The sequence below is a fragment of the Leopardus geoffroyi genome, chromosome D3, assembly GCF_018350155.1.
Source record: "Leopardus geoffroyi isolate Oge1 chromosome D3, O.geoffroyi_Oge1_pat1.0, whole genome shotgun sequence".
NCBI lineage: Eukaryota > Metazoa > Chordata > Mammalia > Carnivora > Felidae > Leopardus > Leopardus geoffroyi.
Window position 1 is genome coordinate 438353 of NC_059339.1, and position 138184 is coordinate 576536.

Below are 138184 nucleotides of genomic sequence, written 5' to 3' on the forward strand. Positions count from 1 at the left end.
TCACAATAAGGATGGACAGAGGCTGACATTTATGGATTTCTAGAGTGTACGTTCACCGTGCTTGGTAATTGTTTCAATCTGAGTGTCTTTTGGGAACAGAGATTATGAAGGCATCTTTAGTAACCCACAGTTTCCCTGTTTGTAAATAAGCACATGAAAATATTTCAGAGCTATCCGCTGAATTTCACATTTTCATTTTGGTCACCATATTTTATAATCACTAGAGTGCACGTATGCATAGGAGCTTAAGTAGCAATTTACATATAGGGCTCACACTCACATCACCTGCAAGTATAGACAATTTAGAACAGGGGCTCCTGGGGGGCTCAGTCAGTTACGCGTCTGACTTCAGCTCAGGTCACGATCTCGCGGTCCGTGAGTTCGAGCCCCGCGTTGGGCTCTGTGCTGACCACTCCGAGCCTGGAGCGTGTTTCGGATTCTGTGTCTCCCTCTCTCTCTCTGACCCTCCCCCATTCATGCTCTGTCTCTCTCTGTCTCAAAAATAAATAAACATTAAAAAAAATTAGAACAAAACAGAGCAGAAGACATTCACAACCTCTTGAAATCAGCCATTCTGAGATTACTCTTTGTTGAACACACTGGGTGCATCTTGAGATCACAGGAATTTCTATGTTATGATAGGACAGATTCGTCTATAAAATTCAAACTTTTGATTAAATAAATTAGTGAACATTTGAAAAAGAATGGATACTGTCAAGTTACATATTAACATCCTTTTATTTCCACAAAATAAAAGTATTATACACCCCATATTTATTAAGATTTTTTAAATATTAAATCCTTATTCTCAAATTTTAAGTAATTCACACAATCGCACACTGTAAACGTATTCCTCCCTTGAAAAAATACTTTATTCGATTATTCCAGTTAGTGTCTACTAGACTCTTTTAATCTAAAACATGTGGCCTGAAGCTTACAAAATGTTCGTAAGTATTAATACTGTTGATTTTCAAGTTTTATTTTTTTTTCAACGTTTATTTATTTTTGGGACAGAGAGAGACAGAGCATGAACGGGGGAGGGGCAGAGAGAGAGGGAGACACAGAATCGGAAACAGGCTCCAGGCTCTGAGCCATCAGCCCAGAGCCCGACGCGGGGCTCGAACTCACGGACCGCGAGATCGTGACCTGGCTGAAGTCGGACGCTTAACCGACTGCGCCACCCAGGCGCCCCTGATTTTCAAGTTTTAAATAGTGTGTGACACTTCCATGTACACTTTTCCTTTGCACAGTTGTGCAGCACTAATTGTTTTGGAAAACTTTCCTTTGTGCATGCGCTTATCCAGTTAGAACAGTTACCACAAAGATAGGACAAAGAAATTCTACTATGCAGCTGATAAACTGGTGATCGAATAATAGTTTTATAAAGCTGGTGGATGAATTGGTCGGGAACAGTGAAACAGTGTAGTACATCAAGGTCATCCACTCAGCTGCACCCTTGGTTGCGGGGTCCACTCCGGAGCAATGATGGCTGCAGAGAACTCAGCTGACCTGTATGGGCCACAAGTCTGCCTTTTCTCTGTGGCCCTGGCAAAGAGCAGGTTCGTTTGTTGTGGGTGACTGAGCTCCTCATGAAGAGTTGTGGGAAGACAGACCCTGAGTTAGAATTTAAAGCACAAATGACTTTTTTCTCTATGTGGCGTGTTGTAGACTCTGAGTCTAGAGATCTTTCTTGTCCAGCACGAAAGCAGGACGCAGGATTAAAATGCGAGAGATGGCTAATGTCCAGGAGGAGACAAGAGCCCTGACTAAGGGTCCTTGCTCCGTTTTAATTAGGATCAGAAGGCTTACAAACATGGTGATGGACGTGCACAAAGAGACAATAAATCTGTGAATATTAACTCATGGGCATGAGGGAAAGAGGGTTTTGAAGATACACGGGGTTAGGGGTTTGGGTTAACACAAAACAAAATCCTGGCGCTGAGCAGCAGACCTAGGCGCTGCATGTGTGTATCTTACCAGCCTAGGGGACAAGAAAGACAGAGCGTGCTACCTCAGGGTCACCAAGGCACCTTTCTTTTGCTAATTAGCTCCACTTTGGGCAACTTTCGCCCGCAGTGGTCTATAGCCCTGTTTACCTGTTTACCTAATTTGGTCCTTCCTTCCTGTGAAAGCAGCTTTCTGCTACAGTATAAATTGGGGGCCGCTTTCGCCCTGAATACCTAGTCGTGTTTACCTCATATACCTCTGCATTGGGGCCTTTGCCCCGCCCTCCCTATCCTGGGGCTTTGGCCCCGCCCTCTCTATCTTAGGGCCTCGGCTGTTCTCTCCATACCTATTTACCTAATCTTGTTACCCAAACTTGGGTGTGAGCATCCTCTGGCTTTGTAATTCTTTATGCCTTGTTAACCCATCAGTGCAGGCTCAGGGAGTTCCTAAGCTTATTCCCCACCGTGGCAGGGCCTGAGAACATGCACATTTGCCCTTGAAACAGCAAAGTAAGTCAACAGAAAGAAATACATGTATGCTTTTATTCCATTTGCCTGGTTCTACAATTCGAGCTGTAATAGGATTATTCTAAAATTGGCTTAGGATATAATAAGATTTATATTTAAAAGTATATTGAATTTTATATGTATTATAAATTGTATATATGATAAATGTAAATTATATTAAAATATACGTTAAAATTTTTAATTTAACAATCGTATTAATTAGTGCTAGTAAGCGTGATTATTGAATCTTAAGGGTACCTGGGTGGCTCAGTCGGTTGAGCATCCGACTTTGGCTTAGGTCACGATCTCACGGTTCATGGGTTTGAACTCTGAGTGGGGCTCCATGCTGTCAGCGTGGAACCTGCTTTGGAGTCTCCGTCCCCTTCTGTCTCTGCCTCTCCCCTGCTTGCATTGTCTCTCTCAAATGAAAACTTTAAAAAAAGTAAAATTTAAAATTTAAAACAAAGCTTATATCCAAAGTTATATTCTTCTTTTTAATTTTAATTTTAATTTGTTTAATGTTTATTTTTGAGAGAGGAAGACAGGGAGACAGAACACGAGAGGGGTAGTGGCAGAGAGAGGAAGACACAGAATCAGAAGCAGGCTCCAGACTCCAGCTGTCAGCACAGAGCTCGGCGCGGGGCTTGAACCCACAGACTGTGAGATCATGACCTGAGCCAAAGTTGGACGCTCAACTGACTGAGCCGCCCAGGCGCCCCTAATTTTTTTTATTTTTATTTGAGAGAGAGAGAGAGCAAGAGAGAGAGCAGGGGAGACAGAGAGAGAATCCCAAGCAGGTTGCATGCCCACTGCTGAGCCTGACTCGGGGCTTGATGCAGGGCTACACGCGGGGCTCGATCCCACAACACCAGGATCATGACCTGAGTCAAAATCCGGAGTCAGACGTTCAAAGCAGTGAGCCCCCCAGGCGCTCCCTTGTTATTCTTCTTAAGTTGAATCAGAGAGGTAGACAAGGAACATCGGGAAGTAGAAGGCTATGACCTCCTGAGGGAGAAAAATGCCCTGGGTTCCAAATGTTCCAGAGAATGAGAGTCACTTTCTTTTTTTCTTTTTTTTTTTTCTTTTTTTTTTTTTTTTTTAATTTTTTTTTTCAATGTTTATTTATTTTTGGGACAGAGAGAGACAGAGCATGAACGGGGGAGGGGCAGAGAGAGAGGGAGACACAGAATCGGAAACAGGCTCCAGGCTCCGAGCCATCAGCCCAGAGCCCGACGCGGGGCTCGAACTCACGGACCACGAGATCGTGACCTGGCTGAAGTCGGACGCTTAACCGACTGCGCCACCCAGGCGCCCCTTTCTTTTTTTTTTTTTTTTTTTTAACGTTTATTTATTTTTGAGACAGAGAGAGACAGAGCATGAACAGGGGAGGGGCAGAGAGAGGGAGACACAGAATCTGAAGCAGGCTCCAGGCTCTGAGCTGTCAGCACAGAGCCCGACGCGGGGCTTGAACTCACGGACTGCAAGATCATGACCTGAGCCGAAGTCGGACGCTTAACCGACTGAGCCACCCAGGCGCCCCGAGACTCGCTTTCTGAAAACACAGTGTGAGCCCCTGAGGGAATTTTTCCCTGGGACTACCAGCCCAAGCCGCTCAGGCGAGCGTGACTCAGTAGTCAGCCTGGGACACAGGTGTGTGCAGTGAAGGTGCCACAAGCACACACGTGCACACGCACACACCTTATCCCGCCGATCCGGTGTGCCTCGTGGCATTTTACCATTACATCGTGAATAGCTTGCACACTGATTTTCGGAGTAAGAGCCAAAGTCATTGTGTTCTCAATCGAATGGCTTTCTCGGTGCCATGAACATTTTGTACAAAATGCTTTGTGTGTTAGAAACTTATTATTTTTAGTTTTTTTAAATGTTTATTTATTTATTTATTTTTAATTTTTTTTTCAACGTTTATTTATTTTTGGGGGACAGAGAGAGACAGAGCATGAACGGGGGAGGGTCAGAGAGAGAGGGAGACACAGAATCGGAAACAGGCTCCAGGCTCTGAGCCATCAGCCCAGAGCCCAACGCGGGGCTCGAACTCACGGACCGCGAGATCGTGACCTGGCTGAAGTCGGACGCTTTAACCGACTGCGCCACCCAGGTGCCCCTAAATGTTTATTTTTGAGAGAGAGAGAGAGGAAAGGAGAGAGACAGAGTGCAAGAAGGGGAGGGGCAGAGAGTGAGGGAGACACAGAATCCGAATCAGGCTCCGGGCTCTGAGCTGTCAGCACAGAACCTGACACGGGCTTGAACGCGTGAACCACGAGATCATGACCTGAGCCGAAGTCAGATGCCCAACCGACTGGGCCACCCGGGCATCCCTGTGTGTTAGAAACTGCTATTTTTTTATGTTTTATGTGCACCCTGTTGGATGTTCTCAAAGGTGCTAAAGGGGAGCTCTGTGGCGCACGAATGTCAGCCTGCTTGCCTTTCCTGCCCTTGGCCTCTCCGAGTCGTCACCAGGCCGTGAGAGAGGCTGGGCACGTCCCAGCCCTGAGCCGCTCAGGGCCGGCGTTTAAGTAGGACACCCGTTCCTGATGGGGGGCAGGGTCAGGGCCAGAAATCAGGGCACAGTCAGGGGGGCCCTGAGGGGAATGGCCGGGGCTCCCTGGTTGCCTGTACCCTGGCCCTCTGTCTGCAGAAGCTCCCTCTTGCCACCAGCCCAGGCTGTCCTCCCCTCCCCCGGGGCAGGCTCCCCAGGGCTCCGCGGTCTTCTGGTAGGTCTTTCCTCCCCTCTGCTGCTCCTGGAATCAGACTTGAAAGCAGGTATCGCCACGATTTCAGCAGCTGGGCTGCAGACCCCCGCTCCCTGCCTGCTGAAATGAGTCAGGAGGGGAAACGTGGCCCCTAAAATGCAGGAGCTGCCTGGTGCCCTGAGCCTGATTTCGGCTGGGGGTCACTAGCACATATATAAAAAGAGTATGTCTGGGGGCATCTGGCAGCCTCAGTCAGTTAAGTGCCTGACTCTTGGCTTCGGCTCAGGTCGTGATCTCACGGGTTTATGAGTTCGAGCCCCACATCAGGCTCCCTGTTGCCACACTGGGATTCTCTCGCTCCCTCCCTTTCTGCCCCTCCTCCCCCGCCCCCCTCAGAATAAATAGATAAACTTTAAAAAACAATTTAAAAAATGGTATATCTGCACGTACACAGGCGTAGCCACCATAGCTTACTGTCAAAACTTTGCTGTGTTCTCACGTTTTATTTTTATTTTTATTATTAAAAAAAATTTTCTTTATGTTTATTTTTTGAGAGGGAGAGACAGAACATGAGTGCAGATGGGGCAGACAGAGGGAGATACAGAATCGGAAGCAGGCTCCAGGCTCTGAGCTGTCAGCACAGAGCCCGACGCGGGGCTCGAACCCGCGGACTGTGAGATCATGACCTGAGCTGAAGTCGAACGCTCAACCGACTGAGCCACCAGGCGCCCCATTTTTTTTTTTTTTTTGGAAAGTTTTATTTATTGAAGTAATAAATACTTACTCTACACCCAAAGTGGGGTTCGAACTCACAACCCTGAGGTCAAGACCAAGAGTGGCATGCTCTTCCAACAGAGCCATCCACGTTTTAAACGTTTTAAAGAAACAAGTGTGTGTTGAAAGCCATGAGTACCGAGGCGGGGACAGCAGGCTGGTTCTGGAGCCAAGACGCACCGCCGTTGTCTGAAGGACCAGGGGAGGCGCCCGGCCGCAGGGGCTACAAGACACCGAGCACCGGGTCTCGGTGCCTGGGTCCCGAGCTGGGCCCTTGAGAAGGCCGGAACCACCCCCGCCCCCCACCCACCAGTGAGATGTCAGGGGAGCTCTGGTTGGGAAGGCGGCCTCCCCTCCTACCCTTCTGACTCAGGCTGGGGGATGAAGACAGGCTACTTGTGCCCCTCATTAGAGGAGCGGTGGCTGGACCCCGCGACCATGCCTCCTCCACCTTTCCAGCCCCGCGGCCCTCTCAAGTGAGGTGGAGAGGCAGGCAGAACTGCCCGGCCCTTATCGCCGGGGCCCCTCTGCACAGAGCCCAGCAAGGTGGGTGATGCTCTCCTTCCCTGCGTGCTGGAAGACGGGCTGACCCAAAGGAGCTGTGGACAGGAGGTGCGGGGTATGCACTTGCTCAGCAGGGCCTGGTCCGTGCTGTCCTTCTCCGGTGACCTGAAGGACAGCGTGTCCAGGCAGCCTGACAGCTCGGGGCGGAAGGCACAGGGGAATGTGGGCACTACAGGGAGGGAGGATGCTGGCGTCTGTAGCATCTAGAAGGCCGTGCCTTTGGCCGGCCACCTGAGGCCCCCAGACATGGTACCCTGCTGAGGCTTCCTTGCCCCTGGGGGGGGGGGCAACCACAGGGAAGCAGTGAACACGGAAGGACGGCCGCTCCCTCCAGGAAGCGGCCTAGCACAGGGGACAGGGATGGCTGCCCATGCGGGCGTCTGCCATCAGCCCGAGCGGCACTGTGAGGACCGAGAAGGGGAAGGAGCCCCCGTCTGTGGAGTGGCGCTCTGGGTCCCTAGGTCCTTTTGCTCTGCAGTCACTGAGCAGGTGACCTCCCATGGTCCCCTCACTCACAGTGACACATCTCGGGCTTGAGGTGGGGGCAGCGGGCCGGCTGTCAGCAGACAGCTTGTACAGAGACACAGCCACACGGGAGGTATCTGGGGCCAGCACCAGTCTCCAAAGCTGCGGGTCCCCGAGGCACACTGCGGGGCCTCAGGAGGGTTGCATCACCTGCCTGAAGTCCGGGGAGGCTCTTTCTCCTTGCCTGGCCCCCGCTCAGTGTGGGGGTGCCCCCAGGCTGCGGTTCCCGTGCCACAAGAGGGCAGAGGAACCATTTAAATACCTCTGGTGCCGGGGTGAGGCCGGTGACGTGGCCTACCTTCGGATAGGAGACCAGGGGTTTGTGGGCCGGTACGGGAGGAGGAGAAGGGACAAAGGAGACTCCAGGTGGAAAGGACTCAATCCCTTGTTCTCTTAGTGGAAGGGACAGGGCCCAGAGTTGGGAGCGAGCGATGGAGGTTAGCCTGTAAAGACTCCAGAGACACATCTGTGAGGGGCTGTGCCAGCAGATCCTGCCCTGCCTCAGTCCCATACAGTCCCTGCTTCAGTCAGCCCCTTCCCCAAGGGAGCCTCGTTCCTGTTGGCGCAGAGCGGGGTTTAGACACCTCAGTGTGGATGCGGGTGTGCTCACTGCTCCTGAGATGTCACTACTGCTAAGCCATTTTATTAGTGTTATTGTTACCATTATTATTATTAATTTAAGTAGGCTTCATGCCCAGTGTGGAGCCCAACGTAGGGCTTTAACTCATGACCCTGAGATCAAGGCCTGAACTGGGATCAAGAGTTGGACACTGGGGCACCTGGGTGGCTCTGCTGGTTGGGCATCTGACTTCGGCTCAGGTCATGATCTCACAGCTCGTGAGTTCGAGCCCCGCGTCGGGCTCTGTGCTGACAGCTTGAAGCCTGGAGCCGGCTTCCGATTCTGCGTCTCCTTCTTTTTCTGCCCTTCTCCTGCTCGTGCTCTGACTCTCTCTCTCTCTCAAAAATACATAAGCATTAAAAATAATTACTTTAAAAAAGGAGTTGGACACTTAACCTACCGAGCCACCCAGGAGCCCCTAGAACAAGGCCATTTTAATGGACGGAGCTAAGACATAGACACGCATGCACATATAGATGTACATTATGAATGCATGTTAATATTCTAACCCTAATCTAACCTCATGGGACTGGCCTCCCCTTCTCTCTTCAGGGTCTGTATCTGCTTCCTCCCACAGGGAAAATCCTAGTTCCCACTAATATTAATCATTACTCAGTTGTTTAATCATGTGTTCAGTTATATAACACAAAAGTAATTTTAGAATTTCTATGCCCATGCTACTTCAAAAACAACCAAAAATAAGCCTGGCTTTAGGAATTCTTCCCGGTCATAACAAAGGTACTGTATTTCAATCTACTTGGACGGCTTCTTCGTGTTTCTGTATTTCTCTTCTGTGATCATAGCATTTGTTTGAAATTCAGTGAAGTCTGTGCTTTTATTTATTTATTGGGTGCTTTTATATTTGTATTCAATTTTAAATGTTTTAAACCCAAATTTGTTTATTTAATATATGAATATTAATATTTGTATAATATTAATATACATTGTTTATTTAATATACAAATATTAGTATTTGTATAAATATGTAAGAAATATATAAAAAGTTCTCAAGTTAAAACTGTTCAAAATTAGGGGCTCCTGGGCGGCTCAGTCGGTTAAGCGTCCGACTTTGGCTCAGGGCATGATCTTATGGTTCATGTGTTCGAGCCCCACGTCGGGCTATCTGCTGACAGCTCAGAGACTGGATCCTGCCTGCTTTGGATTCTGTGTCTCCTGCTCTCTCTGCCCCTCCCCCACTCACACTCTGTCTCTCTCTCAAAAGTAAATAAACACTAAACAAAAAGTATACTCAGATTAGTTATTCTTTCTCTTACCTTTCTACTACATTCACAGTCACCTCATGTAGGAAACCTATTTCATTGGTTTCTGGCTATTTTTCTATTGTTTTGCAAAAACAAAAATAAGTAAGCATACGTATCTTTTTCCTGTCTCCCCTTCTTTCTTATTTTTTTATTTTTTTTAAACAGTTCTTTTTTTTTTTTTTCAACGTTTATTTATTTTTGGGACAGAGAGAGACAGAGCATTAACAGGGGGAGGGGCAGAGAGAGAGGGAGACACAGAATCGGAAACAGGCTCCAGGCTCTGAGCCGTCAGCCCAGAGCCTGACGCGGGGCTCGAACTCACGGACCGCGAGATCGTGACCTGGCTGAAGTTGGACGCTCAACCGACTGCGCCACCCAGGCGCCCCTCTCCCCTTCTTTCTTAAGAGGTATACTTAGTATATATGTATTAGAATATTCATATTCTATAGTACTATTCATAGAAGGCAAATATGGGGTCTATCAACAGTAAAAAAAATAATGGGACATACACACAGAAGAATTCAGCAATGTGAATAAATCATCTACGACTAAATGCACATTATGGATAAATCCCACAGCATACGATTAAGTTAAATAAGCATGTTACAAAAAAAATTATACTGTACAATTCCATTTATATAATGCTCAAGAAGGCACAGCTCATCTATGGTGTGAGAAATCAGGACACTGGTGACTCTTGGGTGGGGGAAAAGACAAAGGATGCAGGAAGTGTTCTGCTAAGGTTCGGTTTCTTTGGGCGGTGGTTACAAGGGAGTGTTTTGTTTGTAGGAAATCATCAAATGTACATACATGTGCACTTTTCTGTATATATGTTACATTTCAATAAAAAGTAAAGGGAGCATTCTGGAGTCTTTACAATTAAAGGAGACTGGGCTGGAGATAAAATCACTCTGGGTTTCTTTCATCGGGTTATCTTTACGTCACAGGTGGCTTTTGTGAATCTTGAAAGATGAATGGGCTTTTCTCCAGGACCAGGTGGGAAAGGGGGATCACTTTGGCGGTGGTCTCCTGTTAGTGATCTCACAGGCCCCACCACTGACATGTCCTCACAGCAGGTGAGACCCAGCTTCACACCCTCACTGGACTCAGCCACTAAATGAAAAGTCTGGTCCCTGACCAGGCCCACTACTGGCTGATAGAGCTCTCACCTCTGACACCGGCCCCCGTCCTGCCAGCTGCCAGATTCATTACCGACCACCCCCTTAACTTCTAACCCGTGGGACTGAGGCACTTCCTTCCCAGGAACCTAATGAAAGCTAAAACGAAGCAGAGATACATAAGAGCACTGATTTCAGCAGGCCGTGCCAACGTCGCTGCTACCCTCTCCTTGCAGCGCCTGCCCACCTGTCCTGAGGGTAGCCAGGTCCTGGGGATGGCGGGGTTCTGGAGTAGCCAACCCTGGGGGTACCCTGGTCCTGCGGTAGCCAGGTCCTGGGGTACCCAGTCCTGGGGGCAGTTGGGTCTTGAAGTCGCCAGGTCATGGGGTAGCTGCGTCCTGGGGGTAGATGGTCCTGGGGGTAGCTAGTCCTGGGAGTAGCCAGGTCCTGGGGTAGTCGGATCCTGGGGGTACCCCAGATTCCTGGGAGTTCCTGGATCCTGAGGGTATCCGGTCCTAGGGGTAGCCAGGTCCTGGAGTAGCCGGGTCCTGGGGTAGTTGGGTTCTGAGAGGAGCCGGGTCCTGGGGGTACCCGGTCCTGGGGACTAGCGTGGTCCCGGAGGTACCCCAGGTCTGGGTCGAGGTGGCCTGGGCACAGGTGCCGGCCAGAGAGGCAGCGGCAGGTGGTGAGGCCGGGGTGCACCGAGGGCCTAATGGGCTTAGGAAGGCAAGCCAAATTTTAAATCTGGTTTACAGAAAATGCTTTTTTACTCTTTATGACCGCTCAGCTAGTAACTTCTGGATTCCGTCCCGAGCCTGTCCGTTACTTAGAGACCGGGTTTTCCTTAGTAACAGACCGCTCACGCTTCCCATTGGCCAGGGAGCCCACGGCTATTGGCTCAGAGTGTGTCTGTCTGTCGGCCAATTCCCCGCCTCTGCGTTGCCAGGAGACAGCACCCTGCCTAGCAACGGGCGGCTGGAAAGGCCTCCGGCCTCGGAGCCAGGAAGCCGCCGTTCCCGCTCCTTAACCGCCCCCGGGCGGTGGAGGGGCTCCTGCCGTCCAGGCCCGGGGTCTGCTGGGGTGGGCAGCCGGGGCTGCGCAGAGGGCGGAGGGATCCGGGGAGAGTGCTGCGGTTGCAGGGAGACGCCGTCCTCAAGCGAGCTTCGCCGGGGCTCCAGCGGCCGGGACCCTGAGTGGGGACGGGGGCGCGACAGGGAGGAGTCTACGGACTGCGAGTGGCCCCCCCGGACCCGCCCGTCCCCCTCGGGGCGCCAGGGCCGGGGGCGAGGTCTCAGGGCTGGCCTCCAGGACACCTGCAGGTCATCCAGGCCTCCGGGCGGAGGGCGGGCGCGCCCCACCCCTCCCAGCGCAGCGTCCGCTCTCATTCACGGATTTCTCGGAGACCGGAAGGCCTTGTTGCAGCCGTCCACGTCCCTAGCGAGCTCCTTCTGGCTGTGGGGTCCTGTGGGTCCTTGGCGTTGTTCTTGTTATTTTGTGATTTTTGCCCCATTTTTCGCCCAGTTGTAATTACATGTAGGAACAGGGGCCACCGAGTTAAAATCTTCCCTAATGTATATGTTTATTTTTACCCTCACCTACAATTTGGAAAATATAGTCTCTCTCCATGGCAGCAAATTTAGCAGATTTTCATTTCTAGCGGGCATTCGACACAATTTGCGCATTTTAAAACCATGTGTGTGTGTTGGGGCGCCTGGGTGGCGCAGTCGGTTAAGCGTCCGACTTCAGCCAGGTCACGATCTCGCGGTCCGTGAGTTCGAGCCCCGCGTCGGGCTCTGGGCTGATGGCTCAGAGCCTGGAGCCTGTTTCCGATTCTGTGTCTCCCTCTCTCTCTGCCCCTCCCCCGTTCATGCTCTGTCTCTCTCTGTCCCAAAAATAAAAAATAAACGTTGAAAAAAAAAAATTTAAAAAAAAAAAAAAAAAAAAAAGGAAAAAAGGGGCGCCTGGGTGGCGCAGTCGGTTGGGCGTCCGACTTCAGCCAGGTCACGATCTCGCGGTCCGTGAGTTCGAGCCCCGCGTCAGGCTCTGGGCTGATGGCTCAGAGCCTGGAGCCTGTTTCCGATTCTGTGTCTCCCTCTCTCTCTGCCCCTCCCCCGTTCATGCTCTGTCTCTCTCTGTCCCAAAAATAAATAAATGTTGAAAAAAAAAATTAAAAAAAAAAAAAAAAAAAAAACCATGTGTATTTATTTGGGGGGCGGGGCGCACAAGCAGGGGAGGGGCAGAGAGCGAGGGAGAGAGAATCCCAAGCTTGAGATCATGACCTGAGCCTAAATCGAGAATACTTAAGGACTGAGCCACACAGGCGCCCCTGTGCATTCTTTATATAGCAGTTAAGGTACTCCCAATATTTTCTATGGTGACTTCATCACCAATCTTCACTTAGAAGAGCACTTTTGCGCGTCTTAAAGGATGAATGGGCTTTCCTCACAGGATTGGGCTGGAGCGGGTAGCAAGAGGAGGTTCAAGAAGGAAGTGGCATGTGTACATCTCCTAAAATGGCTTTTATAAATGATAGAATAGTTAAAATCTCTTGTCAAATAGGAGATACGTATCAGGAATAAGTAAACTCTGAAATAGAAGCTACATCTAAAACCATTTCTCTGTGGCTTCCCTTTAAGGCTAAGTCTATGCTGCCATGTGATATTGCTTTTATCTGAATCCTGTGTTGCCTTGGTTTTGTAGTCTGTATTCTCTCTCAATTTCTCTGCTCAGAGTTCTGTATTTTCTTTAACTATTGGATATTCACAGGAATTTTTTGCAATGGGGACACTTCACTCTGTCACAGCAAGTATTTTCCCAGTGGTTTTCCATATTCTGTTCTTTCAACAGATTAGTGTTTTCCTGATTTTTTCTTTTGTTTTTTAAAATATTTACTTTTTTGGGAGGTGGAGGGGGGGACAGAGAGGGAGCGAGGAAGAGAATCCCAAGCAGGCTCTGCACAGTTAGCACAGAGCCAGATGCGGGACTTGAACCCACAAACTGTGAGATCATGATCTGAGTTGAAACCAAGAGTCGGACTTTTAACTGACTGAGCCACTCAGGCGCCCTTCAACTTTTTTTTTCTTTCCCCAAATGAAATGAATTCCTTAGGATGATGCACAGAAGTAAAATCACACTGAGTGGTGGGACGTAAATAGAGTGTCTGGTGTTGATGGCCTGTGATTCTCTAAAATTATTTGTGAGGTTATAACAACTGTGAAACCACCTGTGTATAAATGTGGAGTTGTCTGTGTGAAGACAAATGTTTTTCCTGTGTATCTGATTTCTTTCCCTCTTCTAGACCCTCTCAGTAAATATCTCCTCCGAAGGAAAAGTGTATTTTCTCTGTCACCTCTCATTTGGCAAGCCTTAAACTTGAGTGAATTTCACATTTTCTCTTTTTAGCCTTCAAAATAATTGTTTCTGTGTCTTAGTTTTCATTCCACAGAAGTTTTGGGTTCAGCTGTCAGACATTCATTGCCATTAGCACAGTGTCATTGGCCCCATCTGATGTAATTGGGACAGTTCACCATTGACACCAGCACCCACCAGTTGCCAGATGTGCAGGAATGACCAGTTAGTGACAAGCATTTGACCCCTCTTTATGATTGCTCCAAGAGTGACTGCTTCCTTTCAGACAGTGGCACTCAAAGGTAGTGCATATTTCCCACCCAGGCTGGATATATTTTTAGATGTTTTCCAGTGGATTTAAGCCATGAATTTACTAATGAAAAAAAAAAAAAAAAACCAGATTTCTCCACCTATGTAAATTATGGATTTAAAATTTTTTCCAGCTATTAATTGGCTTATAAATTAATAAGCTTAATTCTATTTTTGAAAGCTGTGTCAAGAAAATAAAAAGCTCTTAGTCTGTACGTCAGACTTTTTTCCACTGCTTTATAGCGCTATAAGTGGTACACAGATACTGCACTTATGTTAAGGCTACAATTTGTTGAGTTTTACATACGTATATACCTATGAAAGAAGTTTTTGCAATCAAGGTAATGAATATACCTGGCAAGCCCCCCACTATGCATCCCTACCATATCCCTAGGCAACTTGAGCTGCTTTCTATACATAAAATTTACTACTAATCCTATAGATTTATATATATGTGAAATCATACACTAGATGTCTCTTTCTTTTTCTGGGGTCTCTCATCATAACCATTTTGGAATTTATCCACAATGTTGTATTAATTGTTCCTTTCTATTACAGAGTTGTATTGTTTGTTAACCCTTTGCCTTGGATATGTGTCATTTGTTAATCCATTATCAGACATGGAAAATCAGACCTTTTTTTGAGAGAGAGAGAGACAGAGCATGAGCGGGGAGGGGTAGAGAGAGAGGGAGACACAGAATCTGAAGCAGGCTCCAGGCTCTGAGCTGTCAACACAGAGCTCAATATGGGGCTCTAACCCACAGACCATGAGATCATGACTTGAGCTGAAGTTGGACACTTAACTGACTGAGCCACCCAGGCACCCCAGAAAATCAGACATTCTAATTGAAGGTGTCCCAAATCACAATTTTTTACAGTCTTTTTTTTAACGTTTATTTATTTTTGAGACAGAGAGAGAGCATGAACGAGGGAGGGTCAGAGAGAGGGAGACACAGAATCTGAAACAGGCTCCAGGCTCCTAGCGGTCAGCACAGAGCCCGATGCGGGGCTCGAACTCACGGACTTCGAGATCATGAACTGAGCCGAAGTCGGTCGCTTAACCGACTGAGCCACCCAAGCGCCCCTACAGTCTTTTTTTTAACGTTTATTTATTTATTTTGAGAGAGAGGAAGGGGGAGGGGCAGAGAGAGAATCCCAAGCAGGCTCCACACTCAGCACAGAGCCTGACACAGGGCTTGATCTCACAACCATGAGATTATGACCTGAGCCAAATGCAAGAGTCAGATGTTTAACCGACTAAACCACCCAGGTGCCCCTATAAATTTTTAAAGTCATGTTTCCTGCTAGATTACTAACATGAATACAAATTAATGTTTGAAACTGAAACCAACCATGTAAAATAATCTAGTTTCATCTTTTTAGGCAAAGAACTCTGTATGAAATGACCATATAATCTTAATGTGAAGCATTAATTTAAAAATATTTTCTGGGGTGTCTGGGTGGCTCAGTCACTTACGCGTCTGACTCTTGATTTTGGTTCAGGTCATGACCTTGCAGTTCATGAGATTGAGCCTCATGTCAGGCTCTGCGCTGACAGCACAGAGCCTGCTTGCGATTCTCTCTCTCTCTGCCCCTCCCCTCCTTGTGCTCTTTCTCTCTCAAAAATAAACTTAAAAAGTTTTTTTTTCTAACAAAAGCCAAATATTAAATACTTGGTGGGTGCTTTTCTACACTGTTAGTGAAATTACGAATTCTCACAACCATCCTGAAAAGCAGTTTCATAATGTGTATTCACAGCCTTGAAAATATCCAGTTTTTTATGAAGTGTAATTCCATTTCTAGTAATCTGTCCTAAAGATTTAACCCAGCATACAAAGACCTTGTATGAGAACTTTGATGGAATAGGGTTTATTACACTGACAATTTGGCAACATCCTAAATGCCACACAGTAAGGAAACTGTTAAATTATTGTACACCCTTCCAGTGGAATATTAGGCAGCTCTTAAAATGCATGTTTTGTGGACATTTCAAAACATGGAAAAGGCTCATGATTTAATGTTAAGGGGAACAAAGCAAAGAACTGGACTGTCTCAAGTGTCCTTGACATTAGGGGTAAGATTGCTGCAGGAAAATTCTTATCCATATGAGGTGCCCTGGCTCAGATTTTCATGGGTTCTGTGGCTTTATCTTCCAGGCATGCTTTCCACCTGTAGCACTTTGCTTTTGGAAACTGTGCTTACTTTAATTCTCCGGCCCATCACTCCACCCCAGTTGCCCCTGCCTGCTTTTTGGGTTGGATGCCATGGGGCAGAGGAAGTGTGCTGTCATTCAGGACCAAGTCTGCCAGATTTGAGGAATATCCACGATTTTCCAGGTTGGACCTTTCTGGATGCATTTTCCTGTAACGTTAAAAGAGGTGTTTCCAGGGGCGCCCGGGTGGCTCAGTAGGTTAAGTGACCGACTTCAGCTCAGGTCATGATCTTGTGGTCTGTGAGTTCGAGCCCCGCCTCGGGCTCTGTGCTGACAGCTCAGAGCCTGGAGCCTGCTTCAGATTCTCTGTCTCCACCTCCTTGCGCTCTCTCTCTCTCTCCCCCAAATATGAACATTAAAAAAAAAAAAAAAAAAAAAAAGGTGTTTCCATATTGCAGTTATATTCCACTGTTTCGACAAGCTTTTCAGGTCGTCCTCAATATTACAGCAGTTGAAAGGTGAAACATGTTGTAGGTGACCAGAAACTTGTACTTTACGTGGCGTTTAGATAAGCTCCTGCCTGGCTGATATTAGGCTTCCGGGGATGGGTGGCATTTTAGAGCATTTTGCCGTCTACCGAAGATGACAGCTGACGTATCTGCTGTTCCTGCTTTTGTGTCGCTGCTCACCGTCCCCTCCAGTTAGGAAAGGGCACACCTGCTTGTGCATACGTTTTGATATCACTAGAATTTTTACTTTTGAACTCTGAATCCTTTTTTTTTTTTTTATACATACTTGTATATACTCAACGTAGCACATATGTTAAATAAGTCCATAAGATGTTCTTTGGTGAAGTACGTCCATTTAAGATGAAAAACACCCTTCATTTCCCTGGGTTACATCCTCAAAACAGAAACAAGTGAGTAATCGCTATTGGTTGTCCTCAATCTGTTTTATGCAGGATAACATTAAATCATTTGAAGGAATTAATAAATAACTCGAAACGTGTTCTGTTGGAATTAGAGAAAGATCAGAATGTCAAGCATCTGGGTAAGAGTTTCACTGCTGAGTTGACAGCCATGCAAAGCTGAGATGCTGCCGGGGCTAGAAAACTTAGGATCTTGCACAACAAGGCCTGGTTAGCCAGGTCTATGCCGTCTCCAACAAAGAGTCCAATAGGGTGCTGTGTTTTGCTATTTTTACATCCAAACCATTTTTTGTTTTTCTTTTTCTTTTTAAGAGAGAAGGAGAGAGGGTGAGTGGGGGCCGGGGGCGGGTCATGACCTGAACTGAAATCAAGAGTCCCACACTCCAGCGCCAAACCAGATTTCATAAGAATTTTAAATTCTGGCCTTTCCTTTGTCCGGAATCTGAGACCAGCAGGGCAGACGCACTTTACTAAGCCTAAGGGGACAGGTACCTTCGTCCCGACCTCTTCTGTCTCCATAGTCCTGGAACCCGTCACCCCAGAAGCTGGGGAACTCTTCACTTGGCTCAGCGTCCACCCAGTTCCGCTAAGGGTCTGCCTTGGGCACGCGGCTGGGGACCCCGAAAGCGGTCCCAGTGCCAGGCTCGGCAGAGAGCAAGCAGAGACCTCAGCGCCCACAAAATACCTCAGAGAGAATATTGACCTTTTTTACTTAAGAGAAACGGTAGTAGGTTAAAAAAAAAAAAAAAAAAAAAAAAAGGAAACATTACAAATTATGTAAGATTTAAATGACAGAGAGGGGAATACCGTGAACTATTTCTCCGCCACTCCCTTAACTTACAGGCTCCCTTCCCGGGGCGCCCGCCGCCGTTGCCCGGCCTTTCGGATTTCTGTTGACGGCAGTACTGACGTGTGTTCTCTTCCCGAGGCGGGAGCCGACCTCGGGGGCCCGAGAATGCCGCCGGCCGCCACCTCCGGGAAGGTGGCACCGCCCCTCGCACCCCGGCCGCCCAACCACGGAGGCGCTGTCACTCGGCCGCGCTCTCCCGGCGCACTGCCCAACTTCCCGGTCTTCGCTCCCCAACGGGCGGAAACCGGCATCCGAAAGTTCCCATTTATCTCGTCACTCATCTCCCCTCAGCCAGGCGGAGTGTCGCTGCGAGCACTTAAACGCCGCCCGCACGTCCCACGCGGCTTCGAGAATTTGCTTCGGGCGCCCAACCCCCAAGTGACGCCATCCCTTTTGCCCCGACTTAACATGGCGCCGACCGCAGTTACCTCCCGGATCTCCGCAGACGAAGACGTCCCGGCCATCACCAAACAAGGCGCTCGGGCCCGCAGTCTCCCGTCTGCGCACGCTCCGCTGGCCCCCACACTCCCACTCTCGGTGGCCGCTCCCGCTTCCGCTCTAGCCGCCGCGCTCGGTGGGCGCCACCGCCAGCCAATCGCAGGGCACGGACGCCGCTGGCCCCGCCCGGCGGATCAGCTGAGGGATCCGCGATGTCTGTTGACAGCGGCGGCGGCGGCGCGGCCGGTTCCGGGTTCGGCGCGCTTTGGGGGGTAAGCGGACCGCGCGGGGCTGTGGCGGGTCGGCGGGCGGAACGCGGCCGCGGCCGGAGGAGGCGGGGGTCCGGCCCGCGGCGGCGGCGTGGCGTGGGCGCCGAGGCCGGGAGGGCCGCGGGGCGGAGCGGCGGGGCCGCAGCCCCTGCTTTCGCGGTCCGAGAGCCTCACCCGCGCTTCCGGGTCTCGTCAGATGTGAATCCGATGGAGCAGCCCGGGGAAGGCCCGCAGCCGCCGCAGCAGCAGCCGTGGGGGAGACTCCTCCGCTTGGGCGCCGGCGAGGGCGAGCCGCACGTGCTCCTGAGGAAACCCGAGTGGACCATCGGGCGCAGAAGAGGTGCGGACCGGGGGTGGGGGGGAGAACCAGGGCCGGGGGCCGGGAGCCGGGCGAGACTGTTCCCCAGGCGGTGGGAGGCCCCTGGGCGGGGCCCACTGTGCTTTCTAGTTTTTCCTGTGAGAGCTGCAGTTTATTCACTTATCGTTCCGCCAGGTCACTTCTCAGTGCTTCCTGCAGATTATTTAATTCTCATTACAACTTTATGAAGTAGGTGCATTGACTTAAGCTGCCCCGGGTATTAGAATGCAGTCTTCTCAAGTTCATGACTGCAGGAAGCATCTTCTCCGACCTCCATGGGATGAGATTGAAGTCAGTAACAGAACATTGCAAAATTCAGTGTGGAAATTAAACAACACGCGTAAACAACCAATGGGCCCCAAAAGAAATCACAAGGGAAATTAGAAAATACCTTGAAATGAATGAAAATGAAAGTGTAATCTGCCAAAATTTACAGGATGCAGCCGAAGCAGTGCTCAGGGGGAAATTTATAGCCTGTAGGTGGCTACATTGAAAAACATCTCAAGTCCCAGTTTATAGAACAGAGCTGCTCAAATACTCGTTGATTGAATGAGCCTGGGACGCTGGGACGGACAAAGTCTGGCAGCTAGGTGGGAAAGGGTGGTCACCCTCCACTCTTAACTGCCTCTAAACTCCTAAGTGGCCATCCCTTGTAGCTTTCTTAAAGGGACAGAAGTGCACTGGTCCAGTCAACAAAATGTATTTTGTCTGAAAGTTAAGAAATCATCTCTATGATTTTGTATATTTTTAATTTTTTTTTTTTAATTCCAGTGCAGTTGGCATAGGATGTTTAGTTTCAGGTGTAAAATATAGTGATCCAACGATTTTGTACGTTACTCAGTGCTCATCACCGGAAGTGGGTTCCTGATCCCCATCACCTAGTTCCCCCAGCCCCCACCCATTGCCCCTCTGGTGACCAGCAGTGGTTAAGAGTCTATTTTTTTGTTTCTGACTTTATATTGTAAAAAAGGGAGAATGTGAAAGTTTGTTGAAAAGCAAGGCTTAGTACTATGATAAAAAAATAAGATGAAGATAATAGAATAAAATAAAAGCAATTATGTTTTGGTTTTATTTTACCCCTAATGATGTACCTGCACCTGGTTTTGTTGTTGTTGTTTTGGTAGTCTTAAATCCCAATATCAAGGTAGAGGTTTTTTTTTGTTTTGTTTGCAATTTTGAATGTATTTACATGTCCTTGGAAAGTTTTGGAAAATGCATTAATTGCTTTTTAAAAAATTTTTTTAAAAATGTTTATTTATTTTTGAGAGAGAGGGAGAGAGAGAGGAAGAGCTAGAGAGAGAGGGAGACACAGAATCTGAAGTAGGCTCCAGGCTCCCAGCTGACAGCACAGAGCCCGATGTGGGGCTCGAACTCACGAACTGTGAGATCATGAGCTGAGCCACCCAGGCGTCCCTAATTGCTTTTAATTGAGGTAATAGGAAATTCGGTGAAGAGCTTCTTTGGTCTGGACTAAGGACTTTGTACATCCTTCCTAGAGTTCCTGAAGGATAATTGAGATCAAATGTGGGAAATGCTTAAAGGAGCCTGGCTTAGAGTTAGCAAATAACATTAACCATTGTTATTACAACACAGTATTATATATCATTTTACATGTTAATACGAGGAGCAAAAAGGGGTTGTTGAATTAATCTTAAAAAGAAGACCTTTTGGTGAATGTATTGAGCTCTCCGGGGAAATAGAAGTTGCCCTGTTGGTCTGCTCAGGCTGCTATAACAAAACACTACAGACCAGGAAGCTTAAGGAACAGAAATTTATTTTTCACAGTCGTTAAGTGCAAGAAGTCCAAGATTAAGGTGCTAGTCAATTTGTTTCTTGCTGAGTCTTTGTCCTGGATTGTAGACTTCCTCATCCTCACAGGCCACACACAACGTTGGTGTCTCTTCCACTTCCTTCTCTTATAAGGGCGTCAGTCCTAGTGATTTCATTTAACCTTTATTCCTCCTTACAGGCCCTGTCCTTACAGTCATATTGGGGTTCAGGCATTTAACATGGGGATTTGGGGGAGACACAAACATTCCTTAAGAGGTGTAGAACGTGGTTATACTTATTTTAAAACAGTAGTGTGCCTGCTATATATAAGGCATTATTCCGAGGATAAAGGCGGAGCTGAGTTGACCTGTGTTTCCCAGGGAGCTTCCCATCCTCGGGGAGTGGGAGCAGTGTGCACCAGCCATGTGACAGATTTAACCAAGTGAATGACATACAGGGCAGATGCCAAGAATAGAACTTAGCACGAGTATCTTGGATCCAAATTAGAAAGCTCATGTTCTTGGTGTGGAGAAGCTTGTTAAAATCCCATCCCAGTGACACGGTCACTAGGGCTAGGTCTGGGGCTGCAAAGAAACTGTCCTGCTTCTTGTGCCCAGTATGCTGGGAAGATCCTGAGCATAGGGGAAGTTGACCCTGGGTAAATGTAGCAAAGCACTTCCCATAATATAAAAGGTGCAAATAAGATTTCTACTACTTGAGGTTTAGGGAGGTGTAGTTCACCTATGGTAAAATTCATCCCGTTATAGGTGTTGAGTGAGTGTTGAGAAATGGAATCACCACTGCAGTCTGGTGCAAAACATTTCCATCACCCCAGAAAGTTCCCTGGTGGTCCTTTGGATCAGCCCCCTCCTCTCACCCCTAGCTCTGGCAGCCATCTGTCTAATTTCTATCCCTGTCATTCCGCCTTTCCAGAATGTCATCTAAGTGGAATCACACAATATTCCACCATAGTCTGTGTATGGCTTCTTTTCTCTGACATAATCCTTTTGAGATTCATTTTAGGCTGTTTTGTGTTTCAGTAATGTATTTCTGTTTGATGCTGTGTAGTAGTCCACTGTTTGGATGTACCACAGTTTGTTTTTTTTCCCCACAGTTTGTTTTTTAATTCACCACCAGTTGATGGACACTTACTTATATTGCTTTCCGTTTTTACTTATTAAAAATAAAGCTATAAACCTTAATAGCTATAGTATAAATGTCTTATAAGCAAATTCACGATTAGATAGTAAAAACTCCTGAAAACTTTTATTCCTCTGGTTTAAGGAGAGAACACAGTATTTAAGGATTTCCCCCTTGCATTTAATGAGGATATAATGACTGTATTCAGATCATTGCGTGTAGATGCATCCACCTTCTGTTTTAAATTTTCTCAAGCGTGTTCATGTGTCTGTAATTTGCTCAGTCATATTTTCTGTGAGTCTTGGTCCTCGCTTCAATTTTGTGATGATTTATGAAACCTTAGATCACACGGAAAAGAAATTAAGGACTGACTTAAGATGAAGAATTACTTAACTAAGCCCCTTAGTTTTTTTAAACTTCTGCTTTTATCAGGGTAGCTGCGCACATGTGCATGTTGTAAAATTGTCACCAAGAAGCCAGAGGTGTTGATGGGGGTATCCTCTAGGTAATGGGGAGTCAGAAAGGTTCAAGACAGTCCCTGTCTCTTTACTTTAGATTAATACATAAATGCTTTTTAAAAAATTGCTTCCTATCTTACTTGATTAGGCTGTCTCCCACCGTGCATATACCATGGGTCCTGATTTTCAACCACGTGCTTTGATTAAGCAAAGGGCACTTTTGTGCACAGTCCCCATGGTCACATCCAATGTATCCCTCTCTGTTTTAGGTTGTGATCTTTCATTCCCTGGCAATAAACTGGTCTCTGGAGATCACTGTAAAATTATCGTGAACGAAAAATCTGGTCAGGTGTCGCTGGAAGATACCAGGTAATCTCTTTCTTGTCTTGAAGCCGGTGGCTACAGAGAAGAACCAAGGGATTATTTTCTGTTAACACAGTAGTTCGCTAGTTTCCAGGTTATTAGGAAATATATTATCTGGTTTCCAGTAACTCTTTCATGTCTATGATGCTTCTTGAATATATTCAAATTAAAGCAAAAATATCCCTGAAAAAGGACTTAAGAGGCAGTGATAACCTTCTAGTTGCAAACCTATTCGAATTAGACTTTTTTTCCTCCAAATCAAAAAAATCTTTTCTTTTTAAAAAATTGTTACACAACATAAGGAGTAGGTAAAAGTGAAAAGCTTTGCCAAATCCTACTAGCCCACTAGAAATTCGTATGTGTTTATTTTGTATTAAGGAGGTTTTACTATGTACGTTGTATCCTTTTTTTTTTTTTTCACTTTTATTTATGGCGAGCTTACATTTGGTACATCTAGATTTATCTTGTCTATTTCATTATTATTTTATAATAACTTATCTGTCAGTTCCTTTATTGGTGGAGATTTATTATTTTGACTTTTTCTTACTATAAACAACGCTGCGACTCTTCTCTTCCAAAACGCTTTGCATTCATGTCTGATTATTTTCTTGGGATAAATTCATAGGAAGGAACGCTGTGTCAGAATGTGCCTATTTTAAACCCAGGACAAGTAGCAGATGGCCTTCCAGCAGTACGTTGAGAATATGCCTTTCCCAACCAGATGAATTTTTGTTTTTGTGAAGGTCAAGTGCTGCGAGATTGTTTGGTAACTACAATGTTAGGGATGAAAGACTAGAAATTAGGTTTATGAGGATGAACTGATGCTCCTTTCCTATTCTGGTACGTAGCAGATCAAGTTCCTTATTTCCCAGCCCAATGTAGGATAACGTAGCACTGGTTCTAGAGTTGTCCTCAGGCAGCAGATCCTGGCTTTCCAATGCTGGCCGTATGACCATATTGGCTTCTTGGGGCTCTTGTAACAAATTACCACAAACTCAGTGGCTTCAAAGCACGCAAAGCTACGACCTTCTAGTGCTGAATGTACAAAGTCTCACTCAGGTCTCATTGGATTAACCAAATCAAGGTGTCAGCAGGGCTGGCTCCTTCCGGAGGCTCTAGGGGAGAATCCGTTCCCCGGCTTTTCCAGCTTCTAGAGGCTCCTGCGTTCCTTGGCTGAGGTGCCTGGAGGGGAGAGGGTGTCCATTCTTCACACGGGCAGCAGGAACTGCAGGGGCAGAGGCCCCGAGGCGCGAGCAGGCCCTGTGTGCCGAGGAGCAGTGAGTGGGAAGGCAGGGAAGCTAGACCGGAGCGGGGAAGGCCCTGGTGTTCACACGAGGGAGCCTGGACTTTAGCCCGAGAGCAGTGACAGGTCATCGGGGGTTTGAGCAGAAGAGCAAAGTCGGGCTCCTGTGGTTAGAAAGAGCACGAGAGTGGAGTGCGGAGGGCCCTGGCAGCACAGGCTCTGGCTGGCTGTGGCGGCACGACCAGTGTTTGTACGTGAGGTTTCGCTGGGACACGGCCACTCTCTCGACTACATCCTGTGTGCGGCTCCTCTCGTGTGTCAGTGGCAGAGCCCAGGAGTTGGGACAGAGACCGTGTGACCGTACAGCCTGAACTGCTTACTTTCTGGCCCTTTCCAGAACACTGAGGGAGTAGAAGTCTGCTCAGATGTAAAAATAAAGCCTCTTCACCACCGGAGGCCTTAGGCGTGAAACCATAGAGTTAAGACATGGGTGGTTCGAACGCCTGAAGCTGGGTCAGTTTGTTTAGTTGCTGACTTTTGTTCTTGTCTTGTACACTGTTCGTCCACTTGTGACTTTCTGTTGGGTCTCTACTCGGGTTTCTCCTCAGGGAAGCCCTTCCAGGCCCGTCTGACTTAGGCTCCCGCCTGTGCCCTCTGCAGCCCCCGCCTCTTCCACCTGGTGGTGTGGTCCCTGACGGACTGGAGTGACCTCCCGACCGAGGGACCACACCATCTTCCAGCCCAGAGCCTCGAATTCATTTGCTTCTGCTCAGAACCCATCTTTTAAGGGTGTCAGTGCCCATCTGAGGGATGAGCTGGCCTGCTGGGAGGGAAGGGTAGATGAGTGGACAGAGCTAAGTGCAGAAGCGGGGGGAAGCTGGAAATCGGAGCTGCTGGTAGAAGTCCAGGGTCCTCCAGAGGCCGGCGGAGGACAGACGATGTGCTGTTGGACAAGCACAAATGTTGAAGCACGGTCAGGCTGTCAGTAAGGGGGCAGCAGGCAAGCTTTCTCTCAGGAGAACTGTAGGGTGGCACTTGCACATGTGCCTCGTTACATGTTTACATCATTCTTGGGAGTATTTTACATTTTCGAAGGCGTAATATTGAACTTCTTTCTAAGTGGTGGTAGAAAAAGAAAATTTTAACTCCCAAGTTATTGTAAGTAGGATAAATTGCATTTTTGTTGTCTCTGCAGCACCAATGGAACAGTAATTAACAAGCTGAAGGTTGTTAAGAAGCAGACTTGTCCTTTGCAGACTGGGGATGTCATCTACTTGGTGTATAGGAAGAATGAGCCAGAATACAGTAAGAGAGGGAATGTACAGGGTGGGCCTCGGGTGGTGTATGGTGGGGAAGTCTGGTCACAGCTGGGAAGCTTCGTGAAAGTGAGTCTGCTGAAGCAGGTATTTCCCTTCAGACTGTTTGTGTTAGCTACATTTTCTTTGTTCTTTATGGAGACTCTTTTTTTTTTTTTAAGGTTTATTTATTTTTGAGAGAGAGCACAAGCAGGGAAGGGGCAGAGAGAGAGGGAGGCACAGGATGTGAAGCAGGCTCCAGGCTCTGAGCTGTCAGCACAGAACCCGACGTGGGGCTCAAACCCATGAACTGTGAGATCATGACCTGAGCTGAAGTCGGACGCTCAGCTGCCTGAGCCACCCGGGCTCCCCTTTGTGTAGATTCTTGGTGTGAGTCCTGTTGAAGAGTGGGAGTGTTGACCTTGCACTGTGAGCCCCGGCCATTCTTCACAAATACCACAATGCTCATGAGTCTTGCATTTCAAAATGGCAAGGAGAAGTGAACAGGGATGGGCTGGGTTACATAGCAGAAGATAATCTGAGTTGTGGGGAGGAAGACCTACAATAAGGGGCTGAAGGCCACTCATGACTCTGCTTTTGGAGACCTTACAGGAGACAACAGAGGCCTGACGATCCCCTTCAGGCTTTTCCAGATCTGAGTGTCTATGTTTGGGGAAGAAGAACGAAACAGGACAAGGAGAGTTGGGAGAGTTTTTGGAAGGTTACCCCCAAACTGGCAAGAGGAGACAGATACGCTCAGGCCGTGTGTAGCATTGTCAAGGCCAGCCCCTGGCCCCGTGGCAGGGCCTTGTGTCTTCTCCTTCCGGTGGTTTGAAATGACCAGCAAAGCACAGATTCATTATCTGCTCATCGTTTTCACTTCCCTGCGTCTGCCTTCTGGCTCAGGACGTTTTTTTCCCGGAGGCTTATTTATTTTAAAGTTGGTGAAGATGCTTTGGTTCGCTTACTTTGAAATTCCTTAAACTGGGTAGTGTTGTCAGTAGCTGGTAAGTCAACATAGTCAACAACGACAAAGGGACTGAAGTGACAGAAAGGAGAAGAGGGAAGGAGCCCTGCTGGTACGTGAGGACACTGTTCTGATCTGCTTGGTTTCATTTCAGACGTGGCATACCTCTACGAGTCTCTGCATGAAAAGCAAGGCATCACACAAGACCCCTTTGGTAAGTGAGACTGTGACAGAGGAGTGGGTGCGTGGTAAGGGCTGCTGATTCTTACTGGCAAAGCCTTTTCATCTGCTGGAAAGTCCTGCCTGACGTAGTAGTGCTCCTCCTGAGCCCTGACTCTATACTCCTTCTGCTCCTGTTGTGCTCACAGAAGCTAATAAAGAGAATGTGTTCCACGTGACCAAAGATACCTCAGGTGCAGGGCAAGGTGACGATCCCCAGGTCCTGCCGTCATCGCCCACCACTCAGGCGTGCTTTGAGGAACCACAGCCATCGACGTCGACCTCGGACCTCTTCCCCACGGCCTCTACCTCTTCCACGGAGCCCATCTCTGCGGGGCAAGCGCCTCCCTTCAGCCCTGGTGAGATGGGGGTCTCAGAGCGGTAGCTGCGTGGCTCTTCAGTCACTGACTCTGACCTGTGTTGTCCCATAAGCCACTAAGGAAGTCAGAGGTGACATCAGGCATCGGGCTCTCAGCAGGATTTCTGTACTAGTAAATATTGTTTTCTTCCACCCCCGATAGAAATGCTGAAGGTCGGAGATTTCCTGGGATTTTTATAGTTTTACTGGGATATAACTCACCTGCCATAAAAATCACCCGGGCAAAGTGTACACTTCAGGGGTTTTTACTGTGTTCATACTGCTGTGTGATTCCAGAACATATCATAACCCCAGAACATATCATATCATAAACAGTCACTGCTCTCCCTCGGCAACCACTGATCTGCATTCTGTCTCTGTGGTTTTGCCTGTTCTGGACATTTCATAGAATCGGAATCATGGGGCGCCTAGGTGGCTCAAGTCGGTTAAGCATCCGACTTAGCTCAGGCCATGATCTCACGGTTTGTGAGTTGGAGCCCCATGTCGGGCTCTGTGCTGGCAGCTCAGAGCCTGGAGCCTGCTTCAGATTCTGTGTCTCCCTCTCTCTGCCCCTCCCCTACTCGAGCTCTGTCTCAGAAATGAATAAACATTAAAAAATTTTTTAAGTAGTAAGAATTGGAATCCTATACTCTGTGGCCTTTTGTGTCTTCTGTTTTCACTGAGCATCATGTTTTCAAGACTCATCTAGAGTAACCTATAATTAAAATTTTTTTCATGTTTATTTATTTATCTTGATAGAGCACGAGCAGGGAGTGGCAGAGAGAGAGGGAGACAGAGAGTACCAAGCAGGCTCCCCACTGTCAGTGCGCAGAGCTCAATGCAGGGTTCGAACCCACGAACTGTGAGATCATAACCTGAGCCCTAATCAAGAGTCAGTTAAGCAACTGAACCACCCAGGCACCCATCGACACTTTTAGAAATACAAAATAATGAATGTGAACAAGTTCATGTAACATTAACATGTTGTTATAAAATTAAAGGACTAAAAAAAATTTGACACTGGCCGCAGAAAAAATATGCAGATAAATAAAGCAAAACGGTCCAAGCGTGTAAGAATTTAGCAATGAATATGGCAGTTCAAAGCCACGAGCAAAACTGGGTTGTATAATGAGCAGAAGTGATTAACATTTGAAAGAAAATAAAGGTAGTTTTGTCCCTCATCCATTACAACAGACTACTTCAAGATGGGTTTGAATGTAAACCACAATAGTGCCTGATGAAAACAAAGGTGATTATTTATATAATTTGGGGGAATTTTTCTTTATACGTGATACAAAGGCAAAAACCACAATTAAAAAAAAAACAGTCAATGGGGGTGCCTGGATGTCTCAGTTGGTTAAGAGCCATAATCTCTCGGTTCGTGGGTTCGAGCCCCATATCAGGCTCCATGCTCGCAGCATGGAGCCTGCTTCCGATCCTCTGTCCGCTCTCTCTGCCCCTCCTCCACTCTCTCTCTCTCTCAAAAATAAACAAACATTTAAAGAGCACGTGAGCAGGGGAAGAGCAGAGAGAGGGGGAGACACAGAACCCAAAGCAGTTTCCAGGCTCCGAGCTGTCAGCACAGAGCCCGACACGGGGCTCCAACCCACCAACTGTGAGATCATGACCTGAGCCGAAGTTGGGTGCCCAACCGAGTGAGCCACCCAGGCACCCCAAAAATAAACATTTAAAAAATAATTAAAAATAAAAAGTCAATTGGGGGCACCTGGGTGGCTCAGTCGGTTAAGCGTCCGACTTAGGCTCAGGTCACGATCTCGTGGTTTGTGGGCTTGAGCCCCACGTCGGGCTCTGTGCTGACAGCTCAGAGCCTGGATCCTGCTGATTCTGTGTCTCCCTTTCTCTCTGCCCCTCCCCTGCTCACTCTCTGTCTCTCTCTGTCTCTCAAAAATAAATAAATGTAAAAGAAAAATTAAAAAAAAATAAGTCAATAAATCCAACCATTAAAAAAATTTAGGAGTGCCTGTGTGGCTTAGTCAGTTAAGTGTCTGACTTTGGCTCAGGTCATGATCTCACAGTTTGTGGTTCAAACCCCACATCAGGCTCTGTGCTGACAGCTCAGAGCCTAGTATCTGCTTCAGATTCTGTGTCTCCCTCTCTCTTTTCCTCTCCCCTGCTCGCACTCTTATTTTCTTTTTCTCAAAAATAAACATTAAAGGGGCGCCTGGGTGGCGCAGTCGGTTAAGCGTCCGACTTCAGCTCAGGTCACGATCTCGCGGTCCGTGAGTTCGAGCCCCGCGTCGGGCTCTGGGCTGATGGCTCAGAGCCTGGAGCCTGTTTCCGATTCTGTGTCTCCCTCTCTCTCTGCCCCTCCCCCGTTCATGCTCTGTCTCTCTCTCTCTGTCTCAAAAATAAATAAACGTTAAAAAAAAAAAAATTAAAAAAAAAATAAATAAAAATAAACATTAAAAAAAATTACAACAAAAATTCTCTCACCCCCTCTTTGCCCCTCCCCTACTCATGCATGCTCTCTCTCAAAACAAAACAAAACAAAAAAAGATTTTAAAAATAGAACTACCATTTGGTCCAGTAATCTTATTCCTGGATATATATCCAGAGGCATTGAAATCACTGTCTCCAAGAGATGTCTGCACCCCATGTTCATTGCAGACTATTCACAAAGGCCAAAGACTTGGAAACAACCTAAGTTCCCTCGATGGATGGATGGATAAAGAAAATGTGACTTGTGTCTGTGTACGCATGCAATTGTTGATTCCACTGTGAAAGGGCAGTGTGTTTATATATTGTGCAAGTAACAGATAAAAGCTTAAACAAAATCTTGCTGTAAGCAGATCCGATGGAAAGCTTCCCTCCCATTGTGTAATTTTGGGGAAATTTTTCTATCTGCATGCCTCAGTGTATACATACTAACAAAATAACCAGCCTCCTAAATGTGAGGTTTGGTGCCAACTTATTTCATAAGTTTTAGATGAATCCTCACCCTTTGTCTGTCGGAGAGTACCATCATCATCATCTTCATTCTGGAGTGAGAAGCTCGACTGAGCATAGAAAGTCCTTGAGACCATGGTGGGAGTGAGAACCAGAGCCAGCAGCCAGCCCAGGAAGCTCCCTCTTTTCTCCCTTTGCTGTACGAGCTGATTTGCTCCCCAAACAATTTTACTAACTTCTTTTGTTTGGCTGCTGTAGGGCAGTTTCTTTTTCAAAGTAACAACACTTGAGTATTATAGACCGGATATGTACTGTAATATGGTGTTACACACTAGGTCTTGATTAAGATAAAGGTTATTAGAAAGTCTCCTTAACCTTTCTGCCAGGCTCGTTTAAATTCGTGACTCCTTGGGAAATAGTTCACACGCAGCATCCCTGTCTGGCTTCCATCGCCTTGTAATGTGAAGCCTGCTGCGTCCCTGTCTTGAGAGGCCTGTGTGTTCTTCTGCGCCAGTGCTGCTCAGAGCACAGGGAATGTTATGGGGCCGCTAGCACACGGATTGGCCCTGTCTTAGACCAAATGTCTCACAGCTGACCCTGGCACCGCCACCCCGGTCACAGACACCTCTGCGTTTCTTTCCCAGTGGGTGTGCTGCTGGCCCAGCTCCCCCGAGCCCAGTAGTGGGCGCGTGTGCACTTCAGAAGCGTGAGCCGAGTGTTTCTGTAAGCGTGTGTTACTGAGAATACGGCATCTTGGAACACCTAGGCCTGGTTTGAATCTGTGGTGGTTTACCTGCCGTACCCCCTGCTTCCAGGCTGCACGAATCAGAACTTTTCTTGTTGGGGCGCCTGCGTGGCTCAGCTGTTAGGCATCCAACTCTTGATTTCGACTCAGGTCAAGATCCCAGGGTTGTGGGATCAAGCCCTGTGTTGGGCTGAGCATGGAGCCTGCTTGAGATTCTTTGTCTCTCCCTCTGCTGCTCTCGCCCGCTGACGTTCTCTCTCTCCCTCTCTCTCTCTCTCTCTCTCAAATTAAAAAACTTGTCTTGTTTGTCCCTCTCACAGACTTCAGAGATGCAGGCGTCTCCCCAAAAGAATGTGGTCCGTCTGTGGCAAATGATGAAGTCCCCACCTTCCCTTCAGCTCTCCCAGACAGAGAAGGAGCACCCTTCTCTGTGCCAGGGTCCCGGGACCAAGAGGATTTGGAGCCTGTCACGAAGAGAATGAAAGCAGGTCAGAGTCTCACCGTTTTGTGTATCTCTGGCCCTTGAGAGCTGTTGAGCTGCTCCTGACGGGACCTCCCCTTCTGTGGAAGCGGATGCCTCCGCATTTTCAAAATGGCAACGTGAGCCTTTTTTTCCTTTTGACAGCATTGGGGTTGAACCCTATTTATTATCTGGTTATGCTGATGGTCTGGAAGCAGTGCATTCTGAGTTGCAGTTCTGTCTTGATGTGACTATCGGTTTTTAAGAATATGCACCTGGGTGGCCTAGTCGGTTAGGTGTCCAACTGTGGCTCAGGTCATGATCTCATGGTTGGTGGGTTCGAGCCCCGCATGGGGCTCCCTGCTGGTAGCACAGAGCCCACTTTGGGTCCTCCGTCCCCCCGCCCCGCCCCTGCTTGTGCATGCGTGCTCTCTCTCAAAGTAATAATGATTTGAAAAAAGAAAGGTGACTTAGAGAAAAATCTGCCCTTAAAAAGCCAAAGTTAAAAGGATTGTAAAAGATACTTGGGAACATGTAATGGGACAGTGGCTGTGCTGTAGGCCTGAGAGCAGCCTGCGGCTGGAGCAGTGAGGCCTGGGGGCTCTGGGAGGGAGGGCAGGCCTCGGGGAAGGAGACGAGGATACTGGATGTGTTGAGTGGAAAATTGAAGCGACTGGCTTGAGGAGGGTGTCGAAAGAAATCAGCAACAGTACGTAAAAATGTAAGTATACAAATGAGGCCATTTTTTACTCTAGCAAAAATGAAAAATTGTAGAAGGAAGAAAACTTAATTTTGGTGTACTGTTTGGCTCAGCAGTGAATATTTACCTAAGCACAGTAACGTAAATACGACGCACGGAAGTAACAAATACAATATACCAAACTAACAATTGTGTTACGATAATATAGTGAATGGGGCCAGGGGGCAGAATCCTTCTCTATCTTAATAGATGCTGGGAGATGGACGGTGTCTAAAGTCAGTCAGCCTCAACAGAGCATTACAGCTCAGAAACCTGGAGGTCCATGCCAGGAGAAACACCCAAAAACATGAAAGTAGTTTCCTCAGGAGGGAGGTTGGAGGTGAGGACAGGCCAGGGCAGAGGGCTGGTGCCCTCTTAATATTTGATTTTGTAAATTGTGTGCAAGTATTTCTTTCATTAAAAATAAAAATTAATCGGGGCGCCTGGGTGGCGCAGTCGGTTGAGCGTCCGACTTCAGGCAGGTCACGATCTCGCGGTCCGTGAGTTCGAGCCCCGCGTCAGGCTCTGGGCTGATGGCTCGGAGCCTGGAGCCTGTTTCTGATTCTGTGTCTCCCTCTCTCTCTGCCCCTCCCCCGTTCATGTTCTGTCTCTCTCTGTCCCAAAAATAAATAAACGTTGAAAAAAAAAAAAAATTAAAAAAAAAAATAAAAAATAAAAATTAATCTATGAGCTCTATAGAACACCAGCAGAAGAAAAGGAAAAAAAAAAAGTTAAAAGCTCTTGGTAACGTCGGAGAGTCTGTATTTTCCAGGACATACACAAGTCATGTTTTTTGTTTAAACAAAAACGATGATTATACGCAAATATCGTGTGACAAGCCACCTTAATCTTTTAACCATGTATCCCGAATGCTTCTTTTTATGCCATTGTTCTTCTAAACCAAAACTTAAGGGTACTGGAACTTGGGACTTACTTTAGGCCTTCTTTAAAATACAAACAGGGGTGCCTGGGTGGTTCAGTCCGTTCTGCGTCCAACTTCGGCTCAGGTCATGATCTCACCACTCTTTGGCTTGAGTGCCATGTCAGGCTCCACACCCTGAGCACAGAGCTTGCTTGGGGGGCGGGGAGAACGAGAGCGGTGGGGGGGCTCTCTCTCTCTCCCCTCTCTCGCTCTCCTTCTCCCTCTCCTCTCTCTCTCTCTCTCTCTCTCTCCCTCTCTTGGGATTCTCCCTGTCTTTCTGCCCCTCCCCCAGCCACATGCTCTCTCTCAAAATAAATAAACTTAAAAAAATAAATAAACTACACACAGCAGTGAGGGCTGTGTCTTCTGTCCACAGGTTAAGATGTTCCTAAAACAAAAAAGACCCGGTGTCTGTTTCTTCCTTGGTTGATGGTGGGCATGTGCCCCTTTCTCGCAGAGGGGGAGGCCGAGCTGAGCCTGCAGTTGCTGGTTGCGGACCAGTGTAGCGACGCCCACAGCGCCCTCGGGGGCGTCAGACCCGAGGCCGTGAAGCCGGACAAGATGGAGGAGACACTCACGTGCATCATCTGCCAGGACTTGCTGCATGACTGCGTGAGGTGCGCTCGCCGCGGGGGGCCCGTGAGGGTGTCATGGGGTGGCGGCGGGGATGGGGAGCGGCCCCCGGCAAGCAGGCCTCCGGGCCGCATCCGGTGCGGCTCGGCTCGGGGCGCTGCCATCGTGCCGCTCGTGTGGCCACCATGCTGAGAACCTGGCCGTGGTAACTACGGCTGTAGAAGAGCCTGCGAAGCGAGGTGACAGTTGCCTCGGTCCGCACCCATCACGACCGACCCAAGAGGCCTGGCGCGCCTCGGACGCAGAACGGGAGAACCGTGCTGAGCTTTGAGGGGGCGTTGTCGGCACAGAGGGAGTGCCCCCAGATGAGGCCCCCAGGAGCGGCTTGGGGACAGCCCTCTCCCGGCTTTTCTGTGGGGACTTAAGAATGAGAGCCTGTCCGAGTCTCCACTTAAATGCAGGCCTTTTTGGCGTTCGCTGTCCCGGTTCCTCATATTCCTGGAGTCACAGCCTGGTTGACCGTCCCTCTCGGAGTACGGATGGTCACTTCTGGTTCCTTTTAATTAACAAGGACCAAATTAAAGTAGTTTAGGGTGAAAGCTGTTCCTGCACGGGAACTGTTTCTCACCTGGCTTATGGAAGGCAGGCGACACTCCCAGTCAGCGGAGCGTGCAGATGCTGCCACCAGTGGGCACTATACGCAGGGTGGGTGTGTGTGTCCCCCCCCCCCCCCCCCCCCCCCGCCCACCATCCGCACCGAGAAGCATGGGTTCTAGTCTCTGCTGGATCAAGGGAGCTTGGTGGGTGGCTAATTTGTAACCGACCCTCAGCCCGAGTGAGGCCACGTCCTCCTCTGGGAAAGACGCAGCATGAACTAGGGCCCCTGCCTCTCAGGCTCCAGGCAGGCCATGCCCCGTGTGCCCTGGCATCCGGGGGGCTGCCGCGGCTTGGCAGACAGAGGCTCCACCTGCAAGTGCTCCGCGGGGGGCGTCTGAAGACCTGTCCTTGTGCCCTCAGCCTGCAGCCCTGCATGCACACCTTCTGTGCCGCCTGCTACTCAGGCTGGATGGAGCGCTCCTCCTTCTGCCCCACCTGCCGCTGTCCGGTGGAGAGGATCTGTAAAAACCACATCCTGAACAACCTGGTGGAGGCGTACCTTCTCCAGCACCCAGGCAAGTGGGGAGCCCGCCCAGCTCCAGGAGACGGCGGGGTGTCTCTCCAGGGGCCCCTCGGCCAGCAGAGCCATGTCCTTTGAATTCCAGACAAGAGTCGCAGCGAGGAAGACATGCGGAGCATGGCTGCCAGGAACAAGATCACTCAAGACATGCTGCAGCCCAAAGTCAGAAGGTCTTTCTCTGATGAGGAGGGCAGTTCGGAGGACCTGCTGGAGCTGTCAGACGCGGACAGCGAGTCCTCGGACATCAGGTGAGCTTGTGCCTGGCTCTGAGCGGAGCGGGGAGCTGGAGGCAGCACGGGGCCCGAGTCCCGGCTCTGTCCTGAGTGGCCCAGCTCGCGAGTGGTCTGCGTTCTGATGTGTGACGTCAGCCAGTGACGGCGCCCGCCTCGGGCATGGTGAGGACGGGGCGGGCGCCGGCTGAGGACGGCCGCTCAGTTTGTTGATGGTGGGGGGATTTGCCACCAGCCTTCTCCAGTACCCCTTCCCTTCTCAGGCATACACGCGATATTTATTCTCTTTTGTTGCTTATATTCTTCCTCCCCACGTTAGTGAGATGTAATGGGTGTACAGCCCTGTGTGAGTTCAGGGTGTGCGGGGTAGTGGTTAGACTGACGTCTGTTAGGAAATGACTGCCATAACCCGTCCCTTGTTATCTGCCGACACCTCCTCAGGTGCCTCGATGCATTGGCTACGACGGGGTGCAGGATTTAATGTGTTCTTTGTCTACTGTGGGCACGCTTCCTCTAGCTCAGCTGGTGACCGGAGTCCCACGGTGTGAGTTGCAGTATCGTCATTTGTGAGGATATTATTGCAGGAAAGCCACGGTCACCTGGCCAAGAGGATGCGATTCTAGCAGACCTTGTTTTATTTGCTGTAGAATGCTGCTGTCTGCGGACTCAGAAGTCCACAGTGCGTGTTTTGGGTGGGTCATGACATTTGAAGAGACAAAAATCAAATCCCCTAATTAATTACTTTTTGTTTCTTTTTGTAAAATTTAGAAATAGTGGTGAAGCAGAAAGTAATAAAATCGCTGTAGTATGAACATTTTATTGTGTATCCTTCTGGCAACTCCTATACGTAGTCACTCGTATTTCCTTTGTTAACAAAGTAAAAGGCGATATACTTTAAATATCCTCATAAAGACGGGATCCTGCTGTACATACGGTTCTGTGCTGTTTCCCGAATTCTGACTGGAGAGGCAGTGCTGCGGGACAGACCCTACAGTCACAGCTCTGAGCGCACATCCAGTTAGGTCGTGAGGGTGCTTCAGCTCAGAGAGCCTCTCCGGGAAGGCGCCTTGCTGGGCCTGGCACCTGTGTCATCGTATGCCTGTCAGAGGGGTCCTGGTGGTGGCCCCTGAGGTTTGTGGAGGGATGTCGGGAAACCCTGTTGACAGTTGGTGTGGCCTGAGACGAAGGTCATCTGGTTCCGAAATGAGCTCAAGCGGCTTCTCGCTAGTTGTTTTCTGGTCACGTCTTCCCCGTTCTTCCCTCGTTGGCTCCTGCCGTTGGAGACAGGCTCAGGGCAGCGTTCTCTGAGAGGAGGGGAGGGTCTGTGGGTGTGTTTCCTGTGGGTTCGTTTTTTGTTAACTATCTGCATTGTTTGGAAAGCGCAGCTGAAGTGCACACAGCTGGGTGGCCCGCCGGGAAGTCCCCGGGTGACAGCAGCATTCAGCTGTGGCACATTTTGTTCAGACTTTAACACCGTTTCATAGGTGCCTAGGGTGAAGGGCCTGAGTGTGCTCCTGGACGTAGTTCACAGCTCGCCCAGCATCAAACCTGTGAGAGTGGGTCGTGCCCAACGTGGGGACTGAGTGGCCACACTCCGGGGGACACTGTGCTGGAAACCGGGGTGGGCACAATGTGTCTCCGAACCGTAGGCGCCGCGGAGGGGGGGCGGGGGGTCTCTGGAAACCTTACAGCAAAGGGGAGCCAGCAGGTAGCAGGGAACGGGGCCCTCCCTGCTGCTGCTCCGGCGTGAGCACTGACCGGGTGTCCAGTGGGGACGTGCCATCTGTCCCCTTCACGCACGCTGGACGGCCGCAGACGCAGAGCTGAGGCGTGAAGGAGGGATGAGGTCTGCGGGCGGACAGATGCCTCCAGGCTGGGGATCTGGGTCTCCTCTGGTCATCGGGGCTGGGGGCGTTGGTGCCGCCCCCCACGTGTGCCAGGGCAGAGCTCACTGCTTCTCCGCACCCCGTGTGCCCGTGTGCTTCCTTGCAGCCAGCCGTACATCGTGTGCAGACAGTGCCCTGAGTACCGGAGGCAGGCGGGCCAGCCCCTCCCCTGCCCGGGGCCTGGCAGCGAGCCAGGAGCAGCACAGGCCCCTGGGGATGCACCGTCCACGTCCACCAGCGTCACGACAGGTGAGACGCCGCTCCTTCCGTGCTGTTGTCCTGCTGTGACCACCCAGGGCGCTGCCGTATTTTTTTTTTCCTTCTGGCTCCTCCCCCGCTCCCACCCCGCTCCGGTCACTGCCTCCCTTGTCCTCCCCTCTCCTACCTTGTTGCTGCTTGTACTCTGTTGTGGGTTCAGAAACCAGAGAGAGTTAAGTTGATCTCTCGTGGATCTCTGCTCCTGGGCCCTCCCGGGGGGTTCATTCCTCATTCTGACACGTGGGACCCCCAGCCCACTGCTTTGGGCTTTGGTATCCCCAGGGCTGCTTGCTAAAGCTGAAATGACCCCTACACGGGCCCCTCAATGAGAGCCTGGCTTCTTTTCGACAGCAGGCTGTTGTGTCATCAGAGCCACCCTGAGCTCTGCCCGCTGGCGGGTCCTCAGGTGCCATCGAGAAAGGGAGAGAGAACATGTGGAATCCATGTTTTTGGCCCTGGCCATTCTTCAGTAGGGCCCAGTTTCTTAGCTGATGTGGGCCTGAGCCTGTCATGAGGCCACTGACTCAGGATCATGACCCAAAGCCGTGTTCAGAGCCATCCACCCTGACGCGGTGCTGCAGCTCTCTCCATTGGTGGCCCGTGGACAGATGGGCAGGGCGGGGCCTGGTTGCTTCCCGACTCTGCCATTCCGCAGGTGCGGTGTCATTTTCAGACTGGAAGTCCCCAGTGGGATGGGCCTATAGCAGGTGTGCGTGCATAGACAGAGCTTCCCGTGTGGTCATTGAGTGGCCGCGGCTGAGCTGTGTGGACACAGCTGTTGGGGGGGTGGAGGTCAGCCAGTCATGGCCCCCAGGCCTGCCACCTGTTTATTTGGAAGAGACAGAGATTAAATATAGAACTTGCTCTATTGTTTTATGGCGTGTGCTTTATGGCCCAAGGAAATGGTAGAAAACCTTCAAGTGATCTTTGAAATCTTGCTATAAGTGCTGAACTGAAGTATCACGTTTGTTTATTTTTCATTCTATTTAAAATGTGTCGTTTAAATGGCAGACTACCGGGGCGCCTGGGTGGCTCAGTCAGCTAAGCGGCTGACTTCGGCTCAGGTCATGATCTCGCGGTCTGTGAGTTCGAGCCCCGCGTCGGGCTCTGTGCTGACAGCTCAGAGCCTGGAGCCTGTTTCAGATTCTGTGTCTCCCTCTCTCTGACCCTCCCCCGTTCATGCTTTGTCTCTCTCTGTCTCAAAAATAAACGTTAAAAAAAAAAAAAAATGGCAGACTACCGTTTCGTAGTTTCAGAAAACGGGTGTGAGTTCTCCCTGGGTTTTCCTGTGGATCTGTCTCCTTGTGGACCTTCCAGCTGCGTCCCTAGGCGTGCATCGACGCTCCTGTTTCTGCCTGTGTCCTAATGTGCGCGGCCTGAATATCCTGTCTGTTCCGCAGCCCAGGATTACGTGTGTGCCCTGCAAGGAAGCCATGCCATCTGCACTTGCTGCTTCCAGCCCATGCCCGACCGGAGGGCAGAACGTGAGCAGGACCCCCGCATCGCCCCCCAGCAGTGTGAGTAAGGGTGCGCACGGACGCTGCCTGCCTGAGCGGCCTCCCCACCGCAGAGCCTCTCCTGCGTCCTTCTAGGGTCAGGTTTCAGAGCGTTGCTGACTGTGTGTGTGGTGTGCTGTGAAGATGTGGGTCTGTTCCCTCGTCTGCGTACTCAGCTGTGTGTGCAGCCACATCGAATGACCATCTTTTCCTGTCAGTTGATGACCCACCCCTTCGTGCACCGAGTTTCCATGTGTGGGTGGTTCTCCTTCTGGAGGCTGCCTCTGACCTTTGTTGCCGCATCAGGAGCATCATATTTTCACAACGTGTCACTCTTGAATGTAATAGATGAAATACAGTGCTGTGATTTGCAACTCGGGGATTGCTGTCAACATGGACGTTGCCGTTTATTTAATGGTTATGTGAATTTACCCCTCGCCGAAATGGCCTGACTGGTGCTTGTGCTGTGTCCACAGGTGCTGTTTGCCTGCAGCCTTTCTGCCACCTGTACTGGGGCTGCGCCCGGGCCGGCTGTCTCGGCTGCCTGGCCCCGTTCTGTGGTAATGCCGGCACTTCAGCTCTCTGCCTATCCTCTTGCTGCATTTGAGGGTGCTGGTGGGCTAGCGTGGCCCGACTTGAGAGGGGCCACCGTCGATGACCTGCTTCTCACACACGTTTGACATTTTTTTAAATGTTTATTTACTTACTTAGTGCGTATACAAGAGCAGGGAAAGGGCAGAGAGAGGAAGGGAGAGAGAGAATCCCAGCTAGGCTCTGCCCCGCAGGGCGGAGCCCAGCATGGGGCTTGATCCCATGAACCTTGAGATCTTGGCCTGAGCCAAGACTGAGCCACCCAGGCGCCCCCTGTGTTTGACATTTAGAAGTGTCCCTCTGCTAGCTCAAAACCAGGCAGTAACAACTACGGGGCTACTGAGCTCAGTCAGGAGGGTTTACTTATGTGCGAGGAACACCACCAACAAAAACGCCGCCTGGCTGCGGCATTCAGACCTCACGGTGCCAGACCACGTGCCCAGGGGACGGAGAAAGCTGTCAGAAGTCATTTTACTTGTTCCCTTTTTAAAACCATATTTTACAATGGAAGCTTTTATTCTTCCTGGACTGTAAGAAAGGAAATTTGGTTATCTTAGCTGTCGGTGAACGATACTTTCATAGATTGTGAGACGGTGACTTTGCTTCCTTCCATTTGGCAGAGCTGGACCTGGGTGACAGGTGTCTGGACGGGGTTCTCAGCAATAATCACTATGAGTCGGACATCCTGAAGGTAGGGGAATTCACGTACAGGCGCGGGTGGGGGCTCAGGCCTAGAAGAGGCCCCCAGGAGGCTTTCAGCTCTCCCAGTGGCTCTGACTAGTCCTGCCGCCGAGCTCACCACATTGGTGTTTTCCCATGTGTTCCTGTCTTCCAAGAGGTTATTTCCTTCATGCCCATCACGCCACGAGTCCACAGGTGTCGGCTCCGGTGCCTGTGTGCCCCCACGCAGAGTTTTGGGGTCTGGGTGGGGGCCGGGGCGGCCCTTTGCTGGAACCCGGGCCTCTCTCTGGCTTCCTCTTTTCTGACTTTGTCCTTCTCGCATCTTAGGAAGCTGAAGCTGACGTGGCTCTTAGAATTTCAGTGTTTAACGTGCACATCATTCTCTTGGCGAGAGTTGTGCCTCTCTCCCATGTATGCAGCGTTGCACACGCCAGACCTGCATGGCAGGCCCCTTGGCACCGTGTGCTCTGGTTAGATGTCCGCATGCTGCTCTCTTGTAGGCCCACACAAGAGAGCTGAGGCCAGGGTGTAGATGCAAAGCCTTGGCTTCCTTACCGTGTGGCCGTGCGGCTGTTGTCACACTAGAGCCGCCCCGGCCAAGGTCGGGTGTCGCCCCGCTCCTGTGCTCGGAGCGTCTGCAGGATTTTGGAGAGAATGTGGTAGCTCATGTGTTCAGCTTTCGGAAGCTAGCTTTCCTTCTGAGGCTCTGACAAAGCCATGTGGGAAGAGAGCCCTTGCAGACTAGCTTGTGAGCGTGTTGCCGGGTCCCGGGCATCCTGGTCCTCGTGTGTTGCGGTCCTGGAAGGCCTCACAACTGCCTGATGCAAATTCCTGCTGTGGTTAGCCTGCCTGTGCCATGGCCTTGCCCACGTTCGAGGGCCTTTCATGAAATATTTGCTTTCTCGTCATTTTAGTCTTCTGTTCTCCAAGCTAGTATTTCTAAGATTTCCCTTCTTTCCCCATCCCAGAATTACCTGGCAACCAGGGGTTTGACGTGGAAAAACATGTTGACTGAAAGTCTCGTGGCTCTGCAGAGGGGAGTGTTCCTGCTGTCTGGTAAGCGCCATCGCACCTGCCTTCCTCTCTCTGGTGCGGCGGTGTGTTTGCGGTGGCCCCTCTGCCTCCACTACGGAGGAGAGCCTCTGGGCTGCCTTCCCGCGTGTACGCCCTCACCTTCCACCCACCCTGGCGGTGGGTGGCAGACAGGCGCCAGTACTTCAGGATTTGAGCCCACGTGACACATTCCAGGCTCTTTTCTGCCGTGGGGGAGGAAGGGACGCAGCTGAAGAGACCATGACCCCACCTCTTGGCATCTTTCGGGTCCTGGGTCCGGTGCTTCTCAAGCCCTCAGGGTCCTCTTAGGCCTTTCACTGATGTGTTGGTGCAGGCTTGGCCCGTCTCCCAGGGGCACCCGGGACATTGTGAAATGTGGTTTTAGTCACTTGGGGAGGGTGCAGAAAAATCAACAAATGACTTTTTTTCCTAAGACATAAATTATTGTGAAAGACTTCAGAGGCTTCTGGGAATCCTTCTGAGCGGATACGTGCTCACGAGTGTCTCGGGTTCTGTGCAGCCTCAGCCCTGGGGGCGCCCGGTCTGACATGTGGGCCTGAGCTCTCTTTAGCTTCTTGGTGGGACTGCCATGGTGGCATGGCCCAGAAAGACGTGTGAGTGAAGCATGGTGGGTAAGGCGAAAATCACAGGGAATCCCACCCCCGAGGACCCAGTGATGATGCCATATGGCCTGTGCACCTGCCACACGTGGGCACGGTCAGAGTCCTCATAGATGTAACCCTACCACATGTGCTCTTCACTCGGTGGTATTCCCCAGACCCTTTCTATGTCAGCGAAGTTCTTTACCTGCATTGTTTTTCAAGTTTCTTTATTTTTTTTATTTATTTTTTTTTTTAATTTTTTTTTTTTCAACGTTTATTTATTTTTGGGACAGAGAGAGACAGAGCATGAACGGGGGAGGGGCAGAGAGAGAGGGAGACACAGAATCGGAAACAGGCTCCAGGCTCTGAGCCATCAGCCCAGAGCCTGACGCGGGGCTCGAACTCACGGACCGCGAGATCGTGACCTGGCTGAAGTCGGACGCTTAACCGACTGTGCCACCCAGGCGCCCCTAAGTTTCTTTATTTTGAGAGAGACAGAGACAGCGCAGGTTGGGGAGGGGCAGAGAGAGAGAGAGAGGGAGAATGAGAATCCCAAGAATCCCAGCTCGGGGCTTGAGCTCATGAAACCACGGGATCATGACCTGAGCTGCAATTGAGAGTCAGACGCTCCATCGACTGAGCCACCCAGGCGCCCCTACCTTGATTTTTTTTCTATAGTATTTTGTATCATGGTTTATTTAACCAAATCATTAATATAGGATATTTAGGTTATTCTCCACGTTTCACTGTCTGAATAAGCACTGCAGCCTCTGAGCCTGCAGGATGGTAGGCTAGAAAAGTTGTTCCATCAAGATAAATTAAGTAGGGGGCGCCTGGGTGGCGCAGTAGGTTAGGCGTCCGACTTCAGCCAGGTCACGATCTCGCGGTCCGTGAGTTCGAGCCCCGCGTCGGGCTCTGGGCTGATGGCTCAGAGCCTGGAGCCTGTTTCCGATTCTGTGTCTCCCTCTCTCTCTGCCCCTCCCCCATTCATGCTCTGTCTCTCTCTGTCCCAAAAACGAATAAACGTTGAAAAAAAAAAAAAGATAAATTAAGTAAATAAATATATGAGTAAATAAGTAAACAGTAAGTAAATTGTTGGACAGTGGTATGAACAAACAGTTGAGACTTTGCCATATTCGCTGTCCCTCCGAGAAGAACGTGACTCAGCATCTTCCTGAGCCCATCTGCCCTGCCTTTGCCTGTAAATACAGACAAGGCAACTGGGATGTATCATTGGTTTATCTGCCTGTGTTGGGGTATTAGCAGAATTGAAGATCTTTTTGCTTTATGGTTCATTGGCTTGTCTGTGACCTTGGCCCATACTTACATTAGTCTATTTGGATTTGGGGGCATGGGTTGGTAGGATATCTTTGTCATTTAAAGGTGCAACATATGGTTGCTTGTGTGGCAAATGTGTTTTCCACTATTTTATTAGTATCTCGCTTTTGTTGTATGTGTTTCCATTGTGGTGTTTACATTGTAGGTAGTCAGATTTACAGATCCTTTCCTGTATGCTATTTGGTTTTTATGACATAAATAGCTCAAGAGAAAAATAATACTCATTCCTCTCAGTACTTTTTTGGATTTTTATTTTTAGTGTTACTATTTTTTTTAGAAATGCTCTATTTTGGGGGCTTGTGGGTGGCTCAGTTGGTTAAGCATCCGACTTTGGCTCAGGTCATGATCTCGCAGTCTGTGAGTTTGCACCCCATGTCCGGCTCTGTGCTGACAGCTCAAAGCCTAAAGCCTGCTTCAGATTCTGTCTCCGTCTCTCTCTGCACCTCCCCTGCTCTCATTCTGTCTCTCTCTTTCTCTCAAAAATAAGCAAAAAAAAATTTTTTTTAAATGCTCTATTTTTTTTTTTTTTTTAATTTTTTTCAACGTTTATTTATTTTTGGGACAGAGAGAGACAGAGCATGAACGGGGAAGGGGCAGAGAGAGAGGGAGACACAGAATCGGAAACAGGCTTCAGGCTCTGAGCCATCAGCCCAGAGCCCGACGCGGGGCTCGAACTCACGGACCGCGAGATCGTGACCTGGCTGAAGTCGGACGCCCAACCGACTGCGCCACCCAGGCGCCCCAATGCTCTATTTTTTTAAGCTTATATATTTACTTAGAGAACGGGAACGCATGCTTGAGCGGGGGAAGGGGTGGAGAGAATCCCACGCAGGCTCCACACTGCCATCACAGAGCCCCATGTGGGGCTTGAATTCGTGACATGACCTGAGCCAAAATCCAGAGTTGGACATTTAACTGACTGAGCCACCCAGGCACCCCTACTTTTTTGGATTTTTAAAGTGTTTGAATTTTTTATCCAAGTGGAATTATTTTGCTGTGAGGAAATAAGTTGGTATCGAGATTGGTTTTGTTCCTGTTTTCTGAAAGTCTGGCCCATTGTCTCTACCCCATTTACGGATCAGTGCACTGGCTTTCCACTAGTTTACAAGGCCACAGCTATTCTGCTGTTCTGGAAACAGGATGCTGCCTGATGACTGGCATGCCCACACGAGGCTGTGTCCTTCCAGATTACAGAATCACAGGGAACACTGTGCTCTGTTACTGCTGTGGCCTGAGAAGCTTCCGAGAGCTGACCTACCAGTATCGGCAGAACATTCCTGCTTCCGAGTTGCCAGGTAAGGAAGCCCCTCACCCCCCGCCTCAGTTCTGTCTAGTCCAGATGGGCATCTGCGTTCCCAGTGGGTGTCTGCACCAGCAGGGACAAGACTGGGCAGATGGGCTGTCTGGCGGCCATGCTTGTTCCCAGGCCGTCCTCGACCCCGAGTTGGCTCAGGCTCTGGGCCTGTGGGCCGCGACACACGTTTCTAAAACAGGATTCGCAAAAACAACCTGTAGGCAACTGTAGTAGTCTTTATTTCCTAAGGTGGGTTTTTAGTTAAACTTTTTTCCCCCTTGGAAGCTTGGAACAGGCAAGGAAACTAGTTATAAAGCGTGACCAAACGCTACAGCTGTAGTTTCTTTCTTTGGGTCTTTACTTAAGTTGGCTTAGCTGAGTTTGTGAGTGTCCGGTGTTACTACGTACGCGTGACTTTTTCTCTCCCCAGTGGCTGTAACATCCCGTCCTGACTGCTATTGGGGCCGCAACTGCCGCACTCAGGTGAAGGCCCACCACGCAATGTGAGTGACACACTGTGGGCGGGACACCGGCACCAGGGCTGGGGAGGGCGCCAGAACGGGCCTCCTGCAGAAAGCAGACCCTCTTTTTCCTGACAGGAAGGCGAGTTTTTTCTTTTAAGTGTTTTGGCCAAGTTGACGCCACGGCTTTTAGAGATCTGTACGAACCAGTTAACTGCTTACTCGTAAATGTAGTCATTTAGTTCTGTTTGTATACAGCCCTAGTGTTGTTTCAAAACCCTGCTCTTCTGTTCTCATTTCGTGAAGCGTTTGCATGCAGACGTTTACCTCTGTGTCTGTGGAACACCGCTGTCGTTCCCGCTGACACACTGGAGGGTTAGTACTTTGCGAATCCGTGGCCATGGTCACGGAGAACTTCCTGAACCACCGGCCTGGGCGTGTGCTGCCGCCCTGAGTCTGTGTTTGGTGCCGCGAGCACACGTCTGTGATAGCTCTAACTTGGCGGCTCTCACTGGGCATTTCCTGCTCCCAGTGACGTCCGCTTTGCCACGTGGGTTCGTCTGTGGACGTAAGTTTGTCTGCATTTTCAAACCATAAGTGAGGTGTCCTATAAATCAACCTCATGGATTGATGCTTCTTGAGGCTACTGTGATCCCCAGTCACTTGTGGTTCAAATCACAGTTACTGAGAGGATGCCCTTCTTGCAGGGGACAAGGCCCCAAGTGAAGGCTCCCTGGAGGACTGATCCCGTGGAATAAAAACCTGCCTTTGTATCTGAGCATAGACCGAGTCCAGGAGACCGTTTCCTTTTAGAGAAAGAGATTTGGCTAGTAACTAGCCAGTCTTTCTTAATAAAGACAGGGATAAGGATAGCTAGGGCACGTGCGTCCTACTCTGGGGGTGACCTGGTCGTCACAAAGAGGGAGGTGGTGGCTCTGGCACCCACTGGGCGAGTCTGTTGGTTCTGCCGTGTGGGGTGGCCCTCGGTGACTGGGGGATTCTGAGGAGGCACAAGTCTGAGTCTCTTCCCTAGGAAAGTTACCTAAGGTGCTTGAATTTTAAAAAGTAAAAATCAAATGTCTGACTTCTAAACCTTAAGAAGGACAAGAAGGCTGTCTAGGGGTTAACATCTTTGATGGATCAGACCCTGCTGCTGTGAGCCACCCCGCATGTGCGATCAGTTTCTCATCAGGCTTCTCCAGCGTGTGATCTCCAGAGTCGCTGATCGGAATGCTTCTTGATGCTGGCTTGTGTAATTCAACTTTTTGTCCCTGCAGGAAATTCAATCATATCTGTGAACAGACAAGGTTCAAGAACTGAGTATCTAGGAGGCACCAAGGTGGCGTGGGGGTAGTGGAAGTCAGCGACAGCGTGTTTCAGAAAATACCGGATACAAACATTTTCAGGGCATTTTACAGCCCCCCGGCGGGGGTGGGGGGAGGCTGGGGGTCTCTACGTCCGGCACTGTAGCGTGGCTTTTTCTTCTGTGGCGTGAGACCCTCTTGCCGAGAGCCCCCTACCCCAGTGGCCTGGGAGGCCTGGGGTGGCATGAACAGCCCCTCCTCTGGCCTTGGGGCCACCAGAGCACGTCAGCCGGAAGAACCACTGTCAGCCGCCCCCTCGCGCTCAGACAATGACGTTCAGGTTTGCTCTTTGGACCTTTCTCAAAACTGTGGCTAAGACAGACGTCTCTCTTCAAGAAAGCTCTCATGGGAGGAAAAGGAAAGTCTGTCAGAAACGTCCTGTTGGTGAAGGGAAAGGGGGCAAAGGCTTACAGCCTGCGGGCACAGCCACAGCCCTGCTTCGGGGACAGCCACGACTCGTGGGCGTTTCTATTTGTAAGAGGTTTGGTGCTGATCTTTTAGTAAGATTTATCACAAACTGTAGCACAAGTAATATATAATTTACAAATTGACTAAAATTGGGATAGTAGGGTGTTTGAAGGAATAAACATGTGTTTCTGTTTATTACGAAAAGGAAAAAATCAGATGTCCGGAACTGCTAACCCTAGATCCCCAGTGTTAGGTGCGTGGCCCTGTCCCAGGAGGGCATAAGGTGGGTTGTTTCCACCCTCAGCCTGCCGTGGAGCAGAGCCCTGGTGCCCGCTTCCCACTCCGTGGGCACAGCCACAGGCCCTGCTGAGCTGCCCCATGGTCTTTCTCTGTTCCCTGCCGGGCCGGTTCAGCCCTGGGGTGCCCCAGCCCATCTGGAGCGGCCCCTGCCCCGAGAGCGCCAGGGACCTTTGCCGGTGAGACCTCGTCTCCGTCATTGGGTTTGCCATGTCATCTGGAATAATACTTGAAATTTTGTTCTTTGTTAAAAAAAAAAAAAAAAAAAGTTTTTTATCGTTTGTTGAAATCATCTGTTATTTTTGTTTGCAAAATTGTAACTTTTCGCTTCTTCTCAGGAATAGGATTTTCAACTGTTGTCTTGCTCTTGATACAGACTCTGAGAAGCAGCGCTGTTTGTGGAAAAGGCCTCCTTCCCGCATTCTAATAAACAAGCCGTGTCTGTTTCTCTCCCTACGCGCTCGTCCGTGTGTTGGCTGCGATGTGCTCCTTCCCATCATGGGGGACAGCCTGCCGGCGCCGCTGGTTACTGACTCCCCGCTCATGAGAGTTGCACCTGCAGCCTCACTCACATGAGCCAGGTGGCTGGAACGAGGCCTGCAGGCGTGGGGGACCCGGGGTCGGGGCCCAGGTCTGAGTACTTGGGAAAAGGGGAGAGGCGTAGGATCTCTTGGATCCACCAGCCCCAAGTGACACCCTTCTGGTCACACGTTGAAGCTGTGGCTTCGTGTCTAAGTCCTGGGCCCAGCCTGCACGGGACCGCGGCCTGCCCTCCACATCAGAGGGCGACGCCTCATCACTCCCTTCTCTCCTGCAAAGTTAGAACAAAGATGTGGCTCCTTAGGGATATTCCAGCTCTGTAAGCCTAGGTTTAAGCAGAGGCTGTGACTTCACCTGGTCTATAGTGGCTCCTTGTGAAGGGGAGGGGACCTGTCACATTGGGCTGCTGGGTCCACAGTGCAGGGCTGGCTCTGCTGGAGCTTGGGCTCCTCCTTCCTAGCGAGTACAGGAGGTCGGCACAGAGCTGGCCTGCTCTGACTCGTCGGGGGAGGGGCGGGTTGGGACCAGGGCAGTCACTCTATGGGATGTTTTACAGACCTGGGTGGCTGTGTATTTACGATGTCTTTATGACTCTTGTTCGTCCACACCTTCCCACCCGCCCAGCAGCAGGCTCACAGTTGGGCCGGAACCCGGCTGCGGGTGTCCTGGCACAGTCTGCTTGGGGTGAGTGGCCAGCTGGGGACTCCCATGTGCTTGTCTCCGGGTACTCTGGAGCAGGCCCAGCTGGGTCTCTGCTGCCTGCCCCCTCCTCCTCCCACAGCCTCACTCAGCCCATCCCCAGACTTGCGTCCCTCTGGTGCCTTGGTGCCCCTGTCAGAAGAGGGGCCAGCTCTGCCCATATCCCCATCTGTGGTGCACCCTCCAAGGGGCAGCCTGTCCTGGCCTGCGGGTCCGAGTTGTGAGGGGAGGAGTTGGTCCTGTGGAGGCCTTACTGGGTGCAGCCAAGAATCCAGCAGAGCTGACGGGGTCAGAGTCACGGGCCCAGATGTGAGAGCAGCAGAGGGATGTTGGCAGATTGCACCCCGGGAAGCGACCAAACCAAAGAGGAGGTGGACAGGGTTGGCATGCAGCCCGCAGAGAGGAGGCCCCGAGAAGCCCAGCTCTGAACCCACACGGCCGTGAGGGACACCAGCAGCAGGAAGCCAGCCTCCAGGCTGGAGGGAGAAAATGAATTGGGGGCTGACCGGATTTAGAAAGCCCGGCATAGATCTCGCTTCAATGTGGCTGGATGCAGGAAACAGAACACCACGCGGGAACCCTCGTCTCCCTCTGTTTATGGCAGCAGCTCAGACCTCAGCCTCCAGCAAGCAGAAGCGGGTGAACTTCCCCACTGGCTCAAATGGAAACCCACCCCTGACCTAATCACTGTGGGCCAGACCAGAGCCTCTCGCCCACCTGGCAGTCAGCACTCCATAGGCAGGTGGGGTGGCCTCAGGCAAGAGGAAGGGGAGCATCGAGGCTTGTCACCAGGAAGGACTGGATGCTGGACAGCAGCTCTGGGGCTTAGACCCAGCAGGCCAGACCTCAGCCTGCCCAGGCCTGTCCCTAATGGGAATCGGGCTGGGTGGGTCTCAGTTACTCCCCCTGGAGATGCCAGCTTGTTGGGGGGTGGGGGGGGGGGCACATGGAGGAGCCCAGGCACACTCGTGCTGATATTCACGGCTCCCTACAGAATTAATTCCAAGGTCCCTGATGCACTAGAGTCTAGCCCAGTCGGGCCTGTGTCGCTCTGTCCTCTCAGGGCGTTAGCAAAAGCACAGCACAGCTACGCCATGTGCATTCCCTTCCTGCTGTCAGCCACTGTCCCAGCTATTGAGAGGAGCATGAGGGGGACTCCGTTCTGAAGGGCGGCCAGCCACACCACGAGCCACAGTGACCTACAGAAGAGCTGCCTCGCCAGCTCCCAGGAGATAATCATTCTGGCCTCAGCAATGTCGTGAGCTAGTAACCTAAACACAGCCATTTAAAAATCACACAAGTTTGGAATTCAGAAGATATGTTAGAAACAAAGGTAATGAGCGCTCAGGACTCCCCCCTTCCCAGTGGATTTCCTCTGCCTGACCATCGTGTCTCTTGTGGGTGTTTGCATCGGTGCGTCTGCATGGCGTAGGTTCTCTGCAATGGTGCACATCCCTGCCCACCTGCCTGTTTGTGGACCTCACGTTGGTAGCTGGAAATTTGCCCTGTTGGGAGAGGATTCACACCGTGGAAACTGGTCAATGCTACAAATCAAGGTCATGTCATTTTTGTTAGAACACCAGCACACCGCTGCACCCAACCAGTATAACTGTGAGAACTAATATAGTTGTTTAAAGCCACTATGTTTTGGGGTGGCTTGTTACACAGCAAAGAATAACAATCTCGTGGCCCAGGAAGGCCTGGCACTGGGTGGCCCCGCCCCACCCCCAGAAAATCTCCCCTTCTGCCCACCCCACCTACAGGGCCTTCCTCTACCCGGACCCTCTAAGAAGGACCCTGGCTGCAGAGCACAGACGGTGACCTCTTCCCATCCCTCAGTTCAGAAGCACTTCTCAGAGGGTGCTCCCTGGACACCCCACCGCACGCAGCCCTCTGGCCGGCCGTTCTGGTGTTAGCCTGCTGGGTGTCCTTCCTGGTGCCTGCATTACCGAAAAGTAAACGTTTGCTTACTGTCTGTCTCCCCCTCCGAGAGTCCAGGGCGGGGATCTTCCCGTCTTTTTCACTGTTGTATACCTGGCCAAAACATGTGACGTGGGCAAGCATCCCATGGTTGCTGGCTGCCTGGTAGACTGGTGGTTGAGTGCACGGACAAAGACAAAGACTTCTCATTTTTTCTCATGTGTTTGTCTTCTTCTGAAGACGGTGAGCTTGAAACCCACCAGTGTCTTCCCACTTCTCTGGCAGACCCTATGCAGCTTGCTCCCTCAGCCCCAACACAGACCCCCTCCCACTCTGGATGCGCTGATTCCTCTCCGGGGAAAGCTCTTCTCCAGACCCTTCCATGCCTGCCTCCTTGTCATGCAAGTTCAGCTCAACTATGACTTCCTCAAAGAAACCTTGGAACATGCAGCTCTCCTTGCTGTTCCCTCACCTGAAATACTTCCCACGGTGACCTGTGTGTCTCCTTACTTCATTCATGTGTTTGCTCAAACTCATCTGGGAGCCTTCCTAAACCATCCGTCTAGAAATAGCATGCCTCCACACTGTCCCTTCACCTTGCCCTTTTCTGAACTCCTCACTTCCTGTCTTGTATTTCCGTTGTCCGGTTCTCTGATAGGACGTAAGTGCCCGTGAGAGCGGGGATTGTGTACAGTGTCTAGAATAGCGCTTAGAATACAGTAGGCCACTTATTAAGTGAACGAATGAATGAATGACGTGATTAAATGGCAGCCCCTCCCACTGGCACACACCGTTTCCTTCACAGGAATTATGCTCTGAAGGGCTGGTCCTCCCCACACAAATAAAGCTGGGCTGGAGCAGGGATCCTGTCTCTCCTCCCCAGCTAACCCCTACACTTAGAACATTGACCAGCACACTCAAGGCACTAGACTGTATCCGTCGGCGGCTGGATAACAAAATATGGTATACCCAGACAGTCCAATAGTATTCATCCGTAAAAAGGAGCAAAGCTCTGATACATGCTGAAACACGAATGAACCTCAAAACCTTATGCTAAGTAAAAGAGAAGGCAGTCACAAAAGCCGCATATTGTGTGATTCTTTTTATATCAAATGCTCAGAATAGGCCAATCCATAGAGACAGAAAGTAGTTAGTGGTTGTCAGGGAAAGGAGGATGGGGGGGAGGGGACTGCATGTATATGGGCTAGAGGGATCCTTTGGGGGTTATGGAAATGTTTTATAACTGCATTGCAGTAAATTCAGTTTTATTTAAAATTTAATAGGGGCACCGGGGTGGCTCAGTCGGTTGAGCGTGCAGCTTTGGCTCAGGTCATGATCTCATGGTTTGTGAGTTCGAGCCCTGCGTCGGGGTCTGTGCTGACAGCTCAGAGCCTGGAGCCTGTTTCAGATTCTGTGTCTCCCTCTCTCTTTGCTCCTCCCCTGCTTGTGCGCGCTCTCTCTCTCTCAAAAATAAATAAACATTAAAATAAAATAAAATTTAGTAAATGTAACTGTAAACTTAAAAATTGAATTGTAGGGGCGCCTGGGTGGCGCAGTCGGGTGAGCGTCCGACTTCAGCCAGGTCGCGATCTCGCGGTCCGTGGGTTCATGCCCCGCGTCGGGCTCTGGGCTGATGGCTCAGAGCCTGGAGCCTGTTTCCAATTCTGTGTCTCCCTCTCTCTCTGCCCCTCCCCCGTTCATGCTCTGTCTCTCTCTGTCCCAAAAATAAATAAACGTTGAAAAAAAATTGAATTGTACACATAAAATGGGTAAATTATATTGTAAGTAAATAGTACCTTAATAAAACTTAAAATTTTTTACTTAGATTAGCAATTTTTTCCCCTGCGCAGATATGCCAGCTATATATAGGCTCATTTGTATTTACATTTCGTGTTGTCACATGTTACTTGCTGATTTGTTTCTCCAGTTTCCCCCATTGGCTGCACCTTGCATAGCTGTAGTATAATCTCAAAACCATGTTAGCCCAAAGTTTGTACGCCTCAGGATGCAGAACTGCTCTCACCACAAAGACCTCTCCCCTGCCTCGCTTTAGCCACCCCCCCCCCCACCATTCCTTGGCAACCACTAATCTGCTTTCCATCTCTATAATCATTATCATTTCACAAATGTTATGGATGCGAAAGCATGTAATAAAGTATACTTCTTTTGAGATTTTTTCCACTCAGCATGATGCCTTGGTGATTCATCTAAGTGGTTGCAATGTATCAGTCAGTAGTCCTTTTTTATTGAGGAAGAGGCCCCATGATTGGATGCACCACAGTTTAACCATTTATCCATTGTAGGATTGGTTGAATTTTCGTTGTTTCCAATTTGAGTTTGATTACAAATAAAATTGTGGTGAACAATAGTGTCCAGGTTTTTGTGTGGACTTAAGTTTCCTTTGTCTGAGCTAAATATCCAGGAGTGCAGTTGCTGGGTCACACAATTAAGTTATAAGGAAAATTGCCAAACCTTGGCAATTGTATTACAGAGTGTCTGTACCATTTTATAGTCCCACCAGCAATTATAGTGTATAGTGTATAGCGTGTAGTTTCTCCACATCATTGCCAGCATTTGGTACTGCTACTATTTGTTTTAGCCGCTTTGATAGATGTGTGTAGTCTTGAGGCGGTCTTAATTTGCATTTTATAATGGCTAGTGATGTTGAACATCTTTCACAAGTTTATTTACCATCTATATATCCTTGTTGGTGAAATGCCGCTTCATATATTGGCCTACCTTCTAACTGCATTTTTTTTTTTTAAGTTTTGGGAATTCTAATATATTCTAGGTACCAGTCCTTTATCAAATACATGGTTTGCAAATATTTTTAATTATCTGTAGTTTGTTTTTTCATCCTTTTAGTGGAATTTTTCTCAAAACAAATGTTTTTAATTTGGGTGAAATTCAATTTATTCTTTTTGTTCTTTTGTGGATTGTGCTTTCATGGTATCATGTCTAAGAACTCTTCACCAAGCCCTTAGTCCTGAAGTTTTTCTTCTGTTTTCTTATAAAAGTTTTATAGTTCCACACATTTCTGCACTTAAGTCCATGATCATTTTGAGTTAAATTTTGCATTTGCAGATGACATGATGGTCTATGTAGAAGATTCCGAGGAATTTATAGAAAAAAACAACAACAAAACCTCCTAGAACTAAAAAGTGAGTTCAGCAAGTTCTCAGGATACAAGATCAACACACACAGAATTTAATCACATTCTATACACTAACAATGTACATGTGGAAACTAAACTTTTTTTTATTTTTAATTTTTAACGTTTATTCATTTTAGAGACAGAGAGAGACAGAGCATGAATGGGGGAAGGTCAGAGAGAGAGGGAGACACAGAATCTGAAACAGGCTCCAGGCTCTGAGCTGTCAGCACAGAGCCCGACGCAGGGCTTGAACTCACGGACCGCGAGATCGTGACCTGAGCTGAAGTCGGTCGCCCAACCGACTGAGCCACCCAGGCGCCCCGAAACTAAACTTTAAAGCAATACCATTTACAATTACTACAAAGAAAATTAAGCGCTTCGGCATAAATTTAACAAAACACATACAGGAGCTGTATGCTGAAAATTACAAAATGTTGATGGAAGACATCAGAAAAGACCTAAAAAAAACAGAGAGATATACCATGTTCATGGATTGAAAGCCTCAACATAGTTCCACAGCTGGGGAACCTGGCTGGCTCAGTGGGTAGAGTGTGTGACTCTTAATCTCAGGGTTGTGATTTCAAGCCCCACATTGGGTGTGAAGCCTACTTAAAGAAGAAACATAGCAAAGATGTCAATTCTCCCCAAATTGATCTATAATTTCAATTCATTTCCTATCAAACTCCCAAGATGGATTTTTATTTATTTATTTATTTATTTATTTTTATTTTTTTAATTTTTTTTTCAACATTTATTTATTTTTGGGACAGAGAGAGACAGAGCATGAACAGGGGAGGGTCAGAGAGAGGGAGACACAGAATCGGAAACAGGCTCCAGGCTCTGAGCCATCAGCCCAGAGCCCGACGCGGGGCTCGAACTCACGGACCGCGAGATCGCGACCTGGCTGATGTCGGACGCTTAACCGACTGCGCCACCCAGGCGCCCCAGCAAGATGGATTTTTATAGACATAGACAAGTTTATACTAAAATTTATGTGGAAGGGTATGATTTCCCAAATACCTAGAGCAACCATGAAAAAGAGCAAATCAGGAGGATTCCCCTACCCAGTATCAGGGCTTGCTGTAAGACTAGTGGTGGAGACCGTCATGTAGGCAGAGGGATCAACAGATATCAACAGAAAAGAGCAGAGCACCCAGAAACACCCACAAAAGCAGCTAATTGATTTTTGACAAGTGTGCAAAAGCAAGTTTTTAAAAAAATATTTATTTTTGAGAGAGAGACAGAGTGCAAGCAGTGGAGGGGCAGAGAGAGAGGGAGACACAGAATCTGAAACAGGCTCCAGGCTCTAAGCTGTCCCACAGAACTGGATGCAGGGCTCAAACCCATGAACCATGAGATCATGACCTGAGCCGAAGCCTGACACTTAACGGACTGAGCCACCCAGGCATCCCTGCAAAAGCAAGTTCATGGAGGAGAGAGATTTTTTTTTCTTCAACAAACGATGCTGAAACAAAGTTTTGGGGTTTTTTTTCAATAAACGGTGCTGAAACAATTTTCCCAGAGGCAAAATGAATGAATGAATGAATGAATGAATGAATAGGAGAAAACCTTCATTTATACACCAACGATGTTTTTTTTGAACGGGTAAGACATTGCTATGGCTCCAAAGCAGGAGTCACTTGCATTGGCACCCGAAAGACAAATAAGTACTTGCGCGTGGGAGGTGGGGGTTCGCCCTTCGTGGGCTCTGCGGAGAGCAGCCTCAGCGCCCACCCCACCAGGCGGCTGGGCCCTTTGCCCCCTTGGGCCTCCTAGCCACGCCCCCAGCGGGGCCGGGGCGGGGTGAGGGTGACCACGCCCGCAGCCTGACAGATTGGGCGGGACAGGGCGGGGACCGGAGTCTTGGCCACGCCACTTCCGTCGGAAGTTCGTTTGTCTAGCTTCCGGTCGGAGGTTGTCTACAAATCCCGAACGTGTGTTTCCACAAGGGAGACAGCCCCAAACTCACTTTCTGAAACCTGCCTCGCGTCGGATGTGAGTGGGCTCGAGTCCGACACTGCGGTCGGGGCAGCCCGGCCCGAGGGCAGCTGTTGGCAAGTACGGGACGGTCTGTCTTCCGGAACGGAGGCGGCGCGCACAGGCTGTTTCCGGAGGGTCCTAGCCCGTCGCTGCGCCGCGCCCCGCCCCTCGCGCGGCCACGTCTCCGTCGGAGCAGCCCGGCCGGCGGCCGCCTAGGCTTCCGCAGCGCCGGGTGAGGGTCGCGGGGAGGCGCCCGGCCCGGGAGCCCGGCCCGGGAAGGGCGCAGGAGCGCCGGGGGGCCGCGGCACGGTCGGGCGGAGGCCAGGCGGCGGGCGAGGGGTGACGGGGCCTGGGCGGCCGCGGAGGGTGACCGCGGCTCCACCTGGAGCGGCTCCGCCCCGCGTTGGTCCTGCAACTCACCGTTGGTAGCCTCGGGGCCTGGAAGCCGGCCTGTGCAGCTGTTAGCGGTACTGGCTTCGGAGATGGGCGCACAGCAAGCCGTTCGGAAGCGCTGTCTGCGCGTAACGGGGCGTGATCTAGTGGAGCTACCCACAGCTGCCCAGCAGCTGCACCAGAGTGCCAGCCTCTGGCCTTTTGCAGAAGTTCTGCCAGGATGACAGACGTGACACGGGGTCGGGACATTCGTGCGGAGTTGGGTTTAGAGACCGCGTAGCTGCTTGCCTCTCCTTCCGCCTCGATTCCATTTAGCTTCTGGGTGCCTAGAGGGGCTTCACCCTTGCAGTGATATTTCCTAGAGGAGCCGGGCCAGGCACGGTCACTAGTGTGGAGCAGGTGAACAGCTCGGCCTCCTCCAACAGATAGTTGCTGAGTGTGAGTCGTGTGACAGGCACTGTTGATTGTAGGTCCTGGGACACGTGGGTGGAGTTGTGCGGGATCCCTGCCCTCCCTGAACTCACATTCTAGTGGCGCGATGGGGACAGTAAATGAAGAAGTCGTATGGGGTGTTGCTTGGCGTGGGTCTGTGGGAAGGCCCGTGGGGAGTGGTGACTTTTGGGCCAAGGCCTCTATGACCAGCAGCCAGTCATGGAAAACTGTGGGATGAGAGTGTTTCAGACAGAGTGAGCAGCAGTGTGATGACCCTGAGGGACGACGAGTGACGTTGGTAAAGAAGTAGTGTGTCAAGGGCGTAACGAAAAAGGAGGAAAGTGGCGGGGTGGAGGATGCCGTGTAGGGAGGAGCCAGATGGTATGCGGCTTCCTAGTTCATGGGAAGAGATTTGGGTTCTTGACAGTGTGATTGAAAACTACTGAGACCTAGTAAACCATGTACAGGTGACTCATGCGTTTAAAATTTTTTTTTAATTGTTCCTTTACTATTGCCAGCATAACCCTTTCCTGGAGAAGTAGCTTTCGGTTAACATACCTCGAATGGCAAGAAAAGAAAAGAAAACTCATCTGACATTACTCAGATTCAAAAGTAGCTTTTTCTTTTCTTTTCTTTTTTCTTTTCTTTCTTTTCTTTTCTTTTTTTTCTTTCTTTCCCTCTCTCTTTCTTTCTTTCTTTCTTTCTTTCTTTCTTTTCTTTCTTTCTTTCTTTCTTTTCTTTCTTTTCTTTCTTTCTTTCTTTCTTTCTTTCTTTCTTTCTCTTTCTTTTCTTTTCTTTTCTTTTCTTTTCTTTTCTTTTCTTTTCTTTTCTTTCCCAGTTGCCTTTAGCAGTGTGCATTCCTAAGTGAGAATATCTTCTAATTGACTTTACTATCAATTTTGACGAGCAACAACTGAAGGGAAAATAACACATAATAACAGCTACCATTTATTGAGGGCATGGGACAGACCCTGTGCCATGTTGCATTTAATCCTGGCAAAACTTTGTATTCTGTTTCTCACCATGTTCCTGATGAGGAAACTGGCTAAGAGTGGTTATGAAACATGCTCATCACCTTACAGCCGGGGGTGGAGGAGCCAGGACTGATGCTGGAGCCTGCGCTTTACGTGGCATTGCTGTACAGGGACAGAGGCCTGCCGGCTTTTCACTTTGTGTGTCAGTCCCTGTTTACTTGTGTACTTGTGGTTACTAGCGTGGCCTCAACTAGATGCTGTCTTCTTAAGGAGATCCTGTTTTATCTTTGGCCTTGCTGTTTGTTTCCAGTTGCCAGTAGAAACAAATAAGGTGGGGTAGATGGAGCTGTTCGCGTGTGTATCGAATCATGGGAAGTTGAAGTCCTATGTGTGCCCGAGACGATTTTCTTGGCATGAAGTCCTTTGATGCAGATAGCGTGAATTTAGAGTTATGAGCATTTTGTGAAGTCGTGATAACTGTCTCTTCCCTCCAGGAAACACAGCAGAATGCAGGTGGTCAAAAATGGTAATGTGATAAAACTGATATTAAAAAAATTTTTTTTTAATCACGAATTGCGGGGCACCTGGGTGGCTCAGTCGGTTAAGCATCCAGCTCTTAAAATGTATGTGTATGTATGTATATATATGTGAAAAAATTTTTTTAATGTTTATTTTTTAATGTTTTTTTTATTTATTTTTTGAAGGAGAGAGAGAGAGAGAGAGACAGAGCTTGAGCAGGGGAGGAGCAGAGAGAGAAGGAGACAGAATCCGAAGCAGGCTCCAGGCTCTGAGCTGTCAGCACAGAGCCCGATGCGGGGCTCAAACTCAACAAACCGTGAGATTAGACCTGAGCCTAAGTCAGACGCTTAACCAACTGAGCCACCCAGGCGCCCCCCCATATATATATTTTAATGTTTGTTTATTTTTGAGAGGGAGACAGAGAGCAAGCAGGGAAGGGGCAGAGAGAGAGGGAGACACAGAATCCAAAGCAGACTCCAGGCTCCGAGCTGTCGGCACAGAGCCTGACATGGAGCTCGAGGTCACCACCCTTGAGATAATGACCTGAGCTGAAGTAGCATCCGACTGCTGATCTCAGCTTAGGTCTTGACCCTGAGGTCATGCGTTTGATCCCCATGTTGGGCTCCACACTGGGTGTGAAGCTTACTTAAAAAAAAAAATCACGAATTGGAATTCATGTTCCTAATAACCGCTTCCTGGGGATGTGCCCCTAGAAGTCTGACCCTTCTCTCTGCCCTGTTTTTGTGAGCACTGAGGTAGTGAGACCCCGACCGACTGAGTCCTGCTAAGTAAAGTATACCGGAGCCTGAGGACAGACACAGAATGCCAGCTTATTACCTACAGGGAGATGTCACTTCAGCGGAGGCTGCTCTGGGCCTTCAGTGAGTTGTGCTGTCCGGCTCCAGGAGGAGCTGCGTGTGCATGGGAGCCGTGTTGATGAGTTGCCAGAACGTGTCACGGTCCCAGGGTCTCATGCTGTGGAGGGCTGCGTCGTCCACCTCTGGAGCGGCGTAGGACCTCTTGGGACTCAGCAGGGTTTTTTGTTTAGCAAGAAATTCACATAAAGGGCATTAAGTGAGTGCAGTACGTGATGGCACTGGGCTCAGACAGCCTGGCGCGTTCGTCTCCGCGTTCGCTTCATCAGTGGAACGAGCATCTCAGCAGACCTGCTCTTGCCTGGGTCCGGCATCGTCACGGCCTCAGGCCATTCTCCTCAGCGGCTGCTTGGCTGCCCCTGTGCCTTCCCTGCTCTGCCGGGCCGTGTTACGTGTCCAGCAGATGAGGGAAGTCCGGCTAGCTGCCTGCTCGGGTTCTTACCCAGGGGACATTGCTTCTCTGGGGTGCGGCCACTATCTGCTGCTCTCCCAGGGGCGTTCTTGGTCTCATTGGAACGGTAGCTTCCGAGGGGCTTTAGTTGGAATAGTCAGAGTGGTTCTGTATTTGAAAAGGCAGTGCTGATGCTCAGGATGCAAACACTGTATTGTTTGGAACCACTAGCTTGGTTGCTAAGGGGTGGAACTTGGCAGGGCCAAAGATTGAAGTTACTAGCCTGTGTCGAGAGCGTCACTCGGAGTGGGGGATGTTCGAGGGGGAAGGGCCGACTGGGAGCGGTCGTTTCTGCTTCCGGGCCTCTTGCTGCGTGGAGGAGATGCACACACACCCTTCTGCAGTGAGCTTGCACACGGGGTGTCTTGGTGGCAGAAGGGAGTGGGCCAGGCACTTTACCTGAGGCCCCGCAGGACTTCGGAGCAATGTCTAATGGTGAATGTGGAAGGGCCCTTGGGGATTTGCCTGGTGGTCAAGGGGAAGGGGCCCCCATGGCAGAGGGACCAGCTTCTGCCTGAGCAGCACCCACCTGTCATTGTTGCCCTTGCAGGCACCATCGCCCCTGCCCCCACGGGGCGGGGGCAAAGACATCGCAAAGCAAAATGCAAACATTTTCTTCTGTTAAGGGACTTGCGAGGAGGGCCAGCACGTACAGCGTGCCCTGCGCAGTGACCTCTGATCCCACGTTCCACTGTATGTGTTGGTACCCATTCTTGAAGCGGCGAGCCTGTGATGAAGGGGACGGCCTGGCTGGCCTTTTGCTGACGTGCCTCGCCTTGCTTTGTGGGCGTCTTACCTAAGGATCAGCTGTCTGCAGTAGCCAGGGGAAGGCCTGGTGGACAGTGTTTGCCATGGAGCCAGGACCCTGTGGAACAGTGATTTTTGGAGGGGCCTGTAGGATGTGCAGGGACAGGTGTGGAGCCTCCAAGAGCTCGTGTGTCTATCCCCCCGCCCTGGGAAGTCTTTGAGGATGAAAGAGGGTACCGATGACTGTAGACACAAAAACAGCATAGAGAACTCATGGCAGACAGGATCATCGGCCGGCCTCAGTAGCTCCCTTCGTTTCTGTGATCCGGAATGTGGTTCAGTCTTCAAATATGTGCACAAACGAGCCACGGAGCCACACTGGCAGCCAGCGCTTTTCAGTTAGCTGGTTGGTACGCGTTCTATCAGTGGTCCCTTCTAGTACAACCCTCGTGCTGGTTCTGCACGTGGCGCTAGACTGACCTTTTCATCTTCTTACCGCACGATTGCTCAGCCACAGCATCTTTGGCCTATAGGTGCCAGACAGCAGAGTGGAACGTGTGCGTTCTTAGAGCTGCTAGCCAGACACTCGTGGGTTTACACGGGGGATGCTGCCGTCACTAGTCACTCGATGCCTGGGTGTGCCAGGCTATGTCGACCACCAGTGGGTGCTTCTTCCTGGGGGACGGCAGGAGAGGACTGTGGCAGGAGAGGCACACCTGCCTTCTGCTGTTGAGTCAGCACCAGCCCCTCCATGTGTGGGCCACTGCTCAGGCTCTTGTCTGAGATGTCTGTGTGGGATTTGTAAGCCGCAGAGGGAAGTCATGTAACTTTTTGTCCTGAAACTTGTGAGACACAGAACAGTATGTAGGATGACGTGAAACTTACCATATAGGGAGTAAATGCCAGCATCTCTGCAGAATGGAGAGTGGCTCACACCTTCCCTGCTGACGAGGAACAGGTTATGAATATCCTCAGTACACTTCAAAAATGGTAACCAGTTGCCAAACCTGGGGCAAAGTTTTGCTCCCTTGAACTTAGCCTAGCAGGTTGGGCTAAAAGCTAATCCTGACGGAAATGAAGAACGAAACTGATCACCTGCCCCGAGATGCCTTCTCTGGACCCCGATTCCACGTCCTCATCTCTCTGTGCTTCCCCTGACACAGCGTAGGGTTGCCATGTTCCGTGAACTTCGCCACCATGCCAGGCCTGGGAGGGGAGCTTGCCCTGTGAGTGCTCGGGCCCACGGGTCCAGGGCAGAAGTCACTGGCCACACGTGGCTATTTAACTCAGATTTCTTAAATTTAAACAAGTAGCTTAATTCCTCAGCCTCCCAAGGCCTGTCCCTGCGCGGGGCTACACGTGGGGCTCAGGTCCGGTTACAGAGTGGCTCTGCCCTGGCGGGCCGGCATTAGCCAGCTGGTTCCCTTCAGGAACGGGCCCCGGTGTGGTGGGTCAGCACTTTACCCTCAAACCTAGCGTATTGTAGGTACTCAGGAGCTATCTGTTGAATGAATAAACCTGTTTATTACATGGATGTGAATCGGGAGCCAAATGTTAGTCTTGCAATTGTTACTTCAAATCTGACAAATGAGGTTTCATGATACCTTCTTTCTCTTTTCCCTCCTGTCAGGTATCATGATGTTATTGGGTTTGATTTCAAGCCACTTATGAGACTGGACGTCTTCCCAAAATGGACGGCCTAGTGCGGGTCTTCCCAGGAGCTCCGGGCTGCTGCTAATGGCCGAGACCGAACCTGCCCGCAGCCCGCTTGCAGCCCCCGAGTGTCGGTCCAGCCTGTGCCGTCCTGACCATGGACAGAGTGCCGGCCGGATCCAGCACTGGCACCCCAGCTCGCCCCGAGGCCCTCCCAGAGCCCCCAGGGTCACTGGTGCCACCTGACCAGTGGGCTGACGCCCCGTGTAAGTCGCTGGTTACTCTGTGCTGCTGACGCTTTGCCTTTAGACGGGAGGCGGCGGGTCACCTTGCATTTTGGAACAAGACTGTGGTGCTTCAGACCGTAATGAACTTTTCGTTCAGGGTTTGTTTTTGCTAATCCTGTGAGCGCTTTTTCTTCGTTGATGCCAACTTTAAATCACGTGCCAGGCTTGTCAGACCGATAGCTGCCCCGCTCTCTGCTCCGGCAGACGCGGCAGCACCGGTCTCCGTAAGGGTTCTGTGGTGTTACCTGCCTGGCATCTACCTTTCGGGTACACAAATGGTCCGGGAGTGATCCAAGGTTATTGGATCACATTGGCAGGTTAGCTCATGGGTTCTTCATTCATCAGAAGTACAGGGTGAATAATTTACTCGGTTGTGAGGCCCCTTCCTGTTTAGGGGGGTCAGTGCAATGTGTCAGTGCAAAGTTGTAGGTATTGATGTACTCATTCGCTAGGAGAAATTGCATTTTCCTCTTGCAAAATGATGTCCGGGCACCCGCTCCTTCAACAGCAGGCAAGGCTGCTAACAGCAGGGGCCCAAGACCAAGGATCCAACGGTGGGACAGACAGGGAGCCGGCTCTTAGATCCGTCACTGAGACAGTGAACCCTCGAGCAGGGCCTTATTCGATCTCGTTTCACTTTCTTCTCGTGTCAGTGGAAGATTACTGGTGCCTGCACCCTTGGGTGGTCACGAGGTCTGAAAGAAATGGTACACAGGTCCTCAGACACAGTAGGAAGTGCTCGTGGCCCTTGTTTGTTTTTGTTTCATCATCTTTGTTATCTATCCGCAGTTTGGCTTGTGTTTGGGAACAATGGTCTTTTTTTGGCCTTTTAGATTTTTCTTTTTAATGTTTGTTTATTTTTGAGAGAGAGAAAGAGAACATGGGAGGGGGCAGAGAGGGGGCACGGAGGATCCAAAGTGGGCTCTGCACTGACAGCAGAGAGCCCAACAAGGGGCTTGAACTCACAAACCAGAAGATCGTGACCTGAGCTGAAGTCGGATGCTTAACCGACTGAACCCTCCAGGTGCCCGTCTGTTAGATTTTTTTAAAAGTGCAATATAGGGGCGCCTGGGTGGCTCGGTCGGTAGGTGTCCGGCTGCATCTCCGGTCACGATCTCGCAGTTCGTGAGTTCGAGCCCCGCGTCGGGCTCTGTGCTGACAGCTCACAGCCTGGAGCCTGCTTCAGATTCTGTCTCTCCCTCTCTCTCTGCCCCTCCCCTGCTCACACTCTGTCTCTCTCTCTCTCAAAAAGAAACATTAAAAAAAATTAAAAAAATAAATAAATAAAAGTGCAATATAATGCTTAAAAAACTACTTTGTCATAGAAACAGGAAGATGTAGAGGCTCTTCCAGGTCTGTAAGCCCCTCAGAATGATGATCTAGGATCTGAAATGCAGGCTCCCCTTCCCCCTCATCCAGCATGGAGCCACAGGGTTGTTTGAGTAAGAATTGAGGTCAGGTCAGGATTGCGGTCCGGTCTCCTTACTGTTGCTTTGAGCCTGTGGTGCCCCATTTGTATTCTGTTTTTCCTCTTGGGGAGGCATGACAGTGAGTAGCTGTATTGGTTGGGCCTCACATTTCAAGTATCAGAAACCCATTTTGAATTTGCTTGGGTAAAGAGTTCCCTGGATTCATACTGGGTACATCGTGGGATCCAAGCGATGTGGATCCCCATAGGGGGCTGAGGCCTTGCTGTACTTAGGTACCTGTGGAACCACACCCAGAGACCCCTGGATCCTCCTTCCCTCCCTCCAGGCGCCATCTTGGTTCTTGACTGCCGACTGGCTCCCCCACCAGGGTGAGGGGACAAGGAAGGTAAAAATCATTTAATTGTAAGAAGTCTTTTTTCTTTTTTTTCCTTTTGACAAGGAAATAGATTTTAGTTAGTGTATGACAAATCCACATGTAATGATGTTAGCGGTGAAACTGAGCTTGCTGTGTGCGTGTATGGTCATCACTGGTTAAACTTGGGTGTTTATCTAACACCTGTTGATCAAACAGCACAGCCTCTTTGTCCTCAGATTCCGACTCTGTGCTCAGCTTTGCCATAAGTGTTCTGATCAGTTAATCTACGTCTTTACCTTAGGTTTCTCGTTTTGGAGGATGCACTTATGCTTTGAAATGACTTTGGAATTATTCCTTTGTAAACGTGAGGCGTGACTAATCAGCCCTGTGTCACCAGCGTCTGTTAGAAACATTATCAGCTGTGTTTTCAGCATTTATTTTCCTTTGCTGTTTTTTAAAAGCAGACTTCCATAAGATTTCTCATTGGTCTTGTTTAAAAAATTTTTTTTCAAGTTTATTTATTTGGAGAGAGAGCGAGAGAGAGAGAGAGAGAACGAGTGGGTAGGGGAGGGGCAGAGAAAGAGGGGGAGACACAGAATCCGAAGCAGCCTCCAGGCTCCGAGCTGTCAGCACAGAGCCCGACACGGGGCTCAAACCCACAAACCGTGAGATCGTAACCTGAGCCAAAGTCGGATGGTTAACCGACTGAGCCACCCAGGCGTCCCTCATTGTTTAAATGAGAAGGAAGATTACTACTTAAATTCCACAAGCACTGGGCGGAGGGTGAGGGTGGTCCACGGATGAGGGTGTCTGGCCCTGGCAGGCGAGCAGCTGTCCGAGCCCCACACCCACGTGAGGAGAGCCCGGCCTGCTCTGCCGCCAGAGTGAACAGTCTCCTAGGACATTGGAGATGGCTGGTGCTCGCACGTCTAGAGTCTCTCCTGTCCTGTCTCCTCCGCATGTCTGAAGTGCAGCCGCCTCTCGTGGTTGACGCTGTGATGGCTCAGCACACTCTCTCTTGCAGGTGCCAGTGTCGAGGCCCATAGAGCTGCAGATGGAGGGCGAGGCCTGGACGGACCTGGCGAGGGGGACGCCTGTCAGAACGGGCCGACGCCACTCTTCCCAGACCCTGCATCGCCTCTTGGTCCCGCCACGAGCCCACTGGGTCCCGAGGCCTCTGCAGGTGTGGCTGATTTCCATGACAACCTAAGGAAGTCTCAGGGGACTGGTGCTGAGGGCAGTGTTAGAAAAGAAGCTTTGCAGTCCCTCAGACTCAGTCTTCCTATGCAAGAAACACAACTGTGTAAGCATCCGTTCCCGCCGGCTCCTCCCTGCCCTCCCCTTCCTCCTGCGGCGCCCCCGTCGCTCCCCACCCTGCAGACACGCTCGCTGCTCGTCCCTCTGTCTTCACCGGTCTGTCGCTGTGGTGGGTTGTGCGTGTGGCGTGCAGCCCCATTTTGGAGAGAAGCGGCGTTCCCTGGTGGTCACGCTGAGGGTGCGGCTCAGGGTCTGGGCTCGAGGGACTGTGAGCAGGCAGTGGGGAGTTAAACTTCAAAATCTTTCTTCTGTGAATCATGTTAATGAGCGCTTACCCCTGGGGACCCAGGGGCAAACAGGTCACAAACTGGCAGACTGTGAACCCTAGAAACGTCCAGGCCTCTTTCCAACACGTTTTTCCTCCACAGACGTACATAATTTTACATAAAGGGATCATACCACACACGCTGTTTTTCCTCTCCTTCCCCTTCAGTACTTCGGTCCCTCCCCTCCAAGTAAGCCATATTCTCACATGACCCTTCACGGGCCTCTAAACAGCCAGGTTTCGGGTGTTTTCGGTCATCGTTTTATACAAAGGGAGTCAATTGTAGCATCCTGTGTTTTCCGTAGTGCTATGTGGAGGTCGCCCCAGGTTGTCTGACGCAACTCCATGTTCTTGCTTTTGAGGCTGGTCGGGGCCCCGTGCGTGGCCGGGTGGGTCTCCACTTCTGTTCGTCGGCCGGAACCCCCGGCGCTGGCGAGAGCGCCCTGGCACCCGTGGGCACGGTGTCACCGCTTTAGTTTCTGTAGGCTCTGTCCCAGGAGCGCAATTCCTGGTCAGAGGTGGGGGCATCTTTACCTCCGTCATGCGGAGGCCTGTGGCCGCTGACGACCGTGAGATGACGTGGCCCCCCCCTGCACGTGTCACTCTTGCCACCGGCTGGGCGGCTGTGCCCGGAGGCACTGTGCTCCTTATGCTTCCCTGATCACTCGGGCACTCTTCACCTGCTGGCCATTCGGTCGTTTCTCTGAGTTGTCTGCTGATTTGTTTGGCCCCTTTTTCTTTTGGATTGTTTGCCCTTTTCTCCACAGGCGTTATTCTGTTAGGGCTGCAGCGTCTTTGTAAAAATTCTGTACATTTAGGGCAGGCGCCTGGCTGACTCAGTCTGCAAAGTGTGCAACTCTTGATCTTGGGATTGTGAGTTCCAGCCCCACGTTGGGCATAGAGCTTACTTAAAATACAATCAATTTGAACTGTCAACACTGAAGTCCAGAGACGCCATTTAAAGTGTGGATTCTTGACCGTAGGGATTCGTGAGCCCTAATGCCAGGTGCCCGCTTGGTGAGTGTGTACCCGACCCTCAGTCTGCTGACTTGGGGGCTCCCTGCTTGAGGCCATAGACACCTAGGGTTTTCCCACATGGACCCCTGGGCCTTGTGAAAACTACTAGATCTTTTCGGTGATAAGCACACACGTTAGTGGTACCTCGGTGAGTTCCTAGCGATGTTCTTGGCCTGTGCTCAGGTCTGAGGGATTATGTAAGACAACGGCTGCTGATCTCCTCAGAATCCGCATCTGAAGATGATGCGGTCTATAAAGTGGTTAAATTGTGACATTTTCCTGCTCTCATCAGCGCAGCAGCCGACCCTGCCTGTGCGCGTGGCAGCGTGCTGTGTACACGTCTACACGTCTGCTGTGTGTGAAAGAACCCTGGGGCCATCGTGCCTTTTGCTTGCTATTCAGCCCTTTTATTACCCAAAATAAAAGATTGGGGTTTTGAGATATTTTAAAATCTGTTGTTGGCCCCAAAAGTTGTCATTTCCCCTTCTGTCCTCGAGCATGGCCCCTGCCCTGGAGCCGCCTCTGTCAGGAAACTGAGGTAACCAGCCCCAGGCCTCGTGGGGACACCTGCGTGGCCTTCACTTTCAGGTGAGTCCCGAACGCGTCCCTGTGACAGTGCTTTTCCCTAGTGAGTAACCTCTGAGTACTGCTTGTACGAGAACCTTCTGATTTTGCAAAACTGTACTGTAACATGACTCGCTGTAGGGATTTAGACAAGCTGTGGGTCAGATTGTGTCCCTAGATGTAGCCGTGTGAAGAAGGCATGTCTGGTGACCGTGGCCACATGCCAGGGTGGCTCATGTCCCCCATCCCCGGGCCCCGCTCCATCGGCACTGCTCTCTGTGTGAAGTCACAAGCGTGGTTGGAGCCAAGTGGGAGCTGAGGGTCCCTGAACCTCAGAACATCGGCTCTGGCACCGACTTCAGATTTACTTACTTTGTTACTACAAGTCCACGGGTGACCTGTGTCCATTTTCCCAGCTGGACGCCTCTAGGGAACTGTGAGCACAGACCCTGTGCTCGACCGGTGAGTCTTTGACCCGGCACATCTGGTCTGTGGTCGGTGTCCGAAGCTCACAATTGTCTCCATCTGGAAATAGCTCTTTCAAACTGGACGGCTGTGTGTTGTTTGGAGCTAAATCATATTTAATTGGTAGTTGAATGGGAACAGCCAAGCCACTGTTCTGGTTTGTCCTCTGTGCCCTCATGCGTCACGAGTCACTAAGTGGTCATTCCTCCACGGCAGGTTCAACAGAGGCTTCCCTGCCCCTGGAGAAGGAGGAGCAGGTCCGACTTCAGGCTCGGAGACGGCTCGAAGAACAGCTCAAACAGTACAGGGTGAAGCGCCAGCAGGAAAGAGTGAGTCTCCTTGTGTGTGTGTCTGTGTGTGTGTGTGTGTGTGTGTGTGTGTGTGAGAGAGAGAGAGAGAGAGAGAGAGAGAGAGAGAGCATGAGCGGGGGAGGAGCAGAGGGAGACAGAGAATCCTAAGCAGGCTCTGTGCCCAGCACAGAGCCCGACGCGGGGCTCTATCCCACGACCCTGGGATCATGACCTGAGCTTAAATCCAGAGTCGGATGCCCAACTGAGCCACCCAGGCGCCCCAAGTCTTCCCATCTTGAACAAGCTCATGGAAAACTTCATGTGTGAAAAACAGTAATTAGATGTAGTTTCTAGGATCTGTCATTTATTTCTCTGTGCTGGGATGGCCTTCTGTGCTTCTCTGGAAAGATCATTTCTGTCTGCAGTTCCCACCCTTTGGGGAGACTGTGGCTCCTGCCGCCTATGGCCCTTCCTCCCTTGGAACAAGCATATTTTATTCCTATATCTGCCATTTGAAAAGCAGAGACCGCAAGTACTCAAGTATAATTATTCTTTCTACTTGAGCAGCCAGTCCTAGGTTTCAGCTGTGTATTTGATGAGTGACGTAGTTTCTGCCGACCATTGGTGTTAGAATACGTGCTGTGTCATGCGTGTTCGATAAGTACATCGTATGGTACACTAAGGTCGGTTTATTCACACGTAAGACTTGTTGGCGTGCTAATGAAAGCAGTCTTTTTAGTCCTATCAAGTGACTCCAGGCAGGTGGGTTTGCATGTTCATTTCATACTTTGTCCAACTTTTCTGTGGACTTGAGAGTTTCAAATGAAAGGAATTCAAAATTAAAATGAAACTAACTTTTGTAAATGCTTTAGGTGGATGGTTTAGTGGTGACACATCCCCCTCAGGCTGTTTTCCCCTGAGGGAACTGTGACCTTGTGGGTGTCACTGCTCCAGAGCCAACGTGAATGGGTTAGAGGAGCTGGCACCAGACTCTTTTGCCTGGTCAGGGGCTTGCAGAGGTCCGTCCACGCGGCCCACCACAAGTTAGCGGTAAGAGTGGTTAATAATCACTACATGCCCGGCACTGTGTACTGTTCCCTCCAGAAGAGGAGCCTGAGGCTTGGCTAGTAAGGAGCCGGTCAGGGGTCACTCAGTGGTGAAGAGGAGAGTCTGGGTGTAGACCAGACAACATCTGTGGGCCAGGGCCCGTCCACACTCTGCCTCCCGGGCCCGTCTACACTCTCCCTCCCAGGACCCCTCCACACTGTCTCCCTGGGCTTGTCTGCACTCTCTCTCCTGGGACCCAGCCACACTCTCCCTCCTGGGCCCATCCACACTCTCCCTCCTAGGACCCATCCACACTGTCTCCCAGAGCCCATCCACACTCCCCTTCTCAAGGTCCTGTCCACACTCTGTCTTCTAGAGGCCTGTGTGGTTTCATGCAACATTAGGTGATTAATATGTCAGGAGTTCAGTGTAGGATTCTAAATGTGAAATTTAGCATCACTAAAATTACTTAAAAAATTACATAATATACACATAACACAGGTGGTTTAAAAGTTTTTTTGGTTTTTTTTTTTTGAGACACACACGCGCGCGCGCACACACACACACACACACACACACACACACACACGTCAAGGGGGAGGGGCAGAGAGGGAGAGAGAGACTCCCAAGCAGGCTCCAGGCTCTGAGCTGTCAGCACAGAGCCCAACAAGCGGTTTGAGCCACAAACTGTGAGATCATGACCTGAGCTGAAACCACGGATCAGATGGCTGAACCGGCTGAGCCACCCAGGTGCCTCATAACTGGTGGTTTAAATGGAAGGACACTTTTGGGGGCTTCTGGCTGGCTCAGTCAGAAGAGCGTGTGATTCTTGATCTCAGGGTCATGAGTTTGAGTCCCATGTTGGGTGTAGAGATTACTTAAATAAATAATAACTTTACATGGAAGGATACTTTCTTAGCCCTCAGTAACATACCCACTCTCAAAGTGATGGAAACAGGCATTGTCTGTCACATGTTGGTCTGACCAAGTTATGATCCCTGCTTGCTCAGAAGCGAGGAAGGCAGGGTGGCTGCAAGATGCTGGGACAGGGCCAGCTGGGGCAGAATGCAGCCTGGGGAGGCGCGGTCCGGTGTGAGGACAGGAGTCTCAGTCAGTCCCCACGGCCTGGCGCCGCACGGCTGTCACCGAAGCTTGGAGCTGAATGTCTGGCTGCATTGGGGTCCGTGGCTGCCTGTGTGAGTGCAGAGGCCCGTGTGCGCGGCATGTGACATGCTCACGACCAGTCAGCACCACCTGTCTGCGTATCCATGACTGCAGGAGAGGTGTTTTGAGGTTGGTTCAGACTGGGAGAATCTGCCAGACCTCATCATGGGTTATGGGGGTAGGTCCATGTGAAGCGGCCTAGGATCATCTCAGTAGCTGCTGAAAAGGTGTTTGTGAAAAGTCAAAATACGCAAAACAAGTGAACAAAAACTACTGAAGGAGAAACAGAAGGGTATTTCTTTAGGAATATTTCGTTTACGTGAGGAACGTAGTTCAGACGTCATCCTCACATGGCGTAGATGATGAGAAGTTTTCCATGCTGCCTTCCTCCGTGTCCTGAGTGCAGAGTGGGGACCGCCTCACCCTATGCAGTAGTCTACCCGCATTTCCTTAACCAACCTCATGGTCAGCATTCCGGTTGTTGCTACATTTTTGAAATTGCAAACAATGCCGCAGTGAACGTTTTGCGTCTTGGTATATTCTTGTGGGCAAATCGTTGACTTTCACATTATTGGGAAGAGGCTTTATGTATTTGTTAGTTGGATATTCAGTGTGCTCTGGATAGGCTGGACTGGTTTATACCCCCGTCAGCAGGGATGAGACTGCGAGTGTTGGCCATCCTTGGCAACGTTAAAACAACAAACACTGAGTTTTTGTCCTCCGACAGGTGAAAACAACAGTACCTCCTGTCGGGGAGCACCTTTTACGTGTTAGTTGTTTGCGTGTCTGTGTCAGTCTTTGTTCATTTTTCTTTTTTTTTTTAAGTTTATTTATTTTTGAGAGAGTGAGAAAGCATGGGTGGGGGAGGGGTAGAGAGAGAGAGGCGTGCGAGAGAATCCCAAGCAGGCTCCACATTGCCGGCACAGAGCCCGACACGGGCTCGAGCCCATGAGCTGTGAGGTTAAGACCTGAGCTGAGGTTGTTTTGCTTAACCGACTGAGCCGCCGGGTGCCCCGTCTTTTTGTAGCTATTCTGGGTCACTGGTTGGTATTCTTCTCGGCACATCCCAGGGTCATTTTGAGATGGTTCCCTTTCTCCTCCTTGACCCCCTGCCCTGTTGGGATAGCACTGACTTTGTGGAGCAAACCTAGGATTGGCTATGTCTCTAAGAGAAAGTCATTTTGAAATCGCATCAAGGAACACTATCTTCTGTCATCCTTTGTCTCATTTAAAGCCGTTAGGGAGGGGCGCCTGGGTGGCGCAGTCGGTTAGGCGTCCGACTTCAGCCAGGTCACGATCTCGCGGTCCGTGAGTTCGAGCCCCGCGTCGGGCTCTGGGCTGATGGCTCAGAGCCTGGAGCCTGTTTCCGATTCTGTGTCTCCCTCTCTCTCTGCCCCTCCCCCGTTCATGCTCTGTCTCTCTCTGTCCCAAAAATAAATAAACGTTGGAAAAAAAAATTTTTTTTTAAATAAAAAAAAAATTAAAAAAAATAAAATAAAAAAATAAAGCCGTTAGGGAAGTTCTAGCTGATGTAATAATGTAAGAGAAAGAAATAAGAGATATAAATATTGAAAAAGAGGAGAAATGTTATTTGCAGGTATTGATAATGCCTTGGAAAACTCTAGAGAATCAAGTGAAAAAAATTATAATATATTAAAATATTATAAAATAAGGGCACCTGGGTGGCTCAGTCGGTTGAGCATCTGACTTCGGCTCAGGTCATGATCTCACAGTTGGTGAGTTCGAGCCCCGTGTCGGGATCTGTGCTGACAGCGTGAAGCCCCCTTCGGATCCTCTGTCCCCCCCATCTCTCTCTCTGCCTCTCCCCTGCTTGTGTGTGCGTGCTTTCTCTCTCTCTCTCTCTCTCTCTCTCTCCCCCTCTCCCCCCCCCCCAAAATAAAATAAACCTTAAAATGTATTTTAAATTATTAAAATAATGAGGGTTCAGAAAATCGTCAGTTTAAAATACAAGTATAAAAAATCAATAGTTAGCCTAATATGGCTAGTTATAAAATTAGTGGGAAAAGAGAATGTTTACGGCAACAGCATGATAAAATATCTAAGACTTAATTCAAATGGCAGTGGTTTGGAATCTCAAGCAGTCCGGCGCAAGCAGGTGTGCCTGACCGGAAGCACGGCTCCTTAGCCCCTGAGTGATCGTACATCTCAGGTGGCTGTGACCCAGCAGGGCCGCTTTGGATCTGGATGTGGTTGAGCCTGTCGAGAAGAGTGCGTGCGCAGGGCTGACGGGACAGCTTTGTAAGGCCCTGACTGCCGGATACATGGGGATGCTGCGCGGTCCTGGTCATGCGGGGCATGTGCCCGGGGCTGGCGCAGGGAGGGTGGCCGGTGCGGCCTTTCGGGCCGCGAGGTTTGAACGCTGCTGTCACTCGTAGACGTGATTTCTGTACTTTGGTTTCCTCCCCAGTGCAGTCAGCCTGCGGCCAGAGCACGACTGTCCAGCACGCTCGACCCAGAGCTCATGCTGAACCCGGAGGCCCTGCCCCGTGCCAGCCCGGTGGCTCTGACAAAGGAGTACTCCTTCCTGCGCACCAGTGTCCCCCGAGGGCCGAAGGTGGGCAGCCTGGGGCTCCTGGCGCATCCCAAGGGGAAAAGAAGTTCCAAACCAAGCAAAATCCGGTCGCTGGCCGATTACAAAACTGAAGACTCCAGTGCCGGGAGCTGTGGTGGGAACGCTCCGGCCGCAGACGCTGCCGGGGGCGCCCTGAAGCAGAGCCGGAGCAGCGTGACATCAGTAGTGTCCGAGGTCAGCCCGTGTCCTGAGGCCGAGGACCACCTGGAGAACGCGTCCCTGACGGGCGACAACACGTCCGAGGCTGACGGGAACGAGAGCGACAGTTCCTCCCTCAGCAGCGTGTCTACCCGTGGGACGCGCGGGCTTCTGGTGGACCCCGTGGGCACTCGCGACGCTTCCTACGTGGTCAACGGCCAGGAGATCGCCGCCGCTGCCCTGGGCCAGTTCCCCTCCATCACGGATGTCCTCCAGGCTGCGGCAGCCGAGCACCAGGACCAGGGACGGGAGGTCAATGGGGAGACGCGCAGCCGGACAGACAGCATCTGCAGCAGGTGGGTGCTCCCTCCACCACCAGAGCCGACCGGCGGCGCTGGGTTTCTCCTCGTCACGTCCTGAGCGTGTAACGCTTCTGTATACACAGCTCTGTCGTTCTGTAAGACGTGGGAGCAGGTCAGGAACCGCGTCCAGTGTTAAGGGATGCTGTTTCCAGTATTTACGTAGACTTGTGTCTAAAGCTGCACGGATACTTCCCTGGGCTGACCAGCTCCCCGGAGGGTTTCTTGGGAGCGTTTGTAAGAGCGTTAGTGGTCCACTGAAACCTTCTAACTGTATTTATAACGTGGCGGGGACTGACTGGAGCGGCGGTGTGGGGAGCCCAGAGACTCTGGACGCATGAGGAGAGCTGGCGCCTGATGCTCTGTGCCTTTGTCCCCCAGCGTGTCCCTGGAAAGCTCCGCTGCGGAGACCCACGACGCAGTGCTGCAGGCCCTGAAAGACAAGATGAGACTCGAGGGTCAGCTGGAAGCGTTGTCTTTAGAGGCCAGTCAGGTAACGGACGCTGGAGGCCGGCAAGGCGCCACGGCTTCGGGGCGCGTGTGCGCGGCCTGCGGGCTGTGTGCTCAGTCCTCTGTGTCCTCACCCTTTGTCCGCCTGCGTGGCTCGGTGTCTCCCTGTATGTCGGTCCTGACTCTGGGATGCGGGCCTGACGGTCCCGTTGGCGGGTCTCACCGTAAAAGACACTGGTAAAAGTGTCATCTTTGCCCCTTGAACACTTTCTGCTGCGGGTTCTGCCTTTTCTGATGGGAGCTTTGCTGTATCTGTTCAGTCTACTCCTGCAAACCATTTCTGCCCCTTAATTTTCAGTTTTCCTTGGCAAGTGGGGTAAATCTGTTGAGCTGAATTCAGCTGTGTCCATTTGGTGTGGGGAGCAGGGGACACACGGGCACAGAGGCAGTGTCGCGGCAGCATGGGTGTCCTTCAGGAGCGCGTCCCAGCACAGGGTGTGGGGCAGCGGCTCGTGGCGGGAATAGCTTCCTCTCGAGCCTGGTGTGGTTTGTTGAATGACGTGGTCCAGGGACGCAGACCGACCCCTCTGTGCACGTAAATCTGGTGGTGGTTGCTGTGATTTCAAGGTGATTTGTGGTGGCAGATGGCTGTCACGGTCCCTGTAGAACCTCATCCAGCGCATTTCTGCTTCATTTGCACCTCCGGCCCACGAGTGATGTAGGAACCTTTGCTTGTGTTTATTTTACTTTACCTTCTTTTCCTCCTAGGATACTGACTTGCTCTTGAGTTGTGTGGATTCTGGCGGGTGTGATCCTTTCTGGCCTCCCTGTTAAAATCCAAGTTGTTATTATTGCAAAATCTCATTGTGTTTGCTCACCTAACTGGATTTTTGGGGTGTTTGTCGTCCCGTTTGCTGAATTTGATGTTCGTCCTCCACATGTTGGTTTTCCCCTCAGGCGTGTTGATGTGCATCTGTCTGCCCGTCTTTGCATTTTGGGATTCCCGTCCACACGCCTCACAGATGGATTTTTGGGTGGGCGGGAGATGCTGATGGCAGACAGGGCACGTGCCTTCCCGCCGTCTCTCGGACGTTCTCTGCTGCCCGGAGGCCTCTGCTCGTGGAGGCCCCACCTCCCACTCACTCCCCCTTGGTCCTACCGACCGTGTCCCTGCGGTGCCGCCACCCAGCGCCGTGCCGGGCCTCGGGCTGCCCCATGCCCAGCGGCTCCGGCTGGAGCCCCTCAGAGCCCCTCGTGCGCAGTAGCAGGGGGCCTTTCCCGGGAGGCACGGTCCCAGATCTGAATCTGACGGCACCTGTTGTGGGGCTCCCTCAGCACGCCTGGTGTTCTTTCCTGGGGTGTGTGCGTGTGCGCAGTGCTGCACTCGTTTCTTTTTTGAACAAATGTGTTTTCCAACGTCCTCACGGGTGAGCGGGTGCTCGCACAGCTCGGGTGCTGCTACGCAGAGCGTGAGCGGCTCTGGTCACCCCTCCTGCCCCTCGGGCCTGTGTGGAGGACCTGCCTCCTCCCGGGAGAGCGGTTGGTGCGAGAGCAGCTGCGAGCCCAGGAGACACAGTGCTTCCCTCTGAGTCTCCTCGGCTCCTCTCGGTGGCGCTCTTAACGCACGGGTGGCAGTGACTCGTCTGAGAGTCGCTTTCCGGTTGGGGGTCTGTCCAGGCACTTAAAGAGAAGGCGGAGCTCCAGGCGCAGCTGGCCGCCCTGAGCACGAGGCTGCAGGCGCAGGTGGAGCAGAGCCACAGCAGCCAGCAGAAGCAGGACTCGCTCAGTTCGGAGGTGGACACCTTGAAGCAGTCTTGCTGGGACCTGGAGCGAGCAATGACCGACCTGCAGAACATGCTGGAAGCCAAGAACGCCAGCCTGGCGTCGTCCAACAGCGACCTGCAGCTGGCCGAGGAGCAGTACCAGCGACTCGTGGCCAAGGTGGAAGAGATGCAGAGGAGCATCCTCAGCAAGGACAACACAGGTGAGCGCGGCAGGTGGGGGGCGGGGTGGACTTAGGTCTTGGAAACGAACTCCAGACCCTTGCTAGTTGGTAGTAACGTTACTACCTTGCTCTGCCTTCAAAGCCTGTCGTGCGGGGGCTGGCGCTGCTCGCTTTTTCCTCAGAATGGCAGGTTGGGCTTAAAAGATCGAAAACCGCCACTGTTGATGAGTAAACCTTTGTATTTCCTACTTTAAGTGCAGCTTTTGGCGGTGGTGGATCCCTGTGGGAGTCCCCTCTGGAGGGAGAGACAAGTGGGACGCTGGTGTCGGAGGGACGTGGCGGCAGGCTGTGCACAGAGAACCTGTTGCAGCCCTGTCCTCGCGCCGTCTTCTCATCCTGGGGCGTGTGCTGCACACCCCGCTGGGCGCCCAGCACCGCCCGCGTGCTCGCGGCACCTCCATGCTGGCTGACGGGAGGAGGAGGGGCAGGGCAGGGGGCAGCGGAGAGCCGCGGTTGGCCCAGACCGCACAGCCTCTGGTGCGGGCCAGGCAGACGGGGTTCCTCTCGCAGAACAGAGGGGTGGCTTGGGGGGCTGCTCTGGAGGGCCACAAGGCCGTGAGACAGGGCTTCAGATGTGATGACAGAAGACAAAGAGTGACAGACTGCTGTGACAGAGACTTTTCTGGCACCAGAAAGAAGAAACTGCTCGGCTGAGAAACACGCCGTAGACTGTTTTCAGTCTTCGGGCATTTCCCGATACGCAGTCCCTTAAGAAAATTATGAAATCCGGGAAGTTCTGAGCACCAAGGTAATTGTTAAGTCTGGGTTGCGAGGCCTGATGACCAAAGCCCGTCGGGCGGCAGCACTGACCGCACTCACGCAGGGCCGCAGTGCGGTGTGGACGCCCTCGTGGAGCTGACGGCGTGTCTCCTGTGGTTCTCGCTGGGGTCGCCTTTCTGAGGTGCCGGCAGTCTGAACTCTGAAACACATCAGGCCCCAAGAATTTCAGACAAGAGGTCGTGGATCCTCTTAAACTGAGATGGTTTTTTGTTGGTTTTTTAATTTTTGGGAACTGTCTTTAGAATGGTAGGTGTTTTTCTTAATATTTGGCCACTTTGGTTTGCACTGTGATTTAGGTCATCTGTGACTTCCTGCCCCCTTTCCTCCCACTCTGCCCTCATCAGTGGCAAGAGTTGACCACGTCGGTGAACCAGGTTTTGGTGCAATTTGCACGATACCAGGTGCCGCCCGGGCGCCCACAGTGGCTTTGCGAGCACGCAGTTGGCCCTCGGTACCCACAGGTCTGTAGTTATGCGTTCACGGGCACACTCAGATTTGTCGGTAACCCTGAAGCAGGACAGTCCCTCGCAGGCAGGTGCAGCGCGGAGCACGGCTGGTGCCGCTTGACATTCACGCTTCCCGCTGAGGGGATGAGGCAGTGCTCTGCTCTCCTGTGTGAGCGGGTGCCCTTGTCCGGTCTAGTGTCAGAGCCTCTGCGTCTTTGTGCTTTGTAGGGAGGTTTTGTATTTAAAGTGAAGTCCGAGCACTATCTCGTGCTCTTAAGTGTGAGACGTCTGTGACGTGTCTCACAGAGGAAGTTCCGTGTGTCCGGTGAGCTTCCTTCGGGCATGAATTACGGTGCTGTTGGCTGTGAGTTCAGTGTTGATGGGCCGAAAGTACAGATTAAGTAAAATGCCTTTGTACACAAGCTCACGAGACGAGGTTGTATGTTGATCCGTTCACTCCTGTATTTCTCCGGGAGCCACGGTGCAGCACCCACAACAGCAGTGTGACCTCTGCAGAGACACCGAGTCTGCGGGGGGCGTCGGTGCGGAGCTGCGGGCTCCTGAGGAGCGGGTGCCCTGAGCTGCTGTGCTTGCCTTCAGTGCATGACCTGCGGCGGCAGATGACGGGCCTGCAGAGCCAGCTACAGCAGGTGCAGCTGGAGCGGACCACGCTGAGCAGCAAGCTGAAGGCGTCCCAGGCCGAGATCGCGTCTCTGCAGCACGTGCGGCAGTGGTACCAGCAGCAGCTCGCCCTGGCGCAGGAGGCCCGCGTCCGACTGCAGGGCGAGATGGCCCACATCCAGGTACGGCCCCGGACGTGTCTCGTGTGGGACCCTGGCCTTCTCCCTAAATTAAGTCCTTCTGTTTTCAGGTCTCACGGTTGCCTTTAGGGAAAGTCTGCTTGCCGCTCATTTAGCTTCTTCTCCAGCCTGCGGAGCAGCCGCTGTCCATGACCTTCTGACGCAAGGGGTCTTACAGCTTCTGCTGCATCACTTTTCCTTCTGTGACGAGCCCCCCCCGGGGGGCGCCTGTCGTGGTTTGAACCCAGCTCTCAGACCCACGTCTGCCCGGGTCTGGGGACTCTGGCACCAGCTCTGGGCCCTGGTCGCTGCCCTCCTGGGACGTGGTTTCTGACACACAAGGGGCACAGTGTGCATTCCCTTCCTGGTCGGAGCTGGTCTCTGCTCCAGCTCCTTGACCACCAGGTCTTTGCAGCGTGAGCTCTCCCACTGCCCTCCATTTTGTTGGGGTGCAGGCGTGTCAGCCTCGGATTCTGGGGGGTGGGGAGGGCAGGTGTCCGTCCAGGCTGCAGAGGAATGCTGGTCTCTGCACTTTCCCTCAAGGCCCCTTTCTCTGGGCTCATCGCGCTGCAGAGGCCGTCAGGATGACAGGCAAGTGGCTGAAAGGCACTTTGCTCCAAGTCTTGGGGCCTTGGACTAATTAGGTTGATTAGGAGGGTGCTGAGTGGTGCTTTGGTCAGCCTCTGTCTTCTTCTTGAATGCAGACATGGGTTTTGCTCTCTCTCCCTTTGGTTTTCTTTGTTCGGATGAAATATTATAGACTAACTAAAACTTTAATTCTCAGGTAGAAGATATACTAACTCCACTAAATGCTCTTTTAAAAAATAAAGTCTAGGGGCGCTGGGGTGGTTCAGTCGGTTGAGCGTCCGACTTTGGCTCAGGTCATGATCTCACGGTCCGTGAGTTTGAGCCCCGTGTCAGGCTTTGTGCTGACAGCTCGGAGCCTGGAGCCTGCTTTGGATTCTGTGTCTTCCTCTCTCTCTGTCCCTCCCCTGCTTCTCTATCTCAAAACAAATAAATAAACATAAAAAACAAAATCTAGGGGCACCCGGGTGGCTCAGTGGTTGAGCGTACAACTTCAGCTCTGGTCATGATGTCATGGTCTTTGAGTTTGAGCCCTGCATCAGGCTCCACGCTGACCTGACCATGCAGAGCCTGCTTCGGATTCTCTCTCTCTCTCTCTCTCTCTCTCTCTCTCTCTCTCTCTTTCTGTCTGCCCCTCCCCAACTTGCACACTCTCTCTTCTTCTCAAAATGAGTAAATAAACTTAAAAAAATCTACGGGGGGCCACCTGGGTGGCTCAGTCATTTGAACGTCCGACTTCGGCTTAGGTCATGATCTCGTGGTTTGTGGGTTCGAGCCCCACGTTGGGCTTTGTGCTGACAGCTTGGAGTCTGGAGCCTGCTTTGGATTCTGTGTCTCCCTCTCTGCCCCCCCCCCCCCACTCTGTCTCCTTCAAAAATGAATAAACATTAAAAAAAATCTACAGTCTGCACACATATGAAATAGAAATGTTCTTAAATTTGTTACGTATGTTTCAAGCTAAAGGACCCCGCAGGTACATATTTGTTCTACTTTCAACATACTTGGAAATAAATCACCATGCACGTTAACACAAGCTTGCAGTGATGGTGCCTTTACATGAGACACGAAACCGTTAAGGAAGCTACATTTGTGTGTCTTGCCCCGAGTCAGAAATGAAGTTGGAGGGCAGAGTGGAGGTGGGGCTCTGGGGAGGAGACTCAGCTGTACCTGACTTTCTCAGGCACCTCCAGATTCCGGGATCCGCCTTCCTGATTAGGTGAGGACGTTTTCTCCCTCTTTCCCTGGTAACACAGAAGTATTGCCAGGCACATTCAGGAGGCAGCACAGAGCAGAGTGGCTTTTATTCTTTCGTTGCCTTAAAACACAAGTCCCAGCAGGGGCACCCGACCAGCTCGGCTGGAAGAGCACGCGACTATTGATTTTGGAGTTATGTGTTGAGCCCCACGTGTGGTGTAGGGATGCCTTGAAATAAGGAAACTTACAAAACAAAACAAAACACAGGCCCAGCAAATGGTACCTTCTCCTGTTCTGGGTAGCTTCCGTTGAGACCCCAAAATTCACAACTTGTCACATGTGGCATCTCACAGTGTCAACGAGTGTTCACCTTGTATCTGGAAGTAATGTGCTCCAAGGTCCAGTCACAGAGCCGTGTCCCTTGGCTTCTCTTTACCGAGCCCCCTCTTGGGGCTGGCACGCTGTGCTGTAAAGCTGGGCACCTTCTCTGTAAGAGGTGGTGGGTCAAAGGAGGTCTAATAGTCTGTGACAGCCAGGGTCTGACCCCAGGCTGGATTGCTTCCTGGGAATGGCCAGGGTCAGCCTGGCGAGTATCTCGGACAGTTAGGCACTGAGAGGCCAAGGCGTGAGATGTGGCCGGTCATAGTTGGACAGGTCATTTTTGGGGCAGATTCCAGCCGCTGCTGTCCCTGCCATCCAGGTGAGAGCCCTCACCTTGAGGGTCCTCAGATAATACCTTCAGCAGGAACTTCTGTGTAGGTTTTGCTACAAAGTGCGTATGTAGCCTTGGGGGTATTGACCACTGGCCTCCGGGCTGCCAGCCTGCCCCTCTTCGGCACACACAGACAGCCCCAGTGTCAGGATGGGTGACAGGAGGGTGGGCAGTGAGCCCTGTGTAGTAGGGTCCTGGGGAACAGTTTCCCCTGCGGTTGTCACTGGATAGGACCCTCACTTTCATGGCCTCTGGGGTGGGCCGGGCTGTGCTTGTGTCTGGAATCTAGCCACTTTCTACCTTGTGGAATTTTTCTCTGAAGGTTGGACAGATGACCCAGGCAGGCCTCCTGGAGCACCTGAAACTTGAGAACGTGTCCCTGTCCCACCAGCTGACGGAAACCCAGCACAGATCCATCAAGGAGAAGGAGCGCATTGCCATCCAGCTCCAGGGCATCGAGGTGAGGGCCAGGCAGCTCTGGGGCTTGCTCTTTTCACGCTGCGACACTCGTCAAGGTTGAGAAAACTTACAGATGTGTGTGCGTAAACACTAATACTCTATCCATTCAGATGTCTATTAAACTAACCTTTTGGACAAGTGACAGTGATTCGGGGTTTGGCAGTTCTGTTCCTCACGTCACTGGAAACTCATCCGTCTGTCTGATCTGAGTTGCCAGCGGTGACTTATCTTCCGCTAACTGTGTGGGCCTGGAGCCCTGCACTCGGCCCCGCGGTTGGGAAGGTGCTGGCTGGCAGGTGGGCAGGAGGAGGGTAGTGTGTGTGTCTCTGAGATGCCGTGTCTCTGACAGCCTCGCAGTGGTAAGCATTTCCTGTCTCTGAGCACTCAGCTTGTGTTTCTGTTGGCCCCCCAGCAAGCACACGAGCGACTTAGGATGTGGCCAGTTGCACCTGCAGATTGTTTCCAGGGCAGTGGGGGCAGTAGCTCTGACCTGTTCTCCTTAGCTGTGAGACCCTGTACCATTTCTTACCCTCTCTGAGCCTAGTTCCCTTGATTTATGAGATGAGGACGGTGACACCTGCTCAGTAGGCTTGTTGGGAAGAAGGAAGGAAGGTGCACAAGGTCTGGGCAGCGTGTGGCCTGGCGCTTCTGTGCTGAGGATGTGGAAAGTCAGCGTCCCGTGACTGGCGCTCGCCCCTCTCCTGCTTCTCCGCGCGTGCCCCCGTGTCCTCATGGGTGAGGCGGGTGACAGAAGAGAGTCGCGTCATGGCAGGGGCCTGGTGCCAGAGACCTGGAAACATTTAAGTTAGAAGCTGACATTTTTCCTCGGGAAACACACGTAGGCGTTGGATCTTATCTGCGTAAGCAAATTGTAAAGAACTCCATCCGTACTTGTCCCCCAGCCTCGGTCTGGTTTTACCAGCTCAGTGACAGTGTTCCCAGTGGCACATCCCCAAAGCGGGGACACCTTGCAGCCTGTCTTCACGGCAGAGGCAGCCATGGGGGTGTCGTTCAGCACTTTATCCCATTTCTTTTTCTTTCTTTTTTTTTTTTTTTTTTTTTTTTTAAGCTTTAAGTCATCTCAACACCCAACCCAGGGCCCAAACGCACAACCCTGGGGTCAAGAGTCAGCCGGGCACCCCGGTTCGTCCCATTTCTTAAACCTGGGTTGCCTGCTGGCTTCTCCCTCAGCCGGTCCCAAGGGTCAGCAGAGTGGACTGGACGGCCGGAGGTCACCAGCCTTTGGCCCCTCTGGCCCCAGGCTCCTCTGCCTGCGTGTTGGGGACGTGATGGTGACAGACAAGGGCCTCTCCCCAGGGTGGCGGGTCTTCCTGCTCTTTAAACAGCACGGTTTCCTGTGCTCAGGCCGACATGTTGGACCAGGAGGCTGCCTTTGCGCAGATTCAAGAGGCCAAGACGATGGTGGAGGAGGATCTGCAGCGGAGGCTGGAGGAGTTCGAGGGCGAGAAGGAGCAGCTGCAGAAGGTGGCGGCCGCGGCCGCGTCCCTCGAGCAACAGCTGGAGCAGGCAAGCCCTCCGCGGCCTCGTGGGGACGCCCCGGTGCCCCACACGGCCGTCCTCGTGCGGCTGTCCTCGCGGTGCCTGTCTGCGCGGCGTCTCCTTTGGACTCGTTGCGATGTCACATCAGCGCGGCCGCCGTCGCCGTGCCGGCCGGGTGTCCCCCCGCACGTACCGGCACTCTGTGTCCGTGCGCTGGGCGGCGGGGGGAGGGGGCCGGGTGGCGTTCTCATTCCGGGGCGGGACGCTGACCCCGGTTCCTGTCTTCCAGGTGAAGCTGACGCTGCAGCAGCGAGACCGGCAGCTTGAGGCCCTGCAGCAGGAGCACCTCGACCTGCTGAAGCAGCTCACCTGCGCGCAGGAGGCGCTGCAGGCCCGGGAGCGCGCCCTGGGTGACGTGCAGGTGCGCTACGACGAGCTGCAGGCCCGGCTGGAGGAGCTGCAGGAGGAGGCCGCCTCCAGGGACGACGCGGTCCGCGCCCTGCAGAACGAGAAGATTGTCTTGGAGGTGGCCCTGCAGGCGGCCCAGAGTGGCGGGGAGGGGCTGGACAGGGGAGCGCAGCGCCTGGCAGAGGGCGCCGAGGAGACGTCGCAGGTTCTGGAGCAGCTGAGACAGGAGTTGGCCGTCAAGTCCAGCCAGGTACCGCGCTCGCTGTCGTGTCGTTAGGGGCGGAGGCCACACGTGTGAGAACCAGGGCAGTTGTCCCGTCCCGTCTCTGATCGCCTGGTTGTGGAAACGCGGAAGAGCGCCTGCCGGGGAGGGACCCACGCCTGCAGGTCACGTGCTTCACGTCCCGTTGACTACGGGCGACGTAGATGCCCGGGGCTGGGAAAGCGAGTCATGTGTGGGGTGTGGACAGTAAGCTCCCAAGAAACCCCAGGGTCTGTTTGCAGGTGACGTGGAGCTCAGACGTGGGAAAAGTTACATAGAACGTTGGGATCTTCCCTGCTGTATGGCTGCGGTGGGGCCTGCTGGACACGTGGTGGGACGGTCGTGTGTCAGTGGGCGAGGGCGGGAGACAGAGGGGCGTGTGTGGGCACGAGCCGGCTCGCCGCTTTGGGGGCCATTGTGCTGACAGCGTGACGTTGTGACGTGACCCGACCCAGGCAGACGTTTGCACGCGGAACAGGAGGACTGCGGGGTGTGAAGCAATAGTTAGTGTCCGGGAACGGTTTGCCTTCAGACCACCACCCCCGAGCATCCGGCGCGAGGAAACTAGTGGAGGTTTTCCTCTGGGAAGTCGAGTGAAAGGGGTCTGTGTTTCCCCTGCAAACGCTACCCTGGGCCGGTCACTTGTCAGGGACCTTCTGGGTGGGTCTGAATGTGGTTTTACTGTCGGCTCGGTAAGAGGGATGCCAGCGGACCCCGGAGGCACTCCGCGTCCCATTTGAGCTTTGCCTGTATTGTTGTGGGGTCTCTGGTGGCCACCCTGTGGACAGAGACACTGTCCTGAAAACAGGGAGGTGGGAGGTGGGTTGGTGGCTGGCCTCCCCGTCCCCCGGGAGGCTGTCTCTCCAGCCTCGGAGGGGGGTGTCCTGACACACGGACCCAGAGTCAAGCCAGCGCGGGGGACGGAGCTCCCACAATGTAACGTGTGGGCATGCGTGTCCTTTGTAGGTGGGGCACCTGCAGCAGGAAGCTGCCGCTCTGAGAAAGCAGACGCAGAAAGTCAAGGAGCAGTTTCTTCAACAAAAGGTAAAAACGTGTTGTCGGTTTTCTTCGTGTGCAGTAAGTGTGGAGAAAGGTCCCGTGTGGTTCAATCACTTGTGTAGAACAAGACCGGTCAAGAAGAAGGCGACACCTAGGCCTCTGCCATGCTGATTAAACACGCTGATTCCAAGCGACAGCCTCACCTCTTGTATTTTAATGTCTCAGGTCGGGATGTGGCTTCAGAGTGGGGTTGGCATCTGTGACACGATCCCACTCTGCCGTCATGTCAGAGGGCGTGTGCTTTGCTGCAGCACAGACGGACCCTTCTGTTAACGTGTCTGTGAGAAAGTTCCGCCCTGATGTGGCGCCGAGGGTGGAGACGCACGTTCTGTGTCCACAAAGCTGACGGAGGCTGTCGGAGGATGAGTGTGAAGTGTGGCCGACACCGAGGGTTTGGGGAAGGGCGACCTGAGGGACAGTTAGAAGTGGTGCTGGATGTTGTGCCGAGATGCAGGTGGGGGGAGGGCCCGTCAGGAGCCTGGGGCCCGAGGAAGATGTGTTTAGGCGCGTGACACGATGCTGTGCCTCAGTTGATGGTGTCCTGGACTTGGTGGGATGTGTTCTCTGTGGTCCAAGAGGCGTTATGCCGTGGACGTTATGGTGAGCACTTTGGTTGAAGCCGCGTGAGCCCCAAGACCCTGCTTTGTCCCGGCTGCAGCTTCTGTCTCCTCGGGCAGGTGATGGTGGAGGCCTACCGGCGGGATGCCACCTCCAAGGACCAGCTCATTGGTGAGCTCAAGGCCACGAAGAAGAGGCTGGACTCAGAGCTGAAGGCGCTGAGGCAAGAGTTAATTAGGGTCCAAGGGGAGAAGAAGTCCGTGGATGTGGAGCATGCGCGCCTGCAGAAGGAAGTGTCCCACGTCCGTCAGCAGATGGCCGACCTCGAGGGGCATCTGCAGGCGGTGCAGAGGGAGCGCGACGAGATGGAGACGCACTTACAGGTCCGGAAATTCAGCCAGATGTGCCCAGGGGTGTGTTGTGTCCGGGTAGAGGGCAGGACAGCCTGGAACCAGTCCCGCCTGGAGCCCCTGTCCTGGAGGGATAGATGGACAGAAGAAGGGACGGGCGAGGCCCGGCCTCCGGGAACTGGCATTGGGAGAGCCGAGGGAGAGTCTGAGGCGGGCAGGAAGCCGGGAGCCCTGTGTGGGGGACACGATGTGCGAGGAGGCGCTGGGCTGGCTGGTGACGCCGCAGCAGCTCCGTGAGCTCTAGGCTTTCGGGGGAGGGGGCTGGTGACATGCGAGGGGCCCTGTGGTCCGCGGGAGGTGAGTGTGGAGGCAAAAGGACCCCGGTCCAGACTCCTGTCCTGCAGATGAGTGTCTCCTGAGATGAGAGGGTGACAGAACAGCCGGGGGAGACCAAGGGCTCCGTCCTGTGGGATGTCTCCCAGGTCCCACTGCATGGCCAGGTGGGACCCAGGTGGGCAGACTGGGTGAGGCTGCAGGCTGGGCCTGGGAGGTGCAGATGGGAGAAGGCGGCACGAGAGGAGCTACCAGGAGCCGGGGACCCGGGGGGTAACACCGGCAGCACCCAGGTCACGTGTTCCTTGAGGTGCTCGGGGCTGTGGGGGACCCAGCCTGTCCTGGGAGGCGGTTCTCGCCGCACAGAAAGAAATGAGAAAGGGCAGCCAGTGAGGTGGGAGGCAGCGTGAGGCTGGAGGCCATCATCCGTCTGTAGTTCAGTCCTCAGTCCTGCGGGTGCTGGGGGGCCTAGAGGAGCCTGGGGGGCTCGGGTAGCAGTGGTCCTTGGGGACTGTGGGTGAGGGCTGCATCCCAGAGGGTTCCACCCCAGCCTTCGGTCCTTCCCAGGCACTCCCTCCAGCACCCTGGACCTTTCTAAAGCAGTCGTTTATACGAAGGGCAAACCTGTCTGTCAGGGTCCTCTTCGGGGCCCTTGTCCTTGAGGGTGGCCCTGAAACGGCACCATTTGCCCTCCAGGAGGCTGGTCCCGGGAGTCAGGCCGCCCAGGGAAGGTTTGGTCTCCTCACTTCGTCTTTTCCTCTCTTCTTCTCAAGTCTTTGCAGTTTGATGAGGAGCAGATGCTAGCTCTTACGGAGGCCAACGAGGTGCTAAAGAAGCAAATTGAGGAGCTCCAGCAAGAAGCCACCAAGTGAGTGGACTTTGCGGCACGTGCGGACAGGAGGGGCGGGCGTGAGTGGCTTTGAGCGCTGCTGGGCCTACTCACAGGCAGCCAAGGAAGCCAGACTCCAAAGTTACCGCTGGGGAGCAGATCGCAGCACAGTTCCATGGCTGCATAGTTTCGTGGTTGACATGCACTCCCCTTGTGTGTCTATTTCATGCCAGCGGCGTGTGGCAACGCCTTTCCCCCTGCCGGGTCCCCAGGCAGGGCCAATGTTTGCGTGTATCCCTCTTGCCATGTATAGGCACGCCGGGTAGCCTTCAGGGGCCTGTAACCCTGCGGCATATCCCGTGTCCTGCCCTGCTCTGCCTTCGTCCCTTGGAGGTTGCTTGTAAGCAGGTTAAGATGTTTACTGCTATTTGAGAAGAGTTTGTTTGGGAGGACAGAAGTGTTCTCTGCCCTCACAAGAGTACCCCCTCCGGGAGGGGAGCAGGGCAGACGTGAGCGCTGTGCTGGTCTCTGTGGGGGCAGCCAACACAGGCCCCCGCTACAGGGTCGGGCCTGGCACGTGCAGCAGCCAGCTGGGGCGGGGCTGGGGCGGGGCTGGGGCGGGGCTGGGGGGGGAGATGCGAGAGCCTGTCCCTCGGAGGACTCGTGGGAAGTGAGTTCAGATGGCCTTCTCTGTGCGCCCGTCACGCCCTAGGGCCATCACGGAACAGAAGCAGAGGATGAAGCGGCTGGGCTCGGACCTGAGCAGCGCCCAGAAGGAGATGAAGACCAAGCACAAGGCTTATGAGAGCGCTGTGGGCATCCTGAGCCGCCGCCTGCAGGAGGCCCTCGCGGCCAAGGAGTCGGCAGAGGCGGAGCTGAGCCAGCTGAGAGCCCAGGGCGCTGGCGGCGGCAGCGACCTCACTCTGCACGTGGGTAACCCGTCCGCTCCCGCCAGTCAGCCGGTCGTGCACTCGGTTCTGGGGACTTGATGTCTTAACAAACGTTTGCTTGGAACACCTTGAGAAAGAGTCTGGAGAGACGGGGCGGAGCTAGCGTGTAGGCGGCATTTCTGTGAAGTGTCGCATGCCAGCAGCGTGACTGCACAGATCAGCCCCCGGCGGACCTCCGAGGAGCACGCCGTTGCCTGCTCCCTCAGTGCGGGCCCTCGGTCTCCCCACCCCTGTCCTTTCCCGCACCCCTTCAGCGTCTGTGGAGGAATTTCCTGGGCGGGTGAAGTGCTGTGAGCAGCCTGAGTGCCAGTGTAGGGGGGTCGGGGAGTATTTGGAGAGTCCAGAGAAGCTTCTTGAAGGATGTAATATTTGAACTGGTCTTGAATAAACAGGAGGCATTAGAGTAGATGGGGGTGCATCTCTGCAGGGGAATGTTCCTGTGCAGGGTGTGCAGGAAGATCTGTGCTGTGCATCTAAGGGGTACAGTGGGTCGGGCAGGGGTCCTGCTGCAGGGGTGTGGGTGTGTGCAGGTGGGCAGGCGTTGGCTCTGAGCTGGGACTGGCATGGGATGGAGGGCTGACCGGCGACTCGGGCAGGGTGAGATCTCAGTCTTCTGTGGTGGGCATTGACGGGCGGTGGTCGAGGACAGCTGGGGTCAGGCGAGGCTGTAACAGGGAGACCGCGTGGAGTCCTGCAGTAGCTGAGAGATGACAGGTCCAGACGAAGGTTGCGGAACAGCCAGAAGGAGGGGCCACTGAAGCACGTTGCTCCCTTGCGAGGGAGAGCCCGTGTGTCGACGGCGCAGGCCAGGGGCTAGGGAGGGGGCGGCCCCCGGTGTCTGGGTTGCTGGCGGCTGTGAGTGGCTCTGCTGACAGGAGAAGAGGGATCCTGGGGAGGGGCACCTGCCTGCTATTCCTGTTGGAAGGAAGGCAAAAGCCTTTTGCTCCGGATGGTTTTTTAGGGTAAACGGATGGAGGTTGTCCTGGAGGAGGACAGAGGATGGGGCCAGCAGGGCAGGGGCTCTGGGCTTGCGGGGCATTTTTTTCTAATTTTTTTTTTTTTAACGTTTTATTTATTTTTGAGACAGGGAGAGACAGAGCATGAACAGGGGAGGGTCAGAGAGAGGGAGACACAGAATCCAAAGCAGGCTCCAGGCTCTGAGCTGTCAGCACAGAGCCTGATGCGGGGCTCGAACTCACGGACCGTGAGATCGTGACCTGGCTGAAGTCGGACGCTTAACCGACTGCGCCACCCAGGCGCCCCGGGATTGTTTCTCCTTAAATGAAGTTTGTTATGGTCTCCTCCCCACGGAAGAATTTGAGCGGGAAGACACTGTGTCACAGCACGCTGTTTTCTTACCAAACCGAGAATATCACATGCTGCTTTTACCTGTTTACTTTCTAAAACGGGAGGGGGAAATGTATTAAGTTGCAACTTTGCTTTAAGTTGAAAACCTCTCGCTGCCTGATTTTTAATTTTGGGACTTACACGTGTCGGGGGCAGGCCGTAAAGTGCCACGTGGAGCCTGCCGTCCCCCACGCGCAGCGTCTGTGTTTATACTTGTCAGACGGGACCTTCGGCAGGTTACTCACCGTGGATTATCGGTACAGTGAGGCCAGAGCGAGATGGTCAGTAGGCCGTCCTTCAGTATAACGGCTAAGAAACACACATCGCGTGTGGAGACGAGGGCGAGTGTGTGCAGTGCAGCGGGTGGTAGTTCCGTTCTGCCTGGTGCAGCTTCCCTGCCACAGGTCGTAGGTCCCTCTCCTGCGGGGAGCGAGGGGGGTCGCCTGTCACACGCCACGTTGAAACCCGTGAGCAAATCCACCTTCCTGTCCCGGCTGTTAGGAGAGAATCCAGGCTCTGGAGGCAGAGCTGCAGGCCGTCGGCCACAGCAAGACGATGCTGGAGAAGGAGCTCCAGGAGATCATCTCACTGACCAGCCAGGAGTTGGAGGAGTACCGGGAGAAGGTGCTGGAGCTGGAGGATGAGGTAGGCCAGGTATCATCCTCACACAGCCGGGCAGGCCCTGCTGCCCCCATGCAGCCCTGCTGCCCCCATGCAGCCCTGCTGCAGGCAGAGAGGTGCCTACAGAGGCAGGAGCCGGCCCGCGGCTTACATCCACACCGTGCTTCTGTGTGCCATCGGCCCGTTTGTCTGGGTCCCGGACGGACGGACACACACACACACACACACACACACACACACACACCCCTTACTGCTTGGACTCCCCACAGGCATGGTCGCCCAGCATTCTCTCAGGCACCCCTCCAGCATAGGGGTTGTCAGACCACGAGGGCTGAAATGTCCCCGGTTCGAATGCTCAGGTTGCAGGTAATGAGAAGATCTGTTCTCGTAAAGAACTTCCCGTGACTCTCTGGCCCAGAGACGGCGTGGCTTTGGGTGATGCTGCACTTGGCAGTTGGCGATGTCACCAAGGGCTCTCCACAGCGTCCCGGGCTCCCAGGAGAAAGCTGGGCTGGCCGCGGTTCTTTGTGGCCGGGGGTGGCTGTCTAGCGCCGGGCACTCGGTTTCTGGTGTACAGGAACCTAGCTCATCAGCCAGAACATGTGATTAGGTGACTTCCCAGCGCCTTCCGTCTGTTTCAGCTGCAAGAGTCCAGAGGCTTCAGGAGGAAGATAAAGCGCCTGGAGGAGTTGAATAAGAAGTTGGCCCTTGAGTTGGAGCACGAAAGAGGGAAGCTTACGGGCCTGGGGCAGTCCAACGCGGCCCTGCGGGAACACAACAGCATCTTAGAAACCGCGTTAGCCAAGAGGGAGGCCGACCTGGTCCAGCTGAACCTCCAGGTACTCAGACTCCTCTGTCGGAGGCAGGGCCTTGCTGCAGGGCAGGGAGCTCTGTGTCCGGCGTGGCCTCACGCATGCGTCCCAGCCCCTGAAGCAGAACGCTGCCCCACCGCAGAGATGCGGAAACGGGCGAGGGGGTCTGGTGGAGTCAGAAACCCGCCTCGCGGCTCTGGGGTGTGGGGCAGAGCTGGGGGCTCCTGACGCCCCCCCCCCCCCCCCCCGCCCCGACTGAGGTATGAATGCTGTGACCAGTCCGTTAGCTTCCCTGCTCGAGGGGTCCCGCTGGTCATGAGGGGTCCTTCCCTCTGTGAGTCACAGATGGGACTTGAACCCTGGGGGGGCGGGGCTCCCTCTCCAGACTCTGTTCTCGGCCCCTCTGGCTCTGCAGCCTCTGAGACTGGCGAGAAGGCCTGGCACTCCGGTGCCACCCTCACGGGGCCGTCAGCAGCCCGGTCCAGCTCCCGCCTCAAAGTACCCAGCGATCAGAGAGCTTGTCGACCTTTATTCGGCACCGGTTCCCACCCCTGCCGTACCCGGTTGCCTCACGGTGACGGTATTTGCGTTTATAGCCCCTGACTCACAGGCACGCTTTGGGTTCCTCGCTGCGTGCTTGAGGGCGGCTGCACGGTTTTGCTGCGGCCTCGGGTTTCACGTTCTCCAGAGACGGAGTTCTCCCGACTCTGCCGCCTTGTGCGCTTGCTGGCAGCGCATCGTGACGCTGCGTGTCACCATGCTGCCAGGTTCCCCGCGTGGCCCTGACACAGTGGCCCTGCTTCCTCCTGGGGCTCCGCTGGCCTCTGAAGTTTGAGTCCCTTCTCACGTGCCGCATCGGCAATGTGCTGTAGGTACAGGCGGTCTTGCAGCGGAAGGAGGAGGAGGACCGCCAGACGAAGCAGCTCGTCCACGCCTTAGAAGCCGCGCTGGAGCAGGAGAAGGCCAAAGTGCACAGCCTCAAGGAACAGGTGTGTGAAGCTTCCCACTGGTTCCAAATTGTCACCTCAGAGCCGATTGGAATGCGGTTTTTCAGCGTCTAAAAACTGAGCATGTGAACCCTTGACACCTCAGTTCCCTTTCAGGAATTTACAAGTGTCTTTGTACAAGTGTCTTTGATTTTACACGTGTCTTTGATGTGTTTTGAGAGCAAAGCATCATCAGAGCATTGGTGACAGTGAGCGGCCGGGGGGAGCCCTGATGGCCATCCATGGAAGAGTAGCCTTGGATTAACCCAGAGGCAGCCGTATGGGCCTGAGATGCGCACACAGAGCCCCACAGAGGGTATTTGCTGGGGGAAAATGTCCCACGTGTACTGTTGAGTTAAAAAAAGCAAACTGCAGGGGGGCCTGGGTGGCGCAGTCGGTTAAGCGTCCGACTTCAGCCAGGTCACGATCTCGCGGTCCGTGAGTTCGAGCCCCGCGTCAGGCTCTGGGCTGATGGCTCAGAGCCTGGAGCCTGCTTCCGATTCTGTGTCTCCCTCTCTCTCTGCCCCTCCCCCGTTCATGCTCTGTCTCTCTCTGTCCCAAAAATAAATAAATGTTGAAAAAAAAGTAAAAAAAAAACAAAAAACAAAAAACAAACTGCAGAACAGTATATGACTCCGTTAGTGTTCAGAGCGCAATTGAGGAAGGTGGTTGCGTAGACCCTTTGCCATTTCCTGGCTGCTCGTGTCCATGCTGAGGTGCCCGCCAGTGCGTCAGGTCAGTCTTTCTGCAGAGGGCCTGCCCCTCCCACCCCTGTGAGCTAGAGTCAACCTCAGTCCCCCGTGCTCCCCACCAGGTGCCGGTCTGTTATTCCTCATGAGAACGTAAGCGTCAGGGATGCCTGGCGGGGCCCGGTTGGTTAAGCGACTGACTCTTGATTTCAGCTCAGCTCATGATCTCACGGTTCACGAGACTGAGCCGCAGGCGGGCTCTACACTGTCAGCGCGGAGCCTGCTTGGGGTTCTCTCTCTCCCTCTGTCTCTGCCCCTCCTTTGCTCACACGCACGCACATGCTCTCTCTCTCAAAAAAAACTATAAATTCTTGAAAAAAGAAAAAAAAAAGAACGTAAGCTTGATGGCTTCAGGGCCGTGACTCATTTACCCTCATGGCCCCTGTGCCTGGCACAGAACGTGTTTGCCGTGTGCACATGGGTGCAAGGGTGCGTGTGACCTGGGTTTTGCCGCGTCCTTTAAAAATCTCTCCATGGTGATATAATAGAGATAGAAATAAGTAGTTCTTCATTTTTTCGGGTGAGACAGTAAAATATTCTTGTAAATAGGACAGCTTTAAGGTCTGTTAGGACTGTATTACCATGACCCCATTAGCCTCTCCTGCAGTCGGTCTTTGTCCCTTGCATGGAGGTGAATGGAGTCAGCCGTCCTGCCTACTTTCCTGCCCCCAGTTTCCATATTTTGCTCACTTACTAATTTTATTCTCCTTTTAATGAAGTTGAAACTAAGAAACTTGTGAATAAAAGTGTTAGAGAAAGTGATGGATATGTGACATTGGCTTAACTGTGAATGATTGTCAATTATTTCTCTAAATGCGTTTAGTCTAATTGTCCTGATTGTATGAACAGTACATGCTAGTAAAAAAGTTTAAAAAAAAAAAAAAAAAAAAGAGGTCTTAAAGATTGAAGCAGAGATCATCTTGAATTTGCTCCTAGTGATAAGCCACTGTTAACATTTTCTACTGGAGTTTTTTTTTTACTTATTTATGTGAGTTAGATTTTGTATGTTCAACTGTCATATATTGTAAGTATTTTTATTAAACTTTTAAAAAATGAAGTGCTGGGGCACCTGGGTGGCACAGTCGGTTAAGCGTCCAACTTCAGCCAGGTCACGATCTCGCGGTCCGTGGGTTCGAGCCCCGCGTCGGGCTCTGGGCTGATGGCTCAGAGCCTGGAGCCTGTTTCCGATTCTGTGTCTCCCTCTCTCTCTGCCCCTCCCCCGTTCGTGCTCTGTCTCTCTCTGTCCTAAAAAAAATAAATAAACGTTGAAAAAAAAATTTTTTTAAATGAAGTGCTGCTAGTACAATTAGACAAGAAAACTAAGTCATTAGAAGGAAAATGGGAGATTTTCTTACATTCTTAGAATTTGCTGGTCTCAGAAACCTTGGGAGGCTCATTGTTTACCGAGAAAAGGCTACTGTGTCATGAATGCGTAGTAATTAGTGGCTCTACTGCAGTTACTTGGTATGGTGGAAAAATGTATTCCTCCCAGAAAACATGAACTATGAATGAATTTAACAAGAAATCTGGAGATATGCTTGAAGAGGACAGTCAAAACCATTTAGATCAAAGGGTGCCTGGGTGCTCAGTCGGTTGAGCGTCCAACTCTTGATTTCAGCTCAGGTCATGATCTCACGGTTCATGGCTTCAAGCCCCACGTTGGGTTCCATGCTGACAGCATGGAGCCTGCTTGGGATTCTCTCCCTCTCTCTCTCTCTCTCTCTCTGCCTCTGCCCCTCCCTCACTCGTACTCTCTCTCTCAAAATAAATAAATAAACTTAAAACCGCAGAAACTGTTTAGATGAAGACAGCCTGGAACGTGTTTGTCACCCGGCAGAAATGGGCGGCCGCATACTGCACGCCAGGCGCGTGCGTGGTGCTTCAGTCCTTTGGGACCTCGAGAAGCTTTGGAAGAAGCGGGAGCGGGTGGGGCTGGTGGTAGTCCTCGCGGACGCCACATGGCCACATTCTGTGTGGTTCTTGCCCTTGGTAATGCTGGTGTCGTTCTGTTAGGTTGCTGCGGCCAAGGCGGAGGCAGGACATAACCGCCGCCACTTCAAGGCCGCCACCTTGGAGCTGAGCGAGGTGAAGAAGGAGCTTCAGGCCAAGGAGCACCTGGTGCAGAAGCTGCAGGCCGAGGCCGAAGGTCTTCAGTGAGTGCCGCGCGGCAGCGGGCTGGGCCACCGCCACACACACCCCGTTCGTGCGCTCAGCACGTGAGGGTCACCCGTGTTCCGGCACATCTCGGGCACGGGAGGCCCATCTAAGAAGAACGTACCAGATTCCTGTCTGAAGCCCGCAGCGCCACTTTGAGATGTCAGTGCTGACGTGGCTGTGCCCACCGTGTGCCTACTGGTCCTCCACCGAGGACAGAGAGCCCTCCCTGTGTGTGGGGCACACGTCCGAGGGCTGTCCCACCACCCGGGCCCGATGCAGCCTCCAGAAGGGCACACGCGGGGATCCGTGTCGAGCGCTTTTCTGCCACCATAATCTGTCACGTGGGCGCACAGAGTGTCCTCCCCAGGGGCTTTGTGAGGATTAGTCAGGGCAGAGCGCTGCCGAGCTCCCAGAGCAGCCCCCGGTGGGGCGAGCAGTGTGCGAGTTTCTGTTGTCATGATGGAAAACGTTCGACTGACAACATTTTGTGGCGGGGTAAGTAAGCATGCTGTAACTTCGTTCTTCCTTGTTTTTTTTTTTCTGCCAGGATCCAAGAGGGGAAACACTCCCAGGAAATAGGACTGTTCCAGGCGGAGCTGGCGGAGGCCCGGACCCAGCTCCAGCTCCTGCAGAAGCAGCTGGACGAGCAGCTGAACAGACAGCCTGCGGGAAACCAAGAGGTGACCTTCGGGGAGGCTTTGCTTCTCCAGGGGGCGGGGCCGATGGAGCCAGGGGGCGGGGCCGATGGAGCCAGGGGGCGGGGCCGGTGGAGCCAGGGGGCGGGGCTGATGGAGCTAAACTCTGCTGATGGACGGTTCACATGCTCATTCCTTCGTTCCCTGTGTGCTTGGAAAGGATATTTGTTGTTTATCAATATGATATTAACACACAGATGTAGTTAGAGTAGTTTTATAGTGCAAGAAAGCCACTGTAAAATTCTCTTGGTCATGCGACTTTTTCCCTCCTCTAGATGGAAAATCTCAAATGGGAGGTGGATCAGAAAGAAAGAGAAATCCGGTCCTTGAAGCAGCAGCTGGACTTGACCGAACAGCAGAGTAAAAAGGAACTGGACGGAGTACAGCACTTACTGCAGGTATCTGCTGTGTCAAGGTCCCGGGGCAGAAGGTCAGAGCCAGCACTTCACGAGGCAGTTGATGATCATAGTCACGGTCCCAGGTACCGTGGCAGGCAGCGCGCTAAGTGCACGAGTTATCGACGAACTCAGTGCTCCCACCAAGCCGTTTTGCAGACATCACTTATTTTGGAGAGAAGTCCACACAGCCCAATGAGGCCAGACCCCAGCGCTACGTACGGCCTGGGTGAGCTGTGTGGCATGTTCCCGGAATGGGATCTGGCAAAGCAGTCAATGAGACGAAGCATGCGAAACGTTCACTCTGACAAGCTGCTCCACAAGGAAATCTGCGTACAGCCTTGACACAGCAAAGGATCAGGAACGTAGCTCTTGCCGGGATTCCTGCTTGTGAGCGGAGGGCTTGAGTAACATTAGGCCTGATTTATATTCTTCTTTAGTAATGGTGAGGCTTATTCTAGTAGCCGACCTCGGAGTTTAAACAGGTGACTCGGGGTCCAGTGTAGATAGCAGGCACAGGAGTGTTGCTGGCTCCTCGGCAGAGGCTCTGAAATTTGGATAAAAACGTTGAGAACGTGAATGTGACAGGACACTGCTCGACCTAGACCCTGAGGAGGAGGTGTGCTCGCCACACCACGTACCTCATCACATAAAAATCAGTGTTACGTTTCTAGCCCCTTAGAATTGTGACGTACAAACTTAAGATCTTAGCAGCGTGTTTAAGCTTTTTTAGCTTTTAAAAACCTATGACTTCCCTTCCTTAGAATATCAAAGCTGAGTTGGAGACGGTGCGAGAAGATCTGTCCCTGACCCAGAAAGATAAATTTATGCTGCAAGCTAAAGTGTCAGAGCTGAAGAACAACATGAAGACTCTGCTCCAGCAAAACCAGCAGCTCAGGCTGGACCTGCGGCGTGGCGCGGCCAAGACGGTACTCGGGCTCTGTGCCCCTCGGTTCGCTAGGCCCACTGCAGGTCTGCTGGGCGGTGGCGGGTGCACCGTAGTTACTCAGACGTGAAGTTACATGTGATCAACCAGGAGCAGGCACCGTGTGAAAATAAATGGTGCCGGAGTAGTGTGCTTAGAAATAGGCCAAACCCTTTTATTTTGGTGCCTTTTCCAAGAGCGTGAGTTCAGGTACCGTTTTGTTGTAATATACTTTATAAACCATACAGGGGCATCATTTGCTGTTGTTAACAAGAGCCCCGGGCCTGGTAGGCCAGCTAGCTGGGACACAGCAGCTGCCAGGATGGTCTTGGGGACTCAGGGACTCTGAAGCTGCCGTCGCAAGCCTGCTCAGATTCTCCACACGCCTGGCTTTTGTTTCTCTGCTCAGTCTACGTAAATGTTGTTCAGGGGCAAAGAAATCACTCAGACTCAGGTTTATTTACTATTGTTTGCCCGTCTGTGAAAAAGTTTGAAGTCCTAGAAAGGGGAATTGTATGAGTTGAAAATTGACTTAATTTCTTAGGGATGTGCAGAGTCAAAGCCGTGGTCTTTCATGGAAAGCCCCCCGCGAGGAGGGGTGTTCTCATCCTCCTGGGGAGCCAGCACGTGCTTAGTCGCGTGTGTGAGGCAGAAGGTTCATTGAACCCCGTGGCTGCCTGCTATGCTGCCCGGGAAGCAGGGGCCATGCCTTCCCGGGAGGCTCCTCTGGGATGACCTGTTGTGACCCCGGGCCCTGATGAGAGGAACGTGTGGTGGGGTCCTCCTCTTAGTGACACCGCTAACCGTGTGCTTTCAAAAACAGAGAAAGGAACTGAAAGGCGAGGCCGGCTCTTCGGGCCCCGTGACGCCGGTGAAGATCCCCGACTGTCCCGTCCCGGCCTCCCTGCTGGAGGAGCTGCTGAGGCCCCCGCCTGCCGTGAGCAAGGAGCCCCTCAAGAACCTCAACAGCTGTCTCCAGCAGCTGAAGTACGAGCTGCGTTCTGTGTTCTGTGTCACTCGGTCTCGAAAGATAGACTGCAGGTTTAATTTGGAAGAATCTTTTCTGTTGGCAGGACCTCATGCCCAGCAGAGGCTGAGCAGGCCTGTGCCACGTGGGGTCACTTGGGCTGTCGGTCCCTGTCATCCGGGGAGGATGGCCTAGAACTAAGTGACCCTGAGAAGCCCTTGAGGAGCCAGGACCTGAGCCCTTAGAAACCCCACAGCTGGATGTTCTGCTCCCGCCAGCCCGAGGCCAGTGTTTGCAGGGTGTGGCCATGTGGGGACATCTTTTGTTTTAATTAAAAAAAATTTTTGTTTACTCCTTTTTTTTTTTTTTTTTTTTTTTTTTTTGATGTTTATTTATTTTTGGAAGGGAGTGTGCAAGTGGGAAAGGGGCAGAGAAAGGGGGAGACACAGAATCCGAAGCAGACTCCAGGCTCTGAGCTGTCAGCACAGGGCCTGACGCGGGGCTCGAACCCACGAACCGTGAGATCGTGACCTGAACCCAAGTCAGACCCTTAACTGACTGAGCCACCCAGGCGCCCCGGGGGATGTCTTTTTTGGCCCTATGAGTGGAAGCCATGTGGCAGGCCCTCAGTGCTACTGACGCACCTCCCTGAGGAGAAGCCCCTGCGTGCAGAGTTGCACGGCCTGTTGGCCTCCTCTGCATGTGCAGAGAAAAATGCTGAGTCCCGTAAATCCTGTGACCCTGTCAGTGTTGCTGGTCCCAAACAGACCTGAGGGGACTGCCGTCCAGGTCAGGCTTCTTAGGGTCCACGTTTGAGAGAGCCGGTTGTCTCCAGGGAAAGTTACCGCATCTCGTCTGGCTCTCCTTTGACTGGCCTTCCTTCCCCTGTCTCCCCCTCTCTCCAGGCAGGAGATGGACAGCCTTCAGCGCCAGATGGAAGCGCACACTGTTACCGTGCACGAGTCGCTGTCCTCGTGGACTCAGGGGGACCCCTCTGCCAGCCCAGCTCCCCTGGGAGATCACGCCAACCCCCGGGGAGACACGGAGCAAGTCGGGCAGTGCAAGGTCTCCAGAGAGGAGCTTGGAACAGCGGCTGCCGAGCGTCCACAGTCCGAGTGCTTGTAACTACCCAAAGGAATATTCTTTTGTCAAGGTTATTTATTTGACTGTTTGCTCTGTTTTTCTAAGAGATGAGGTTTAAATTTTGCATTTGCCTTTGCAAGGAGTAAAAGGACAGAACGAGAGCTGCGGATTAGAGAAATAGTCGTTTGCAAATCACAACTAGCTTTTCCCACGAAATGACCAAATCTTCACAACATAACCTAGATCTCAGCAAGAAGGTTTTGGATGTGTCCAAAGGGAATCTCTCACGAGTGACCGTACATGCTGCTGTCTGAGGGGGACGCCAGCCGGCGGCGGCCCCCACTGGCAGTGCTGCGTGACCGGGTCCCATTTCTCTCTTTCCTGCCCAATTCAGTGAGAGCTTTACCTCTCTACAGAAACGAAGGTTTATTTGCACCTTTGGTTTTTATTTTATTTTTAACGGCTATCTCACCATAGGATGTGTATATAAATACTGAAAATCAATCTAATCTTTAAAAAGTATGTCTGTATTATTTAAGAATGACCTGAATTGTCTTTTTGTTGATTGCCTTTTGAAAATGTGCTGTCAGGAATTAATGCACACATAGGGTTTAGGGATGTCAGTCAGAAAATTATATTTTAAGAAATCATTATTTTATTTACTGTTCTAAAACCAAATATTCTTAGACAGAAAAGGGTCTTTATTTTAGTTTCACTTTATTTTTGAGGGCCTTGTCGTAAATGCACAACACCCCCTGCCATCCAACCCTTGGCCCGGCACGACCTCACTCACCTTAGCTGACCCCAGTCACTATGCGCTGGCCTGACGTGTAAGATGCTTGGGGAGAGGTTCCAGGAGAGCAGGGGAGGGGGGCCAGGGCTCCAAACCCAGGCTTCCCCAGGCCACCATCCCCCCAACCCCACGCCTGCACGAAAATGTCCAGCAGAGCCTGTGTGGTCATCAGAGGACACGCTGGACTCTTCAGAAGGTTTGGAAGGTCCTGCAGCCTCTTCGCTGGAGACACTGAGGTTTCTAGAAGGGGCAGGTCAGCTCCGTGGGGAGGCGGTGGCGGTGGCCTCTCCAGCTGTCCTGTAGGGGAGGAGCTGGATTTGGAGCTCCCTGAGCGTGGGAGGTTTCTCGTGGACATTTCTCCACCTGAAACACAGAAGCGCTGCGGAAACTGACTGGCCGTGACCCCTGACGTCTGTAACTTTGTCCCCTTCTTGGCTGAGATAGCTAAACTAACCCTCACTGTTGTGAGTTAGAGCAGAGAGGCCTCTGGTGCGGATCTGCTGGTCTGGAGATGAACTTGGAGGGGTTACTGATGGGGCCACATCCGCCTGTGTCGGCTCACTACTTTTGTCTCTCTTGAGGAGAAAACAGTTTGGTATTTGAAAGCTGTTTGTGTTCTCACAAGATGCTGTTAGAAGGTTCACTGATGAAGTAGCGTTAACCACAAAGATGTTTAGTGTTTAAAAAAATTCCCTAGCGACTCTTGGGACTTCTGAAACGTGTATATCACTTGTACAGGGTTAATCTTAAAGTAATACTTGAAGACTTCATTATAAATATATCCTATTTTTCATCTTAAGTTGGAAACCGTTTTTGACAAAATTGTTTTTGTACCATTAGAGAAGAAAAAAATCATAATTTACATTCTTATTTATTTGGGGCATATTATTCTCAGTTTTAATTTTAAAACCGGCACGTGACACCCAGCCTCCTGCCGTGGCTGCTTCCTCACTGCTGCGTGCCGGCGGCCCCCCGGGGACGGTCACTGCGCGTCTTCTCTTAGGAAAGGGTCAGCTGGTTGTGAGCAAGTCTCTGTTCCTCACCTCCTTTCCTTCATGTCTTACCCTCTGTGTGCCGTGTGCCTGCGTGCGCGCCTGCACATGCATGTGCGTGTGGCTGTGCCTACGTGTGTATGTGCATGTGGGTGTGTGTGGGTGTGCCACTGTGTGTGCATGTGCACGTGTGAGTGGACCTGTGTGGGTATGCACATGTGCACGTGCGCGTGGGTGTGCCTGTGTATGTGCATGTGTATCTGTGTGTGTGTGTGTGTGTCCGAGTGTGCGTGCGCATGTGCCAGTGTGTACCTGTGTATGTGCATGTGCCTACCTGTCATTGTGTGTGCGTGCCTGCCTGTGTGTGTGTGCATGTGTGCACGTGCTCGTGCCTGCGTGTGTGTGCTTGTGCATGTGTGTGAGTGCCTGTGCCTGAGTGTGCGCCTGTGTATGTGTATGCCTGTGCTCATGCCTGTATGTGCCTGTGTGTGTGCGTGTGAGTATGCGCCTGTGTGCGTGTGTGTGCGCCTGTGTGTATACGTGTGTGCGTGTGTATGCATGCATGTGCTCGTGCCTGCGTGTGTGTACGTGTGTACGTGTGCTCCTGTGGCGATGGCAGCAGCGCCTCCTGGTTTCCTGACGTCACCCTGTGCCTTTGTTGTCACCCTCTTCGGTTCCCGAACGCCCTGGCTGTCCCACCCGCCGTGCTGTTTCCCGTGTGGCCACAGCCCCGGATCTGGGGCCTTTCAGTCCAGCCTTTTGTTAGGCTTCCTTAACCAGCCACCTGAGAGAGAAAACTGGACTTGGAGGCCACCTGCTCCTGATCTGTTGAGGGTTTGTTGTTTTTAGCCTCCGAGGGCCTTGACTGCTACCTCCCAGAGCCAGAGTCTGCAGTGAGTATCATTTGAAACGTTCTCCTGTTGTGCAGAAGTGGGAATTCGGAATTTACTCCTGGAAAACAACAGTCCAGTCTGGAGTGCTTAGAAACCTAGGTTTGCTGTTACCTTACGTTTGTGGATATTATTCATCCTAGGTCACGAATACTGTATGTCGTGTCCTCACTGCAGAGGACACTGGTTTGGACACTTCATCGTGTCATTTATTTTTTTCTTACGTTCCAAAAAAACTGTTACTGCGGCGTGGTTATCACTGATCTTTCTGTGGAACACGGGATGGATGCCATTGGGTCTTATGGATTTATATGCTTTTGTTCTACTTTTTGGAAGGTCTAACAGGCAAAGTTCTGACAGGATGTGAAACTGGCTTTTACTGTGGCCTAGGGTCCGAGTAATGGGACAGGCCTGCTAAGAAGATTCTCACTAAACTCTTTCTCAGTTTACAGACCTTTTTTGGTGTAGATGCTGCCGAAGCCATGACATGTGTTCCTACTCCCATGAGTAACTTGTCACATAGAAATGACGTGTCCTGTGTAAAGATTTCTAGTAGTGAAAGGGACCAGTGTATCTGAAAGACACATGTCCTGGAGCCTTCCGCAAGGACCCCTGTGACATGTGAGACATTCTGAGCCTTATTCGAACAAGTTCACTGACACATGTTCCAGGCAAATCTGGTTGTGTGATGGTCTCAGGTTATAATAGGATCCTGGAGGGTAACGTTTTAGAGGATCTAGAAAACTTGGTGGCTTTAAGTTACTCATTTCTGTTAAAAATTTCCTCATGAAAGGATGTCCTCAGGTTGGGGCTGTTCAGGGGAAAGGTGTCACCGTGCACAACGAATTGTAACTTTAAAAAGCATGTTGATTTTTTATAAATGTAAGTGTGCTGGGGAATTCCTTAAATTTTGTGCAATAAACTATTTTTTGTTAAAGATTTTCACATTTCATTGGGAGCCTTATTTAATCTACATATTTAGCCATATTTGGGAGGAAGTTTTATCTTGTGTTTTATAACCTGTGTTGAAATACTCGTCTTCAGAGAGCACCTCGCCGTCCTGGCTGTCCTGCCAGATTCACGTGGTGTGAGATCTCACTTGTGCCGCTTCGGACTCCAGAGCAGCATGCTCCCTGCGCCCTGCCCCCGGCAGCCCACACCGCATGCACCTGCTGCCTCATGAGTACAGGGAGGGAGGCGGCTGCCCTCGGGGCCGCGGGCACATCCCCGAGCTTGTCCCTGCACTGACTGGGCACTGCTGTCATGACAGTCTGCAGCTGGACCACAAATAATTCTCTGAATCTCAGCGTCGTGGCTCCAGTCTCCCCTCTTCCGTTCGCTAATTGTGATCAATGAGAGTAAGCCAGACACGGAAGTCTTTACTGACCAGCAGGAGAAAGTGTACAGAATGGAAGTGAACTGGTGATCACAGAATGTGGTTTTGCCGTGGGAGTTACGCATTTCGCAGACCCCACTCTACCAGCTTCCGTAACCAAGGGTCAGGTAATATGTGTGCTACACAGAGCTTAGGGGAAGCCTCCTGCCCACCTGCTTCTGTGGCCCTAACTTCCTGAAGTAGTGAGGATGTCCTGTTTTTTTCTCTACGGCAATCAGGAAAGGGCTGGTTCTGTGTCCCTGAACTTTTTTTCTTTTACCTATAAAGTTGCTAAACATTTGCAGGCACCGAACCGAACTGACACATCGATGGACTGACTTTTTTTTTTTTTTTTTTTTTTTTTTTTTCAACTTTTATTTATTTTTTTGGGACAGAGAGAGACAGAGCATGAACGGGGGGAGGGGCAGAGAGAGAGGGAGACACAGAATCGGAAACAGGCTCCAGGCTCTGAGCCATCAGCCCAGAGCCCGACGCGGGGCTCGAACTCACGGACCGCGAGATCGTGACCTGGCTGAAGTCGGGCGCTTAACCGACTGCGCCACCCAGGCGCCCCTCGATGGACTGACTTTTTAAGCACGCCGCGTCCTCTGTGGTCGTACAGCGGTGTCGAGGAGGGGCCTGGCTCGGCGGTGGCAGGTGAGCAGGGCCGGGTGCTGAGTGTGGGACCCAGGACTTCCTGCTGATGGGAAGCCTGGTGTTCAGGAATCACCAGATTATTCAGAAATCTCTCATGCAGATTATGTGGGAAATAGGATTATTTATGCCGCTACCGTCCAGTTTGATGGACAAATGCGAGAGCTCTTGGAAGAATCTCCAAGCCTTTCCTAGAGAAAGAATTCTCAGCAATCAGCAACTTGTGAAACCAGGAGCATTTACTGGAATCCCTCTTGCCTTTATGCATGTGCTCAGTTGACAACAGACATCGCAGATTCTGGTAAAAAGTATGCTTCAGCAGTGCCTTTTCCTAGAAACAACGGGAGATACTAAACTGTGTTGCTCTCCCCTTTTTCTTGCTGTTTGGTGTGGGGCAGGCCTTCTCACATCCCGGCCCCCCTCCCGAAGGGCTCAGGAGCAGCACAACGACATCCCTTGGGGACAGTGTACCTCCCCCGAGTTGAATGTGTGTGGACCAACCGCAGCACCGGGGCGGGAGGGCAGCAGCTCTGGGGAAGTACCTGGAGGTTCTCACCCACTCAGCCCTCCACGTGGCCTGGGAACTCCTGGAGGAAATGGTCTGCCGGCTTTGCACGTAGTCTGGGCCCGAACTCCACAGGGTGGGAGATAGAGGCTAGCTTATTAAGTACCTCACAGGATGCTTCATTTTGACTGTGAGCTTTAAATGTGCATGTTATATATGTATATAATATATATAATATACATAATTTTTTTTAATGTTTATATATTATTGAGAGACAGAGCATGAGCATGGGAGGGGCAGAGAGGGAGACGCAGAATCCGAAGCAGGCTCCAGGCTCTGAGCTTTCAGCACAGAGCCCGACACGGGGCTCGAACTCACGAACTGTGAGATCATGACCTGAGCTGAAGTCGGAGGCTCAACAGACTGAGCCACCCAAGCGCCCTCTACCTTTTTAAATGTACGCAAAATGTACACTAAAACACGGACAGATTTGGGCAACCATCCATCCGCCTGTGTGCACCTGTCATTATCGACCCAAGCAAGATGTGGAACATTTCCTTCACAGTAAAGGTTCTTTCATGTCCCTTCCCGGTTGACCACCCCACCCAGAGGCAACCACTGCCCTGAGTGACCACAAGCTTTGCTTGTTCTTGAGACCCCTACAAATGGAATTGTACTGTGTGGGGTCTTTGTGCTTAGCATGGTTTTCAGAATCATCCGTGTTATTGCTGAATGGTACAGCACCATAGGACTTTCAAATGACGGTTCCACAATTTGTGCATTCTCCCAGAGTTTATCCAGACACCTGGGCGTTTCCTGTTTGGGACTGCCACAAACATTGTGTGCCTGCCCGTCCCTCTTCATACCTAAGGCTGCACTACTGGGCCATAGAGCAGAGTTTGTCTGCTTATGAGAAACTGCCTGTTTTCCCCAGCGGTTAACTCATTTTACTCGTGCTAGCAGTGTAGGAGAATGCCAGAATTACGCCAGTCTCACCAAAATCAACCTTTCTGGTGGGTGTAAAGCAGTATCTCACTGTGGTTTCATCTGCAGTTCACTCACCCTCAAATTTACTGACTCTTTGGTGCCCAATCCACTTAAATTTGCTTTTACCAAAGATGTCAATTGTATTTCTTCAGGGTTTTAACATTAAAAAAAAAAAAAAAGTCTGAGTTACAAGGGCGAATGGGTGGTTCAGTCCTTAAGCATCCAACTCTTGATTTCGGCGGGAGCCCCACGTTGGCCTTTGCTGGTAGCTCGGAGCCGGCTTGAGATTCTCTCTCGCTGTCTCTCTGCCCCTCCCCTGCTTGCGTGCGCTCTCCCTCTCAAAAAATAAACTTCTAAATGTTACAGAAGAGTCACCCTTTTCATCGTACACGTCGGAGGGTTGTGACAAGCTTGACAAGCATAACGCTTCCATCAGCCCCTGCAGCCCTTCCCCCACCCCCGCCACTTTCTAGTCAACCCCTCCCCCCGCAGCCACCCCTGCTCGGCTCCAAGCCCCTCCGCGCCAACGTGGAAGGAATGGGAGCACGCAGCCTGGGGCCTGACTAGACGAGAGCGGCGGGCACCTCCTCCTCGGGGAAGCCCTCCGCGCCCCAGGACTAGGGCCGGGAGGAAACAGATTCACTCAGGCCACGGGAATACAACGCCGGCCGGCCAGGTAAGGCCAGCTTCACGGGCGGCAGGAAGCAGTTCTCCCGCGCACACGCGGCAGCTGCCCGGTCGCCCGCTTTGTCTGGCGCGGAGAACGTGGTTCTCTAAAAGCCCAGGCGGTCACAGATGCCGTTTCAAAGCGGGTCCAGGAGAACAAAATGCCGACTCCGGCCTGGAGAAGCTTGGTCGCTCCGATCCCGCGAGCAGCCCCGTTCCCGCTGGGGTCGCGCGGAGCTAGCGCGCTCGCGGGGGCACCGCCGGCCAACGCCCCAGGCCCCGGCTCGCCCCCGCCCTGGCTCGCGCGCAGGACCTCAGGCCGCCCCAGGGGTCGCCAGGACCCGCCCGGCCGCCCCCGGCCCCCGACCCCCGGCGTCCAGATCCCACCGCCCCCTCCGCCCCCGGACCTCCGCCCGCCTTCCGGGCCCCCCTCGGGCCCCTGCCCCTCCCCCCCCCCCGCCCGTCCCGCGAGCCCCCGCCCTCCCGCCCTCCCCTCTCCCCAGCCGGTCCCGGGATTCCCCCTTTCGCCGAGCGCCGCCGCCGAGGACGCCGTTCGCCTCAGGACCTCGCGACCCGAGCTGCCTACGCTACTGCCTGACGGCGCGCTCGGCAGCCCCTTGCCCCCAGGGACCGGGGCCGCGGCCTCGCTCCCTTGCCGGGCTACGCGGCGCGGCGGGCGAGCGCCCCGGCCCCCGCGTGCAGTCCCGGCTCCGCCCCGACCACCCCTGGGTGCGGCGCCGTCAGGCAGTAGCGCGGGCAGCTCGGGTCGCGGGGTCCTGAGGCGGGCGGCCTCCCCGGCGGCGGCGACCGGGCGGCGGCGGCGGCGGCGGCGGCGGCCGGGCGGCGGCGATGCTGTGGACGCGGCTGGCGGCGGCCGAGTGGGCGGCGCTGGTCTGGGAGCTGCTGGGGGCGTCCGTGCTGCTGATCGCGGTGCGCTGGCTGGTGCGGCGGCTGGATAAGCGGCCGCAGGGCCCGGGCCGGAGCGGGCCTCCAGCCCCGCCGCCCGGCGCGGCCGCGAACTCGGCCCTAGACCCAGGTGAGGCCTGGGCCTGAGCGCCACCCCCCCTCCCCGCGCCCCGCTCTCTGGCCTGGGTCCCCTCCCCTCGCCCGGCCTGGGTCCCTTTCACTCCTCAGGCCTGTGTCTCCTCCCCTCGCCCGGCCTGGCTCCCCTCAGCTTGGTGGCCTGTGTCCCCTCAGCTTGGTGGCCTGTGTCCCCTCCCCTCGCCCGGCCTGGCTCCCCTCAGCTTGGTGGCCTGGGTCCCCTCCCCTCGCCTGACCCGGGTCCCCTCAGCTTGGTGGCCTGGGTCCCCTCCCCTCGCCCGGCCTGGGTCCCCTCAGCTTGGTGGCCTGGGTCCCCTCCCCTCGCCCGGCCTGGGTCCCCTCAGCTTGGTGGCCTGGGTCTCCTCCCCTCGCCCGGCCTGGGTCCCCTCAGCTTGGTGGCCTGGGTCCCCTCCCCTCGCCCGACCCGGGTCCCCTCAGCTTGGTGGCCTGTGTCCCCTCAGCTTGGTGGCCTGGGTCCCCTCCCCTCGCCCGGCCTGGGTCCCCTCAGCTTGGTGGCCTGGGTCCCCTCCCCTCGCCTGACCCGGGTCCCCTCAGCTTGGTGGCCTGGGTCCCCTCAGCTTGGTGGCCTGGGTCCCCTCCCCTCGCCCGGCCTGGGTCCCCTCAGCTTGGTGGCCTGGGTCTCCTCCCCTCGCCCGGCCTGGGTCCCCTCAGCTTGGTGGCCTGGGTCCCCTCCCCTCGCCTGACCCGGGTCCCCTCAGCTTGGTGGCCTGTGTCCCCTCAGCTTGGTGGCCTGGGTCCCCTCCCCTCGCCCGGCCTTGGTCCCCTCAGCTTGGTGGCCTGTGTCACCTCCCCTTGTCCGGCTTGGGTCCCTTCCTCTTGCCTGGCCTGGGTCCCCTCTCTTCTCCCAACCCAGGTCCCCTCAGATTGGTAGCCTGTGTCCCCTCCCCTCGCCCGGCCTGGCTCCCCTCAGCTTGGTGGCCTGGGTCCCCTCCCCTCGCCCGGCCTGGGTCCCCTCAGCTTGGTGGCCTGGGTCCCCTCCCCTCGCCCGGCCTGGGTCCCCTCAGCTTGGTGGCCTGGGTCTCCTCCCCTCGCCCGGCCTGGGTCCCCTCAGCTTGGTGGCCTGGGTCCCCTCCCCTCGCCCGGCCTGGGTCCCCTCAGCTTGGTGGCCTGGGTCTCCTCCCCTCGCCCGGCCTGGGTCCCCTCAGCTTGGTGGCCTGGGTCCCCTCAGCTTGGTGGCCTGGGTCCCCTCCCCTCGCCCGGCCTGGGTCCCCTCAGCTTGGTGGCCTGGGTCTCCTCCCCTCGCCCGGCCTGGGTCCCCTCAGCTTGGTGGCCTGGGTCCCCTCCCCTCGCCTGACCCGGGTCCCCTCAGCTTGGTGGCCTGTGTCCCCTCAGCTTGGTGGCCTGGGTCCCCTCCCCTCGCCCGGCCTTGGTCCCCTCAGCTTGGTGGCCTGTGTCACCTCCCCTTGTCCGGCTTGGGTCCCTTCCTCTTGCCTGGCCTGGGTCCCCTCTCTTCTCCCAACCCAGGTCCCCTCAGATTGGTAGCCTGTGTCCCCTCCCCTCGCCCGGCCTGGCTCCCCTCAGCTTGGTGGCCTGGGTCCCCTCCCCTCGCCCGGCCTGGGTCCCCTCAGCTTGGTGGCCTGGGTCCCCTCCCCTCGCCCGGCCTGGGTCCCCTCAGCTTGGTGGCCTGGGTCTCCTCCCCTCGCCCGGCCTGGGTCCCCTCAGCTTGGTGGCCTGGGTCCCCTCCCCTCGCCCGGCCTGGGTCCCCTCAGCTTGGTGGCCTGGGTCTCCTCCCCTCGCCCGGCCTGGGTCCCCTCAGCTTGGTGGCCTGGGTCCCCTCCCCTCGCCCGACCCGGGTCCCCTCAGCTTGGTGGCCTGTGTCCCCTCAGCTTGGTGGCCTGGGTCCCCTCCCCTCGCCCGGCCTGGGTCCCCTCAGCTTGGTGGCCTGGGTCCCCTCCCCTCGCCTGACCCGGGTCCCCTCGGCTTGGTGGCCTAGGTCCCCTCCCCTCGCCCGGCCTGGGTCCCCTCAGCTTGGTGGCCTGGGTCCCCTCCCCTCGCCCGGCCTGGGTCCCCTCAGCTTGGTGGCCTGGGTCTCCTCCCCTCGCCCGGCCTGGGTCCCCTCAGCTTGGTGGCCTGGGTCCCCTCCCCTCGCCCGACCCGGGTCCCCTCAGCTTGGTGGCCTGTGTCCCCTCAGCTTGGTGGCCTGGGTCCCCTCCCCTCGCCCGGCCTGGGTCCCCTCAGCTTGGTGGCCTTTGTCCCCTCCCCTTGCCAGGCTTGGGTCCCCTTCACTCCTCAGGCCTGGGTCCCCTCCCCTCGCCCGGCCCGGGTCCCCTCAGCTTGGTGGCCTGTGTCCCCTCACCTGCCCTGTGTCCCCTTAGCTTGGTGGCCTGTGTCCCCTCCCCTTGCCCAGCTTGGGTCCCCTTTACTCCTCAGGCCTGTGTCCCCTCCCCTCGCCCGGCCTGGGTACCCTCCACTCCCAGGGCCTCAACTCTGTCCTGGGGCAGGGCTCTGCCCCCTCCCCTGGCGGGCCCGAGTCTGGTGTTTTGGGCGAAGGCCTGGAGTGAGCCCCGGGGGCTTCACACGCACACGATAGGGAAGCGGGGAGCCGCGGGAGTGGCGCCCCTGTCTCCGGGCAGTCTTCATCCGCTTGGCTCCTTCGTTTGGCCGAGTTCTTCTCCGGGCCCTGCGGTCTGTGGTCCTCTCCCTCGCGGCCTCGCTCTGCCGTGCCACAGTGGTGGGCTTCCCAGGCCGTGTGCGCCTTCAGGCGTTAGGGACCCTGCTTCTTCACCCTGAGTTCACCCTCTCGCCAGAAAGTTGGGTTTCTTTTTGGAGAATCAGCGGTCGTTCCTTAAGTACTCTGATAGGAGGATGGCGTTTAATTAGCAGAAAGTAAAGTTAATGACCGCGTCTCGGGATCTCAGGGCTAACCGTCAGGGTCCGTACGGATGGCTTCCTTCTGGTGTCCTGGCCCTGCAGCTGAGCAGACGGGCCCCGGGAAGGCCCGCCGGTGGTTGCGGGCACGCGGCTGGGAGGCTGGGGCCGGCTGGGATCGTAGGCCTGCTGACACCCGGTCCGCTTCCCCTCCGTCCTTGGGTTGCTTCCCTTTCCTCGCCTCCCGGAGAGAGTTTTAGCCGGTGTGTTGAGAAAAGAGCACGCTGATTTGTCCGGTCACACCGCCAGCCCTCTGCCAAGTAGCCGCACGACGCCGAGACTGCACACCGCCTGCGTGCTGAAGCTAAATGATGTGTGGGGCCACGAGGTCAGGGTTGGGAGCGCCCCCCCCTTTTTTTTTAAGATTATTTGTTTGTTTTTGAGAGAGAGAGGTACTTGTATTCTCTCACGAGCAGGGGAAGGGCAGAGAGAGGGGGAGAGAGAATCCCAAGCAGGCTCCATACTGTCCACGCAGAGCCCGACACAGGGCTGGATCCCAGCAACCCGTTAGATCATGACCTGAGCCAAAATCAACAGTTGGACGCTCAACCGACTGCGCCACCCAGGTGTCCCTGAAGTCATTTTTTAGGCTTATGAAAAATTACAAAACTAGTATGAAGCAAACGTATGTGCGAGAAGATGCTCAACGTCGCCAGCCAGTGGTGAAATACAGATTAAACCTCCAACGAGATACTGCACCTGTTAAAATGACTAAAATGAAAGTAGCCGGTACTGCAAGCTGCTGGTGGAAATGCTGAGAAACTGGGTCTCTCATTTACTGCTGGTGGAAATGTTACAGGGGCATCCACTCTGAAATCAATTTGGCAGTTTCTCAAAAACGCAACTGCGCACTGTATTTTTGGGCATTTATCCTAGAGACATGAAAACATTTTTACACAAAAACCCGTATGTGAGTGCTTATAACTACTGGTAGTTTCCAAGAACTGGAAAAAGCCCAAATGTTTCTCGAGGGACAAAAGGGTAATAAGACTGGCGTGTTCACACCACGGAATGTTGCTCAGCAGTGAGAAGGAAGGAGGTGGTTGGCGGTGTGTCTCAGGAGTATTGTGCTGATTGAAAAAAGCCAAGGAGGTTTAGAGGGTGTGATTCCATTTATCAGAATGTTCTTGAAAGATTACGGTGGAAGAGAACAAATTAGTGGTTGCCAGGGTCTGGGGACAGTGGAGGAGGTTGGGGGGGGGGGACAGTTCTGTGATCATGACTTTATCCACGTGATGGGTGGTGGTGGAAGCACGTACAAAGAAGAGCAGAGTCGTGCCGACGCTGGTGAGCTTAGCCGGTGTCACTTCCCTGATTTGGGTGCGGCACTGTCACCAGCGATGGGTCCCCAGGAACTTCCCGTACTATTGTTTGTGTTTATAGTTTTTTTCCAAATAAAAAGTTAAATCTATGCCATTCGTTTGGATTCCCTGATGTTAGTAGCTTACGTAATCACTAGGAGTAGGACAGCCTGGGAGTGTTCATTCAGCTCGCAGACCTGACTGGGTTTCCTGTACCGTCATCTTTGTCTCTCTGTCAGTCAGGGTTTGGCCGATACTTTGGATTCCAGCCCGAGGGTCGGCAAACCGCATCTCGCCAGCCAAATCCAGCCCCCGCCTGGTTTTTCAGTCTTGCTGGATCTGTAGCTGTTTTTGAGTGTTCGAGAGACCTTCTCGCTCACAGGTCTCACCCTTAGTCTGTGGCCCTTTGTAGATGTCTGCTGACCCCATTCTAGCCTCCTTGCTTGTAACTCCCTTCTGTCAGTGAGGAACTGGACTCTCCTTAGCCATGGTGTATCCAGGTGCGTGCCGACCCCTCAGGCTGCTGTAAAGGAGCTTCAGGATCGTGGACCTGTAGAATGTAGTCACTGGGTTGGTTCACCACCTCTCCTTGTGCTTCTGTTGTCCGCTTGGAAGGTCTTTCTCCATCTTTTTGTTTATTTACTTATTTTTTAGTCTGTGACTCACAAATGTGTTTCTTTTATTCTTTTTCTTTTTCTTTTTCTTTTTTTTTTTTTTAACATTCATTTTTGAAAGACAGAGAGAGACAGAGCACAAGCCGGGGAGGGGCAGAGACAGAGGGAGACACAGAATCCAAAGCAGGCTCCAGGCTCTGAGCATCAGCACAGAGCCCGACACGGGGCTCAATCTCATGAACTGTGAGATCATGACCTGAGCCCAAGTCGGACACTCAACCTACTGAGCCTCCCCAGGCACCCCCCAAAAACGTGTTTCCAAAAGTCAGAACATAAGAGCGATGTTCAGAGATGTTTTTCTCCCCTGTGCTGGCCCTCTGTCCATTCTTCCTGTCCAGTTTCCATACTCCACTCCTACTGGGAGTTTCTGCTTTATTCTTTATTTGGTACAGGTGAGCAGGTATTCGTATACTGTATTACAGTGTGTATTAAACAGTGTATTAAAGCAGTGGTTTTGTTTTTATTCAGATTGACTTTCTAACATATTACATGTGCTACAAAATAATAAGCCTGTGTAACCTAATTACTAAAACTGATAGTTGTGGATTATTTGTCAGTGTCAAACCTAGCAGCACGGACTTTACATGTATTTTTTACCTCACTCTTACTGTAGCCTGAGGGGTAGAACTGTCATTATATCCATTTTATAGATGAGGAAACTGAGGCTTAGAGTTTACATAACTTGTCCAAGGTCACACAGTTAGTGCCGTGATGTGATGGAATTGTTCTGTTTAGGGCTTGCTTGGTTGCAAGGACAAACTAGCCCAGATCAGAAGGGTGGCTTTAGAGCAGAGACACAGGAATGGCATGAAGACTGGACTTTTCTAGGAATGGGTGTGGCCTCTCTGTTTATTTGGAGCGTCTGCCCCAGTTATCCCAACCCCTTGCATGTGACTTTGACCTACTTTGTGACATTCACATCAGTTTCCCATCACTGAGCCACCTCTGTTGCTCTTATATCGAGGTTTGTAGGGAATCACCTGGGCACCCCCCTAGGTGGAGTGGTCAGTAGGCCCTCCCCTTGAAGTTCTGTGGCAGATTTGGGGTCTGTGCGGTACACTCATTGTTTAAAAGGCCAGTATCCCCTTTGCCAATAAGTAATAACCAGTTTTGAAATCTTGGAGTTGGGTGGGGAGAGATGGTATTAAAAGTAAAAAAAAAAAACAAAAAACAATTCAATGTTTATTTATTTATTTATTAAAAAAAATTTTTTTTTAACGTTTATTTATTTTTGAGACAGAGAGAGAGAGACGGAGCATGAACGGGGGAGGGGCAGAGAGAGAGGGAGACACAGAATCGGAAGCAGGCTCCAGGCTCTTAGCCGTCAGCCCAGAGCCTGACGCGGGGCTCGAACTCACAGACCTCGAGATCATGACCTGAGCTGAAGTCGGACGCTTAACCGACTGAGCCACCCAGGCGCCCCACGTTTATTTATATTTGAGAGAGAGAGCATCCGAAGCACGCCTCAAGCTGTCAGCACAGAGCCCGACACGGGGCTTGAACCCACGAGTTGTGAGGTCATGACCTGAGCTGAAGTCAGATGCTCAACCAGCTGAGCCACCCAGGTGCCCCGGCATTAAAAGTTTTTTAAAAAAGAAATTCACAGAAAAGATGGGGTAATATAAGAACCCTTTGCTTATAGCTATCATCCTGCTACAACGGGTATTAATATTTTGTGAATCTTTTTTATCTCTCACTGCCTCCCTCCTTTGCTCTCCTGCTAGAATAATTTATTTTTTAATTTTTATGTATTTTTTATTGATTTATTCTGAGAGAGAGAGAGAGAGAGCAGGTGCACAAGCAGGGAAGGGGCAGAGAGAGGGTGAGACAGAATCCCAAGCAGGCTCCACACCATCAGAGCTTGATGCAGGGCCTGAACTTACAAACTGTGAGATCATGACCTGAGCCAAGGCCAAGATTGGATGCTTAGCCGACTGTGCCCCCCCCACGGGTCCTCCTGCTAGAGTGTTTTCAAGTCAATCCTGGGTGTCCCATCACTTCATTTGTAAACACCTCCTAAAACCCTCTACTCCTTGGTTTCATTTTGTATCAGTGTGTGCATTTCTCTTCATCTCCTCTAGGGGTTTCTCTCTTTTTACCGTCAGGTTCCACTTTAGGCTCACTGTCTTTGTGTTTGTTCCTTGTTATTCCTGGTTTATTATTGGCATTAGAGCCAGCATCTATGTGCTTGTGACTCCCACAACCAATTTTTCCCACTCTGAACTTCTTCTAAATCGAAACACCTGATCGGTAGGCGTTAGGATGTTTTTGATGCTCAGTGCGTAAGTCTCCACCTCTTCTAGTTCTAGTATTCTCTGCCTTGGGTCAGGTCACTCATAGGCACCTGGACCAGAAATCTGAGTGTCATCCTAGGCTGCCTGTAGGCCCACACACCCCTCCCCATGCCTCTGATCCATCCGTCCTTCACACCTCCAGTTTTTCTCACCTAAGTGCTTGTTTCCAGCCCCATTACAACGCTAGTCTGTACCCCAATATTTCTTCCTTCTCCCCAATTCTTGCTGACCGCACTTAAACCTGCGACCTGCTCTTTCTCTGAAGGTGTGGATTAGAGCTCCTGCTCCAATTCAGATGCACTCGCTGAGTGGCTGTGTCACTCGAACAAGTGACTGAGTGTCTCTGTGATCCAGGTTCTTCATCTGTAAAGTGGAGTGAACAGTGGTGAGACCTGCCACACAGAGAAATCATGCTGGTTAAATACTTTGTGTAGTGCGCTTACACCGGAGCCAGGCACGTGGAAAGCGCCCCCCAAAACCTTAAACATTAACTACTTAATATTAGCAAAGTGACTGCCAGAGCCATCTCTGTGGCTCCTCTGGTTAAATCTTTGTATAATTTCCTTTACTTATGGAATGAAGTGCACATGTATCTATAGGATGCATCTCTAGAGTTGTATTTTTGACGGATATTGTTCACATGCCCTCCTTGGGTTTGTTCTAGATTACACTCTAAGTAGCACCAAATGATGTGCCTGTTCCCCCAGTGTGAGTACCTACTTAGAAAGTTGGTGTGATTGTGTCACGTAACAGTATCAGGTTCTAAGTTTCTTATCCAAATAAACCAGAAATTGCTTATGTAAATTAGGTTAGATTGTGATCGATTGGGAAACAGTTTCAGAAAGCTCTCATAGGAGGCTCATAGACTACCAAAAATATGGACAAACACTGGCTTGAAATGAAACTGAAGCCAGCATTTTTGCCACTTGTGTTTTTGTTTTGTTGCTCATAAGAAAACAATGTACTTCTCACCATCAGATTAATTCTTGTCTTGGCGTAGGTGAGATGACAATGGACGCTATCTTGGCTCGATTGAAACTCCTGAATCCAGATGACCTTAGAGAAGAAATTGTGAAAGCTGGATTGAAATGTGGACCCATTACGTCAACCACAAGGTTCATTTTTGAGAAAAAATTGGCTCAGGCTCTACTGGAGCATGGAAGAACACTGCCTTCACAGCCTCCTGGCCACGACATGTCAGGAGCCACAACCATAAGCCAGGACGCACAGAGAAATTGGAAGTCGGCTGTAGGGAGCCAACCTGAGCAGGTTGGCTTGTCTGAGGACAGAGATTTTGGTTACAGCGTGGGCCTGAATCCTCCAGAGGAAGATGTCGTGATGTCTAAGACCTGCTCTCTGTCCTTCGGTGCTGCCACTGGGGTCAACGGTCACAAAGCCACGGTGACGGCCTCTGCAGGGCCGCCTCTGTACTATGGGGTATGCCCGGCGTACGAGGACATCCCTGCAAGAAATGGTAATGTGACAGGCACCTGGTGTTTCTCACATGGGGTGGATGGACAGCAGGGGAAGGTGATTTTGAAAATCACAAACTACAGAGAAGAATTAGGCCCCATAATTGCATTGCCCCAAATGAACCATCGTCAGCATTTTTATATAGAATTCTGCTGAATTATTTGTAAATCTACATGTGAATTTTTATAAAGAAAATTGGATTCTGTGAGACATGCTTCACTTGCAAGTAGTTTTTGGCTGGCTACCATTTCTTGATTAGTCTTCTCCCTCCTTTTTTTTTTTATTCAGTATAAGCTGAACCCCTTTTATGTTAATGTAAATGGCTAATGCAGCTATAAGTAATTTTCAACATCAAAGAATTGCAATTTTATTTTATTTTATTTTTTTTAACGTTTATTTATTTTTGACAGAGACAGAGCATGAACAGGGGAGGGTCAGAGAGAGAGGGAGACACAGAATCTGAAACAGGCTCCAGGCACTGAGTTGTCAGCACAGAGCCTGACACAGGGCTCAAACTCACGGACCGCAAGATCATGACCTGAGCCGAAGTCGGACGCTGAACCGACTGAGCCACCCAGACGCCCAAGAATTGCAATTTTAAACAAGACTAGAGTAGGTAGCATTGGAAAGAATTAATGAAAGCCTGATATTGATTAGAATGTCAGAAATCCAGACTATCACTATTGTGATATCATTTGTGGTGGCACCCCAAAATAGGAGATTAGACACATTATGTACCATGAGTAGAACTGAACGTTTATTTTGAGAGAGCACGCGCGAGCAGGGGAGGGGCAGAGAGAGGGGGGGACAGAGGATGTGAAGTGGACTCTGCTGACGGCCGACAGGCCACTGTGGGCCAACTCACGAACCTTGAGTTCATGACCTGAGCCAAAGTCAGACGCTTGACTGACTGAGCCACCTAGGAACCATGAGATCATGACCTGAGCCAGAGTCAAGAGTCGGATGCTCGACCAACTAACTGAGCCACCCAGACACCCCAAAAGGTGTGCATTTTCCTTTGAAAGCCACTGCCCTCCAGAAGCTGTTAGTACTCACTGTGTTTGAGAGAGTAACTTTTCCAGTCTGTCTACAGTATTGAACGCAAGGTTTTATATCTGTAAAAAGGGAAGTCTTGTTTCCGTTCTGTCAGCCAAACTCCAGGTTATTGAACTTTCCTTTTTATGTTTTGAATAAGGGAAACCTCTGTCTTGTAGGTCAGTTACTTTTTATATGGTTTTAATTTATTATTAATTGTATGAATCTGTTGGTCATATCTACTGACCGTTTTTACTGGGCAATAGACATTACGATTCTTCTCTTATATTGGTTAAAATTTTTTTCTCCCCATTAAGAAAATTTTTTTTTCTTCCCATTTGTATTTTATGTATTTTTGAGAGTTTCAAGCAAGCTTGATTGTGATAGTTCGCCTACAGAACTTTAATATTCTTATGTAATAGGAACTTTTCCTTTATGTATTCTGGGTTTCTTGGTACACTTAGAAAGGCATTCCCCACCCAAAACTATGTTTAAAATTCTCTTGCAATAGTCATAATTTTTAACTTGCTTTTTTTGTTATTTTTATTTATAACATTAATCCAGGAGTTTTATTTTTCAGTATGAAATCGTATCCTTAGATACAGTAAAGTTACACATGTGTATAGCATACACATTATTTACATTCACGTCCATGCATATGATCAGTCTTATTAACTGTGTTGTTTTGACTAGCTAAGGCCCTTTTTCTCAAGAATGACTTGGCTCAGGTCATGATTTCACGGTTTGTGAGCTCAAGCCCCACATCGGGCTCTGTGCTGACAGCTGTCAGCACAGGGCCCCCTTCAGATCCTCTGTCTCTCTCTCTCTGCCCCTCCCCTGTGCCTGTATGCGTCACTGTGTCTCTCAAAAAGAAGTCAACATTTTTTAAAAATGGCCTTAAGATTAAAAACCTGAAATACTGGGGCACCTGGCTGGCTCAGTTGGAGGAGCGTGCGACTCTTGATCTTGGGGTCGTGAGTTCAGGCCCCACATTAGGTGTAGAGATTACTTAAAAATAAAACCTTTAAGAAACAAATCTGAAATACTAATGTGAAAGAAATCAGACAGCTGGTAATGGTTATTATGAAACTCGGGGCCTTCGGGTGTGAGCCAGTTACTTCTCTGTGATTTCCCTGTTACTTTTCCTACACAGAAAGGATTCATGTTTATGAAGATAAAAAGGAAGCACTGCAAGCTGTCAGAATGATCAAAGGATCTCGATTTAAAGCTTTTTCAAGTAGAGAAGATGCTGAGAAATTTGCTAGAGGACTTTGTGATTATTTCCCTTCTCCCAGCAAAGCCTCTTCAGCACTTTCTCCTGTGAAAACAGCACCACTCATGAGCAGTGGTGGGCTGAAAGGTGAGTTATATAGCAGTCCGCTTCTGGTACTGCTGTCAGGGTTACCCCTGGTGGTTTCTGGGCCCTCTTTCCTGATGTGTTGTGACTGGTTTTCTCCTCCTTTGAGAGAAGTCCAGTTTGCCAGGAAGTAGAGAGCTGAGGCCTAGGCCACGGAGTAGCCGAAGGAGAGTGGGTCGGTCACCTGGTCTGGGAAGGACTAGGGACCCTGAGGGTAGAGGCAGCGGGGCACTGAGTGGGCCCTGAACCTGACAAGGCCACTGTTGGCCCTTCCCTTCTGCTACCTCTGTCTCCCTCTCTGCCTGCTGCCATGGGATCCTGGGGCTTTTTTAGATGCTGAGACCTGTCTCCTTCCCGCCTGCAGCCACACCTACTTCTAGGATGGTGGTGCCTGCTTTGGCACACATAGTCCTGCGGACGTGGAGCTGGCCTGCGGGGGGAGCCCTGCAGCCTGGAATCCCACCACACCTGCTCCAGCTCTGAACAGGGGTCTCGTGAGAGGCCTTTTCGGTAGGCCTTGTGCAGAACCCCAGCAGCCTCTGACCGTGGCCCACGCTCCGCCTTGCCCCCTCCTGGAGCCTGCAGTTGTCCTGCTTCCCAGGCTGGCTGGGGCTCCCGGGGAAGGCACCCTCTCCTTATGGACATACAGCCTTCAGTCGAAAGCTCCACCAGCCTGTTTTCCTCTGCTTCCTTCCTCTGCTCACACAGGTGCTTCGTAGACGAAGCCACAGTGATTTCTAATACTTAGAGGTTTCCCTCTTTGCAGTCGGTGAAAATACTCAGATTGTTTTCAGACATTCTCGGGTGTTGTAATTAAAACGACAAATAGTCTTGGCTCACTCTGCCTTCATGGGCGTGCTTCGTGGGCGTGCTCCATGCGCGTGGAGGTTCCTGTGTGCGTGCGGTGGTGTGCCCTCACCCTCCTCGCAGCCTTTTCTAGCTGCAGGCCACTCAGGCCCTTTTGCACTTGGACTCCTGCTGTGGTGGCACGTTTGTGCCCCGCTGTTGGCTAGCGCACTCCCAACTAGGTGGCGATGAGCTTGTGTGGGGGCGATTTCTGCGGCCTCAGTGTAGCACACAGTGGGTGATGAGAAAATGTTGGTGAAGTTAAACATTCTTAAATCCTTTCTCTTGATGACAGATGGTTTGTACCCACCTGAGTCTGAAACTGTAAACAAAGAGCGAGCCAACAGTTACAAAACCCCCCGTACTCAAGATCTCACTGCCAAACTTCGAAAGGCTGTGGAGAAGGGAGAAGACGACACCTTTTCCGATCTCACCTGGAGTAACCCCCGGTATCTGATTGGTTCGGGGGACAATCCCACCATTGTGCAGGTAAGCCTGCTTCTAGCACCGTTAGCCTCGGAAGACTGTGCTTGGCAAAAATGAAGCTCACCTCTACAGTCTTCTTTCAGGAAGGATGTCGGTACAATGTTATGCATGTTGCTGCCAAAGAGAATCAGGCTTCTATCTGCCAGCTGACCCTAGAGACTCTGGAAAACCCCGAGTTTATGCGACTCATGTACCCGGATGATGACCAGAACATGCTGCAGCAGCGCATCTATTACATCGTCGACCTGTACCTAAACACGCCTGACAAAGTGGTGAGTGCTCCTAGGAGAGGTCATGTCAGCCTGGCAGCAAGCTTGGTGTCCCCGTGTGCATTTCCCCACATCGCCATGCACGTGGAGGGTGGGACAGGAGATTCGCGTTCAATGCGCTCAGCTGCCTTCGAATTAGGGGCGGGGACGGGATCTGTTCACACATAGGAGATCTGCCGCCCCAGGCGGGGTGTACGTGGGTCTCACCTGTGGCCAGAGTTGCTGCAGGAACACGTCCCTCCTGGCCTTTGTCCGGGGAGACCTGAGCTGGGCTTTGATGAGAGGCTGAGCCAACGCCAAAACCTAGAGAGAAAAGAAAGTAAGAGGTTGTGGTGCCTTTTATTCGAGGGTTCTGTGTGGTTTTTTTTTCCCCCCCCACTTAATATGAGGAATCTTTCCTGTAGAGGTAAAAATCTCAAAGGTTTGGTTTTTAATGGTGCATAAGGCTTATGTAAGAATTCTTAAAACAGAAGAATTTTACATAGTTCTGTAAGGCAGAACCCAGTGATAGCTTAGAGCCAAGACTTGTGAGCCCTGAGCAAGCCCGGGAGTTGGGAAAGTTGTGGTTGGCAGGAGAGGGAATGACAGAAGCGTGCTGAAGGTGTCATGACTCACTGTTTCATGACACATACTGAATGGGACACATCAAACTCCACGGTCGCAGAGCAAGGGTGACCTTTCAATTAACAAGAGAGAAAAGAGGGAGTGAAGACACATTTGGCCAATCTGGCACAATTCTAGAAGGAGGTATGGGAGAAAGCGATGATTATACATATGGAAGCATTACTAATTGTAAAAGAAGACAGAAGGAGCACAGAGTTCTGTGCTTTAGACTCAATAAGGAAGGATTCCTGACTTGGTTATTACAATCAGGAAGTGTGACTTGAAAGGTAAAACAGAGAAGCGTGTGCCCTACAGAAAATACAGTATTTACAGAAAATATGCATATGTACATCCACAAGGAACGCTTAATAAATTCTTAAAATTAGATATTATAGGCTATCTTTGAGCAGAACTCACTAAGAGTGGGAATCAAAGTATTAGACACAAGTACCTGGCTTGGCAGAGCCCAGTGTCGGTGAGAAGCACCCAGAGCCTGCTGTCTGGGCAGGAGAAGCGGTTCCCGGCAGGAATGCAGGCAGAGGCGGGAGTCACGTTTGCAGAGCTCGGAACAGGTTAGAGACGGATGTTCTGTGGTGCCAGGGAGAGGGGTGGCCAGAAGGACGCGGGCTGTTAGGTGCTGAGTGGAAACACTCACCCCTGCTGTGCCGCGATCGGTGTCCCCCCACCTCTGCAGGCCTGGCACAGGAGGTCAGGCTATGAATGGATCTCGGGCCCAGAGCAGGAGTGTCCCCAGGACAGCATGAATTGAGAAAGTGCTAATACAGAGAATGCACTAGAGCAGATCTAGGAAAGGCCGGCCTGTTTTGGTAAACGAAGCTATACTGGAACACGAGTCTGCTCGTTCTTTCTGTGTCGTCGTGGCCTCAGACACTCATAGAGCAGGGTGGCTGCCCTTGGCTGAGGCAGCTTGCCAACCTGGACCAGCGGGCAGGGTGCGGTCAGCACTGCTACGGGCAGACACCCAGACCTTTCCGGGTTCGTGTGGGCAGTCGTGTGGGATGGTGAGGTGGTCCTGGAGGGTGTGGAACAGGGAGTGGGTGCCTCCTGGAGGATATTTGTTCCCACAGGATCACTTGGATCACCTCTGGGGGATGCACAAGGTGGCGGTGTGAGTGTGAGTGCAAGTGGCAAGGCCCACGAGGAGTCTCAGAAGCCTGTGCAAGAGGCTAAGGGGAGGCCGGCACGTGGGGGACTTGCAAGCTGGGACATGCCATCCTTGGTAGTCACAGGTGGACCGTGGCATTGAGTTCCTGGCCCTGGTCGATGGGAGTGGGTTCTGTTTCGGATGTGCTGCATTTGAGCCTGTGGCCGTTGCAAGTGAGGGTGCCCGGTTCAGGCGGGCTCCACAGCTCTTGGGCTCAGGGACGCTGTTAGTCGAAGGCCCGCTGATCTCTAGGCCTCAGTGGAAAGTATCCGGGGAGCGTTGGGAAGCGTCCTGAGGTCAGGAGCAGAGAGTCTCATTTACTGTGGTGTTGGCCGCGAGAGAGGGTTGAGGGCAGACCAGGTTCACAGACTTTGTTTTATTCTGGGTATTGCATCCATCTGTGTACCTCACCTTTTGAGCATTGATCATAGGACTTTGTACTGGGCCCTGAATTGTTAAAGATGCAGTTTACTGAGCGGTAGTTATGCCCCAGCTCACTTGTCAGCTCCGTCTGGGCCTGGGCACCTGTTAAGTGGGGTGCTGGGCTAGCCTCAAGCTCTGGCTTCAAGTGAGGGTTAGTGTTAACACGCCAATTATTTCTCAGTTATAAAAACAATGCCTTTCTATGGTCTTTTGTTTTTGAGCGTTTTTTGTTCTGCTAAATACCTATTTTTATCTTAAAGCAACTTTATGAGACAAACATAAATAAATATTCTTCCTCTGCACCTCTCACAGGGCTATGACACACCATTGCATTTTGCTTGTAAGTTTGGGAATGCAGACGTGGTCAATGTGCTTTCTTCACACCCTTTGATTGTAAAAAACCCAAGGAATAAATATGATAAAACTCCTGAAGATGTAAGTATTTATTTTTGGTTTTAAGTTTATTTATTTACGTTTTTGAGAGAGCATCTGCATGTGTGTGCACATGCACATGAGTCGGGGAGGGTCAGAGAGTGAGGGAATCCCAAGCAGGTTCCGCACTGTCTGCCCAGAGCCCGATGTGGGGTTCCATCTCACAAACCGTGAGATCATGATCTGAGCCGAAACCAAGAGTTGGACACTTAACCAACTGAACCATCCAGATGCGTCTGTAAGTATCTACTAAATTGCTGTTACTGTATAGTACTAGATATGAAAATACACAAAGTTAGAGTCACTGTGAAGTCACAGTAACTGTTTGAACATGTTTGCGTCACAGGCACATCTTAGAACCATGATGACTGAGTAACAGGCATAGCTCCTGGCTTTAATCAAGTTTCCTCTGTGCGTACCTCAGTTGACCAGGGAACTGGAGAACAGAGGAGGTGATGGTGTTGGTCGTTTGGGTGATGATGATGTTGCTGATGGTAATGAGAAGGTGGTGAGGATGACAGTGGAGAGGTGGTGATAATGAGGGAAATGGTGGTGATGGTGGGGATGATGGTGATGTTGGTGCTGGTGGTGATGGTGATAATGGAGATGGGGATGACAGTGATGATGATGATGGTGGTGATGGTGGTGATGACGCGGGAGATGGTGGCGGTGATGATGATAAGGCCGGGGATGATGGTGCTAGTGGTGCTGGTAATGGTGATGGCAGTGATGATGGTGGTGAGGTTGGTGATGGCAGTGATGAGGATGGTGGTACTGGAAGCTGACGTGTTTAGCTCATGATGTACCAGCCGCTGTCCTAAGCCCCTCCCAGATATTCTCACCTGACCTATACAAGCCTTGTTAGGATTGATATTGGCCGTTGAGCAAAATGTGCCTTAGAGAGGGCAGAAGTGAGGTGGGGAGGGAGGTGGACCTGACGGAAACTGAAAGAAGGGTGATTTGTGCTGAGCATCGGAGCTGTTGGCAAGCTGACCTGGGTCCGCCAGCCCTTGAGATGGAATCTGTAAGGATCTTAATCTGGTAGCAAATGCCACCTGTGTAGTTGCTATGGTTACGAAGATAGTGCCCATTTTCTATAGAAACTAGAATACATGTGAACAAAAAATTTTTCATTCTATAACTCAGAAAATTACTATTATTTTTCACATGTATGTCTGACTCAACTGTTTGTGTGCATAGGTATGTATATTTATTCAATATAAGATGGTCTTTGGTAACTGCTATTCTTTTTAAATTAAAAAAAATTTTTTTAATGCTTGTTTATTTTTGAGAAAGAGAGAGACAGAGACAGAACATGAGTGTGGGAGGGGCAGAGAGAGAGGGAGACACAGAATATCAAGCAGGCTCCAGGCTCTGAGCTGTCAACACAGAGCCCGACATGGGACTTGAACCCACGAACCGTGAGATTGTGACCTGACCCGAAGTTGGACACTTCATGGACTGAGCCACTCAGGCGCCCCAGTAACTGGTATTTTTTAAAGCATTTGCCTTTCGGGGCGCCTGGGTGGCTCAGTTGGTTGAGCATCCGACCTCGGCTCAGGTCATGATCTCACAGTTCGTGGGTTTGAGTCCCGCATCGGGCTCTGTGCTGACAGCTCGGAGCCTGGAGCCTGCTTTGGATTCTGTGTCTCCCTCTCTCTCTCTGCCCCTCCCCTGTTCATGCTCTGTCTCAAGAATAAAAAATAAACAGTAAAAAAAAAAAAACAAAAAAAAGCATTTGCCTTTCCTCACAATCAGTTACACATTTTAAAAAATAGTTGCACTACTTACAGAGTAGAGTTTAGTTTGTTTTTTTCACAGGCTGGCAGGAGATGGTAATTTTGTAGTTCCTTCCTTATTTTAAGGTTATTGTGGTTTTTTATTATTTCTAGTAAAAATGTTCTTGGAACATCCTGCAATTCTTTAAGGAAGAAAGTTGATTCCTAGAGTAGCAAGAATAAAACACCGTATTCTCGTTAAATAGGAACTGTTTTAAACCCATCCAAACAAGAGCAACAAACAGGCCCCCAGGCATTGGAGCTCATAGAACTAAAAGTTACAAGTGTCTCTGCCTGCGTTTGCCTAACTGAACATGCCTTTCCTTGAGGAAAACTAGAAAGTGTAGGGTAACACGAAGAAAGAAAATCCGTTCACTCCCAGGGTTTGTTTTTCTTGTCCTGACCCCTTTAGCTTTTACAGAACGTTTTGGGAGAAAATTGTACTGTTCAACGTGGGTTTTTTGGTTGTGAGTTTGATGAAATATTTACCATTAGGACACTATCCTTTTTTTGTTAACCTTAAAACTTGCTTTTATAAAATTATTTTAATGATAAAATGTGACAAATTAAGATTTACGGTGTTCACATACTGTGTCTTTTTAAAATAGGTCATTTGTGAAAGAAGCAAAAATAAGTCTGTGGAGCTGAAGGAGCGGATCAGAGAGTACTTAAAGGGTAAGGGGGACCCTGGCCTGGCGTCGTGGGGAGTGGATCCTCTCTCAGGGTGACAGCCTGAGGGTCGTCTTCTGCTTCCTGAACCCCCAGCTCAATGCCATCTTGTTGTCCTGTCATCCCTCCTTTGAAGCCTGAGCTTTTCCGAGAGACGCGGGTTGTCTGTCCTTTGACCATTGCTCGTGGCTTCATCCCGTCATCCCTGCCTGTGTCTCGTGCAGCAGGACCCTCTCTGGTCCCTGCTACCTGGGCACGGCCTGCAAGTTGGCAGAGCAGAGAGTGGGAGGGGCCCTTCCTGGAGCACTTGGGTCTGGGGTGTCAGTGGCTCCCCATCAGCCCTTTCCTGTGCCGCCTGCTGCACCCGGCCCTGCCGCTCCTGTAGCTACAGCTAGGGCTGTCCTCACCTGGCTCCCAGAGGCAGCCCCGCTCCCGCCCTGGCCCGGCCCTCGGCGTTCTAGGCTGATGCTTGAATTTGCGTGACCCATGGGGGCAGCCCTTCCTGATCAGGGCTGTGGGGGCTCTTCCTCGCCTTCTGGGCCTGCCTTTTATGGTGAAGAGCTTTATTTTTTATTTTTTATTTATTTTTTTTTAATTTTTTTTTTTCAACGTTTATTTATTTTTGGGACAGGGAGAGACAGAGCATGAGACAGAGCATGAACGGGGGAGGGGCAGAGAGAGAGGGAGACACAGAATCGGAAACAGGCTCCAGGCTCTGAGCCATCAGCCCAGAGCCCGACGCGGGGCTCGAACTCACGGACCGCGAGATCGTGACCTGGCTGAAGTCGGACGCTTAACCGACTGCGCCACCCAGGCGCCCCGGTGAAGAGCTTTAGAAGCGTGAAAATGGCCGGTTTCAGAAAGGGGTTGTTGCCGGCGGCTTCCTCTGGGCTGTTTCCAGTGTGTTCTGAAGGTGGAGGCACAGGTGCCTTTCCTTTCTTTTCAGCTGGAAGTCTGGTGGCTCCATTTCCCGTCTTTCCTACTCTCTTAGTTTCTGTTAGATCCGTTTAAAATACAGGTCAGCAGATGCCTGCCTGGCCTGCCACCTCCTTTGCAGATAAAGCTTTATTGGCACACCACAGCCACAGCTATCCTTCTGTACGTGGCGTCTGGACCCCTTCCTGCTACACTGTCCCAGGTGACATCATCACAGTCCACCATCGTTCTTTCCGCATTTCACATGAGAGTGTCGCATGATGCCGGGTCTGTTCGGAGTTGTGTGTTCGATGATAGAAGATTGTATCGTAGGGGCGCCTGGGTGTCTCAGTCAGTTGAGTGTTCAACTTCAGCTCAGGTCATGATCTTGTGGTTCATGGGTTCGAGCCCCGCATTGGACTCTGTGCTGACGGCTCAGAGCCTGGAGCCTGCTTCGGATTCTGTGTCTCCCTCTCTCTCTCTGCCCCTCCCCCACTTGCATGTTTCTCTCTCAAAAATAAATAAACTTAAAAAAAATTTATTAAAAAAGAGAGTTAAAATCGAACTTTCTCTTTTTAACAATTCTCAGACTCCCATTATGCTAATGTTGTTCACACAGGCCCAGTCCTTTTAGTACCTGGGGGTGAGGAAGTCTGCTGCTGCCCTTCCTTCCTTCCCCTTATTTTCCTGGCAGAGGAACAATGTGTGGCTGATTGAGTCTGGCAAAAACTGGCCGCTTCCCCAGGTCTTTTGGCTCCAGAGCTTTTGCACCTTTTAGAGCTTTTGCAGCCTTTTTATCACTGAACAGCTTGCAAAACCCTGGTGTTTCTCAGGCTGCCTGACATGGCATTGAGGTGAGGACCTGCCCAAGCAGATGCCTTTAGCCGGTGTCTCCTCCTCCCAGGCCACTACTACGTGCCACTCCTGAGAGCTGAGGACACGTCGTCTCCGGTGATCGGGGAGTTGTGGTCTTCAGACCAGATGACCGAGACCTCTCACGTCAGCCATGGTGGAGGCGGCCCCAGAGACCCTGTTCTGACCCTGCGAGCCTTTGCAGGGCCCCTCAGCCCATCCAAGGTGAGCTGCTGTGGAAGCTTCTGGAACCAGCTCCTGGCCATCCCTGCCAGAAGTGCCGGGTGTTCCAGCTCTTGCTTTGTGTTTGGTGTTGAGACCAGGACTTATGGAATCGTAGTCAGTTGGTGACAAGGCTTGAGAACATCTGCTGGAGAAACCAGAACGTGTCTTAACCCTGTTCCTCACTCGCTAGCCAGAGCGGATGCGGTGATGAGCCCATACGTGAGCGAAGTTTACTTGGGCTGACCCTCCATGCTGTCATCACCTGGTGCTCCGGTCCGTGTCAGTGGCCCTTCTCACAGTACATGCTGGTCTAGCCCGGCTGTCTATTCCCATATTCCTGGATTTGTATTGTCACTAGGAAACTTGCATTTGCAGACTGTGCAGTTCACCTTCTGGGCCGAGGTATTTCATACACTGTGTGTCATTTTCCTCTCGTTAAAAATAATTTTAAAGGGGCGCCTGGCTGGCTTGGTCGGTTAAACGTCCACCTCTTCTTGATCTCAGCTTAGGTCTTGATCTCAGGGTTGTGAATTCAAGCCCCACATTGGGCTCCTTGCCGACAGTGCAGAGCCTGCTTGGGATTCTGTCTCTCTTCCTCTCTCTCTGTTCCTCCCTTGCTTATTCTCTCTCAAAATAAATAAATAAACTTAAATTTATTTATTTATTTATTTTTTTAAATAAAGGGGCACCTGGCTGGCTTGATGGGTGGAGCATGAGACTCTTGATCTCAGGGTTATGAGTTCAAGCCCAACATTGGCAACATTGAGTGTGGAGATTACTTAAAAATAAAATCTTTTTTTTTTTTTTTTTAATGTTTATTTTTGAGAGAGAGGGAGACACAGAATCCGAAGCAGGCTCCAGACTCTAAGCTGTCAGCACAAAGCTCAGTGCAGGGCTTGAACCCATGAAATGCGAGATTGTGACCCGAGCTGAAGTCAGGTTAACAGACTAAACCACCCACATACCCCTACTTAAAAATCAAATCTGAAAAAAAAACAAAAATCACTTGACATGAGACCTACCATCTTTTTTTTTTTTTTTTTTTTTTTTTTAATTTTTTTTTTTTTCAACGTTTATTTATTTTTGGGACAGAGAGAGACAGAGCATGAACGGGGAGGGGCAGAGAGAGAGGGAGACACAGAATCGGAAACAGGCTCCAGGCTCTGGGCCATCAGCCCAGAGCCTGACGCGGGGCTCGAACTCATGGACCGCGAGATCGTGACCTGGCTGAAGTCGGACGCTTAACCGACTGCGCCACCCAGGCGCCCCGAGACCTACCATCTTAACGAAATGTAAAGATAAATCATTTCATTTATTTTTTAAAGTCTATTTCTTTTGAGGGAGAAAGTGCACGTGAGCAGGGAAGGAATAGAGAGAGAGGGAGAGACAATCCCAAGCAGGCTCCACACTGTCAGTGCAGAGCCCGACGTGGGGCTCAGACCCAGGAGCCATGAGATCATGAGCTGAGCCAAAACCAAGAGTTGGATGCTTAACTGAGAGCCACCCAGGCGTTCCAAAAATAATAATAATTTTAAATAGTTATGTGCAGTTACAGAAGTGTCTCCAAAAACAGGTGTTATTAGTTAAGATTAGATTCATTTGTGTAAAAGAAGACTCTAGTTAAGAGTGACCTGAAAACATAAACATGCATTTACTCTTATGTGATGGGAAAGTGGCTTGAGGGTGGCAGCTCTCCAGTGTTGGCCTCGGGGTCCCCGCGGGAAGCTCCGACCCTCCCAGCCCAGCCTGGGCCCCTGGAAGGGAGCAGGACCACGCCCCCACGGAGCCTTGCCTCTGTGTGAGTGCCGCCCTGAGTTCTGGCTGCCAGACCAGAGGGGGAGGGAGGAGGGGCGCTGGGAGGTGCTCGCTGGTTCTGTTCGTTCACCTGTGACTTGGGTGAGCACTGCGCCATCCGGTTTCTCCTCAGGCAGAAGACTTCCGCAGGCTCTGGAAGACCCCACCTCGAGAGAAAGCGGGCTTCTTTCACAGTGTCAGGAAGACGGATCCAGAAAGAGGCGTAGAGAGAGTGGGAAGGTACTTGCCAGCGCAGTATGAAGCAACACGGAGCTGAGTAGCAGTGTCCTTTCATCCGCTGCGTGTGTCTGTGTTGAAACCAGTTAACAGCCTTCAAAATGTCATTCCTGGGAAGCGTTCACTGGGGGGACATAAAGCCTCTTTACTGAGGAGTGATCCCGCCATGGCGGCCACTCTCCCGGCAAGATTGATGGGTAGCGTGCCTGGGTTCACGGTGTTTTGTGTGACGTGTCATGCAGAGGGTGCCCTCTTGGCAGTAAAGGAGGAAATAAAACACAAGAAGGTGTGGCTTGAAACTACTAGTAAGAAGTCCCAGAAAAGCATTTTTCCCACCATCAAGATGCTGAATACAGCATCATCAAATAAGGCTACACTGAGTTGTTTCAGAGCCTTTTCTCAAAATATGTGCCCCCCCCCGCCTCCCTGTATGTATATGTACGTATATGTGTGTGTGTGTGTGTGTGTGTGTGTGTGTGTGTGTGTACACACATATATAACGTGCCTAGTTTCAGGTTGACAACTTGAACCTCAAAAGAACTTCCAAACGTTTATTTATGTGCTCAGCCAAAACCAGAGTCGTTTGTGGTGCGAGTGGGGTGGTCAAGGCCTCCTTGCCGTGACTTTAATGCATTCAGTGTAACAGTTCATGAGTGAAACCGCTCTCAGTCCTGGCCTGCTTTAGAAAATAAAAACTGCTATCTTAGCCCCAAATTTAGGATAAAGTAAAAATCATAACCAGAAGTACAGGCATTACTTGGACACTTTAGCACAAAGTGGCTCTTTTCTGTATAGTTGGTTCTGTGAGCGTTTTTTCCGACTGGTTTTCTAACTGATGGATGGTATCTCTTCCTGCAGGGAGCTGGCTCATGAGCTGGGGTATCCCTGGGTCGAGTACTGGGACTTTCTGGGCTGCTTTGTTGACTTGTCTTCCCAGGAGGGTCTGCAAAAACTAGAAGAATATCTTGCTCCCCAGGAAGTGCGCAACGATGCCCAAGAGTCGGGAGAAAACGAAGCCAGCCATCAGGACGCCTCTGTCTCTGGTAAGGACGCGCAGGCACATGTAGGTTCTCAGGACGCGGACCCTGTCCAGTGGCCGCGGACCAGGAAGCATGTCCACGTGAACGAGCAGATGCCTGCTGCTCCGCCTGCCCCTTATGTCCTGGCGAGTCATGGGAGGTGCCAGCCACCGTCATGACCGCATGTGCCTGCCCTTGACTTCCTTCTCCTTTTCCTGCTTTTGAGGGCAGGGTGCTGGGCCTGGAGGCTGTGCTTTCTGTTTGGCTTTTCCCAGGGAGTTCACATCTGTCAGGGGCTGAGGAGGCGGCCTCGGCAAGAGGCTGGTTTCTGGCTGGTCCCGGGGATTTGCAGCCGTGCTGCCTGACGTGTCGCAGACTGCGTCACCCGCGCCTCTGCACAACTGCTCCTCTCCCTTGCAGGCCGCCGGAAGTGCAGCAATTCCATCTCCGTGAGGGCTTTTCTGGACGAAGATGACGAATTGAGCTTGGAGGAGATTAAAAATCGGCAGAACACAGCTCGGAATAACACCCGGCCCACACTTGGCACTTTTGGGGACTTGGAGTGTGACATCCTTCCCTTGGAGCAGGAGACCGAACTCATAGAAGCCTCCACCCTGACCAGTGCCCACAGCAGCAAGAATGGATTTTGTAGCCCCCTAAGCGGAGGCCAGACTCTGGGGAGGAGGCGGCCAGAAGCCCCGCGTGGGGAGGAAGCCCTTCTCTCACCGGTGCCGGGCCTGACTGTTGAGTTTGATAAACTAAATTTGCAAGATCTAGGAAGTAACTTTTCTAAGACCCCAAATAAAAATATGAAAACTGCAGACAGACGGAGCCCGACATCAAGAATGGATGCGGTGGAGAGGGACTTGTTAGAGCCGTCTGCTGCTGATGCTCTTACAAATGAGCAAATGAGGACAGAAAATGAAGTGTCAGCCAGAATTGCTAAGATACGCCTGGGTCTTGACGCTCCTGGGCACGAGGCACAGCAGAGCTACAGTTCCCCATCCCCAGAGCCCTCAGGGGTCCCAGCTAGGAAGGAACCCATCCAGAGGCTCTTCCTTTTTGGGTATGAGTGGGTTGTGTGCGTGTGGGAGGCTGCGGGAGTAGACATGGGAATGGAACGTGGCAGGAGGCCATGGGGGTAGACGTGGGAGCACATGGGAGGTCATGGGGGTGGGGGTGGATGTGGGAACATGGCGGGAGGCGGTGAGGGTAGACGCGGGAGCATGTGGGAGGCTGCGGGGGTGGACATGGGAGGTCATGGGGGTAGGGGCGGACCTGGGAGCATGTGGGAAGTCATGGGTGTGGGGGTGGACATGGGAGGCTGTGGGAGTAGACATGGGAACATGGCAGGAGGCCGTGGGGGTAGACGTGGGCGCACGTGGGAGTTCATGGGGATGGGGGTGGACGTGGGAGCACGTGGGAAGCTGCAGGGGTGGACGTGGGAGCATGTGGGAGGTCATGGGGGTGGGGGTGGATGTGGGAACATGGTGGGAGGCCGTGGGAAGCTGGGGGGTGGACGTGGGAGGCTGTGGGGGTCGACGTGGGAGCACGTGGGGGTAGGGGTGGACCTGGGAGCATGTGGGAGGTCATGGGGGTGGGGATGGACGTGGGAGACCATGGGGTGGACGTGGGAACATGGTGGGAGGCTATGAGGGGTAGACGTGGGAGCATGTGGGAGGCTGCGGGGGTAGACGTGGGAGCACGTGGGAGCACGTGGGGGTAGGGGTGGACGTGGGAGGTCGTGGAGGTGGGGGTGGACGTGGGAGGCTGTGGGGTGGATGTGGGAGCACATGGCGCCATCGTGATTCTCCTGAAGCTTTTTTCTGCCCGCAACCTGGTTGGACGTGCACTCCTGGCTCCTATGTCTTTGATGAGTTTGTAGCTCTTGGTGCTTTTTGTGACCCTCCAAGTTGGCGGGAGATGCGTTTTCCTTTCCAGCTCAGCCTCCCGTCTTGCTGTACTGCTGGGGAAGCTGCGCTGAGAGCTCGGTGCGTTTTAGGAAGAGCATCCCAGGGAGTCTCAGCCTTCTGGTGGTGACCTTCGGAGGTGGCAATGCTCAGAATTGCATTTTCAGTGGGATGGTGTGTCCTCTCTGCCACTGTGGCTTTTGTCCTCCACAGCCCTCACCGCAGCTCTGACAGCCGAGCCCTGCAGTGGCAGCAACAGACCAGCTGCCCGGCTTCCGTCCTGCTGCTCTGTTCCTGTGCCCAGCCCTCGAGTTCAGAACATCATGGTGTTGGAAGTCTGTGTTTCTAACTATGGGTATTTTTGTTTTTTCTTTCCTTTTTTTTCTGCCTGGCAGAGAGGAGCCGTCCAAACTGGATCGGGACGTGTTGGCCGCTCTGGAGGGTACGGATGTGGACCCACAGCGGTACCCGGCTGTCCACAGGTGGAAGAGCGCCGTCCTATGCTTCTCCCCCTCAGACAGACAGAGGTCAGTGGGCCTGCAGGGTCACCGGTCTCTTATATGGGGGCTGTTGGTGGCCGCCTTCCAGAACGGTCTGGTTCTGAGTCGCGTGTGTGCACGCAGTGGCTTATCTGGGACACTGGCAGATGGGTCGGCCACGCTGACATGTGGCTGCCTGCACAGACAAGGGGTCTGCAGTTAGGGAGAAAGGGGACCGGGTGCTGCCAACAAGGTCGGGGCAGAGGATGGAAGCAGCCGGGGCTCTTGTTCAGGGCCACACGGGACTCGTGTGGAAGAGCTTGTGTGCTGTGAATCCACAGGCCTCGCAGGGCTGGGGCGCGGGGCCCACGTCACCATCCATGCTGACAGACCTTTCTTGGTTTCCTCAGTTGGCCGAGCCCCGCGCTGAAAGGGAGGCTGGAGTGTCGGCAGCCGGATCTTGGCGGCCCCCACAGCTGCAGCCCAGGGAGAAGCCCTGGGAAGCCCGGCCCCACACCCCACTCCCCGGGCCTGGGCAGCCCTGGGCGCTATAGCCCCGCAGGCGGGGGCCGCCTCCGCAGGATGGCGCGCCTGGCCCAGCTCACGGCCTTGTAGGGCTGGTGCCGGCTGCTGGGCGTCTTTTATTCTGTGTTTGTAAAGAAAGAAGGGTAACGTGTTTATTGCTAAAATTCTACCAAAAAGAATATATTCTGATTAATTTATTCTCATTTTGAGAGTTAAAAGAATTTTAGAAAATGCACATTTTTTTTTTATAAAATTTCGTTCTCTGGTGTTTTGGGAGAACTTGATGAAAGCAAACTCGGATACAGATTTTCTGAGAATTGTCACTTGTACCGACGCAGACTCGAGCTCACCGTCCCAGGCGGACGCAGGTTGTGGGTGCCAGAGTTGGGGCAGCCAGATCGGCGGTGGCGCCCCTCGAATAGCTTCATTCACTTCAGTTCCGTTCTTAGAACAGATGAATTTTGTGTCGTCTTCCTTTTCTGGGAAGGAGTCTTGGACTTTCTAGTTCATGATAGAAAAATCTTTGTTTGCCAGTGGATCCCAGTGGATTAGGCCAGTTGATAAAGGTGGCTGTCCGGCAGTAAACGAACCTTAAATAGGTCTTAGACTTGCAGCAATGTTTCTAATTTGGGTCATTACAAACATTAAACTAGGTTTTCTCTGGGAATAAATCCTCTAGTCTGTAGGAGTCCTAGGAACTGTCCGTAGCACTGGACAGGCCAGCAGCAGACCTAAGAAACCTGCACTTGCAGTTACTTTGTTTAGTTGCCAGAGTGATACCAATAAAATGATCTTTAAGTTGTTCTCTGGTTTTCAAATGTATTGCATATTTTCGAATTCATTTCCTTCCGATTTCCTGTGTAAAAGTGTTGTGTTTTAGTACAGAAACTAGAGGTTTATCTGAGTCCTGGTCAGTTACCGTAGTGCATTTATTTCAGCTTCCCCTTGGCCCTGACCTCTTGGGGGGTCTGCCTGGAGCGTGGGGGCCACCTTAGAACCACTGCCATGACTGACACCCAACCCACGGCCCCACGTAGAGGGCCGACCTTTCTCGGGTGTACGTGACCGCTCACATGCTATTGGTGCTCTGTGAGCATGTCCAGTGTTCTCCAAAATGCAAAGCTCTACCAATTTTTGCTAAATTCAGTGCCTTTTGTAAATTATTTTTTATTTTCCTGAAACTTGCTTTTTTGAGAATATACAGAGATACTAAGTAGGCATGAGGTTTTTTTTTTTTCTATGAAAACTCTGATTGGGAACTTGTGTTTAAAAAAAGTTTATTTCTTTCATGTGTTAATAAAGACAGGTCAGGAATATTGGAATCTAGATTTAGATTTAAAAATTTTAAAGGTTGTTACATAGAGTGTGTAACACTGGTGTGACAATCTGGATAAAACACAGAAAAATACATTCTATTCTAAAAGCCAATGGCGTTTATAAAAGGCATCTTTGTTCTCAAAAGAAATTAGAATACAGATAGCATATTCACAGTGGCAATCTGTTTTCTATAAAACCTTACCGTACTGTCCTGTATGTTGTTGTAAATATCCAGGTGGAAATTAAAAGTGTTTCTGTCCTAATTTTGCAGACTGTGGTTCTTGTTTTCTGAGGTTTTAGGTCGTCTTTGACTATTTCCTCATTTGTTTATAGAAGGTGGCCCTGGCCTCAATGAATGCATTATCGTGTGTCTTAAGGTGATTTTGCATTGTTTTTTAAGCTACTTAATGAAATTATTATTAAAACCATGTGGTAATAATTCTAAGCTTTCAGAAAGACTGCTCTCACTGGTGTCTGGGCAAGTACCGTTTTTAGTAAAATCTTAAGCAGTGTTGTGATGAAACAGTACATTAATCTGATGGTGGTGAATTTGCTGTTTTTTGGCCCTTTTTGTTCCTAACATGGTTGTGAAAAACTTTGAGTTAAGCTAGCACAGATTTCATAATCGCCCTTGGAAATGAAACCGGTCTCGTGATGTTAACAAATGGAGTGTAAGTTTTTCAGAAGAGGTGTTGGGGACCACTCAGTGGTGCTGTGGCACCGGCTGACACACGAGGGACACAGGAAAGCCCCCGCCATCGTGGCCTGGGGGAAAACCAGAGCCAGGCTGTTCTAGAATGAGTGCCCGCCACACGTGGCAGGTGTTGGTTTGCAACCCTCTTGGGAGTTTCCGGGAGAAATGTGTAACTGGCCCCCGTAGGGGGGGCAGAGAGAAACCAAGAAAGAGGCCGGCCGCTCCAGGTGTAACAAGCCAAAGAACTTCTATAGGAGGCCTGTCTCAGGTGGGAGGATGAAACAGATCCCTGTACCCACCCTCCAGAAGTTTCTGTGGAAGCCTCAGCGGTTCACTCACGCATGCTGTACACACGTTTCGGTCCCACGTCACCATCTCAAGGCTCCGTGGGCAGGGAAGGTGAGTGGAGTCCATATCCAAGGAGGGAAGAGGGTGAGGAGCTTCCGGGTGTGTGGGGCCAGCTCACAGGTCGACTGGCAGTCACGTCTTTTTGAAGACCTTCCCCGACAAGGACCACAGACGGATCCTCGTGAATAATTGGAGATACTCCCAGAAACATTCACAGCTTCGAGAGGAAATGGTGGGTTGTGGGATTACTGCTGTGACGGGGTGTGGCTTCGGAGGCCATCGCTCACTCACTGCCCTTTCGTCCTCAGCTGGGTGTGCTCACCGGGCCTGCACTTTCCTTGTCTTACACCCGCATGTTGCAGCTGCGCACAAAACCCGCCAGTACTGTCTTTGCTTACAGATGCACTCCGTGCCTTTCTTGATGGTCTCAGAAGACAGTATTTTGGAATAAGCAGCGGGCCACCATAGGAACCAAGTGCTGTTTGTTCCCAGATGTGGGTTCCTGGTACAGCTCTCATTTGGGCCGAACTTGGGACAGTGCTGCTGACATCCCAGAAGTCTAGAGTCCCTGTCCCCTCAGACATCAGTGAGCCCCGACCCCATGTTAGCACCGACCTCCTGCTCCTCACCTGCCTCCCTGCGATGTGGGCTTGTTTTTCGTTTCCAAAATGCTGCCCTGCACCTCAAAGGTCAAGTGAAATGCTGCCGGAAAGGCAGGTCTGAAGATGAGAGAGGCGGCAGCACCAACTTCCCTGAGGAAGGAGGGGAAGGGCCTGCTACCTCCACCTCAGGTCCTGGCTGGTCTGAGGGTCCAGGGCTCAGACTCGGGTTCCCATGCGTCAGGCACACCGGAGGTCAGATGTATTGCCTGTCACTTGTATCCTCTGAGAAGCTGGCACAGCCCCTGGCATGTCGCAACTTTCTAGAAAGTGCCGTGGGGCTGGTGCATCTTGGGTCTGGGCCTTGGCCCCTGGTGGGTACACGCCCAGCAAGGCCGTCAACCCCAGGAAACACATCACCGTGGAAAACACTTGCCACCGCTGCTGCAGCATTCTGGCAAGTCTGGGCTCCTGTTTTCTTTAAAACATTCACAATAGCACCTTGAAAAACCAGTAAAATAAAATTTTATTTTGCAGTTATTTCCAAAGTTACAGAGAAATGGATCAGATGTCCCAATTAGTTGCACAGATTGCAGAAAATGTTCATAACCACCTCACAGGAAGTTTCTCCTAAGTTAACAGAATACTTGGAATGGACACATCACGTCTAAACGGTTTCATCCGTAAGTGTAAAGGATTAACAGCCAGAGGCAGACTAAAGTGTCTGGTATTTTACTGAAACAGGACCCTGGCTGCACTGTCGCTCTCCGGTCCCCTCCCTCACCCGTCATGCTCCTCGGAGGTGCCGGGAAAGGCCTAACAACACAGGGGAGTTCAGACCCAGCGGGGTCACGGGTGCAGGACTCCAGACTGAGTGGTTACCAAAGCAAGAACCCAGATGAATAGAATCTTTAATTGACAAATATTTAAGTGATAGAGTTTTAAGAAATGAGAAGAATGTATGACAAGTTCTGAATGGAAGCACTGGCGGCCCCTCCTCCGTGGAGCCCCTCGTGCCTAATGGACTTTGCCGACAGCCTCGAGGGGCTCACGTGGCCAACAGCGGTCACAACCAGAGACGCCTGGGCAAACTGGCCGTAGTCCCCGCAGACAGCGTCAGTGAGGCCCCGTCCTGGCAGACAGGGCAGAGAACCCCAAGACAGAAATCAGGCTGATCTGCTCAGGATGATTCCCTTTTCCATCCTGGGCCGAAGTACAGACCGAAACGCCACATTTTAGATACTAAAGACATTCGTGCTTTTTCACCTTCCTCCCCGAGAAACAGCATCACCGCAGCAAAGCCTGTGGAAGGAAGATGGGGAAGGAGCCGTGTCCGTGGCGGCACCTGTGCGAACCAGGCTGGGGACCTGGAGAGCAGCTCCTCCGGGCAGCCCTCAGGAGCGGGAGATCTTGTCCGGAGGCATGAACCCCGTGTCCCCGAGGGCCCTGAGCGCCACTCGGCCATCAGGCCGAACCACCAGGTGGGTGATGCTGCCATTGTTGAGAGAGAGGCGGAGCCAGCCTTCTGGGGGGAACTGCAGCGCCCTGGAAGAGAAAGAACATGCTGGAAAAGGGGGCTCAGTCACCCCTCAGACCTTGCCGGGGCCAGGACCCTCAAAGGGAAGGGCTGGGCAGACACCAACCCATCGAGTCAGGGGACCAACCCAGCTCAAGAGGTGCAGGTGAGTCAGAAACACACGGTTTCTACAGGTGAGTGTGGCTGATCTCTTTCCAGTGTAATCAGAAGGGGGCAGGGGGCGCCAGACGGTGCAGAAGACCCACTCCTGACCCGCTCACTGCCGGGAACCGGGTGGTGTAACCCACAATCCTTAGAGCAGTGTCTCCTTGTTCTTAGAAATGCTTTTTAGGCGCGATAGTTGCTGAAAAGCCCAGTGTCATAATGGCTTCCCTTTGAGTCGTCAGACGTCCTTTGAGCCCCGAATGTCCCAGTGGACGAGCGCCATCCCGGCGGCTCACCCTGCGGCCGACAGCCTCAGGGAGAGCTACCTTAGTGCTGCTTGTGCTGCTTTTGAGTCTTCTTCACGTCTCCCCCAGGCTCTGCAGGGCCCTCATGTACCGTGACGGGGATGCTCTGGTTTCTTCTAGCCCTTTGTCACACGGGCCACCTTTACGCCAAACCCACGATTACTTCTGTGTTTTCAGCATTAGGGTCACTTCCTAATGGCCGCCTACGTCAGCCTACCCCAGGCCGTGTTAGAACATGGTGCTCACACACGGCTGATCCACGCATGCCAAGAGCAGCAGACAGGAGGGCGCGGAGGAAACGGTGTGTTGTACACAGGAGCTCCCAGACTACGCCTTCTGGGGGCACTTTAGCTGGAGGGTGTGGAGCCCTGTCTCAAGTCGCCCTCTATGTGGCCTGGCATCCCTGTGCACCCTGCCCCGGATGCTCTGAGCTTCTCACCAGAGGCTGTACGCGCGCCCACCCCCCAGCTCTGGCGACAGGCCCGAGGGTCAAGCAGGGTCAGCAGAGACCCTAGGCGTAGGTTTGGACGGCACCACAAGCCAGCCGGCTGGGCTGTGTCCTGTCCTGCTGCTGCCATACTTGTCATCTCACGAGAAGGGGAAATCCCACAGCTACTCAAATGCCTGACACACATTTTCTGGTGGGTCCGGGGGCTGGCTGGGCTTACGGCTATTTCACATTCTGCACTAAGTGAGCTTTGGGCAGATACATAAGCGCCAGCCAGCCTAACCACCTCCAGAGCCCTCTGACACACAGCTGCGCCTCAGGGCAGGCGTCACTCATGGGGGCTCCGGAACCTACTATAGTGCCAGGAAGTGAGGCCCAGCAGCCAATGCTGGGGCAGCCAGAGCAGCGACGTGCTGATGCGTTACGACCCACGGCGCCAACTAAAGATCTGTGAGTCCATAATCCTACAAACAAACCAATGCAGAGTGAGAGTGAGCTCTTACAAAAGAATCTGAATGAAGAAATGCAGAATGAGGGAAACACGAAAGCACCGTCAGGCAAATGCCACCACAGGATCCGCTGTGGCAGGACCCACTGGCGGGTACTAGACACAAACAGTATAAACTGGAAAGAGAATGTTTGCACTGTCTCCCAAGATGGGGGGAAATAGACTGTACGGTGCGAGGAGTCCAGGGCACACAGAGCCCTAAGCAGGTGGCCATGCGGGTTTCACCCAGGAAACACCGCTGGCCAGGCGGCCCGCCCTACACTAGGCCAAGCGGCTGCGTCCGTACTGTTTCCTCACCGGCACACGATGTAGCGGATGACATTGGCATGGCAGATGAAGATCTCGTAACTGTCCTCCTGCTGCTTGGCGTCTGCCCGGTGGATGTAGTTCCGGAAGGCGGCCTCGATCCGGGCCCCATCTTCGTAATACTGCTGGGGGCAGAGTAGAGAATCTTAAGCATAGGGGCAGCACGCAGGCCACAGGTCGAGGGGTGTGGAGAGAGTGAGGGGGTGGAGCAGGGGGTGCTCCCCGGGGGAGTGGGGGTTTTACCACAGCCTCTGGCTTCCAGTGGGACACGGGTGGGTCGGGCTCAATGGGGGCGCCTTCCCTCAGCAGGTCTGTGCTGACTTTGGAGACGCCTGCAGGAAAAGCAGGGACTCAGGTTACCCCTTCGGGAGAGGCTGCCCAGAGCCCTCCCATCTCAGTCCTGCTGCCAAGGGGCCTGGGGCGGCAGGGCACTCACCTGGCAGGTGTTTGCTGATGATATCAGTGGTTTCGATGGCACGGGTCATGGACGAATGGACAATTTTATTAAACTTCAAGCCCAAGCTTGCAAGTCGGAGCCCCGTCAGTTCAGCCTGTTCACGACCTTGAAGGTGAAACACACCAGAGAATTCCATGTTGCTGCAGCCCCTCTTCTGTTTACAAATACCCCAGTCCTCACCCAAGTACCATGAGGGTTGGGGGACAAGATGGGCAGGCCCTCCTGGGGCCTGGGCCTAACTGGGGGCCAGGCACTCAGCAGGTTAGACCAATGAGATAATCCAGTTACCTTCAGCCCCATCCAGAAGAAATGTTGAAAACAATGACCAAGGTTGAGGCTCGCTGAAGTCTAGGTAGGGTCCTGTTTACTATTTCTGGGTCCCTCATGCCACTTTTATTCAGTTTTGCCCAAAGATGGAGTCGCAACGTGCCACCGATCCACCAGCTGTGCAATCATCACAGATGTCAACACACAAAGACCCGATGGCCTCAGAGTGACCAGCACAGGAGGCTGGAGAACAGACTGCCGAACCCTCTATGCCATCTGAATTTTTTAATACGCGCACAAATGGGTAAGTGCAGCGCAGACCACTGTGCGCTTCTCCTCCTGGAGTTTCTTCTACAGACACGCTTGCATGCAGCACACGGTGGACAGGCACGCCCGGCAGTGCCGCTCACGACGGCCAGAAACTGCAACACGCGGCACTTCTGGCCAGTTAGAGCGGCTGTCACCCGGTCTCGTCGGTTTATCACAAAGCCGACTCTAAACAGACCTGCGTGTGCAGACACAGGGTCTTCAGCAGCAGGCTGAGTCAAGCACACGGGGTGCGCAGTAGGCACCCACAGGGCGTCCAGGGTACAGAACACCTCTGCTATGCCTCAGATCTGATCGCTTGCAAGCCTCACCATCAATTTTTTAAAGCCGAGGGTGTTTTCAACGACTGTCTTGTGTCAGTCGGGCTGACGATCACTGTTAATGACCGTGCTTGAATCTTGGCCAGGCCCCTGACACAGGTACAATGGAGCCCGGTGCGACCAGCACGTACCCAGGGGCGTCAGCGTGCGGTCCTTTTCCTGGGAAGCATCCACATGGTACTGGGAGTGCCTGATGAGGAAGATGTGTCGCGTGGCCTTGGCTTTGTAGTGGTCCAGCCTGGAGGCCAGTTCTTCTTCTCCAGATTCCAGGTTCCTCTTCCGCAGGTTCACCAAGGACAGCGGTTCTCGCCTAATGTTGAAACAGGAGAGGGGTGCCTGGGTGGCTCAGTCGGTTGAGCATCCGACTTCAGCTCAGGTCATGATCTCACTGTCCGTGAGTTCGAGCCCCGCGTCGGGCTCTGTGCTGACGGCTCAGAGCCTGGAGCCTGTTTCAGATTCTGGGTCTCCCTCTCTCTGCCCCTCCCCCACACATGCTCGCTCGCTCTCTCTCTGTCAAAAATAAACATAAAAAAATTTAAAAAAAAAAAAAAGAAACAGGAGAGGTGTCATCTTTGTGACCCCTGTTCACAACTCAGTCTGGAGATTTCCGGCAAGCCAGTCTTTCTGTCTTAGGAAAGCACAGGGACAAGCCAGTTGTCCTCTGCCTTCTGCCACTGGCCCCTGAGAGTCCCTCCTGCCAGAGCACATCTCATTTACTGCACAGACCCAAGCACCAGGCCTGTTTGGGGTGATCGGCGAATGAAGCAGACAAGCGAAGCCCTCGTGCTACCTACGTTCTAGCGAAGACTGGTAACAGCCAGGTGGTCAGTGACATGGAGAAAATGAAACCAGGTAACAGGAAGGGGCAGCGGAGGGAGGGCTGGGGGAGTGCCCACAAGAAGGCCAGTATGAACTTGCTGACACAGAGGAATGACAGCCCCTGGCCATGTGGCTACTTCCAATCAAGATAATGAAAGTTAAAATAAAACTCCCATTTCCCCAGTCACGCTAGGCACACTTGAAATGCTCAGCAGCA

The 138184-nt window shown here is 52.1% G+C and overlaps 4 protein-coding genes across 12 annotated transcripts in view; 3 read left to right on the top strand and 1 right to left on the bottom strand.

Annotated features, from left to right (window-relative positions):
- The first annotated feature begins 18209 nt into the window (after positions 1–18209).
- CHFR (checkpoint with forkhead and ring finger domains) lies at positions 18210–46429 on the top strand. The gene is made up of 18 exons (XM_045459488.1): positions 18210–18323; positions 18517–18660; positions 22316–22415; positions 24848–24957; positions 26069–26128; positions 26283–26492; positions 30464–30631; positions 32722–32881; positions 33855–34009; positions 34100–34262; positions 36237–36379; positions 37789–37905; positions 38361–38444; positions 39096–39166; positions 40125–40212; positions 43337–43444; positions 43874–43946; positions 45182–46429. The coding sequence occupies exons 2-18, from the start codon at positions 18528–18530 to the stop codon at positions 45222–45224; spliced, it is 1986 nt and encodes a 661-aa protein (XP_045315444.1). The 5' UTR covers positions 18210–18323; positions 18517–18527; the 3' UTR covers positions 45225–46429.
- A 7722-nt stretch (positions 46430–54151) lies between these two features.
- On the top strand, positions 54152–99632 carry GOLGA3 (golgin A3). 6 transcript variants are annotated; one of them, XM_045459625.1, is made up of 24 exons: positions 54152–54498; positions 60288–60576; positions 63407–63685; positions 66227–66339; positions 70940–71598; positions 71983–72094; positions 73729–74035; positions 75883–76085; positions 78896–79033; positions 80398–80559; positions 80822–81190; positions 82169–82246; positions 82939–83202; positions 84276–84370; positions 85044–85260; positions 87130–87273; positions 87891–88088; positions 88934–89050; positions 91810–91949; positions 92501–92633; positions 92924–93046; positions 93808–93972; positions 94792–94955; positions 95841–99632. In XM_045459625.1, the coding sequence occupies exons 2-24, from the start codon at positions 60468–60470 to the stop codon at positions 96058–96060; spliced, it is 4509 nt and encodes a 1502-aa protein (XP_045315581.1). In that variant the 5' UTR covers positions 54152–54498; positions 60288–60467; the 3' UTR covers positions 96061–99632. The 6 variants fall into 6 exon arrangements, with proteins under 6 accessions (XP_045315581.1, XP_045315585.1, XP_045315582.1 ...); XM_045459629.1 differs by having other exon boundaries at positions 54185–54498; positions 63407–63565; XM_045459626.1 differs by having other exon boundaries at positions 54185–54344.
- A 3093-nt stretch (positions 99633–102725) lies between these two features.
- ANKLE2 (ankyrin repeat and LEM domain containing 2) lies at positions 102726–131151 on the top strand. Of its 2 annotated transcripts, none has more exons than XM_045457800.1 (13): positions 102726–102890; positions 112080–112553; positions 114741–114947; positions 116086–116279; positions 116360–116548; positions 119049–119171; positions 121555–121621; positions 123435–123607; positions 125535–125641; positions 126497–126681; positions 127078–127723; positions 128963–129094; positions 129457–131151. In XM_045457800.1, exons 2-13 carry the CDS (start codon positions 112085–112087, stop codon positions 129659–129661), a joined length of 2697 nt encoding a protein of 898 aa, XP_045313756.1. In that variant the 5' UTR covers positions 102726–102890; positions 112080–112084; the 3' UTR covers positions 129662–131151. The 2 variants fall into 2 exon arrangements, with proteins under 2 accessions (XP_045313756.1, XP_045313755.1); XM_045457799.1 differs by lacking the exon at positions 102726–102890 and adding an exon at positions 103682–103916.
- A 1886-nt stretch (positions 131152–133037) lies between these two features.
- The window catches only part of PGAM5 (PGAM family member 5, mitochondrial serine/threonine protein phosphatase), a 7413-nt gene continuing 2266 nt past the window's right edge, over positions 133038–138184 (bottom strand). The window contains exons 2-6 of one of the 3 annotated variants that reach the window (XM_045457816.1): positions 137280–137458; positions 136214–136339; positions 136021–136109; positions 135769–135902; positions 133038–134074 (exon numbers count right to left, since the gene is read on the bottom strand). In XM_045457816.1, the coding sequence (XP_045313772.1) occupies positions 133924–134074; positions 135769–135902; positions 136021–136109; positions 136214–136339; positions 137280–137458 (679 nt within the window). In that variant the 3' untranslated portion in view covers positions 133038–133923. Of the gene's footprint in view, positions 134075–134380; positions 135428–135768; positions 135903–136020; positions 136110–136213; positions 136340–137279; positions 137459–138184 lie in introns of those variants that run through there. The other 2 variants (XM_045457817.1, XM_045457818.1) reach the window with 2 other exon arrangements.

What these genes read in the sequence shown, in the direction of transcription:
- CHFR (XM_045459488.1), top strand. Translation starts at nt 18,528, where the DNA reads ATGGAGCAGCCCGGGGAAGGCCCGCAGCCGCCGCAGCAGCAGCCGTGG. An exon ending in GTGTCGCTGGAAGATACCAG is followed by an intron (nt 22,416 to 24,847) that starts GTAATCTCTTTC and finishes TTGTCTCTGCAG; the next exon opens with CACCAATGGAACAGTAATTA. An exon ending in TCCTGCTTCCGAGTTGCCAG is followed by an intron (nt 43,445 to 43,873) that starts GTAAGGAAGCCC and finishes TTCTCTCCCCAG; the next exon opens with TGGCTGTAACATCCCGTCCT.
- GOLGA3 (XM_045459625.1), top strand. Translation starts at nt 60,468, where the DNA reads ATGGACAGAGTGCCGGCCGGATCCAGCACTGGCACCCCAGCTCGCCCC. An exon ending in CCAGTGGGCTGACGCCCCGT is followed by an intron (nt 60,577 to 63,406) that starts GTAAGTCGCTGG and finishes TCTCTCTTGCAG; the next exon opens with GTGCCAGTGTCGAGGCCCAT. An exon ending in AGCTGTCTCCAGCAGCTGAA is followed by an intron (nt 94,956 to 95,840) that starts GTACGAGCTGCG and finishes CCCTCTCTCCAG; the next exon opens with GCAGGAGATGGACAGCCTTC.
- ANKLE2 (XM_045457799.1), top strand. Translation starts at nt 103,730, where the DNA reads ATGCTGTGGACGCGGCTGGCGGCGGCCGAGTGGGCGGCGCTGGTCTGG. An exon ending in TAAACACGCCTGACAAAGTG is followed by an intron (nt 116,549 to 119,048) that starts GTGAGTGCTCCT and finishes CACCTCTCACAG; the next exon opens with GGCTATGACACACCATTGCA. An exon ending in GGCCCCTCAGCCCATCCAAG is followed by an intron (nt 123,608 to 125,534) that starts GTGAGCTGCTGT and finishes GTTTCTCCTCAG; the next exon opens with GCAGAAGACTTCCGCAGGCT.